This window comes from Hippocampus guttulatus, chromosome 13 (genome assembly GCF_054856545.1).
Source record: "Hippocampus guttulatus isolate MCC_2025c chromosome 13, RoL_Hgut_1.0, whole genome shotgun sequence".
NCBI lineage: Eukaryota > Metazoa > Chordata > Actinopteri > Syngnathiformes > Syngnathidae > Hippocampus > Hippocampus guttulatus.
In genome coordinates this window covers 13747129-13869024 of record NC_141273.1, presented here as the reverse complement: position 1 = coordinate 13869024, position 121896 = coordinate 13747129, and the positions used below count along the sequence as shown (strand labels likewise).

Here is a 121896-nt window from a genome sequence, read left to right as displayed (position 1 = left end):
CTGAAAATAAACAAGCCACCAAAGCAGACAGCCGCGGAGTGCTGAGTGCCACGTAGATTAATGAGGTGTGTCACACTGACCCTCTCTTCATCCCTCTGTTTGTCTGTGGGTGTATGGAGGGGAGTCCTGATGGGCTAACATGCTCAAGTAAACAAAAAGGCCGTGAAAAACACAGCAGGGAGACTGTCACTTTTGTTTGTCCGCATCAAACAGGAGGCAGGAGTGTTAGCCTGTTATGACTAAACCTTTCTCAAAAATAATAATAATGATAATAATACATTTTATTTTAGACACCGAAGGACACTTTACATTATGTATTTTTATAGATTATATATTTACCTTTTCTGTTTTTATTTGAAAAAAAAATTACTACAGTAAAATCTTGCATCACCAAAATAAAAAATAACATTCAAACTATGAAAATATTACACAATAAGTATGATTAAAATATTATGTATTTTATGCCAAACAAATAAATATCGCTCAAGTATTTTAATTAAAATAAATATTTTGGTTTTGTACCAAAAATCTCAATTCGAATTTCTTCTTCAAATAAAAATACATCTTACCATCAGCTAATATTTTCAGAAAATGAAAAGATTAATGAAGTCAAATATTTTGACTAAAATACAATTAATATTTTTAAACATGAAAAAAAAATCACTCAAAAAAAGCCTTCACATTGACTAATTTTAAAGAATATCAGTTTGTGCCATACTGGCACTTTGCCTTACAGACTAGTTTTTCGTGTCTTAATGCTTTGTCATTTTCACTTTAGCACAGTTGCTGTCTCATTTAAATGCAAAAAAGAACTGCTATGCAATGTGTAAGACGCCGCTAAGACAGTAGAGTCCATTATTTAGGTGGTCACATTGTAGTTAAATTAGCATCTCGCATAACCAGTCAGCAGGAAGGCAGACCGGGGGCTCCAGTGTATATCAGACATTGCATGATAATGGGTCTGCTTGCCCTGGAGGAGGTCGTTACCGCGGGGCAAAGCGGGACCGACAAGCGGCTGGCACCTGAGAACCAGACATCCAGGAGAGGGGGCGGGAAGGCGCAGACGTTTGCCCCACCGCGGCCACAGGCTGTCGGAATGGAAGGCTTCATCCATTACCTATGGGTAGAGGTAGATGGGGGGTCTTTGGGATGGGGTGGTAGTGCAATACACACATTACATCATGGAGAGTGCAGCAAAGGAGGGGTGAAAGGTGAAGGATTCAGGAGTAAATGAGTCATGACCAACACTAAAGGGCATGGACAAGGTTGCTTGAACACACACAAATCCACACACACACACGTGAAAATCCTCCAAACATTTCACTTGATTGTCAGAAATTTAGCAGCTAATCTGCCGAGATTTTACACACGATTCAGATGTGACATGCTCCTAATGATTGCCATAGTTGAAGATTCGTTGCTCTTTTATGAAAATAATTTGGGGCTTTTTTGTTGTAGTTTTTCTTTTCTTTTTTTTTAATCTAAGAGAAGACTGAGGGCAGTGAGAAAACGGGGCACTGCAGCAACATCATCGAGACGGCGAAGTGTAATACTGCTGTGTCCAAAGCTAAGCATGTTTGCATGTGTTTTTTATTGTTTTTGGGTCATTTGTCCAAATGTTATCCAAGAGGACACTAAGGGCATGAACCAAAGCAAAGTGGAGACTGTGGAGTATAATACTACATGCACAGTATCCAGAGCTAACTATTTTGGCATGAGTGGTGGGATTTTTTTCGACAAAATTTTATCCAAGAAGAGACTGAGGGCAGCAACAAAATGGGGAACTGCAACAAATTTGGAACTGTGGAGTATAACCCTGCTGTGCCAAGAGTTAAGAAGATTAACATGTGTGTGGAGACTGCGGCATGTAACAGCTCCTTGGTTGTAAGCTAGAACCAAACACACGCACACACACACAAACGCACACACGCACGCACACAAAATCACATTTGTAGTTGCACAAAGTCCCCCAGCATTTCACTTGATTGGTACAAATTTCCTAGCTAATCTGCCGAGATTTCCCACACGCCTTGAACATGACACGCCCCTAAAGCTTGCCAGAGTTGACGATTTAGTTGCTATTAATGAAAAAAAAAATTACAGACCTTTTTTGTTGGTGTTGTTTTTTTGGTAGACTGCCAACTACCGTTTGAAAATAATTTGCGAGTGGAATTTCAACGGGCTAAATTGCTTCCCCTTGGCTAACAATGCGGCAAAAGGAGGGTTAGCCATGTGTGCATGGTCAGCGTCGCACGGCGTAACCGTGAGTGACACATTTGGCCTTGAAAACGTGCTCAGCAACACAGCTTTTTACAGGAAACTGCAAAAGCCACACAACGCATTGAATGCATCACGCAGGCAAGACAGTGGAGGAACCAGGGTCTCCTGTGTTTACTTCGCAGGAAGTGAGTATAATAGTGCAGTGTTCAAAGCTAAGCAGGTTAGAATATGTGTTTTATATTTAGTCATTTCAAATTGAATCTGAGAAAAGGGCAGCATGAAAAACGGATGAAGAAAACGGTGCTGAGCCTGGCCCGCCTGCTGGAAGGCCAGCTGCCTCATCACGAGGTAAAAGTGTGTGCGCGTGTGTGTGTGCGTGTGTGTGTGTGTGTGTGTGTGTGTGTGTGTGTGTGTGTGTGTGTGTGTGTGTGTATATAAGGGCGGCTAGAAAACAGTGGGCTGTGGCAATGTGGAGACTGTGGAGTACTGCAGTCTCAGGAGCTGAGTGCTTTTAGCATGTCTAATATTTTTATAATTTTGATTCATTTTTCCGAGAGGAGATTAAGGGCAGTGAGGAAACACAGCTCTTCAGTAAAAAGTACACTGTGGACTATGAGACTGCAATATCCAGAGCTAAACATGTTAGCATGTGTGTTTATATATTTTGTCACTTTGACAGATGTTATCCAAGAGATGACCTGGGCCTAGTTCTACAATTGTTTATCCGAAAGGAGATTGAGGGCAGTGAGAAAATGTGGTACTGCAGTAAAGTGGAGACTGTGGACTCTAATACTGACACAACAAGACAAGCTAATGTCATCGCAGGTGTTTATTTTTGTCATTTCAAGCTGTGCCATTTCACTTCTAGGCTGACCAGGTACTCGTGGTCAAGGAGGTCAAGCTGCTTGGTCACTATATTGGTTCAACGTTTCGATTTTTTTTTTCTTGGGTCTTTTTTTTTTTTTTAACCTTTCCAAACACAATGAACAAAATGCTAGGATATATGTCGAGACGCTTGGTTGCATTTTCAACTGCTGTCTATTGGAGCGGAGACATCAAGCGCATTCCAAGAGTCCCAGGGCCCAATTAAGGGCAGATGAAGGGCAAGTTGTCTTTGTCCAAGAACAAAGGCAACAAGTGACAAGGGTGCTCTTTAAAGGCAGAACTCTATAAGGACAGCAGAGGAGGGGAAGAGAGGTGAGCAGCTGGTTATAAATATCTGTTGGCTCACTTACTGGAAGGAAAATGTGTGCTTTGTTGCTCATCCACTCATGCAGGTGCTTGCAAAACATGACTAACCACTAATGTTTTACAACAACGTCCATGTTTCTTAAGCAACCCAAAACCATTCCAATGTGGGAATGTGACGCTCATTTTGAACATCCGTGCAACAGTTTTTCGCATCCTGCAAATGTTGACTTTTCCCATAATTCCACATTTTCCACAGTGAAGAAAAATTCATAAAAAGGATTACTTTTCAAACCATTCAAACTCCAAAATGTTTAAACTCACAATTTGTCAACTGATTCAACACAAAATGTTATAACCCCCCCCCCCCCTCCACTCCCCCAAATCTACTTTGTCATAGATTTTTTTTTTCAGGAACATTACTGTTCCTATGTAAATGTGAAAAAGACTTAAATTTAAATGTAATTTAAATGACATTTTTGTTTTTTTTGGGGGGGGGTTGTCAGTCTGGAAGTAAAAAGTGAAAACCACCCCCCCCCCCAAAAAAATGAATATGGTTTTACAACAACATTCTTGTTTAAATTGAGACTAAAGATTTTTTGGGGGTATTTTGTTTACATGGCAGCATTTCTTGAGTAGGGAAATAGGACCTTTTTTCAAAACGAGCGTTACTGTGTCGTGACATTGCCATCTACTGGCCTGGCATTACATTACATCATTTTCAATCAAATTTTTAAAGTTCTGGGATTGTTTTACATTATTTTCTGATGTGGAACACACCTGATTTGTCATCATGATGTCATGTAGATGTCCCACGAGCTCCAGTGCTGTGGATCACTCAAAAAATAGCTTTTGAGAAACAGTTTTTTGCTTAACATGTAGGCCACGAATTTGATATCAAAACGGCCAATTTAGGGCGAGGTGACGCTTAAATCATGTGTAAGTGCTTGTCGTAAATGGGGCGCATCCCTTCATGAAATATGAACGAGCAACGGAGCTACAAGATACATGGAGCATATCAGTTATGGACACAACAGCCAGCAAATGAACACGACACACTGTTTACTCACCCTCTGCTCCTCCAAAGGTGACAATCCTCGGCTATGCAAAAAAAAAAAAAAGTCCTCTCACCAAAGACAAACCACACTCTGACATTCCCCCCTCTTCCCCAGAATTCAAAGTTCCACGTACATCACATAGTGAGAATTCTGAGAATCAAGTCAGAATTCTGATTTTAAAGTGATACCTGTCCTTTAAAATCAGAATTCTCTAATCAACTTTTTCCAGTGACATTTTCTGACATTAAAGTTAGAATTCTCAAATCAACTTTTTTTAAAAATTGAAATTAATGTAATTCTGACTTTAAAGTGAGAATTCTGAGAATAAAGTCATAATTTTGAGCTAAAAGTGAGAATCTTGCCAACCTTTTTTTTTTTCCTTCCCTGGCCCAAATCCTCTTCCGTCATGGAGGGGAGGGGACTTGTCTACACTTTAATTCCCACTCTCCAGTAAATTAGAACACAGCAGGGTAATGTCTGTTTATTCCAGCTGCCTGGGCCTCTTTCAAAGTATTCCACTCTGTCCACCAGCACCCTACACACATACACTAAACAGTATGTATTTGTTTTAAAAAAAAAGATACAAAGGTACCTTGGCTTGATTTGTTCTGTGACCACCCTCGTAACTTCACTTGTGTCTCGAATCAACTTTTTTCATTGAAATTAATGTAAATTACATGAATCCGTATTAGCCCCTCCCTCCAAAAAGTAACATGTTTTTTTAGAATATATCACTTCATCTTATCAATTGGTACTGGAAATAACAGTTATAGATTGATAGATTGTAAAGAATTAAACAGGTTTTGCAACATTTTTGCACCCCTCAGGTGGATGCACGGTACCACTGCGCTATAATTGACCCCACCCTTTCTTTGCATGCTTATCCTGAGAAGAGAAAAAAATTCAAAGCTGTATTTTTCAAAGAAAGTTATGATAAATTTGTCATATGAAAGTGAGGGTGAATTTCCAAAATACAACTTTATTCTTGGAATACTGCACATTTTATTCTGGAAAGGAAACATTTATTTTCTAATAAATGGGAATATAAAAAAATACACTTGTTCCCCAAAAAATGACTTAATTCCTGCAACAATACAGGTTTTGTTTGGGGTAACAATACTGTACAGTTTTTGTTTGGAAAACAACAACTACTACTTTCTTCATGTAGGGTTGTCATTTATTGTCTCTCTCTCTCTCTTTTTTTTTTACTTAAGTGTATAGTGTGCTAGTGTCTAGGTCCTGAACCCAAAACGGTTGAGAACTCTATCTATCTATCTATCTATCTATCTATCGGGAGCATCTTTACAAACGGTGTTTGTCGCTATCTAGCAAACGAGCGTGGTACTGCAGTTCTAAAACAGGGCTGGTCTTTCTCGCCATCTAATGGACAGAACACGATGTCGGACGTGCGCGCTCTGGCGTCAATGCGTCACAGCTGTCAAGCTGCGAACGCGCACCACTCACAATGGACTACAACGTCTCCGACTACTCCCTTTGAATTTAGCAGAAGAAACTCATCGAGGACGTTTCAAAAGTAACATGACCGCAAAGTGGTCGCCACATTGGATTAAAGCGCCCCGGGAAAACCGGTTTGCATAAAGGGTTTGAAGTGAGATATAGCCGTAGCTGTCACTAATAAGCTAGCCTCGGACTTCTACCGGCTTCGTTCGCCGCGACTAGCTCGTTAGCTACCTAGCTGGAGTGATGCTAAGTGACTCAGATAGTTATGAACAATTGTGTCATTGGGTCTTTAAAAGACAAACGATGTCCCCTGGAGGGAGGTACGGCGGCTAATAACAACAATAAAAAGTGGCACTCGGTAGTTAGTGATGGGTGCGAGTGCTGTCAAGACATGAGCCCCATGGACGAAGCCGGGATGTCGTCCGTTCAGCCCGATCTGGACGACCGGGACGGGCTCCGGCTCCTCGAGGATCTCGGTTGCCCGCCCGCCGCCTCACCCTACGTGGGCGACGTCAACGGCGAGGGCCCGCTGTTCGAAAGACGGAAGCGGTCGCGCTCCAACAGCTCCAGGCACCACTTCGGCGAAGTGGTGGCCGATCTGGGTCCCGAGGAGGTGCGCTGGTTCTACAAGGAGGACAAGAAGACGTGGAAGCCCTTCGTGGGACACGACTCGCTGAACATCGAGCTCATGTATCGGAAGTACAACGAGCTCAACCCCGGTGCGGCGAGCCTCCCGGTGGACTTTCAGGGAGCGAATGGAGAAATGTCAGTGGAAACCCGGACCATGGGCGTCCTCGGAGACCACGGGTCTTTGGACACATCCACACCGTCCTTGAGCACGGATGAGAGAGACCCCGACAGCATTGACGTCCATGTGGAGCCCGTCTGTGTCAGGGGGGGACTCTATGAAGTGGACGTCAGAGAGAGAGGATGCTACCCTGTTTACTGGAAGCGTAAGTATCCCTTTAACCTGGAATACCGTTATACAGACATTTTGGACTCTTTTACTGATTCTAGTTTACCTCACTGGATGTTCCTTATAAGGCAAGAAGTCTTCATTTGGAGAGTCGATACACTGATGAAGTAAAACACAAACACACAGCGTTATCTAATCTTGCCCGAACACCTGAACAAACAAGCCTGCACATAATTGTCACTGTTTGGATGTTTCTCTGTCTGCAGGTTGTCATGTTATGACTGTATACTCTCTCCTGTTTGTGGTTGCACATCCTTCTCATTCGTCAATTCCTGAAGGCAGATTCTGCTCGTTGAAATATTCTTTGAGCCACGTGTGTATTATTCTTATCATCCTTGCCATTAGTCACCGCAGCAGCAGACTGATTAATGTGGGCGACTAATCACAGCTGGCCCAACTCCATAAGCCAATGAGACTTGGCCCCACTGGATTTGTCTGTGTTAAATTACTATCAACCCTTTGCAGAAAAGTAGTGACGTAATCTATTTTCTCTCATAGTAGCTTGGCACAGTAGTTTATGCAACTGCAGCGAGTACCGGGTATTCACTTTTCTGAAGGGAAAATGTCTGAAGAACAAATAACTGCAAACAGTCGGAATGGAAGCCCAGCAGAGCATCACCAGAGATGAAATCCAGCCTCTTGGTGATGTCTACTCATTCCATGCGTGTTGTTTTCTTTCTTTTTTTTCGGCAGAGCAAGACCACATTCCGGTGCTGCGAGGCCAGTGGTTCATCGACGGCACATGGCTGCCCCTGGAGGAGGACGAGAGCGACCTTATTGAATGCGAGCACCTCAGCCACTTTCGCGGGCAGCAGGCACAGGACACCTTCGACGCCAGCGACATGGTCGTCAGGACCGTCGACGGTAAAGACGGTGAGCCATTACTGTACACATCATAGCTCGAGTACGATGGAACCTGTGTATTTTGTTGTCGCATCGTTCTTTAGCTTTTCTACGGCTACCTGTGATGGCAGAGAGAAACATTGCGACGTTGGTTCACTTTGTTTCAGGTGTCAGGCAGATGCAATTGTTGCTAGCATCATGGCTAATGACTGGCGTGAAAATAACACGACAAATTTACAAAGAACATAATTTATTGCCCATTACCCTCTGTTAGGTGTCTTCAAAGACATGTAGTCTGCGTTATGTCAAGCAGTGATTAACTTCTTTTTACACTCGTACGCCCATTACCCTCTGTTAGTTAGGTGTCTTCAAAGACATGTAGTCTGCGTTATGTCAAGCAGTGATTAACTTCTTTTTACACTCGTACAACAGTTTGTTGATGGTAACCATAGAACAGGAAATGGCAGCTTCTGCGAGATAGGAAAGGGTCTGGCTTTGATTTGCAGTATTAAGATGTTTGAACATCAATGCCCGAATCAAAATTAGTCCAACTCCATGAAGCAAAAAAAAAAAACAACAACAACAAAAAAAAACCACCAGCCCAAGAAAAAGCAAAACTCAACCCCGGTGAGCCCGTCACCTACTTATCAATTCCAAAATTTCAACAACAGCCATGTGACCCCATGATTAGCCTTTTGCCTCCATTTTGGGTATCTTCACAGCAAAATGGACTCCCCCCGGTAGCTAATTTCCTGTGTACCCAGCAAGTCTCTCGCGCTGTCTCCTTGTCAGGCCTTTTCACCTCGGCCGTGGGGAAAACCCCGCTGACGTTTACAAAAACAGCCGACGTTGCACCGGAATCCATGATTTCCTCACGTCTAATATTCAAAGCCTGCTGATTTGACTAACAAACACCGGGTTAGGCCTTTTAAAATGTCAAACCCGGATATCTCCTTTCACTTTAAAAAGACTAAAATGGCTGAATGGATTTCTTGAGCTTATGATGACAGTGCTGATTTATATATCTGTGCTCTTTTAGCATCCAGTACAGTGGTACCTTGCCCGAAGCATTTAAATCATTCCTTGACCATGCACGTGACTTGATCTGCTCGCGTATCACATGGATGTTCCCCATTGAAATTAATGTAAATGCCATGAATTTAAAAATTAAAATTTAAAAGTCATTATGTAAAGAAATTAAGGGTGCCTGCTCTCCAATTTCTCAATTTTTTTAATTTTTTTTTTCGCACAAGCGGGCGGCATATGTGACATTTTTTGGAACCTCAATTTTGGCCTCTCAACCACAAAACAAAAACTTGAACCTTCCTAAGGTGGGGCACTGTTTCGTCAAGGTAGCACTGTACAATAACCTAGCTGTTATGTTTTACTCTTAGGATATGGTGCTCATTTCAGCAAATGTCAAAAGTATTAACCTCAATTTCTACAATCACTACTCCCGGTCATCTCTGGCAAGTGTCAAGCAGCGATGCATATCAGACCCCCAAAGGCTTGATAGTCCGCAACAGTACGGAGGTGTTCTATCATGGCCCGAGCGGCAATCTGATCGCAACGCCACTCGACCGAGTTGTTCAACAGGACTGACCGGGGTAGGCGGTATCAATGGCCGTCACTCACTGTCTTTTGGTTGTTAGTCCTCTCCCACCTGCCCCCTTTCTACTTCCCCTTTCTGTTCAAATGGAGCAACTATCAGACGAGTGCTAGAACATGCCACAAACGCAAACGCTGCCAAGGTACTGTATTTTTTTTTTTAAAGGGAAAACCCCCCACTTTTTTTCCCCAGTCTCTTTACCCTAATCCACTGCCCTCTGTTTCTATCCTCTCGACGCCTGTAGAGCCCTGGTCTTTGTGGCACTAGACTCAGAATTTATTTTCAACCATCTGATATTTAGATCCATTGTAGCCGAAACTGAGACTAGTTGCTAGAACCTCCCCTTGTGTGCTGTGACCCCTGAGTTTGGCACTGCTGCTCTTTCTGTGGCTTTCCTAGCTTGATCGTGAATAAACCATGGTGATACTGGTCATCTCTGGTTTCTGCCCATCAGTGACACGATTACATGCAACATGACAGATAGAACAATATATGATTTTTAGGAAAACATATTTACATAGAAAATGACATGTACAAGAACACACAGAAACATAAAATCCAGTAGAACACACCCTTACACATTTTTCCATAGAACCCGCTTCCATCACACGAGCTTACTTGGAGCAGAACTTGTGGAACACACACTACTATCACGAGCTGCCCCTCAAAAAGTGATGAACAAAGCCCGTGGATGAAATGCAAAATACATGGGATGAACCGAACAGAGGAGCCATTGTAGACTTTAATTACAAATTCCTCAAATGTGTCGCTCAGCCTGTCGGTGGCGAACAGAAAGCCATTGTAGACTTTAATTACAAATTCCTCAAATGTGTCGCTCAGCCTGTCGGTGGCCTACTTCTGGAACGACTCACCCAAGGCAATGTCCATGTATGGGACTCCTTTTTTAAAATATTTTTTTATTTTTTTAGGTGACCAGTTACACTGTTCGTTCAGTACGGCGGCAACTTTCTGGGGAAGCTTCATGTAATTTCCATTCAGGGCTTATGATTTCCTTCTCTTTTCCGGCGATACGGGGCTGCATTCATCTCCCCTTAAGTCTTGTATCTCATATCACAAATGTGGAGGCTTCATGGAAAACCCCATTTTCTGTGTTTTCCATTATGAGTACAAGATTTAGCATGGAAAAAAAAAAGTTTGAGAAGTAATCCAAACTTGATCCTCGGTTTAAGAGTGGTGTTTTTTTTTTTTACATTGTTTTTGCATGGTTTCTTCTTTTACTGGTACTGTACCCACTTGACAATATACTGCCCCTTGCCAAGCTTAAGCATTTCACCGATGACATCACGTCATTGTGTGTTCTTCTGCTGTACCTTATGACAAAGCCTTCCTACTACGCGCCTCAGCTTCTACTCCACTGGTTTTATACAAGTGGTGCTCTCTGAATGTTGGGAACTGCTGCTTCCATGCCATTGTTGCATGGATGTAGTTGAAGTTCCCATCGCAGCCGTCACAATGGCCTTCTCTAAGACAGCAGCAAACAATTGTAATAGTGCACTTTGTTTGATCTGGATTGTGTCAAGTCAATATTACTCAACCAAATTGTAGATCATTATGCCCATCTTTTGAAACAAAATAGTTCCTAAACATCTGCAGTCGTCCTTTGTGTGAAATTGTGAAAGGACTACTGTGTTGCCGCCTGTTCTTAAGGCCTTCATTCCCCAAATTGTTTGAGTGCTGTCCAAGGGAACCACTGGACCGCCGCCAAAGTCTCCCATCAATCTCATCTTGATGGTCTCTCTGCTGCTGTTCAGATCATCCAAACGGCTTATCATACAGAGACAGTCGACCAGTTTTGTCTTTCCCTTTCATGTGGCTCTTACTTGCTCTTGTCCCCGCATTAAGAGCACATCAATACTAGAATAGATTTCTTGTCTCAGCAGGGCAGAAAAGCAAGAACTAACTGTCCTGCTCTCAATTTCCTTCCAAATGCAAATCAGTCCCGCAGACTGCATTTGACTAAATCTGTCAGCACAATCACAGCTCTTAGATTTGTCTCACCTCTTTTGTGTTCACCCGTGTGTTTATCGAATAAACCATGTCAATACCCTTCCTTACATGCCTTCACTCCTGTGCTCTCTCACTGATCGCTCAGCCACCCACAGCTTGAAGCTGAGTCGGACCCACGTGGACTGGCACAGCGTGGACGAGGTCTACCTCTACAGTGATGCCACCACATCTAAGATTGCTCGCACTGTGACACAAAAACTGGGCTTCTCCAAAGGTCTGTCAACCGGGGCTCAGCCGATAACGTTTCAATGGTTTGGTCAGGGCGGCGCAACGGCCATAGATGAACACACATCCGTTATGTGCCCCACGTAACCGCTAACTCATTGTTTATCATACCATCAGCAGTCAGGGTTTCTTGAAATCAAATGCATTTGATTTCAGGAAACCGTGACTGTGCATAGTGTAATAAACAATGACTTATCTGCCATGTTGATTGATATTGGCTGCAAGGATCAAATGTTTTTACGAATGTCAGATACTTTTAAAGTTTGCATTCAGATCAATTTAACTCATTCAGTACTGCACCAGCCAATTCTGGACCAAGTCTGAAAAGATGTTTAGAAACGTCTTTGGGAGAGTGAATGAGTTAAAGATCTTTCCAACTGGAATTCAGCCGACAGAAATTTCCACTGCCTCTTGTCACCTTGTTTAGAACACATGACTTGAGATCTAAATAAAGACTCTCCTGCTCCATCGTATGAACTGCTCACAAACAGCTGGTCCACAGTCACAACAGAACAATGTATTGTGTGAAACCGCACCCCTGCAACCTTACTGTGTTCTTTCTCAGCCTCCAGTAGCGGAACCCGGCTACACCGCGGTTACGTGGAGGAGGCCTCTCCAGAGGACAGACCCCCACAGACCACGCACATTGTCTTTGTGGTTCATGGGATCGGGCAGAAGATGGACCAGGGACGCATTATCAAAAACACGGGAATGTGAGTTTTTTCTTTGGATTTCTTTCACTTTTTTAATGACACAAAAATACCACATTTCTTCACATCAAACCCCAAAAGTAGGATTTCCATTCGGCTACTAATCATTCCAAATTTGTGATGCAAATTTCATTACAAATTGGGTGCATATTTGGTTTCTATTTTGATGCAAATTTGGTTCCAATCCGAACACAGATTCAGGTCCAATTTTTATCAAATTTGGACACGAGTTTGGCTCCCCAATGTAAAAATATAACATGTATTAACACATACAAATACATTATCAAGAAACACAACATGCATTCATCTATCACAAAAAAAAACATGAAACATGAGCCAGTGGCCCAATTAAAAAAAAAATGCCTGGGGGACAATTTTTGATCCACACCTAGAGAAAACAGTGCTCTAGCCAAACCAAGAAATGTGTCTTTGTGTCACAAGGATAGTCAGGCCATCGCTTAAGGCTTAGGCCGACTAAGCAGGTAAAGTAGACCAAGTTGAGCTGCCGAGCACCTTAAGCCTTACTCGCAGCTACATCGGGATTACGGTCTACAAACACCTTCCTCAGCAAAGAGGAAACGTCGACGTGGCACGTCAAACCACTTCATGTTCCTTTTTTCATACAGCCTAACCTCCAAAGTAAAACACACCCTTTTCTGTGACCCCCCCTACATCTCAACTGATGTTCTTTAGGTTGAGGGAAGGTGTGAGAAAGATGGAAGAGAAGCACTTTTCAGAGCACAATGATGAGCATGTGGAATTCCTTCCAGTGGAGTGGCGCTCCAAACTGGCCCTAGACGGAGGTTTGTCTTTTCATTGTGCACTTAGAAGGGTAATATTAAACTCGCAATATTCAGTAAATGATGACACCACCTTACTTATGCACCGTGGGGTGCATCTGCATAGATACAGTGGACTCCATTACACCAGACAAGTTGAGAGGCCTGAGAGACCTTCTCAACAGCAGTGCCATGGACATCATGTACTACAACAGTCCTCTTTACCGTGATGAGGTCAGTGAAAGTCACATAACTGCTTATTGAGCCCTTTCCAGACATTGTAACTCCTCCCACGTGGAAGGACTCAACCAATTAAGTTGTTGTTTCAAAGCAATCATGTCACAAGTGGGTGTGAGCAAGGTGGGTAAGCTGTTAAAAAAGGAGGTCAACGAAATAGACAAGACTATACTTCTTTTTTTTTTTGCGGGGGGGGGGGGTAACCATTCAGTCTTGTCAATCAAATTGTTTTATTATCCACCTGTTTTCCGATCCGCTTCATCGTCACAAGGGTTGCGGGGGGTGCTGCAGCTTATCCCAGCTGTATTCCGGCAGTCGGCGGGGGACACCCAGAACCGGTTGCTAGCCAACTGCAGGGCACACATAGACATACAACCATTCGCACTCACACTCACACCTCGGGACAATTTAGAGTGTTCCATTAACCTGTCATGCGTGTTTTTGGAATGTGTGAGGAAAGCTGAATACCCGGAGAAAACCCAGGCAGGCCCGGGGAGAATTGTTTTATTATATTGTATATAATTAAGTAGTTTATTCAGTGCCGTTTTTTATGCAAGGAAGGCAAGTGGCGAGGGTAGAAGCCAAATAAATGGCATGCATTAGAAATCCTCTCTCATGGCTAACTGCAGCCAGTCCCGTTGTTTATTCAGAGAAAGCACTGAGCAAGTGGGTGTGCGCGAGGCGGGCAAGCATTGAGATGAAAAGTCAGACGACTTGTTTGTTCCTTCCTATGCAGATCACGAAGGGACTGACACAGGAGCTGAACAGACTGTACAGCCTGTTTTGCTCGCGCAACCCCGACTTCGAGGAGAGTGGGGGCAAAGTTTCCATTGTGTCGCACTCGCTGGGCTGCGTCATCACGTACGACATCATGACGGGCTGGGACCCCGTCCGCTTCTGCCTTCAGGAACACCATGCCGTGGAGGAGGAGCTGCACAAGCACTGGACGTCGTACGAGGAGAGGCATCTCCTGGAGCAACTGCGCTACACCAGGAACAGGTCGGATTCCCCAATGGTTCAAATGCCATAGCAGGATTGACCAGGTAGCCCCGTGGGCCTCTTCTAGAAACGGCTCAATCCAATAACCTAATCGACCAATTAATTAAAAAACGAATCGAAAGGATAAAAACATTGTTTTGCTCCCTTTGTGCTCACAACAATAAAAATATTAATTACAGGCAGAATATTTGACAGTTTTACAATACAGAAATATTGTAAAATACTATTTGTAACGATCAAAAAAAATTCTAAATATCAGTGGAAAGTATAGAAATATTAGAAGACTTTCACAAATATTGCAATGATGACAAGAATTCTGAAATTCCAGAAAATGATACAGGATATTATGCCAAACATACCTCAAAAAAAATTGACAAAAATATTGCATGAGAAATGTACGAGTTTATTATTTTATATTAGCCACGAATAAACATTAATTATGGGGGTGGAAATTACGATTAAAAATATAAGACTATCATAAATATTTAAAAAATACCACATATTCATAACAAATACAAACATATTTACCAAAGTTGTATACTATAAATAAATATGAAAATATCAAAAGATATTAAAATATTTGTCACATATACGAGATGAAAATACAATGAAAGCTCAACAGTAATTCTCAATCTTGACCCTGTATTTTCTATGTTGTTAAGTTAAGTGTTTGCGCATTGGAGCTCACACCACCACCTGTCCGCTCCCTGTGATAACCGCCTCCATGTGGCTGCAAGTCAGTGTATCTTGTATCCGTGTACAGATTACGAGAGCTGGAGAATCAACTTTTAACACTGGAAGCCTCCAAACCGTCAACACCTCCTGCACTCAAATTTAAGGTCTGTACACGTCAACTGTGATGCAGAAAAAAAAATGGAAACTTTTGATTCAGTGACATCTCTTTTTCATAATAATAACAACATTAGGTGGAAAATTTTTTCTGCATGGGATCTCCTCTGGCGGTCTTCCTGGCATTAAGGGGTATTCGGCCTGGCACCAGTTGCCACCAGGACCACATCCTTCCGACATCCATCTGCAGCCGCCTCTTCAACGTTTTCCACCCGACGGACCCTGTGGTCAGTTGTCCCAAGTACTTGGAAATTAATGCCTCCGTCAAATAGGAAAAGAAAGAAAGAAACAAAAACCAAATCTGAAATCGGAGATGCAAAACAATTGGTATAAAACACTAAACTTTTAAAAAGTAAAAGAAAAATATTTAAAAAAATACACAAACTCGGTTCTAGAATTTCATGTGGTAGTGATTGAATCTGCTTTTTTTTTTTTTCAGGCCTACAGATTGGAGCCCCTCATCCTCAAACACTACAACAATGTTGCACCAGTGCAAATCCACTGGTAAGACTTAGGTGGCACTAATATATCATAAGTCCATGTCCGGCGAATATAAAAAGTCTACACACCTCTGTTGAAATATCAGGTTTTTGTGATATTAAAAAAAAAAGACACCAAAATAAATCATTTCAAAACATGTTTCCACCATCAACATGACCTTTTGCTGGGACAACTTAAATTCAAAAAATGAAAGCTTTTCGAACGGGGAAGGAAAAACTGAGATCATGTGGTTGCACAATCAAAAAAAAATCTGAACTTAATTTGGGGTTTAACGGTGGTTCTTTCAATGATGGCTGCTGTGTGGTGACTCCCATTTAACGTGAATGAATGTTAATTTTGAACATGGCCACATCCCCACTTACAGCAGGGTGTCAAAACTTGTGCAACCACATTATCTCAGTTGTTTTGCTTTTTTTGTAACGTCCCTTGTGGAAAAGATTACTTTTTTTTTTCAATTGATTTGTACTGGAACTCATATTGATGGTGGGAAATGTTTTGAAATTATTCGGTCCCAACAAAAACTTTGCCGGGATGTGTGTATACTGTTTATATATACACTATATATTTTTTTTTAAATCACAAATTCGATGAATCCTTTGCAGGTATAGTGCCACCAACCCGGCACCTTACGACGAGGTGCGGCCCACTTTCCTCAACTTGACTAAGGAGCCGACTTCCGACATGGAGAGCATCCCCAGTCCGAGCACTTCTCCCGTCCTCCAGCGGAGACATTACGGAGAGTCCATCACCAACTTAGGCAAGGCCAGCATCCTCGGTAAGACGCTCTCACACACTTATCATCCCCTGCAATCCTGGCATGTAAAGTACCAAGGCTGAGTTTTCCCACTTTCGCGCCTTTCCACTGTAGGAGCGGCGAGTATTGGGAAAGGCATCGGTGGCATCCTCTTCTCCCGCTTTTCGCGCTCCAACAGCCAACCCTCGGTCTCTGTGGGTCTGGAGGGTGGATCCAACCCAGAAGACGACGAGCAGCAGAAGCGCACTGAGAGCCAGTCGGCGTATGGCCTCTCAACCATGGCCCGGCCCACTTCGCCCCCTGCAGACGTGTCATGTGAGTCACCTCCCAGAAACCCCCACCCTTTCGCAATCACTGTACAAGTTTGCTCACAATGGCGGCATCTTGTGTGCATCATTTGTTATCTTCATTTTCCTTCGGCAATCGAAAATTTCAAAACAGAAAAATTACTTTTTTTTTTTAAATCAAGCACAAAAGAATGACTTTTTTTGTTTTGTTGTACACATCGTTTTTTAAAAAAATTGTCTTTTCATATTAAAAAAAATAAAATAAAACATCTGTTTTAGATCATTTAAAAGTATTCAAGTATTATGTAATATTAAGATAAACTAAAGAATTACTTGAATTCTAAAATGAATCGTGTGTGTTTGGTTATAATTCACTTTCATTCATTTTGTTGACAATAATATTGAATTAAATAAAAAATACATTAACAGTAATTAAACATTGTGTGTGTGTGTGTGTGTGTGTGTGTGTGTGTGTGTGTGTGTGTGTGTGTGTGTGTGTGTGTGTGTGTGTGTGTGTGTGTGTGTGTGTGTGTGTGTGTGTGTGTGTGTGTGTGTGTGTGTGTGTGTATATATACATACATACATACAAACATCAATTGGTATTATTGGCAACATGATGCAATAGTGCTGAGTACACCAGATAGATTCATGAATCGTCTGTATTTCAGTCATCTTCCAGTAGCTCACATATACAATACATAAAAAGACAATGCACCCACCTAAAAACAACAACAAAACTGAACCCAGTGTGTGTGTGTGTGTGTGTCGCCAGTGGAGCTGGAGCGCCGCATTGACTTTGAGCTGCGCGAGGGCCTGGTGGAAAGTCGTTACTGGTCAGCCGTCACGTCGCACACAGGCTACTGGTGCTCGCATGACATCGCCCTCTTCCTCCTCTCTTTCATATACCAGCAGAGGAAAACAACCTCCGATCCTGGAGGAGCCACCCCTGAACCTGACTGAACACCCCCCCCCCCCCCCCCCCGCTCCTAGCCTATTTTTGTTGCTGTCTTTTTTTAACGCACACTGATATTTTTCTTATGATCCAGTTCTGTGAACTACAATCAATAAACCGACTTAAGTACTTTCATTCCAGTACAGTGAAACCTCTAAAGTGGACCAAAACATTTTATTTCACCATAGAAAACCATGCACAATGCACCTTTATTACAGGGGGATACATACCAAACGCAGCTGCGATTGGTGAAAATGTGGGCTTTACAGAAGCCATTTAGAAAAAATAAATAAAAATAATGCCGCTCTCACACCCTGTAAACGCATTTAACTTATTAAACACACCTTTTAAAGTATTCCTTTGCACCTCACCTCACTTTCTCACTATCAAAAAATGGGAGACTGACATGTAAAATAACTTTTAGGAAATGAAATGAAGACTCCCTCCAACTAAGAGACTTGCCATACTGGTTTCATTTGAAGTTTACTGAAAAACTGACACGTACAGCAACGTTCTACAATTAAAGACCAAAATGTTCAACCGAACCATAAAGTTTAGTCTAATGAAAGCCTGCAATCTTAATGCTAACGTATAATGTGAAACGTCATAGATGGTCGAAGGGAAATTGTTTGGTCAATTGCGAATTGGGGCCATTTGCAATGTTTTGTTCGATTTTTACATTTCTCCCCTGGAAAATGCAACTAAGTAGAACTACAATCATGAAAACCTAATCACCTTTGAAAATAGCATATTCGTTATCTTTAGTGCTAATCCTACCATACTGGTATTTCCTGCCTCCTTTAGTAGATTCTTGATTAATTGGATTGCTGATACAAAAATGTGTCATCTATTTTATTTTATTTTTACTTGAGAAGCAAAACAAATTAAATTATAATCAGAATATGATCATCAATCTTTAATATAAATTTAACCATTCCCGATGTTATTTTTAATCATCACATTCATGAAACAGTCCACTTTAGAAGTTCCACTGTCAGCGCATTTTAGTGTAGTTCATCGGACCTGAAACAATAGCCAGTATGACCTCAGAACCACTGTAGCTAATTAGCATAGCTTCCGTAGTAAATACCGTAACAGTCAAAAGTTTGGATACACCTTCAAATTCAAATGGTCTCAAACGCTTTTAACTTGATATGATCTTAAAGCTGAGAAATTACCAAGATGTGCAAAAATGTTATCTGGGCAAAAAGGGCCTACTTTAAAGTATCTAAATCATAAAACATTCTGTTTTGATTCAAATTTTATTGTTTACCAAATAATTGCATTAATATTCCTTATGTCGTTCAGATTTTTTTTTTTTAATAATGAAAAACACTGATCAGGATTTTTTTTTTTTAATAATGAAAAAAACTGACTTTTAAGGGGGTGTTTTCAAACTTTTCACTGGTTCTGTACCGCATTGCCCTGTACAAGCTGGTCCGAAGCCTTGGTGACACAGCTGCCTGGTGGATTACATTGATTTGCCTTTTGAAACCAGCTAAACGTACCGTATGTTATATTTTAATAGGATGGAACATAACATTGGGGCATTGTGATTTATTTATTTTTAATCACCATTTGCAACTGTCGGTAATGGGTCATCAAGGGATGTTTGATCAAGATTTGACCATGTGGAGTTCTTAGAATTTCATGCTTTACGGGGAACCATCAAACCTAGCCAGCATTTACTGCCTACACACAATGACTAAACCCTTACAATTCAGCGTTACCCGGCTGTCACGTATACAAGGTTCAAATTTGGTTACTGTCAGAGTAAGAGACTTTTTTGTGGGTCTTCTCACGACAGACGTATCTGCAAATATTTCAATTTTGAAAATCTCTCACAAGGATCTGTTGTAAGACATCCCAAAGAGACTCTCAAATTATTCTCCAACAAATAATTAACCAAAAAACTGTTGTTTTGGGCCATTTAGGCGGTTCGACTACCATTTTACAAGTGAATGGGATATAAGCGACTTGTGAATCTCATCTGCGCATGTGTGAGAATCAAATGTTTAAAAAGAAAAATGGCTGCCAAACAAATGAGGGGTCATTGAAATTTTGTATGCTAGTTCAAAAGTGTATGGCTAACTGTACACCTAAAAGCCAGAACTGTTTGCACATTGTGTTCAATCTTGTTGTTCCATGTCAAATTGGCGATCGGTTCGCCGAGTGTTACGCTGCCTTCAGATCACTTCACTGGTGTTGGTTATCTGGCCAAAACAACACTTTTATTCAGGCTATTTATTAACTGTAGCCTACCAGCAGAGGGCAGTCAGTTTACAGAGTATCAAATGACAGACTATGCATGTTTAAAATAGAATAAAGGGAATGTCATCCCCCCAATTTTTCTTTTTTACAATATGTACTATGCGCCTCCACTAGTCTAAACACGACATTTTGATGAATACTGTGTTGTGGAATATGAGTTAAGCGGCAAAATTTTGCTTTTTTAAAAAACAATTTAGCCTTAGATCGGCGGTCAATTTGCCCTTTGGTGTCGACTGAAAATGACATCACAGTTGCTCAGGTGACGACCAGTCACGGCTCACCCGTTTTCTGAAACTGTGTGTTGAATACTCCTGAACATCTACCCTGTCACGAAGCAAAACTGACTTCAGTGGGTTGAATGTTTCACATCTCTGTCAAAGCATCGGTAAAAATCACCTTAAAATGGCTGCTTTGAGCCAAAACGGCAGACTTCTTGTGTCTTTACTGGCTTCTCGGGCCTTTTTTTTTTTTTTGTAAGTACTCATAACACAATTTCATACAAGTGAAACTGGCTTCGGGGACTGAATTTTCTCTCAAACGAGTCCATCTTAAAAGGACTGCATAAGCTATGTGCTGCTGCTTCGCAATCAAGGGCTGACACACGCACTATTGTTTATTAGCGTCATAGATCAATCACTTGTGTGTCCTGTTGACTGAAAGCCACGCTGCCTTCCTTGACGTTAAATTGAAGCACACCACTGGACTTTCACAACGATAGTATATTTTTTATTAATGAAGGCACGTAAAACGAAACAGTCCCTATTATGTTCATGATCAATCAATAGGTGTCATTAGATGGTCTGAAAAGCCGGGTGTGCATTAAGGTTGTAATTTATGACCCCTTCCTCCCTGCCCTGCTCTGTGCAATAACAACAACAAATGCCTGTGAATGGATCCTAACCTCCATCGAACACACTGTAACTATTTATTCCCTGTCATTAAAGGGCATTCCTTATTTTGGAAAACAACCATTAACCTCGTCTCATTTGGTCCTGTCAGTGATGTGGTATGCTTTGGATAATGGACTCCTAACATTCAAGTAAAAGCACCCACAGATTTAAGAACTACAGTTTATCCAGTAAGTTGCCAGGTTCATGCTACTCATTAGCTTACGCTACATTAGCATTATTTCGGTGAAATGAATGTCATCCTTTCTCTTTTCCTTCAGCCTTCCTTGCTTCTTTCCTTGCATAAGTCCTTCCATCCTTCCCTTCAATCTTCCATCATTGTTGTCCACCCTTCTTCCCTTCCATGCCTCCTTTGCTCATTTCATCTGTCCTTCCTATTTTCCTTCTGACCTTCCCGCTTTCCTCATACCACTCATCTTTCAAATCTTCCTTCAGCATCCCTTCATTTCGTTACTGTCCTTGTTTCCGTGACGCTCTCTTAATCCCCTTCCTTCCAACCTTCAATTTCTTTCTCTCTTCCACTCTCCCCTGCACTCTCTTTTCAATACCCTCCTTTACTTCCATCTTACCTCCCTTTACCAGTTCGAACGTTGTATTTTTCTGTTCTATTTTTCTTCGTGTCACACGCTTTGCAATAAAGTTCTTTTTCCTTTCCACACACACCCGTGTTGCAATGATGGCAAAGTGGCAAATTATGATCATGGCGGACGACCGGGAAATCGAATTTAGCTCCTGGCAAGATTTGTTTTGAAATAGTGCTAATTACACTTCACAGAGATGTAAAATTACAAAATGCTCGCCATTGTCTTTGAACGACTGCATGCTGATGTGTAGGAAGTCTTGATTTTTTTGGAAGGACAAAGGATGCGTTTGTTGGGCTACTGGGATGCATGAGATTCTTTCCGAGCCCAAATCGCTCTCGCGAACAACTAAGTGGTGTTCTGGACGGTCAATGGACCTCCTTGTGACTTTGAATACAGTCTGGGAAACATCTGCACCGGTCCGAAGAGAGCGCATAAAGCACGGAAACTCGCATGGGCCTGCTCTTCCGCGCCGGGCCAGGAGAGGCCGGTCAAGTATAGCTAACGCGGGGGAAACAATAGCTCCTATTGAGCCATCTGCTCACAGACTGCTTCCCCTGCTGTTTCCATTTATGGCCCCTCTGCTCACTCACATGGATTGTCGATGAACCAAAAACAGTTAACGCACGAGAAGTGGGACGATATCCATCCGCTTCTCAAACTTCACCCTCTCAAAGAATCCTTGTTTCCTTCCTTTTTTCAACTCGTTTCTATCATTTCTTTTTTTCCTTCCTTGCCTTTTCCCTTGCATGTGTCCTTATTTGTGTTCTTGCCCTCTATCCTGCCTTCAATTCCCCTTCAGTTCTTTCATTTCTTTGTCTTGCCTACCTTAAGCTTCCATCCTTCATCATTCCTTTTACTGTATTTCCATCCACCCGTCCTATCTTCTTCCCTCCCTTCTCTCCTTTATTCATACTTCCATCCTCCCTTCATAAATTTCCATTATTCCTTGCTTTCATCCATCCCTCTGGCCTATTTTCCTCGTTTCCTTTGCCCATTTTGCCTCCTTCACTCCTTAGTCCTTGTCATTTTCTGCCTTATATTGCTCTCCTTCCCATACTACCCTTTCTTTTCTTCTTCCTTCCAGCCTTCCTTTGTCTCTGCTTCTGCCCCATCCTTTCAATCCATCCTTCTTTCATATCAACCTATTCCCATCTTTCCTTTCTGACCATTCTTGTTTCTATCATTCCCCATCAATTTTTAAATTATTCCTATCTTTCATTTCCGCCCTTCTGGGCTTTCTCTTTTTCCATCCCCTTCTTTGACTTCCTCTCCTCTTCCTTCATGTGTACTTGACATTCTTCCTCCCATCCTTCGTCCTTGCATCCTATGTTCGAAATTGCTTCCGCCTCCATTTCTCTGTTCTTCCGTGTATTACATCCTTTTGTAAAACACCTTGATTCCCTATGTCCTTCTCTACCTTCGTCCCTCATTCCTCTTTCATATTTTGCTTCCTTCCCTCTAACTTTCTTTCAAACCATCCTTGATTTTCACCCTCGTTCCACTTTTCCTTCTTTCCTACATTCCTTCCTTCCTCTTGCATGTCAGCCAATTTAAAAAGTGCCTCCCTGCTTTCATACGGGAGCACGGTGGCACCGAGAGAGAGAGAGAGAGGAAGAGAGAGATTGGAGCAGTGACGTGATCCTTTGCTGAAAAGAGGAGGATTGAGAGGGGACGGCTGGACTCCATTAGGACCAAGTCTGCTGGAAAAGTGCTTGGGAATACTCCACTACTTCTTCTAGGGCGACTCGTCGGGATTTTTTTCCTCTCATTTTGGATCGTCTTTCCCCTCCCCAAAACTCATCCCGCATGTTATAAAGAAGGACAAAAAGCAGCTTTGTATCGTGTCGTCGAGCGTTTGAGTGTCTTTTTGTGAAGGTGAGTGTTGTATCCAGTTTACTTTCGGAGTTCGGGCGTACAATGCTGCTTTTTAAATCCTAGCCTTTAGCCGTTAGCATCTAACTTTGCGACGCGCTCATGTCAGCCATTTCGCTGCTGTTTTAAATACTTATTGTGCGTTTGAAGGGCAGTACGACGCTTACACAATGAAACATAGGCTACGTACGTGGACGTGTGTCGTGTACAGTGCGAGACCGTTACTTTCCAACAGGTGAATCACTTCCGCAGGTAACAAGCTCCTGGAAAGGGATCCGGGGTAACACCCGGGGACCCACCCACTCAACCCGGGAGAGACTCTCCTTTTTCGGCCACGTTTAGCCCGGCGTAGCCCCCCCATCCCCTCTCCTGGACTGGACCGGCTCGCTTTGAGAATTGACAGATGGGCTCATTTGCTTTTTTTTCACGAATCCACAACAGGGCGCGTCTAAAACCACCACAAGTTCGCAAATTCGTTTTAAAAAGCGATATTAATTCATTTTTGTTGCTGTTTATACTTTTTTCCGCTTGTTTTAATGTCGACCTAGCATGGAGGCAGTAGCATCGGCTCAATAAAACAAACATTAAGAGTGAAAATGTGCCCTCTCTGGCTAATTTCTATTTTAAATGTATACAAAACGTGTTTAGGTATCAAATTATATATATGTATGTTGATGTTCGTAAGTGGACTGATGCTAAATTGAGCAACATTTTACCATTTCAAATGCAAAGTATAATGGGTAAGGCCCATGTCACGTTTGACCCAAACAGTGCGTAAGGGTTGAAAGGATGCTATTGCATGGAGATGTTCATGTCATGTTTATTACTCTCATCTGTGTAGATTCTTAGTCATCCAGGTCATGCTAATCTACAAAACTTGAATTGATGCAGCTGCGCTACTCTTCACCATTAATCCAAATTTTTTTTCCGGTCAAATCTTAAGTCTCTTACTGTAGTTTGTGTGTTAATTTTTTTTGGAGGAACAAGAATGGCGCTGGACGGAATCCGGATGCCTGACGGCTGCTATGCCGATGGGACGTGGGAGCTGAAGATGCACGTGACCGACCTCCACCGGGACGTTTCGCTAAGGGTCACCGGCGAGATCCACATCGGCGGGGTCATGCTCAAGCTGGTGGAGAAACTAGGTGAGCCATGGCAATGCGTCATAAAAACGGTCAAGCGCAGTCTTGGAGTGTACATGTGCTACACCATTCAAACTGTTCATGTGACGTTCGCAAGCTGAGCCCTGATTGGCCTTGAGCTACTTTGACATCATTTTCAGTCGACAGCAAGTGGACGGATGGCCACCTCTTGAGATGGATTAAAAACTGGTTGATTTTGGTTCCACAAACGCAACAATAATCAGTATACCATGTTTAGACTAGTCTGAGCACATAGAACATATTAGTGTAAAGAAAATGTTTGACTGCAAGTCAAAGTGTTTAACAACTCTAATTGAAGCAGATAAAAAAGTCTTTCATATGAATTAATGGTTAATTTGCCTTTATTTTAGTCTAACATATAAGACCAGACATAAGATTTATGGATATCTCATATTATTGTAATACAAATTAATGTGTTTCTCGTATTTGTAAAAACTAAAATAAAAAATGAATGACTTATTAAGTCGCAATCCAATTTTTCAAAATCGTTCATCCCTGCCCACCTTCTTGCCCAACAGCAATAAATAACAAAGGCAAAGTCATAGGAAATAATCCACAAACATCAGTGGCTCAAGCAAGAAAGAACACAGTTGTGCAACAGTGGTACTCTGTTGCAGCTAGTTGAACAGCGCATTGTTTCACAAGGAACACAGAGAAAAGAGCTGTTTTTTAATGTCATGTTGTTATTTATTTATTTTTGCGGGGTAGGAGGGGCGTGACAGTGTATCATGTGTGGAAGACTGCCTGCCGGAATGCCCGACATTCCTGCAAGGCTGCACTAGGCTTTTATTCCCAGCCCACGCTCCCGCTTTTAGCTCTCCTGTCCTGGACCGCCTCATGATTTAGGCCTTTGTTCACTGTGCACGTCTTTAGCTGGTCGATGAAGTGTGTTGAGGTGGTTTGTTTTCCATTCATCATTTAACCTAAGATAACTTCCTTAGCATTCTAATCCCTGCTCAGACCGCTGATTTCTGTGGTTTGTGTTCCACAGTCTCCACTTTATTGGAGCACTCCCATTCCTTGTTGTGCTGAATCTTCTTTCGGGTAAAATGAGTTTGCTTATGGAGAGAAGTAAGGTGACCCTAGTTTGCTTTGTTTGCCACCATCATTGTTGGTGTAGTCTTATGCTCCGCAGTCTCCATTTCACTGCATAATTTTTTTTCACTGCCCACAGTCTCCTCTCAGATAAAGTTGGTCTCCTTATGTCAAGAAGTAAATACGGAAAACCTTTGTTCTTATCGGTTGTCGTGTTATGGTACACAGTCTCACTTCTCTGCAGCACCCCGTTTTCCCACTGCCCGCAATCTCCTCTCAGATAAAATGGGCAATACATTCTGAAATGCAATCTTGTCAAACTTTGTTCTGCTCTGTTGTTGTACTATTCGCCACAACCTCCATTTTGGTGAAATTTTCTCTTTTTGTCTATGCCCTTAATCTCCTTTTGCATAGAATTAGTGTCCTTATGGTGAGAACTAAATTCATCCTAACTGTGTTTTCCTCATTTTTGTTCTGGATTTCCACAGTCTCCACTTTGGTGCATCACTCTCTTTTCTCAGTGCCCATAATCTCCTCTTGGAGTCTCTTTATATTGAAGAGAAATACAGTTGACCCACTGTCTGCTCCATCGTTGTAGTTTTGTACCCCACAGTCACTCCTTTTACTCGGTACCCATAATCTCCTCTGGAATAAAAGTAGTGGAGAAGGCATACTTCGTTCATTGCGTATGTTCATTTTTAAACCAAATACGCCTGATGCTCAGTCCATGTTGTGAACATTCACATCCAAATGTCGTACATGTTCAGCACATCCACCCGGCAATGTGTTGACAAATGCAGCTGTCCTTATAAAATGCGTTTCTCGCCGGTAGCCGTGCACGTGTTAGCGCACGTGAGCACGCCCACGTGATTGGCCAGACGCTTGCTCGCCTACTCGCCTGCTTCAGTCAGTCAACTCTTCCTCTCCGGTCGTCCGGGGTGTACTATTGCAGGCTCAGATGGCCTTCGATAATGGATTAAATAGACAAATGCCAGAAAGGCACTCAACTATTGATCACAGCTGTACTTCCACCACCCCCCCACGGTAACCCTTATTTAAAGCCAGCCTCTCGTAATGCTTTCGCCCTTCTGTCAGTTCCCTTGTTTTCTGATAAAGTGCTGCCCGTGCCTATAAAAGACAACACAAATATTGCACAAACATTTGCGGGCGGGAGATTTTATAAAATTTCCTGGTGCTTTCACCAAACGACCAGGTTCATGTATCAATACCAGGGTTATTGGCTCCTATCGAGCGCATTTGGCTGGCAAAACAGTATTAACAGTATTGCAGCTGAGTGTAGGATCGGGTCGGGTGGGGGGTTGGCGGGCGAGAGGGGTGACGCACGAAGTAACAATGGGGCGGGGTCAGAGAGAGGGACCTCGTCAGCCACACTACTACTAGAATTCCATAAAAGTCTTGGATGCAGCAGGAAATGACTTCCAGGGTCTGGCATGCTGTTTCCTATGCCGCTGCCGTCACTGCTATATTCTCCACTCCCTCCCTCAAGAGAACCCCCCCGATCACTACTTTTTCCAACCCTGGTGATATAACATCTGGTATGGATGGACAAATAGTTGAAATCTTTGGACTAAGTATTTGGGACATTCTCACTGAAACTGAGACCCTTGCCCCAGGTGACCCTGTTCAGGATTTCAGATTCACCCATTCATACACGGAGCTTTTTGTGATCAAAGACGCTATTGTCACTGTTCAACAAAAGCATGAATCTTCAAATGTTGGGTTGTCATTTAAACCAAAACAGGTTTTGTAAGAATGTGCCTCCACATGTTCTCTCTTCTTTTTTTTTTTTTAATCTAAAACATATACATTTTTAGGGGCGAGAAGCAAAAAACGTATTTGCTTTTTCTTAACACCAAAAAGCATGCATCTCCACATTTTCAATGATTTAAAAAAAAAAATCCAAAACACAACTTTTTTTTTAAATTTAAAAAATGCACTTGAATATACTCGATATTTGTTGCAGTCCAACTCCAGATTTTATTTTAGGGGGAATCTAAAAAAAATGAAACCAAAATTTAGAGGTTACGTGTTTGTTGTTGTTGCGCCGTGATGGTGAAAAGAGAAAAAAAATGTTGTTTTGACTGATTACAACTATGTTAACGCTTATTTTTTATAAATGGGTAGAAGTTAGTGAGCGCCTTGACCAACCATGGCAATGATAAAAAAAAAAAGTAAAAACATAGAAAAATGAATCGTGCGTTAGAATCCATTCTGAGGTGATACCTAGGCTGCGTTCTGGCTGCTCAGCTGTTCCATAAATAAAAGTTGAGCAAACACAAAATCTTCTGTGACTGATCGTTTATGTAGTTTTTTTTCCCGTGCAGGGGGAGCCTTGAAAGTCAGCCGACCGTTCAACCACGGAGAACATTACTCGCACATCTTGGGTGCTTTTAAACATTTACATTAGTCATCAATCTTCTCATCTGTTTTTTTTTTCTTTCCCCCCCCCCCCCCCCCCCAACACAAATATGAAAAGAATTCCACGTGTGCTGCAAAGTGTCAGCCACCTAAAAACGGCAAGGGGCTCCGGAATCGCGTCCGGACTGCCCAAAAAGGCAACATCGCTAGCCAGGTTGAGTGCTTGTTTATTTTGCTCATCCACACATCTCTTAATCTTCTTGTGGACTCGCTCAGAAGGAGTCCACTTCTTCTAAATTTGGTGTCCTGCTCGGAACTTTGTCAATTTTTCATTTTGGCTTTCCAACAATTGGAGGGCAAGTTTTGTGAGGAAACAGATGTGATACACCACAGGATGTCAAACTTCCTCTGGGCTTTTATACGCACCTTATTTTCACCCTCTGCAGCTTGACCGATTCCCGCTCTTCTGTCACATTTCGCTTTTATTTTTAGGTTTTAACGCTAGTCCTTTAGCTTGGAACACGTCTTGGGAAAATATAACCTTGATCACTTGACTCAACCATGACATCATTCTCAAAGTGTAGAGTCACATCGTCGGTGCTAGCAAGGATCTGACTTTTATGAATTGCAAAGAAGCCCGGGGATCATCCTGCTCCCTAATCTCCCTGACAGGAAGTAGTTAGCCTAAATAGCGGTCCTGCCCAGGCCAGCGCTTTCCTGTCTCACTTGCAAGATGCTGCAGGGCAGTGATTGTGCCATTCTCTGCTCATATGCTGACTATGGACTTCCAGCATACAATAAATCGACCACATGTGCAGCAAAATATTGATAATGTGATGTATTTTATGGCATTCACTTGCAATACAATATCGTATTGGTGCTTTGACGAATTGAACCTGTTACCTGGCGTGATTGTCAGTGTTCACCGCAAAGCCAAACGACGAGTGATATTACGATGCATGTGCTATCGTGAGGTATGGTAGATGTTTTTGTCCCAATTTATCCGTTATCCCACAATCGCTGATAGCTACATCGATGGATGGTTTTCTTCCACTGTATCGTGTCTATCGTACAAATGACGTATCGTGATATTATTGCTATCGTTGGCAAAATGTCATCTGCTATATTGAGGGTTCAGTAGTTACATAAATATTGTGATGCTTCAAATCGATGGCAATGGCGTCATCTGCAAAATATTGTGGCATGACACCATTTTCATGAGCTACCTAAAAGAAATCGTCATGTCTTGTATAAGATTTTCCAATATGTAATGGTTATCGCATAATCGCAGTCGTCAATATTATTGGTATCGTTGCGTTTTGTGTAGTTACCTAAGGTAGATATCGTCATGTCTCGCACGTGATGGATATCGCACACTCGCTGTTTCTTGGTATTCGTGGTCTCATTGGACAAGTATTGCAACATCAACTTTTAGGTTTCCATGAGTTTGTGAGGGTTGAGTGATTTATGGACTACGTTCTTCTATTTATTGTGATAGTATTATCATTGGCAAAGTATCGTGAGATTGTATCATCTTGGATTCCAATGCTTTCTTTCCCTTCCCTTTTCCTTCAGTGGTTTATGCGACACAAGGCATCCAACCATCGTTTGAGGACATTTTAGAACCTCGGGTATTGTTGTCGCAACACCGCACACCTGAGTCTCAATGCAGTAAACCGATATGGCGCTTTTTGTTAAGGTTCTACTGTCATTGCACAATGAGGAGACAAACCGAAGGTCTTGTTTTTCCATCCCCAAGGCACCTTTTTTGACGACACTGATTTAATGTTGCTTACTTTTGCTGGGTGTACATTGTTTGATTTAAAACCTGAAATTATTTTTCTTTGGAGTGCCCATTTTCTCTACACTTCCAATAAATACAATCCAATGTGTTTTCGTTCTTTTATGAGATCTCACTGCCATCCTTAACTGTCATAGAGTAAAAACGAATAAGGAGGCCTGCTGTTAGAATGAAACGTAAAAACAAAGCGTGTCCATATTTTCATGGACCTAGGTCTGCAGTTTATCATATGATTTTAACGCCCTTGTCACTCTTCCTTGACACTCATGGTTATAAATAAGAAACAGGGCAAAATGCCCCGCTGTTGCTATCTTGTGGCGTAGTTTCTCCACGTCAAATTTTTGCTCTCAACACAAGTCAAAGAAATGACCAAGGCTTGAAACTCAAACAACTCATGTCGGGGCACTACACCTTCATAGCATCCATGCTTAGTTTAATGGTTCAGTCCAGGCGGGTCTGCAACTCATGGTCGTCCCCGGGGGCCCCATCATGCATATTGCATATCTTGCTCAATTTGTCTGAGTCCCCTCTTCGCTTTCTTGGTAATGTTATTATTCCTCAAGGTCCCTAAATGTATCAAGCTGCATCAGGGTGATGCAAAGCACGGGAGCGCACCTCTGTTTGGATGAAGACTCGAATGGACACAAACTACCTGTCTCTGAGGTTTACACTAATAGCCATCTGGGCTCTAATGCATCAACGCTAGCGTGGCTGTACTCGTGTACTTTTTGTCTTGCACTGCCAGCTTGCATTCTGCCTTCAGCTTCTAAAATGTTCCACGTACTGATAGAGCAGCTATTTTAAACAGCCAAAGTTAGTGTTCTCTAACTATTCTGTGTATGGTTACTTTCGACTGGATACCCTCCCTGAGCCTGGAACTGTTAGTGACAAGACAGTCAATATTAAACCGTCGTAATGTCCCCTGGCATCTTCTAGTTCACTCGTGACCTTCTGAGATCATTGATTTGAAGAGTACAAAGTACGTTCCTGTCAAAAGTTCACAAGCCTAATTGACTTTTTGACTAGATTTTATGCTGGCTAAAAAGCCTTGAATAGCTTTCGGCCGGTAAGGTTTGTGCTGCACGCTAGAATCTATTCTTGAGAAAATATAAACATGCTGCTCTTCCTCTTAAACTATTCAAAACCAACAATTGAATTCATTCAGTGTTGCGTTAATAATTGACAAACCTCGACACTGAATTTTGCATACGGCCACGACATTTCGGGAGAGTTTGTACAACAAATGTCAGGTTTTAAAGCTGACTTGACTTGACTATTGGAAGAAAACATCTATGAGACACGATATCGCTGTGATTCGATGCTCATGGTAAGAAATTTCATCTGTGCTGTATGTTACACATACAGTACATTTGACAATAAAGTTTATCCAATCCAATCCATGTTGGAAATCTTGAGCGACAGACTTGCAACCCGGATTTTTGCATAAAGTTGCCCTGAAATTTCTGGTCGTATCGCCAATTGTACGACTCAAGGAGCATCATATATTTTCGAGCTACCACTGTATCTGTGTGCATAGAACCATGCCAAGTTAGGTTGACACAAAGCACAGGAGCTGCCAGTCGCCGACAGCCGTGCACTTCAGTTGTGGATGAGTGCTTCCAAAAAAAAAAGAAAGTTTTCCCTCAGAATGAAAGAGGGAACACACAACCCAAAGCTCAACGGATGACATCACTGACAAGAAACGGACGAAAAGTTTGGCAGTGTGGAGTTATTTTGGTGTTGTAATGTTAGGCAGGAAAGGAAGAAGTAGCGTGCACTGCAAATTATGCCTTAGTGCACATTCACACAAAGACAGATGATGCCACCAAGCTTTTTTTTTTTTTTGTCGTCTCCACCTGAAGCAGTGGCCACCCGATAGAGTCCACAAAGGGCTTGTGCAACAGACCTTGAAGTTGGCTTTCTCCTGTGCCATGCCCTATGATGCAACACAGATATCAGAAATACAGTAGCCTACTGTATCGCAGAAGATACGCGACCAGTAAACACTGTAGAAAATAAGAGACTCAATTGTATGAAATATTGAACCCTCTTTCCGGCCTCCCTGGGCGGAATTTTGGAATTGGAAAACATTGTGACACAGTTGTTTAATGTTCCAATGCCACGTTCAACTTTTGACAGAAAAAAAATTGACATACCGGTACTTAACTCATTCACTCCCAATGACGTTTTTAAACGTCTTTTCAGACTTGGTCTAGAATTGGCTGGTACTGAATGAGTTAAGTAAAAAAACAAACAAAAAAAAAACTATCTTTAGAGTAACAGGGAACATTCAAGTTTGGAAAAAAAAAATATACAGTATATATATATAAAACACAAATATATTTTTTTTGTGATATTAGTCCACGTTTTAAAGTAGAACATTTAAAAATCCATGTATAAAATACATTCACATTTTTCTGGTATCCATATCAGATTAGTTGAATCTTTGCTGTAAAAATGACAAGTCAGGGGAACCAGTTTTGCCGCCCCCCCCCCCCCCCCCCCCGGGCTCGTGTTTTGTATCTCTTCAATCAGCCATGCTAATCTTGTGTTTGTGTTGTGAGGTGCAGATGTTGTCATCACCTGTCTGTCTTTTATCACAGCTTTTGCATTCATGTTGACGATCTGGCCTGATTGTGAAACGGAGGGCCATTTGCGTTCTGTTTTAAATGTTCACCAACGTTGCCTTTCCACCAACAAGAGGCTTGAATTCAGGCAAACAAAACCCGCAGATGACCCCCATGTTGTGTATGCAAACAAAGTTGTTGTCCAGCGGCGCCGCACTGGAGTCGCTATAAAAGCCGCAGGACGAACCTCGCCCTCTTCGTTGTGGTTTCATCATCTGAAAATGCTGAACTTTGCCATCGTGCCCCACCAGGCCCCTTCCCCCATAACCGGCACACCTTTGGAACAGCATCGCAGACGGTAAAAGATTACACTGTGCGTGTTTGTTTGTGCAAGGGTGCAAACACTGTGACTGGCAACATGTGTCAAACACTTATCTGTCAATGTCACGAGTCTTGTGTTTTGCATGCGGGCTCAGCTGATTGCCAGCTGCTGTTTCTTTATTTTCTGCTTCTCTGTTGAAACCACACTAGACATCTACTATCTCAAATATTTGCATTTTGCTGTTGCAAGACAGTTTAGATGGAAGAACTGAGCCCTTTGTTGTAATTTAAACAAAATACATTTGAACCAACCACCTCGGGTTGAAGAAATTAAATTTCTTCGCAATAGGAAATAATAAGAAGCCTGGCTTGTCATTTTTAAAAATTTACAGATTCACCACTTTGGCTAATTTGTAGAGCTGTCCCAATCCAATCGACATGATTGGAATTCGGGGTCGATCGTGCACTTTTCAGTTCATCGGCATTGGCTAAAAAAGATCAGATGCTTAACATTTTCATTTGCAAAGTCAAGAATACCATTTTAGGTTTTGCTTGATTATAATCACTGCTGTTTTACAGTCGTGTAAAAGGGTTTCATATGATCATAGATTTATTAAAAAAGGAAAAACAAAAATATAATTGAGATCATTTGTATGTGGTCTTTTTCTTCTTCATTGAATTCCATTGCATAGGTATTGGGACGGAACTGCGTATCGTCAGCTACTCAAAATCAAGTGGCTTGGACTCGGATGCAAAAAAAACAAACAAACAAAAAAAATCCCGACTAATTTGTTGACAAACACCACCAGAAGCTGTCACGGGACAAGTTGTTAAATTTGATAACCGATGAATTATTTGAAGGCTTACCACTGAAAAATGACTGCTTTCCTTTTGTCAGTTAACCCATTGGAGGTTTTTGATCATCTAATTACAATCCTGCCCCCCCAACCCCGAAGGAAAAAAAATAATGAAAATAGCTAGTTCGTGTTCTGGTCTGTCCTCTTATTGATCTGCTTCCATTTTTTTTTTCCATGTCCTTTTCATTTTCTCCTCCATCCATCTCTTCAGTATCCCCTCCCCCAAGGCCTCCATCAGCATCAATGCTTACTGAACATCAGTATAGCGACTGCCTAAAAGGAGCAACATTTCCCGCATTATCCTTCGGAACAATGTATTCCTCTACTGATCTGATATCCCTGAATCGGTGTTAAGCAGCGTTGCTGACTGCGGGAGCCAGAGAAGCGGTCCCGGTTGGAACGCGTCAAATAAAAACGAATCACTTTGTCATAATGAAAGGATTAATTTAGCTCGCGAAAGCGTGGCCACGTACAAACAAACGCACGTCTAATGCATTTAATGGACGCATAAGAACACGGCACACGCATTCAATCTTTGGCTCATCTTTCCCGTCCTGTTGAGGTCATAAAAAAACAGCGACTTTGCTTTTTGCTTCCCCTGCCCGTGTCTTTCAAGGCACAAACCCATCACTCCAACGAGGGGCTCGCCGGTCCACGTTTGGTGCACCCAATTACTTAGCCCCCTCAACCAGCCCCCTCCCGCTTCTCCTCCGGGCGCATTACGTCAGGTTTGGCAGGATGTATTTTTAACTTGGATGGGCCATTGGCGCTCCCTGTTCCCTTGCGTGGGGATTAAGTTACCGCCTTGTTGCAAAAAGAACGCATCCCGGAACCCCCACCATGCCTCGACAACGAGGTGCTTGTCCTGTTGGGGAATTGAACTGAAACCTCCTTAACACAAGTGTCTGCAAAGTGGTCGGAGCCAAGTGAAGCTTTCACTCCGACGCTGCATTGTGAATCGGTAGGAAAATCCTTGTCGACTAGAGTGAGCCGCAGTTTCCAACATTGCCACGTTGGAGCTGTAATAGTACAACCAAAATATTTACGGTCAACACCCATATCTTCGCCGTTCCGTATCCTCTAATTCTCAGTTGCTTTGTTTTAAAACCGATCCTCAGTTATTTGCTGAAAAACACACCTTATCGCTGTTCTTATGCTCAGGCTCTAACGGTTTTGCTTTGGCGCGATCTGTTGACATTTTTGTGCTGAAGTGAGTTGAGGATCTTCATTTCAGACAAAACTACACTTTTGCAGCCATAGTGTCGCATCTGAAGCCAATTAAAACTCATTCAGTACCACCCAATTCTAGACCCAGTCTGAAAAGACATTTAATAACGTCTTTGGGAGTGAATGAGTTAAAGTACGGAATAAGCTTATGAGAACGCGATAGCAGGGCTTGGTCTCCATTCCTTGCAAATAGCGGGGGATCACTCTCAGCGGGATATGAGCACAATTATTGCACAATCAGATAATCAGATGACGTCAGCATCGGCGCCTGGCGCTTTCAACATGACATGGGCAGAAGGCGACAATGTATCACATGAAATGTATGAAGACTAATGTGGAACGACAAGAATGTTGTGATTTTTCTCTGCCCTTTTCAGGGCTTCAGAGCAGCGGATGTCGCTCACATTTGTCAACTGCGGGTGTGTGAAGCCCTTTAGGACGCTTGTGATTAAGGGCTATAAAAATACACTTGAGGGTTACTGAACCATCTTTCACACAGAGACATCACGGAATTACCACAGCATAGTCCAGCGACGTGGTCTATGCCCGCAATGTTTGCGGTTTCATACCGCGAACATTACCGCATCCCGAAAATCAAATGATTGGATGTTGTCTGGCGGGTAGAAAATTGTTAAACGTTTGACAAAACGGGGCAGGAAAAGTGAGCCTCGCAGATGAGAAGGATTTGTCCCTTTGGGGTCCGGGTGGATGCTGGAACACGCAGGAGACAGTCTCCAGCCTCTGTTATGGCTCTGATGCAACCTCAGATGGTGAAAAATTCCTCGGTCGACTTCTTCTCCGTTCTCCTGTCTACAGACAGCGTGGAAGGGGCATAATGTGCATTCATGGCTCCCAACCATCAGCGCCGTGGTTTAGGTAGCCTGCATATATGAGGGCTTAGATTTCCGGATCTCTATAGAATTTGGTCTGCGGCGAAGAGTGAACGGATAAGTGCTAACGTTGCTGTCAGACACCAGAAATTATATGCTTGTTATAGAGAAAACTCTTTTGAAAATACATTGGACTATTTTCAGTTCCCAACCAACCCCCTGTCTTGTCTTTTTTTTTTTTTTTTTTTTTTTTTTTTGGCTAGCTGCTGAAGTATGGAGAAGCCTGTTGTGAAGCCATCAATTTTTCCACCTTTTATCCATGTGATTGCCGTTAATACAGAACCGCAACATAGAATTGTGGTACGAAGATGTCCCAGTGTGCTGGATTTTGTCTGAAATTTTATGTGGATCAATGCCGGATTTTCCACTGGGACGTTTTTACAAATCTGTGTGTCGGGAACAGGCTTCAGTTGCCTTCAATGTGTTCCTTCTTTGTCCCGAAAGTCCCAGCCCACCGGAGAAGCCCTCCCGTCTAACTAGAGCCACTGTTAGGACTTTAAAACAGCAATTGTGCAAGGTCTACGTGTGAAGTAGGCTTCAGTTTCCCTCTGTGCGTTCCTTCTGGCCTTCGACAGTCCGTGCCCACTCGACAAAAACTTCCTGTCTGCTATTACGGCTCTGACGCAGTAATTGGTCAGTGTCTCTGTGTAAAATATTAACTTAGCCTGAAACGGAAGAAAGCCTTTCAGTCTTCTGAGATCTTCTGTCACAATTTTACCGGTTCCATCCAGTCCCAACCCATCCTGAGAACCGGACCAAATCTTCCTGTCCTCTTCCTACTGTTAAAGTTCATATCCGACATCTTCGTAGATCTGTTGCGGCTTGGATACCCAAATTTTGCGGGAGATCTGTGAAAGCAGATTATGGTAGCAACAAAGCAATGGTGCACAGCTGAGGCATCAGGAAGCGGTGATGACACCCAGACCCCATGCCGCCAGTAATGCACACAATGTCCCCTCTCAAAGAAAGCTTTGGAATGTTTTCACTCCGCGACCAAGTGTTTGCAGCGTAAACAGTGTGGAAGCAACTGCTTCACAAACAATCGCCCCCTCGCATCACTCCCCCGGTTGGGCCCCAGCATCATGACAATCTGCATCGAGAGGCTTGTGGCCAGTCAGTCGCCTGTTGCATTTTCTTCGCCGTCCTAATCACCTTTGTAATCTCTTCCTTGACCCGGTTCGCTTCGCCTGGCATCACAGCGGTCTTGTTTCCTGATTCTAAACAGCCAATCTGTTGCTTTACCCCCCCCCCCCCAATCCATTTCATTCAGCCCTTTTTAGATGGCATCGGCAGGAGGGCGTCAACAGTTCATACGGACGCCCCTTTCAAGGGTTTAGGTTTCCATGGCATTCAGTCACTTTCACGATCAGCGTAATATTTTCCTTTTTCGAAGGGGACAGAAGCAATGAGTCAGTCATTGCTATTTATGGCGGAAAAAAAACAACAACACACACAGTCAATGAGAGCTTTCCATTTTGTCCTCATGCTGCAGTCATGCCGATGTGACATTCGGTGTCACATTTGGCTCATGTGTTGAACCTTGAATGGTATTCAGTTCTGTGGAGAGACTGTGATCGGACCAATTAAGTCATTTATTTGAGCGACTATGACATGCAAAACATTCACGATTGCAATCGTTAGGATTACATTTGACATCTGGTACCATTTCGTTGCCTTAAATGGTCTTTTTGCTTCACCCCGCCACCCCCCTTTCGGTTTGGTGCATTATTTTTTGCTTTAACGACACATCTCCGTTCAGAGCCTTAAAGACACATGCACTGTCTCAATATAGTATGTCAGCTAAACTGATAAAAGGATGATATAATAAACGGACGTCTGCATCCGAACGGTGACTCAGCGAGCAAAGGGAAAAAGCCGCGGGGAGACTGCGTATGGGCTGACAGTGTCTAAAGACTAGGCAATAAGGCACCACTTACTGAATGATGCTGAGGGAATCTGGAAATTATAATTATTAAGCTATCCTTTCAAGAATTTGTGTTTTTCAAGGAGTTCAATCAGTTCTCAATGCAATAGCGGAGAGTCGAGTTGATGTTGGAAACGGAACCTTGAGCAGCCAAAACAGCTGCTTTGAATTTCCTCCAAATCGCCAAAAGTCGTCACTCTCCACACATGGTACACAATGAAGAGCAGGGCAACCTTGTCATCACGTCGAGTGGCCGTCGGGCAGCAGCCTGAAAGCAACTCTGGCTTTTGGGTTGGTTGTCCCTGTTTTCCGGCGATCACAGCGTGACGTTGCAACATAGCGCAAGGTATGACGCTGATATCCCCTCCGGGCTACGCAAGCGCTAGCTTTCACACATTCGCCGGTCTCCTCCGTCACACTTTGACGGAACAAATAACTCTTTGGAAGACCCCCCCCCCCCCCCGCCCCACATATGATCTTCTACCCAGAAGGGACATTTGGTTGACACTTTGGACCAATGCCTGCAGTGTCATTGATGTATGCATTAAACCGCATGAAAGGAATGACATTGGAACCTCCAAAGTCTAACATACTCCATTGTGTGATGCCGGTCAATCCCAATTCTTTTGGGAATTAACAGAAATTAAAATGTCATTCTTCTCCCTGGTCAGCAGACGGTAGCCCCACTTCATAAAATTATAATTGTGTCATTCATTTGCTCATTGCGATGCATTTAGTGATTAAAGGGCTCTTCTGGAAACTTTGAAAACGACATCTTTGTTTTCTCGTGCAAAAATTGACAAATGATATAATTTGGTAGGAAAAAAAATTAAACTATAATTGTGAAACCTACTTTAGCCACATTGTAGCCAGAGGACTTGAATGGACTAAAAATGGCCACGATGGAGCCTAAAGGCACAAAATAAAAATGAAATTCTGCATACGTTGAAAGAGCTGAACTCGAACCATATAAAAATCAGGTTTCATTGCATTAGCATCCAGTAAAGCGTTTCAAAATAAAGAGGATGGTAAGTCGGCAGAGGTGACGAGCTTTCACGGCTCCTCCAGTGGTTTTGTACGTTTTCATGCTAACGTTGCATTCCCGCCAACAGACGTGAAGAAGGACTGGTCGGACCACGCGCTGTGGTGGGAGAAGAAGAAGACGTGGCTGTTGAAGACCCACTGGACGCTGGACAAGTACGGCATCCAGGCCGACGCCCGGCTGCTCTTCACACCGCAGCACAAGCTCCTGCGCCTACAGCTACCCAACATGAAGCACATGAAGGTCAAAGTCAACTTCTCCGACCGCGTCTTCAAAGCCGTCTCTGACATCTGCAAGACCTTCAGTAAGTGGATCAGTATCATTTATTTCCCCCGCCTCAATATTACGGAATCTCACGCGTTGTTCCCCCAATTCCTCCCCACTCATGTTTACCCAACATGCTCTGCCAACCGGTAGCGCACTGTTTTCTCTCGACTCATGTTCTTGGAAGCCGGGCTCCATTTTGTCTTGTCTTCTATTTGGTAAACAGACATTATCATTTTTGGCTTGGAACACAGCAAGTGGAAATCATGCAATATCAAACGCCCGCTCACTAGGATTATTCCCAAAGACAGGGGAGTTGAGAGGGCGGATGATGTCACGCGGTTGGATGTCTGGATAGGTTCTCGTGGACAAACATGCTGCTTTCGACACGGCAGGACAAGAGAAGTCAATTCAATGTCAGGTGTGACACTTCACACCCTTATCAGGGTACTACTGAAAACCTTTTAGGCCTATACACCCCCCCCCTCCCTCCCGGTAACAAGCGAGTGAATTTCTCCTTTACTTGTACTTTTCACACTTGTTTCTTCTTTTTGCATTGTAATAAAACACTTGCACTGTAAGATGATGCAACCGCGAGGACGGACGGATCAGGCCCATGTTGCCGCGGCGAAAAATGCAACCTGATGGAGATGCGGTCGGAGACGAGAGCCTTTGCTAAAATTAAGTTGTGACAGCGACACAGGACACCTGACGGTGTTCAAGGAGCTGAAATTCCTGATGAGTTCAGAGTTGATTTCTCTAGCCCTTCACGCACGACTTTGTACTTCACTATGATCGTCAATTTTACACAGGGCACACCTGTTGCGTCATTTTAAAGGATGGCATTCAGCAAGCTGGCAGGATCATGTGACGGTGTTCCTGTTTTTTACCGGCCCTGTCTGAAATTTTCAAGAATGAACTATTTTATTCACGAAATCAAAAAGCTCCTCGACGCTATGATAGCCGAAGAGCAAATGACACATTTTGATGGAGTGTAGCGACACAGAGACATTGTTTTTTGGAAGGCAACGAATGGTAGCGAAACAGGCTTGTAGCTAGCCCGGTGCGGAATGCGTTTGTAATATATCTATTATTGCAGCTCAAAAATTTGCACAACTTGTCTTTGGCAATCTTGGTGCATACCGAGGCGGTACTTGATAGTTTGGTTGAAAAACGCAGAGACGAATGTGCCCTTAGTCAGAGTGGATGTCAAAAATATTCAACATTCTGGCAGAAAGTCATGGTCTAGTCCTCATTTCTATTAACTTTTTATTAGAAGGAGCTTGTCAACTTGTTTTTGTTGAGATGAATCCTTGACGTGTTCTATTGACTTCAAAATTGGCACGAATCTCTTCCTATGATGCAAACAAACTGTAATTTCCCCTTCCAGCTACGTTATCACCACTCAAAACTCCTTTATACGTAGACTCCCATTCACAAGTAGTATCGGAAGTCCAAAGAACACTCCCATCGTAACAACTTCTCCCATGTTCCTGGGCAGTCCGACACGGATATCGGGCTTTGATGAGAATGTTGCGCTTTTAATACGTACTGTAAAAAATCGCACGGTTTCGCCCCCATCTTGACCTTTTTTCCATTCGGCACTTGGACGTCAAGTCATGAGGTGATAACGCACAGGGACTTTTGCAGCCTTTTTAAAACTCATTCAGTACCACCCAATTCTGGACCAAGTCTGAAAAGACGTTTAAAAACGCCTTTGGGAGTGAATGAGTTAAGGAATTGGCGATGACAATATGTGTGGCCGTTTCACTCCAAACTCTTGCAACTTTAATGTAACCGTGCCAGTTAAAACGCGTGGGCTGCAACCTTTTATGATGCAGTTCCACTACATTGTTTTGTTTTCCACCAAAACCACCCATCTGCCACTAATTAGAATCGCCTCCTCGCCCATTTGCGCAGTCAGACATGGGCTCATCTTGTCTAGACATCCCAGAGTTGACTTCAAGTCACCTTTTCCCGTGTTATAAACCCCGACACACAGCGCCATTGTTTACCTCCTCGTGTAAGTGACTAACGCATGACCGGAGCTGCAAGTCCAAAGGTGCAGCAAAAAAAAAATTCTATTACCCAGCTGAGTACCACCACTTAATGTAAACAAGTATCAGGTTGCTCCACTTTAGCGGCATATGAACGACTTTAGCTAGTATTTGCGCAAAGACGGGCACGCACTGTAGAAAATAGCAAAGCTCTTCAAGTGTGGAACCTCACAATCTGTGCCAGGACTTTTTTTTTTTTGAGTTGCACTGATTTCAAAACTAGGCGATTAATAAAGGTCGGTTCATAAAACAAACTCTTGGCTTACACTAGTGGCTGTAATGTCAGCAGTTGAATTGTGATATACGATTATGATCGCTACCGAGCGGAATCAAGAGTTTACCCCTCACAGACACCGACTGGAATTTCTCCATCCAGCAGTTTATTAGTCTCATCTTCATTGATTCCAGTGTTATTGATCCTCCGAGCCAGGAAGGTTCGTGAGTCACTCTCTTTGCATCGAAGGTGCGTGAGGGAAATATCAGCAGACACAATCGGCCCTCATTTTAGTCCATTTAGGGTCTTTTTGGGGGGTGGGGGGGGGGGCTGCGATTGCGTTTTTGCTCCGTAAATTTAGAATGTGATGGTGTCGCAATTGGCCGTAGTCAAGCAGTGAATCATGTGTTCCAGGGAGTGCACGTCTCCAGCACAGCTTTTTATGTTTGTTTTTTTTTTTTCATGACTGGAACTAAGTCAAGCCCTCAGCTCTGGCTGTAAGCCTGCTCACCGCCACAAGTCTGCAGGATGGAAGATTGACTCTTCTGGAGGTGTCAATTCCGCTAATGGATCCTTTTTTTGTGTGTGTGCGTGCGTGTGTAAGCGTCAACACTCTAGGCCGCAAGTATGTGGCATGTGTCGGTAACGTTTTTCCCGTCAGCTAGTAAAATATTATGAACCTATAATTCAACATACGCCGACTGGGTCCATCAGCAATAAATTAGAAAAAAATACTCGCGGGGAGCAGTGAGTCATGTGCGTCTCTATTGTTTCTCTGCCAGGTAAATTCTGCTTCTGCTTGTATTTTTTGTTTGTCTGAATATTCCCAGAAAGAAAAATCCTCAGGGCAGTCCCCCCCACCCCCTCACTAAAGTTAGTGAAGTTGCAGCAAATGGAGACTTTGTGTCAGATTTGCTTTTGAGAAAGAAACACAACAGCCATTCATAAAATGTTGAGAACGAGATTAGTTGTACGACTGAACGTCAAAGTTAATAACATCCACATTTTGAAGGTGTCATTTTAACCATCTAAACTGTATTGCAAGTGTAAAAATAAGTTGACTGCTGTTGATTTAAAAAAAAAACAACTGAAAATATCAAATAGAATGTTCTGTCCCACAAATTAAGCTTTTATTACTTTTTATTTTAAGCAAGTTGCACTCGTCAGTGGCATCACAAAAAAAGACAAAGAAAGACGTTTTAAAAGTCCACTCGGCTGAGGTCACGAGCAATAATATGGAAAAATCCAGGATTTTGTATGAATTTTGAGCTGTTATTTTTCCTTCCTGAAAATGTTTGTATTATGTACTATACTTGGTCTTCATTATTTGGTTTGTTGCAAATTCCAAAAAGGGTATTGCAATTACTTCACCCCCCATCATCTCTCAGTCGTAAGTTAAAATGCCACGTGTCTCTCAAAACACACACACACACACAGACTTGCTCAGTGGGTCTGATGCTCTGCAGCACGCCTGCACCTCACATGGCTGTATAAGGGCACAGGGATTGTGCTTGAACGCTACAGTGAAGCCAGAGGAGGAGAGAGAGTGAGCGAACTCCCATCTGGTAGTTTTTAATACTTTGGAATGCTTTTGCTTTAGTTACACAAAGCAAACAAGGAGCTTTCTTGCTACCATGTTCTCCCTCTGCTCACGCTTCCCTAAACAGACTCTTCAATCACACGCCGCCATCCGTCATCCCACTTCCACGAAACCAAGAGTGGAACCTCCAAAAGTTTCACTGAAAATGACACCTTTTGAAATGTGCATTTCAAACCATCGGGTGAAATTGACTGTTTGGTGGGAATGCCAAAAGCGCCATGGCGGATGGTTATCATGGTGGATTTGATCACAGAAGGACATTCATTGTCTGTTGGGCATCTTCAAAGGGGGAGCAGTTTATTGTCGAGTGGTAAACTTATTTTAATACTTGCATGACTTGACATCAGCTCTCTGGCCCTGCTGACACATTTAGAACCATCTTGCTGCCCCCCCCCCCCCCCCCCAAGCCTCTACCATCTTGTGACATGTCTGCCTATGCGGGCTGATGCTTCCGTGGCCTCCGAGAAACGAAGAAGGGGGTACAGAGTGGAAAGGAACTGCTCTGTTTTAGTCATTATATCAAATTGAGAGCTCTTTGAGCACACGTGCACACTTGAACTCACACACACACACAACAAGATGTGTTTAAAGTTCTACGGTTCGGCAGCAACCCAATAGCACTTTTGCGTGTGTGCATGAGTTTGAGAAATGGTTGTTGAAAGTGGGGGTGGGATGGTTGAGGTTGTCTGGCCTGTCTCACTTGGGGATTACACTCCAAGCAAAGATTTGTGGGGGCCTTGAGAAAAGGGATTTGCCATTTTTCCAGTCCTCATGTGCTGCAGCTGTCTCTGAATTTCTTACCTTCTCCCGTGTCCCTTTTGCTGTCTCTCTCCATAGTCGTTTTTCCACGCACATTTTTTTTAAAAAAATGTAATTCTTAAGGTTGGCTTTTTAAACCCTGACTTTTCCCTTTAGGTTCAAACAATGAACCGTCTGTTGATTGTTCATCCTGTATCTCCGCAGATATCCGTCACCCAGAGGAGTTATCTCTACTGCGCAAGCCGCGTGATCCCAAAAAGAAGAAGAAAAAGTTGGAGGAAGCTGAGGAGGATGATCTGGAGTTAGAGGGTCCGTTGTTAACCCCCGGATCAGGTCAGTCACTGCGGATATTTTATCATCAACTCAAACGTGGTTCCCACCGGGCCTCCATTTTGAGTTTTGGTCCGACAGCCACCAAAGGTGCGTCGATCCAAATATACGAGCCCTTGCGTGGCCTCTCCTGCCCTGGCTTCCTTGGCGGGGAGGATGACGGATGGTTGAGATTCCACACATAGTTGGTTACGCTGCCATTTTAACCCGCCGACTGTGCTGCACACCACCACCACCCCACTTTAGCCTAGCCAGTGCTGAGTTACGACCCAAGTGGGCGCCGGACAAGGGTCAACACCACTTTCACTGTTAAACCTAAGCACACAGAAAAAGATCGTGCAATTAACATGTCAAAAACACACTATTATTATTTTTGTTTGTTTTAATGGAGGGCAGCGGCAACCCCCTAAAACCCACATCATTACATTTCCTCCTGGGTGTCTTCCTTTCGATGGGCAGATATATGATTTCTGTTTGATGGTGCCAAGGGTTCACTTATCGACAAGAATGTGCACAATCTGTTCCGCCATCCCCCATCAGATCACATGCTATAGCTAGCCGAAATTGCTCTGCGTTATTCCGTCCCGTGTGTGAGGGCCTGGCCGAGTCTCCTGATTGAAATCACAATGAGGGAGGAAACGATGCAATCACTTCCAAAGCCGACGTGGTTACTTACTCTTGTTGCACACTTAATGTACTGAGCATAGTATTGCGCACAGCTGGGATGGACATTTTTCCTTCAATTCCTTCATCTGTCATTCATTAGGAGGAAGAAAAAGAACCCACGATTTCATTTTTGCATTCAGATGGTTTCCAACGGCAAACCATTTTGAACCTCTGTTTTCATGCCAGCGTCTTTTGAACAATGTCAGCACTGCCCCACGAGGAGTTATGCGTGAATATTGCTCAAATATAACTGGCTTGAAAGATCATTTCCACAAGAATCCTCTGAATTTTCAATGGAAATTTATGACCGTGCTCAGCATGCGCCACTGTTTATTTCTTTATTTATGTTAAGTCAGATTCTCGACGGCTCGGGAGAAATAGCAGAGTGTGGATGTAACTCGACTTCCCTTAGCTGACCTCTTGGCAGTGGCGGTTCTGGGGGGGGCGGCCAACGGGGGCCAGTGCCCCTGTAGCACTGATTCTGGCCCCCCCTGTGGCCCCCCCCTCCGAGCGCAAATTACGCAGTCGTGCCGAGTCGCCGACGCGAAAGGTGGAACCAAAGTGCGTGATTTAACATTCTAGTCGGACCCTTTAGTGCGCTGCGCCACTTAAAAATGAGCGGGAAAATGAGAAGCAGTCCGCAGAGAAGGAAATTACCACGACACGAGTGCCATTTGCGTGTGTGTGCGTGTGTGTGCGTGCGTGTTTGTGTGTGTATGTGTGTGTGAGTGTGCGTGTGTGTGTGTGTAACTTTTTTAGTCTCTTTTTATTTTTATTTAACAGGATCAATATATAAGACATTGCCTTTTTAAATTTGGATAATTATATGCATGTAAAACATCTAGCTTCAGTGTATTTGCAATTTTTGTCCCCGGCAGGCTGGTACCATATCATCCCCTGGTTTGAATATTCTCAACAGATGGACACGGCGTATTGTTACGCTTGCAGACATTTTAGCCCTCCTAATACTGTTTTTTTCTCATCACTGTAATGTTATGACTACAATTTCAAAGTCTGAAGAAATAAAAAGTCAAATAAGATTTCGAATCTGTCTTTTTAGCCCTGGGTTGAATGTGCCCCCCCATCAAAACCCCTGGCCCCAGCCCGGCCCCCTCAGTGAAATTAATCCAGAACCGCCCCTGCCTCTTGGGATGGCAAACGCATTTTTGAGTGAATCAACAGTGCCTCCGTTGGTCGCTGCGAAGCGGTGGTGCTCCATTTTGCTGAAAATAATCAGTCATGTCCAGAGGTTTGTTTTTCCCCACCTATTATTAACTTTATTTTAAAGAGAATTTTGGTTTCGTACCCGCATTTGAAAATGATGTTGAAACAAAAACTAAAGCGACCTGCACTGGATGGCAGGAGCCACAAATAACATCTGTGGATAGCCCTGAGGCTATTTGACCGATTATTTCCACTTGGAGACTGACGACTTCACCCTCTATCTTTGAAATTAGAAAATGTCTCGTGCCAGGAACTTTAAAGAACATAGAATGAGTCCATTTTAAAACTTGAGCGAGTGTCTCCCGGGCCAAGGCTGACATGCCAGTCCATTGTGTTGAACATGGGTCAGCATGTTGGGACACTTGGCACTGTCACAACAACGCCTCGCCTGTTTTGACACTTGAATGAGTGTCTCGGAATGGGCGGGCCTTCCATGCCTCAACCCAGAGGCTAACTTGCCATTATCGCTCTCCCCTCGGAAAATGACCATTATCTCCTCATACCTTTTTTTTTTTCTTTCGCTTCTGTTTCCTTCCCTCCTTAATATTCCCAGTGACATTTCCTCCGCTGTCCTCTCTTTTCCCTGCCTTTCTGTCCTCATTCTAGCCTCTGAGATAATACACATCGGACCTGTCAAAGGTAAGCTTTCCCCTCTGTCCTCTGCTGTTTCTGCAGCACTGCTTCCTCACCGACCCCTTCCTTCTCCTTCATCCCTTGCCCCTACCACGGCTGCCGTGTGGTGATCACATGACATCCATAACCTTTGCAGGGCTCGCAGTCGTCCTGGTAGTCTGACTTTTCTGAGCGAAAGTCAGCTGACCCAGAGGGTGACGTTATGGGAGCTTTGGCCTCCCTAAAACTGAGCATACGCGGTCGTTGAACAAAAGTCCTTTAAGTGTTGTTGGCACGCATTTCAATACATTGCCAACTATCCATTCAAATCAAGAAAAAGAAGACATTTTCACCGTCCGTCTTCGAAATGCTAATTGCATAAACAAGACTTGCAAAAGGTAAAATTTTTGGTTTGGCAGGAATGAGCCAAACTATCCATCAACTCAGATCTGCAATGACTAGTCAATGAATACTTGAGGTATGTATATGTTGACTCCTTATTGCTGCTTCACAAAAAAAAATACATAAAATTGAATCTCTGAAATTTTATATGTTTGAGAGAACATTTGAGAGATTAAATTTCATGGGAAAAAAAATTGTTCAGGTCATGTGATCCACAAGGCCAATTTCAAGGTCAAATTATTGGTCAATAGGTCAATTTACTAAAATATGCACCAATCTTTGAAACGATTTAAAATTCTGTGGCAATCGGAGCTCCCACTGCTCCGATTGCCCGAAAATTTCAGATTTTGTGTCGTGCCATCACTGTCGACAAGTACAGCAATCTAAATCTGCTGAATTCAAATAAATAATTTGGCATGGAAAGATGGAATAAATGCCACTCATGTGTCTTAGATTTGCCAAATTCTCAAAAGTCTGCCTGACCACTGACCAAATTCCTCCAGTTTTCCAAGACTCGGCAAACAAAATTCAGGCCAAATCGTACAGTTTATGCCTCGCTTTTATATATAGTAGCTTGCTTTGTGAGCTCTTCACTGTAAAATCCGTTTTTAGAGGAAATTCCACCATTTTAAGGAGTGAGAAAGTTTACATCTCAGTCTCAACAGCCTTTGGTGGTCTATCTACAAATCCCCTGTGTGGGAGTTTTCGGGAGTTGATGCATGTAAGCATTCGAAACGACTTTGACTCGCGTATCATCGAGTTTGTAAACAGGATGGAGGAGTTGTGTTTTTGAACCGGCTTTTCCCCCCTTGTACATTTTGGGATTTCTCTCGAGACGCTGATGGGAGCGACTGATAGCTCTCTTCCTGACCCGCTGAACTCGGGCATTAAAGAAAATCCACCAAGCAGTGCCTGAATAACACCCTTCTCTGCTGAGGATGTGCGCCCCCACACACCCCAACCTTGCACCATGTTCTCATGACCTCCGTTTCATACCCAAAGCAAGCCCACTTCCTGATTGCAGAAGGGATTCAGTACAGTGTTGTTTGTTGACGGGACAGAAGGGGGGGGGGGCAGCAAAGGAGGGGAAACAAAATTTGATGGCAACAACAGGATCCGATTCACATACTTAATTGTTCAATATTGCGGCACTTGGGCTCACATACACGGAAAGCTTTCCGCTTTCTCCCTGTGCCGAGTTGTGCGATGTCGTGCTCTGTGTGGAGTGCACTCCTGCCCTACTCTACTCACAAAGGGGGTCCACACATAAAGGTAATCTGGCAATTTTCCAGCATGATTTCCCTCTTACAGACGAAAGCCAGCAAATGCCTGAATCCGCCTTTCCAAAACGGACGTTATTTAAAATATATCCTCTGAGTCTTACCGAGAGAAGATGATTCAGTGCAATGGCGATACCAGATAAGCCAATAGTTGTCTTAGCTTATTTTTGCGCTGGTGTGTGCGTGTGTGTGTGTGTTGGGGGAGGTCTCAATCTTTTGTGTGCACCCCCTTAAATTGGGTAAACCCTGATCATCTCGTGCATCGTGTGCATGCTTATCCACTTCAATCCCACCAGGACACCATTGTTGAAGCCACTTTATGTGCAAAATGTGGAGCTGGTACATGGCTGGGCTGCTAATAAGTGTGAGACTGTTCACGTTCCGCATTTGTCAACGTGCACTTAACTGTGTCGTGGAGCACCTAAACATGTTTTGGGGCGCAATCATTCAGGCGATGATGCAAGCATGGAATTTGGTATGACTATTAATGACCATGATAATAATTTGCGAGGGGAAAGAAGTGCTTGTCATTAAAAACTTTCAAGGACCATCTTACTTTCAAAATGGCTACCAGTACACTGAAAACTGCCAGAAACTATATCAAAAAAACAAACAAACATTCAGGTAGGAGTGACTCCAACTATCCGGATAGTCCATGTATGTCACGGGATTTCAATGATATTGGATGAGCCATACAGTTACGTTAAACGATAACCATTCATGATGTGCGGTGGACTCTACATTCCAGAGTTTAACCACATTTAAACGTATGGATGCACACTGAAAGGCAATAAATAGTGTCATAAATCTAATTGTGTTGACAAATATGTAGTCATCTTGTGGAACATAGCATATACCTCAAAGGTGGTGAACATTTTGGCAAAGAAAGCCCAAAAATAATTTCATTCACTGCACTTTGCTTATTCATCAACCAATATGTTGACATTTCTTCATGGTAAATGTCATATGATGTCATAAGGAGAGTTTGTTGGCCAGCACTTTTTTCCCCCTGTCTATCCCACAGTGAGGTTATCTCATGTTTGAGTCACCAGTTGAACAATTTTATTGAGCTTTTGTGCTCCACTGTTAGTTGGTTTGTTTGGCCACGTTTCTAACGCGAGCCCCTGAACGGATGACTTTCAGGAAGCATCTACTCCAGCCCGGGCTTGTACAGCAAAACCATGACGCCCACCTATGACTCACGAGACGGCAGCCCGCTGTCCCCCACGTCAGCCTGGTTTGGCGACAGCCCCCTATCGGAGGGCAACCCCGGCATCCTCGCCGTCAGCCAACCCATCGCCTCCCCGGACATCCTAGTCAAGCTCTACAAGCCGCAGTCTCTACTGGACAAGGCCAAGATCAACCAGGGGTGAGGGAACCAACCTATTTGTTTGGTGCACGATATTTTGCTGTTTTTTTTTTTTCCGACAAATGCCACTCTGTATGTCCAGTTGGTTGGACTCGTCAAGGTCTCTGATGGAACAGGACGTCAAGGAGAACGAGGTGTTGCTACTCAGGTTTAAATACCACAGTTTCTTTGACCTCAACCCGAAGGTAATTATCCATAAAACACAGTCAGCACAGCTTGTTCGGAATATTGCGATCAGGTTGAACTGTGTTCAAGCATTTCCATGACAGTGGAAACTCTGAAGACAGCACAATCCGTTCCAGGATGTTTGTCAAACTCTGACTCGGTCACATTTAAAATAAATCAATCAAATTAATTCTCAATGTGAATACTGTAAATATTAACGTCCACTGTCAAAGTGTTTTCATGAAACAAACAATTGAATATGCAGTTTCACGTTCCAAAAATGTCATCAAAGTACAAAGAGTTCATCGGTGTATATTAAAACTCCATTTCAATCACCCTTTGAAAACCTCTAACGGACACGTAAATGGGGTGGAAAGAAACGGGATGCTAGCGATAAGCCACAACGCCGTTAACACGAGCAACTGTCGGGCATTTTGATATATTCAAATGATATTTACGTGATTTATCATATTGCCGAGGTCTGGAACTGTCATGCAAACGTCCATGTTAGGCTCTTGGGTTAGTGTCACCCTTTTTCTTCCTTCTATTTTTATTAGCATCTTCATGATAATTCTGTTTGTAATTTACCGTATACTGAAGGCTTTCCAATACTGTGGTAAGTTTTACGGAAAGTTCCATGGTGCTCTAGTGATATTTTATTTTAAACCAATCATAGATCAAAATAAGTTCAGCCCTGTTAATATTAAGATGTAAAAACAATAAACGCTGAACATGACTCATTAAGTTTGTCCTTGAATGCTTGTTAAAGTGACAGTCTTGTGTGACATAATCCTTGGTGGCAGTACATCTTTTGGAATCGATGCCGGTGAAGAAAAATACAATTTGAGTTGGAATACAAAGTGTGACATCAGGGGCGTTTGACTTCATTAAACAACTTTTGGGTCCCCAGTACGACGCCATAAGGGTGAACCAGCTCTACGAGCAGTCCAAGTGGGCCATCCTGCTGGAGGAAATCGAGTGCACGGAGGAGGAAATGATGATGTTTGCTGCGCTGCAGGTAAAGTTGACCTGACTTTTGATGCTTTGTCAGCAGCTGAAATGGGCACGATGACGATGGCACGACGTTCGGAGTGGCGGTAGACCTGAAGCTCGCTCATAAAGAAACAAGCAAGCGACATTTATGTTATAAATGGAAAAAAATAGAAATTGGGGCACTGGGAAGTAACGGTTTGATGACTGTAGTGAACAATATTTTTCTGGGGGGTGTAGGGGTGCCAGGATCTTTAGGACACCACCCTGTCTTCACCCTCGGGGTTAATTATAGAGCATCTTCAAGCCACAGGATGCCGCGTTTTGCCCCCCCCTTCGGACCAAGCAGTACCCGGCAGGCCAGTGTTGTCGCTCATGAGTTTCATCTGCGCGGTTATAATTAACTGGTTTCCCATTACTCCTCACTTGGGAGAGATGCTAATCCAACTTGGGTGTTTGGACGCTCCCCGCTGTTCGAGACTATTTTTCATCAAGGGTTGCATGAGCTCACGGAGTTGGCTGAGGTTTCACGAGCGGGGAAGGTGGATACTAGAGTCTAAATAAAGATCCCGCAATTCCCACATTCAGTATGTGGACGGCCACTGTTGGCGGCACATTCAGATGAGATAATCAGGTGTTAGAAAATAGACTCGGGCATCGTTTTGAACTTTGCAGCTAACAGGAAACAACCTCGCCAGGCCTTGCAAATGTTTAAAAGGCAGCCGCAGAGGAGTGATGAGTCACGTTTGCGCCCTTTGTCCCACATTGGCTAACCTGAACGATGAGAATGTGTCTGTGTTTGTTTCGCGGGTCGACAGCTGTTCCTTCAAATAACAGAAGAGGATCGGCATTAGAACTAGAAATTAGAAATTATATTCATTCATTCATTTTCCAAACCGCTTTTATCCTCACTTTATATATATAAAACATTTTCAGTCTTCAAAAAAGGCGTTTTCATGGCTTTTGGCACTCCAGTAGAGCAAATGAATGACAACATTTCGATTTTAAGTTGATTTCATGATACAAGTGATTTGTGTCGCGAGTGTGCCAACAGCGATGAACAAATTCAACTGATTTCCAGTCATGGAGTGCAAGGCGTTTTTACCGCCCTCCCTCTCGCCCGCCAGTACCACATCAACAAGCTGTCCATCATGTCGTCGGACAACCACATGAACAACAGCGAGAAGGAAGTGGACGAGGTGGACGCTGCCCTTTCCGATCTGGAGATCACGCTGGAGGGAGGCAAGACGTCCAACGCCCTGGTAGGGAAACGCGGCACTAAATGACAATCCCCCCGAAAAGTGCAATAGTTTGAAAGTCCACAAATATTTTCTGGGGAAAAGACATGCATCAAAAGTCAAATTAAACCGCTGACCTTAGAAGGGGATGACTGACGGCAAAGATAGTTATCATTACATTTTACCCGATCGAGTGAAGCTCGATTAGTCACCACCTCGAGGGATGGAGACTTGCTGCAAATCGCAAAAAAACTTATTGACCTCAACCATGTTTTTTAATATTTTTTTTATTTTTACTGTAATTGCTCATTGATACCGCAAGGAGGTGTCAAATGACTACTTTTGTCAAAATGAAGCTGCTCAACTCATTCAACAGTTCTTTGGCACCAAGATGCTACCCAATGGCGCCCCCAAAACCCATAAATAATTCAGTTAGGTTTAATGACGCCATTTTGAGCCTGCAACTGATTAATCGTCTTTTCCAATGGCAACACTTGTTTAACCAGTTGCACTCTATGTCAGCTGTTCCATCATGGACGTTGAAACCAAATGAAACCGCTTTATGCTCACTTGAGCTTCATCTTAATTGTTAGGATTTTCTCAGCTTCGGCTAACATTGATGTATGGATTTATCTTTTTTTTTCTTCTTCTTCTTCTTCTTCCCCCTTTTCCTCACAGGGTGACATCACATCTATTCCTGAGCTAGCAGACTACGTCAAAGTCTTCAAGTAAGTCCGCCGCCGGCTGATACCACAAGACGGCTTGCTCATTCAGAAAACACTATCAAGCGTGGGGGTCGGACGGCGTATTCATTCAAAAAGCAGGAAGCAGGAAATGGCCTTAAATAACTAGTCTGCGAACACGAAGGCCTGTTTCAGATCCACGTCGGGTTGTTTGCCAAAGGCCTTTTTGTTTAGCTTTGAAGTTCAAGAGTAAGCATCTTTGAAAGCATAATTACTCAGTCTTTTGGCTTTGTGCCTTTACTGACAGGCTGGTGTATCTTGAAATGCTCATAAAATGATTGGAGTTGATTAGAAAATGCATTTCCTCTTTGACGCTATTACATCTGACCTTGGCTTTCATTCCTCCTCTTTACTCGCTGCAATGATTCTCCAACTTACTACATCAACTGCTATGTACGATGTGCTTTCCAGACCCAAGAAGCTGACGCTGAAGGGCTACAAGCAGTACTGGTGCACATTCAAAGACATCACAATTTCCTGTTACAAGAGCAAAGAGGAGGCACACGGGATGCCCGCTCACCAGATGAACCTCAGAGGTGCTCATGCATGGGAAAAAAAACAAAAAACTAAATTGCCCTTTTCACGCGCGTGTGTGACTATATGTACTCCATCGACCATTCGAACACTGCGCTGTCGCTGTAGGGTGCGAGGTGACCCCAGATGTGAATATATCAGGTCAGAAATTCAACATCAAGCTGCTCATCCCCGTAGCCGACGGCATGAACGAGATCTGGCTGCGATGCGACACGGTGAGCCCGTCGTCGTCACCGTCTGAAATGATTTTTGAGCATTTGCATTTGGGTTCAATATTGCAATTGTGGTACTTCATTTGTAGGAGAAGCAGTATGCCCACTGGATGGCCGCCTGCCGCTTGGCATCCAAGGGAAAGACCATGGCGGACAGCTCCTACAACCTGGAGGTGCAGAACATCCTTTCCTTCCTCAAGATGCAGCACATGAACCCCGACCCGCAATTCATCGAGCCCATCACCACCGACATCAACCCCGAGTGCCTGGTGTCACCGCGCTACCTGAAGAAGTACAAGAACAAGCAGGTGAGTCGTCACCGTGTGTGAAGACGTCACTGTTGGACAGTACGTCGAGTGGAGACAGATAGCCGAAGAGAGATGACGTTTAAAAAAAATACCAAAAAAAACAAGCAGGAACGGTACATTGCCGTAACCAGTGAGTGTCGACAAGTAAGCAGCGTGCGCTCAGTGAGACACCAGACGGTTAGCGTTGTGGCTGTGTGAGTGTTTAGTGGGAGCTTGACTTGTTGATGACTCTGCTGGGGGAGTGGGTCGGGACAGAGTGGCGTCTGATGCTTCCCAGATGGGCGCCTCCTGGCATCGGCCTTGTCTTTCTCTGGAATGCTCTCCCCTCCTCTCCTACTGAGAAACCGATACGATGCTAGACCACCGCATGAGAAAGACTTAAGGGTCCCCCTTTTTTACGTTGCCGTCATTTGCCACGGTTCAGAAAAAGTACGGAGCTTATTTTGACAAAGGAAGACTAGAAAGTACACGTATTTATTTTCAAATGTCCAAATAAAAATTGCCAGAGAAATAAATACGCGAGTACAGATCCATGTAAAATCTCAATATTTTTACTTGGGTCTCATGTCACGTGTAAGCCATAATGAATTGTGGATTTGCATGTAAGCCTCAGCTGCTTGTGTGCACACTGGGAACAGCTGAGTACACGACTGCCATCAATGTGTTTGGAGTGGGATGACGTGGTCTCCACAGCCGAGGCACTCCATGTGGTTTGAGTAAAAGAAAGAAAAAAAAACATGGATGACAGTAAAGTCCCATGACTCACGTGATTCCCTTTTTAGCAAACAGCACAGCTAATACGGTTGTGGTCATCAAAGCACCTGGAAATGGGAGTCCTGTGAGCAAAAACTGCTTGCGAAAAGCAATGTCAGCTTTGATTCCCCCTCGCCTCCTAAAAGCCCCCCACCCCCACCCCGATTCCTCTTCAAAGAGGACTTCCTGTGAGCAGAAAGTCCCAGTGGATACGCACGCAAGAATTCCCCGTCCAAAGCGCACACATGTTCGGAGAAGAGCAAACAACACTACCATAACAATCAACTTCCTGGGTGTGTGTGGTTCGAAAAACAAATGGCTGGCAGACATTCTGTGTGATGATTATTCTACATTGCCCTCTTGTGGTTCTATAAGGATTTGCAGCATCAAAATGTGAAAAAATGATCCATTTGAGCAATTTTTGTGTGCTGTGGTCCATATAATTTTCCTGATTGGAATTAAGATTTATAATGCACTGTGAAAATGCTTATAGTATGATGCTAAATATTGATCAATATGAATGAAATAATAACAGAAATAATAGCAATTTAGCTTTGTCCAACATGGGGGTCGACATGCAAAATGTATGTTACATATGTCATAAATTAATCATCTTAAATCCACCAACTTTCTGTTTTGTACCAAATCTAATTTGGGGGGGAGTAAGGACAGTATGTGAGTGTCCTAAAAATTTCGTCAACAGCACATTTTAATCAGAAACGGTTTTACGTGTACTTAGGTATTTATTTTTTTATGCCTTTTTCAAAAATATCTCTACTTTTTTTCCCCCGTACATATATTTAAATTATTTTTTGTTGTTGTTCAGTTTGAGCTGTAAAACTGCAACCCAAAAAAATCATACAGAAGTTTATTTGCATCCAATTTTTCTTTCTTTTGTCAATTCTGTGCAATTATTGGAATTAATAACGAAAATGTAGAAATTGAAACAATTAAAGAAAGGGGAGTGTCTGAAATGTTTGAAGGAATGTATCCCCAACACGTTTTGATCATTCGTTCATTCATTTGGCCAAGATGTGAACAATTCCGCGATGACCGTAAATGTGGACGAAGCAGACCTCTCTCTAAATCGCCACAACTGTTCTTTTCTTTCCTACCCACATAACTTGACTTCCTGCTTCCAATCGGTTTGATTCTTTCTCCTCCGTTTCTCACCCCTTCTCTCCTCCTTCTCCAGCAAGGCTTAATCAGGGATTTGGTAAGTTCATCCCGAGTGTCCACTGGGTGCATGTTTTGAGAAACTGACCACTTGTAGCTAGTAGCCTCCTCTCATGTAACCACATCTTAGTGTCAAATAGCGGCGAGCGTGCCAGATGTAGCATCTAACCCGTTTAACACGCAACTCATCGCTGTGTTCAAGGACCACCGGACACATTTTTAATGCACGAGATCATCCGCCGCATTGATTAATTCCACACGCTGTTGTCGTCCGTCCACATCGATTGGGCTTTTATCCGACCGCTTAATGCCTGAGGGATGTAAAGCTCATCAGCATCTGGATCTCAGCTTTCCACTCCGGACCGGCTCCAAGTAGCCCGTTCTCATCCGTGCGCACAAAGGAGGCAGGAAGCGTCGTCTTCTCGATTTAAGCTCCAGCTAAAAAAAAATCGTATAACAAAACAAAGCACAGAAGACTCTTTCACACGGAGAACCTGCGAAAACCAGCCAAATCCGAACTGACATTTGTGCCTTTTACACGGAACTGGGTGAAAGCGGGATTTTAGTTGACAGACGGCGACACTTGCTTTCAACGCAACGGGGAGTGGAGGTAGTTTGGATGAAGAAATTTGTCCCGGCCTTAAACGCAGGGTTTGAGACCCTATCCCGGTTTATGACCATAACCCAGTCTTCAAACCATAACTCTAAATTGTAACCTAGGTTCGAAACCCTAACCCTGTCTTAAAACCCGAATCTGCACCCTAAACACTTTTTTGGGAAATCCTAATGTTGACATGGAATGACGCAAGAGTGACCTGGGAAGGTGGTGTCCAAACACGGTGTCGTCACGGGTGAACGGTTCATGCATGCAGTGTTGCACGGGTTGGATTTTCCTTCAGCAACTTTGCCCAGCCTGATTTCTCTCTGTGTGGATCTTGTCGATTAGTCATCAAACAAGTCAGGTGTTTACTGTGTGTGTGTGTGTGTGTGTGTGTGTGTGTGTGTGTGTGTGTGTGTGTGTGTGTGTGTTTCAGATCTCGGCCCGCATCCTCGAAGCCCACCAGAACGTGGCCCAAATGAGTCTAATCGAGGCCAAGATGCGTTTCATCCAGGCGTGGCAGTCGCTGCCCGAGTTTGGAATCACTCACTTCCTGGCCAAGTACGATTAGCCCAGACGAGACTTTTAGTGTCGTGAAAAAGTTTTTGCCCTCTTCTCAAATCCTTTTTTAAATTTATTTCTTTGCGTGGTCTACCCTAACTCAGATTTCAGATCAACTAACAAAAAGGCATAACCCAAGTAAAGAAAATGTGGTTTTTAAATTATTTTATTGTATTTATAAAACTTTTCAAAGCTTTCGTTTCCCAACTCAGTGACTTTGTTGGGTATCAATCACTCATTTCCTACTCCCGAATCATTACAAAGAATTGTATTATTTATTTTTAAAATACAGTGGTTAGGGAGGGTTTTGCTAACACACGGCTGCCGTCAGGTTCCAGGGCGGGAAGCGCGACGAACTGATCGGCATCACCTACAACCGTCTGATCCGCATGGATGCCGGCACCGGAGACGCCATCAAGACCTGGCGCTTTAGCAACATGAAGCAGTGGAATGTCAACTGGGAGATCAAGATGGTGAGGAGAAAAAAAAACGGCCCTCTAAGGGAACCTGTAACCAAAATCAAGCCCGTGACAAAAATGAGTTTGATACCTACAGGTTAGGGTTTCAACTAATGATTTGGAGCCAAAGTTGAATTGGTTCCGCTTTCAAGTTAGGTTTCAAAGGCTTCAACCCAGGATTTGTGTTTCAATCCCAGTGTTAATGTTTCAATTAGGGTTTTAAGCACAAATAAGGATTTCACTTTAGTCCTAGAAAGTCTGGTTTGTGGCAGGTGGTTGAATTTCACTGCAGTCTTGAAGTAAGGTTTCGCATTAGGGCTTCCAGGCCGGGTCGAGAGTCCAAGTTAGTGCTTCAAAATAGGGCTATGGGTGGAGTTTATCCCGGCTGTCTTTGGACAGTAGGCGGGGGCACACCCTGAACTGGTTGCCAGCAAATCACAGGGCTCAATATCATCTTGTAAAACAAAATGAGGGATGAAAAGAAAGGATTATGGTTTTAAAACCGAGTTACGGTGTCTAGACTGGCTGCTCAGTTGCATACACATTGATTTTCGACAGAGATGTTAACATAACTTGCATGTTGCCTCAATGTGACTTTGTGTCTGTCATCTTGTCCACATTCGTTTTGTTTTTTTGCGCCCCCTGCAGGTGACCGTCGAGTTTGCGGACGAGCCCAGCCTGTCATTCATCTGTGCTGAGGTGGACTGTAAGGTGGTCCATGAGTTCATTGGTGGTTACATCTTCCTGTCCACGCGGGCCAAGGACCAGAACGAGACCCTAGATGACGACATGTTCTACAAGCTGACCAGCGGGTGGGTCTGACCACGCGTCACGCCATCGGGGCCACCCGCTCGCTGGCGACTTCACGCTCCATGGACTATCACGCTCTTGGTTCCCACTAGTGAAGTACACAACATGCTAACTTGTTGAATTTGATGGCGCTAGTAGTGTGCGGTTTTGCAGTAATCGTCCCACTAAAGAGGACAAAGAGCGTACTAGTACATGGACCTTAGGATGGATATCAAATTAATACACAGTCTAATATTTATTCAATGTCCTTTATATCCAGATGTAGCGAGCCAGTTCAGCACACTTGTAGAATAACTGTGTCTTACTCGTAATATTTTTTTCCACCACTGTATGAAATTTCTGCACGCTACGAGTACAACTCTGGCATCCTAGTGGAACAAGTACTTCTTAGTAGTGAGGCAACAACCAGTGGGCACTTTGGTGCTATGAGTCGGATCCAGGAGGTTACAAGTGTGTGGCATAAGAAGTGTGATTATTTATTCTATTTCTTACCAGTGCGCTAAAGGGTCTCTGCAGTAATGTGTTGGACATCAAGGGCAGTCGACCGGCACGCAATGAGGGTGTACTAGTAGCATAACTACATGGTACTCATGAGACAAAGCTACTAGTCGACATTTTGGTGCTACTGGTACAGTCCAGGAGGTTACTAGTTTGACACAAGCCGTTATCAAAATCCTTCTCATATTAGTAGGACAACTACTTTTACTCGTCAAGCAAGGCTACAAGTTGGATTTTGGCGCTGCTAGCCAGGTTGAGGAAACTAGTTTGTGACACGTCTTTGAGCACATTAGCAAGAAAAATAAGTCTACTAGTAGAATAAGGACAGACTAGTTTAAAACTAGGACGGACTAGCAGTTCTAGTAGCACAAAGTAACCTAGTGCATCGTTTTGCCTCACTTTAGTAACACATAGTTGCTCTCCTAGTGCACAATAATGTAATACAGTCGTGGGAAAAAAACACTAGTTAGACACAGTCATTCTGCTAGAACTCTTTAGTCACTCCACTAGTGCACTGAATTGTCTAAAAAGGACAAAGAGCAAACTAGATTATGGACAATTTGGTGTACTAGTAGGATAGGGAGTAAATGCTCAAATGGCTTCCCCTAGCCTCTCCCCCGGGTCCTAAAACCCACCATTTTCTCTGTCAGCACTTGAACACCATCACATTGAATTTGGGCAATTGTTACTCTTAAAACAGCATGAAGCATTATGGCAGGGGGCTAGACCGCTTTTAATATCAAGCAAAATTATGAAATATTAATATCTGCTTTTTTTTTGTAATACAAACGCTCTCACACAACGGACGTTTAAGTGATCCTCAGATTACCTCTATGTGTCTCTCACGCCACAGTATTATTCCTCTTCTGATTATGAATTGTATGAGAACACACCAGCAAAGGCCCACAATCAATTATGCAAGCAAAATGAAGTATTATTTTTTGTTTTGTAACTAATGTAAAAACACAGCTTTTATAGAATTGTACAGTCTTTTTCTCTCTGCTCTGAGGGGTAAATATGTTTTGTGCGTGTGCGTGCGCGTGTGTGTGCGTGCGTGCGTGTTCTTAATTTGATGACTGTCATCACGTTAAGATGAAAATATCCTAAACTCACGGAAATACATATGTTCTTTTACTCAACACTACTTTTGCAGCTTTCTGTTGTCGTCCGAAAAGTCTTTAATGGAAAATGAAGGAGTTTGCTTCATATATATATTTTTGTTTGTTTTTTTGTTTGCCGTTCTCGTGTCAGGAGCGACAGTTGTTTGCTTTTTTTCTGACTGTAAAAAAAATGCATTTATTTTAAAAGAATAAAAGTAATTTTTATTTAACGCGTCACTTTTTGCAGAATTCTTTTGGTTAATTCATGATACTTAACACATTTCATGAATTTTCTTTAAAAAAATTGACTTGGCTTCTAAAAATTTGAATTGGAAAACCCCCTGAAATATATTCCAAAAACGAGAACGTTTAACCTAAAAATATTAAAATATTTCATGCAATAAATATTCATTTTTAAGGTTTTATTTTTAATAATGTTCTTATAAGATAAAATTTACTTTTTTTTGGACCAACTACTGGTACAACAGCAATTTCATCTTCATGTAACAATACTTTTCTTAGAAACAGTTTGCGTATTTCCTTTATGTAACTACCATTTTGGAACTTCAAAAAATATATATATATATATGCACACACCACGCTTGCAATAACCGTGCTTGTCCATCAGAGGGAAGTGCAGTGCCTTGTACAGTATTTGGTTTTCTTTATTTTCCTCGCTCACCAAATAGAACCCCCACCCCCTCCCTCCTGCGTGTCAACAACAATCAAACAGCACCCAGGGGAGTGATGATAGATTTGAAGATTGAAGAGTGGCTGCCTTGTCTTTCAATTTGCACGTTTCGATGAGCGGTCCCCTTTTCATCGTCATGGAGCAATGAGACAATGTCACACCTTTTTGGACGCCTGAGTGGATCGCACAAAGACGATGGAAAAAAGTCAAGTGGGGTGACTGCTTACACCAGCTGATGTCCACATGTGTGTTCAGTCATAATCGCTTTCTAGGAAAAAAATGGAAGTTTGTTTCAGCCAACGCAGGAAAAACAACGCACCACCCTGAGCATGAACACCAAATTCTATTACTTTATCTCCGTCGTCTCCCAGCCAGACCCTCGACATCATTTATCAAAGTCGGTGTAGCCACTTGAGAGCCACATCGACACTAAAGTTTCAAGTTTCCATGGAAAACGACTAAACACGACACCGGGCCAAGAAGCTAACGGCAAAAATCGTCAGTTGTGTGTCACAATGTTCTCATCTTGTGTCTTGTGGGATAACGATAAGTCTTTTCAACAATTTATCCAGCCTGATGTCATCCGTAAACACCATTAAAAATGGGAGTCTTTTGGACATAAATGACGATCAATGATGATAATGTTCCTTCTCGTCAATTCTTAAAATAATAATTTCCAAGAAATGACAAAAAGTCACATTGGGGGAAACGGCTGTTTCTTGTGATGTGCGTCTGAGGAGGTGTGTGGCTCGTGAGGCGCTGACAATAGTCAGATTTACACAACCGCTCATGTTGGCATTTAAGCGAGCGGATTTTCGTAAAACAAAGGGCAGAACAGACATCCGCTTCTTCTCAGCCCTCATTTTCAATCGTAAATTGTGGCATTACGAAGTCAAGGTACCACTGTATTTTCTCGGCGGCTCAGAAAGATCTCAGCAGAACACGATGTTATTGAACCGTTCTGGCGAGTTTACTTTCAGTAATGCAAAATTCCAATGCGGCGGCATATGAAAACCATTACGAGAGGCCGGCTCGGCACCTACACATGATGAATGGCTGATATCTGCTTTAAATCTCCGTTCAAGTGGCTGTCTCCACCATTCCAGAGCCACAGTTCATGCAATTTACCGTCAGGGGGAACGGAGCGTATGAGAATAGGATTAGTGTTTTTTCAGAAGAGCCTGAAACTGTCATATCGGTAATTGCGACAATCCGTTTTCAAATTAACTTGCCTTTTGAATGTTGTCCACACAATGACATTGTTATAAGTGGTACAGATGATGCAATTCGGCATGTTCCGATCAAGGTTATGTGCTGATCTCACCAATACCGAGCACCCATCGGTGAGATCAGTTGATATCAATTCCGATACGGATTAACTGCACATTTTTTTCAAATTTAGAGCTGCTCACTAATGATTTTTTGAATAATCTATCACTGTCAATTATTTAATTGATGAATCACATAAAATAAAATAAAACATTTTTTTCCAGATTTCCATGCATTAATTATACCTTCCTGTGTGCAATTATACAACAACAGGCTCTTATTTCAAATTGACAGTGCAGAAAAGGCACAGACCTACGGTACAGTATTATTGTTACTTTTATGCAATAAAAAGTTTGAGCAACATCGTGACAGGGACCTTCGCAACCTACAGACCCCCGTTTTAAATGTTATTAGTTCTTCGAGCGTATTAGGGAGTTCCATGTTTACCCTGCTCACCATGGGGACCCAGGCACCTCGCTCCCGCCTCGCCGATCCAGGCCGCACACAGCTCAGGCCCATCTCCATGTGACTGAGAGGATGTTTATGTATTCCAGGATTTAGGGAGGAGGAGGAGGGACGTGGGGGGCAGGGGGGGGTGGAGTCGGAGATGCAAGCCAAGTGAAATGGTGTGTCGGGTAGGTCTCCGATAGCAACCGTTTCACCCGCCTCCTTTGGGAGTGCTTTTCGTGACGGAACGCCACCTTATAGGGGAAGGAGAAGTGGGGCAATTAACCTCTTGACCTCTCTGGTTCTTTGATGGCTTCCTTCACACGAATCACTCGTGTTAGGTGGACAAACTTTGAGGTATTTTTTTTAAATCTGTTTGTTTTGGAAACACATGACAAAGTTTACTGGGAGATATTCCGTACATCTTGTCAGAGTATGGAAACGAAAATTTGTCATCTCCTCTAGGGGGCGCCTGAAAGCAAAGTAAGTTTGTGAGAACATGAATCAAATTCTCTGATCTTTTGGCAGTTTCTAAGATTGCTTAAACTAACCGTAAGCGCTTTTGCACTTGTTTCCTGCGCATCACTGTTCTTTTAATACGGACCTATTACAGTTGTGCCCGTAAGCTTATATCCACTTGGAGAATTTAAAAACGTGCGTGGTGTTGAATGAGATGCAGTTGAAAATTTGGGTGCACCTACTTTTTTCTGTCAGTGCACCAAAGAGAAAAAGTTGGGTGCACCAAGGCACCCTGTACAAATAGTAATAGTCTCGATACCACAAACGTGGCCCCTCGCCATGTTTGTGGTATACCCCACTAGGAAACAGTGACTCATAACTCTGAACAGGCTTACTCATGTCGGAGAGGTTTCACTTCTGCCTTTTCCACAGAGTTTCCACAACCGTCTTGTTGTTGTCCATCCCTACGGACCTCCCTCGCAACACACCCCCTTCTCGCCCCTCCCCAAATCTCTCATCCGCATTTACCGAGCATGTTGAAATCAAAGTGGATGGTCTCAAAGTAAGCATAAAAACCTCAGAGGCAAACATTTTTTTGTCCCCCCGGACTCCCCAAATGAACTGTTTCCACATGCTGCCGCAGATGGTGGAGCAGCTTGCTGTAGTCGTGTGTTCAAAGAGCCAGACAAACTGTAACTTGAGAGGCTTAAACAAGGAACATTCAGACTTGATTATTAGGGATTGCCAGCTGCCAAGTACACGATTTCTTTCATGCCGCATGATTGCTGAATAATTCGTACCATTTTGCTAACAGTGAGAGACAAACTCGGCGACTGTTCACAGTTGTAATGAACTCTGGTGGGATTTTTTTACATTTATTTTTTTGCTCAGTGCAGATTAACCCTGAAACCTGATAACATGGTAGAATGTCCACTGTAGTAACCAATGTCCCGGAACGGGTTGAGCGCAAATGCAATCATCTGAACCCCGGTGTCGTACCAAGACTTCTTCAAAAGGTGAACCAACCGGCAGCGCTCTGGTGGAAGTTTGAAATATCGATTCTCATTTTTTGTCTCCACGGCGAAAATGCCAGCATGTCTGGCATGCGTTTGTAACAAGACATCTGGGAGAAGAAGTTCGACATGTACATTTCACCGGTAAGAATACAATTTTATATTTTCTCTACTCATTGTTACTCAAATATGTGTTGCCACACGCCATTTTGACAGACTCATTTTTGGGTGGGAAATCTTGTCATGTCGCTATGTTACACATCGTTCCAAGCTATGAAGAGCAAAAATGTCTCCTGAGAATCCATTCACCATTATTGTACGTAATGTCTTCTTATTCGACTATGTGCTTGCTGTGACACTTTCAACCAAAGCAACACAAATACCAGTGGAGCCAATACAGATCCCAGTGGAACCCCTACAGTGTATTTTATGCTAAACTTTGAGGGGAAAAAAATGTCTTGTTCGTAACATGGACGTTCTTTGCTAGCTTCTTCACCAAGTTTTGTCATTATACTCTTCAACATTGCATGAACATTGAACTACCATGGGCAAGGTAGAGGTCTCCACAAAAAATGACCGGCGGCCAAAACAATCAGGAAAGGATTCCGTAACTGAGCACGGGATTGCCTCGGGTGACTCACAATTGGCCAAGCAAAGCACGAGACAGACACAAACATACAGTACACACACAGTTGTAGACGCTCTCACAGCTGCACAGCCTTCCCGTGTTAGCATAAGGTTGTGCTTGAATGGCTGCAGAAACAAAAGCAGCTGCCAGCTAAGGACCGTCATAAACACAGACACCTCCCTGGAACGTGTTCATGGAGCAGTCAGGAATTTGCCGAAGCCGAACGAAACCTTCTGTGGCGGACGGGCTGGTTACTGTTCACCGGACGATTGGGGAGGGCAAGGGCAAGCTACTGTGTCGGCGTTATTGGAGGTTTGAGCCAGCGAGTGGATAATTCAATCGTAAAATATTATGTTTGGCACTATTATAGGTCCGTCATGGCGGAACGGAATGGTTTTTATGGCCAATGAACATGGTCTCACAGCCCTGCGTCATGTGCAATTCATGCAATATGTGCAGCCAAACCCCATACAGATAAATAACACGCAAATACACCCTACTGCATCCTGTAGCAGGGACCACAAGGTAGCAGAAAGTGTACAACAAGGCATGCTGAGGTTATCCTTCTTAATGTAGCTAGCTCGGTGGCAGCTGAAACGATCCAACGGTCTCTACAAGGTGTGTCCAATTATTTTCTGGCCTGGTTTTATGAGCCTCCGGAGCACTGTCCATGCTCATAATTGCTACCGTGATGTTTTTGAGAAACCTTTTTCGGTAGGGTAGTGGTGGCAAAAGTACCCTCAGGCTTTCATTTTTTTAATGACAACCTTGAGGAGTGTTCTTTGTGCTTTACGCTTTTCGAAAGAGTTCCATTACTTTGCTATCAATCAGTGGGTGTTCATAGTGCTCTTTGAAACGGCATCTTTAAAGAAGTATTAAAAAAAAGGTCTAAAACGCATATTATTCTTGTTTCCGATTTGAAAACTGCATTCAATTACGTTGCAATGTCGATTTGAATTCGATTCATTGTTCAGCCCCACTACAAAATACTGATAACGGTTTCAAATGGAATGGATTAAGTCATCCCCAAAATAAATACACAAAGCCTTTGTACTTCGCTACTTTCCACCAATCATGAGCACAATAACTGCAACTCCCCCCAAAACATGGCTGCTTCCGTCTAATGACAGCCTATGTGAGTGTGCGCGCGCGCGTACGCGCGCGTGTGAACCTGCTGCTGCTGGCTCTTCATCCAAGCAGGCTGACGCTCACTCACTCAGTCGTAGTCAGGCCGACGACGGGACGACTTTTCGGTCGCGCTTCTCGGGGGTGGTGGTGGCGGAAAAAAAGTCGCCTTTCACTCATCCGACTGTGGAGGGTAGAAGACAAAAAGCGAGGACATGTCGGACACGACAAGTTAGCTTTTTGGGAGACGACAAGGACCGGATTTGCGGGGGGCAGCGCGTGAAACGTTTCAAAGCACACGAGCCGGTAAGTAAATAATGTCAATGGACGTAATCGTGATGGGTGTGTGAAATATAGACGGGAGAGGAGGGGGGGGGGGGGCGTTTTTACGAATGTTCGAAGTAGTTTCCATGGCTGAAGTAATTGTTTGTTTGTTTTTTCTTTTCACTATCGCAACACGTGTGTGTGCAGGTAGCCAATTAACCGCCGTTATTCTTCCCACGTAAACATACGAATCTTATTTTGTCAACACTTATCTTCTCGCCTGCTTAGTTTGGAAGTTCTCCGCTTCAATTGGAAATGTACATGATGTAAAGGTTCTGTGTGGGAGGTACACAAGTACACTACTCCTCACTTCATCATCATCTCGAGGGATACAAAGTGAAGTTGTGGCTTGGTGCCTCACTCACCTTTGAGCTCCCACGTTAAACTGGCATTGCTGCCAAATGTGGCTCCATTCCCGATTCAATTTATCTTGACATGATTCGAATGATTAATCACGGTTTGACGCAACACATTTTGATGCTGCGCCGACGGCGAATATTGATTTGACTGAAGTAAGCCGCACGATTTCAAAGGGAGTTTCTCATGTTGAATTGACATTTTTGCCAAATTCCACGTCACATTCATCTTATACAATGCAAATTTTATTCAAATCCAATAAGACTTTACAAAGATCTATGTGATTTTTATATCAATTTAAACTGATGCTAAATTGAGAGGGAATACTGATTCACGTTTGTTTGACACTGTCTTCGGTGCTTCCAAATTGCTTCATCGTTTCAAATTCTATGAGACACGACAATGATGTTTGTGACAGTTAACTTAGATTTTTACACGTTGACTTCAAATTGGGGCGGCATAATCGGCGACTGGCTGGCATGTCCGCCTCACAGTACAGAGGTGCAGGGTTCGATTCCGGCTCCGGCCTTCCTGTGTGCAGTTTGCATGCTCTCCCCGTGCATGCGTGGGTTTTCTCCGGGTACTCCGGTTTCCTCCCACATTCCAAAAACATGCATGGCAGGCTGATTGAACACTAAATTGTAGCTAGGTGTGATTGTGAGCACAAATGGTTGTTTGTCAATGTGTGCCCTGCAATTGGCTGGCGACCAGTTCAGGGTGTACCCCCGCCCACTGCCCAAAGTCAGCTGAGATAGGCTCCAGGACACCTATGACCCTCGTGAGGATAAAGCGGTTCAGATAATGATTGGATGAATCCACCCTACTGCATCCTGTAGCAGGGACCACAAGGTAGCAGAAAGAGTACAACGAGGCGGGCTGCGATTATCCTCTTGCGGTTTAATGTGAAAATAACACATGCAATGATAGAATGTGTTAATAATTTCTCACTTAAGTCGCTCCAGAGTATAAGTCGCACCCCCGACCAAACTATGAAAAAAAGAAACTGCAACGGCCAAATAGAATTACGTGGCGGGCCGGATCTGGCCCACGGGCCTTGCGTTTGACACCTGTGTTGTCTATGATCAAGAGAAAAAATGACCGAACCAATTCGATATTGAAACGCTTCAATATTTATGATCAGCACACAAAGCCAAGATGACTATTTCTTCCTTTTTGACATTGCATGACATAGCATTCCACCATGTAGCCGTAATTTCTCTCAAAAAATGTTTGAATGTTGACAAAATCGAAAGGACAGTGTACGGGTGTACAATTTGGTCTGTGCGAAAGGGTAAACCTGTTCGGCTTTTTTTTTTCTTCTTCTTTTGGCTCTTATTTGCCCGTAGGCTTCTTATCTGACCTGTGTTCCCAGCTGTGAGGCCCAACTAACCCACTTAGGAGAAATTATTGTCTCTTCCCTGGAAAGAGTTTCGGGGCAGGGCTTAATTTGCTCTGCTCCGCCATAAAAGATAAGCTTATATCTTGCTCTGTATTTCTTTGCCCAATTACTTCGAACATCACGTCTGCTGTTGGGTCGTGCGCTAAACGACCTCATTTTTTGCGGTTGACAATGTCGGATAAACCCGCGGTCACAAAGAACCATTTCTACCGGACTCTACCATTGTTCCAATGAATAAAAGACTTGTTGTTGTCGTCGTGAAATATCTCTCGGTCAGTGGTCACTCGGTACTTGCCGTATATATTGCCAAGAAAATATTTTTGGTGCCTGACAACGAGGTTTATTGATTCATGGTTAGCGATCGCCTTGCTGGTCGTGGTTGCTTTCATTTGTGGCACGTGTGAGATCCCGAATCTTTTTCAGTGTCCCCCGCGTATCTAAATTTGCACGTGAGAAGTTACAACAGAGATCCATTTGTTTGCATGACTGGACTGTTATTTTCAGAGTTGCCTGGGACGTCACGTGTACAGTCAACAGTGCGGTTCTGGCACAAGGTCGCGCATGAAAAGCCTCTTTATTCACTTTTCAGGAGCTCAAGATGCCCTGTAAAAACTAAGCTAACTCAACAAAAGAAGAGAGGAAGTCATTCGGTATGAAATCACCTTCATAAAAGTGATAAATCTTCTGTCTTTTTTTTTTTACTTTGTTTGGACAAAATCTAATATTTAAGATGGCTGGAAAACAAATTAAATGTTATTTTCCAGGAGATTGAATTCTTTCTGGCCTGGATACGCAATCCTACTTTTGCGCTTGTTTTTCACCCCCACTTTGAGGCAGTAAAATATAAATGTGTTGCTTTCGATGCCAGGAGGGGGGGGGGGGGAAGTTTTTTTTTTTTTTACGAGACCGCCTCAAAGCAAGAGAGATTTGTGCACGAGTCCCCAAGTGTAGCTTTGGAATGATGCATTGTAAGACTGCTCAAAAAAAAAGAAAAAGTATCGTCAGGCGTTCATACTGCCCCTTGAGTCAGAGAGAGAGAGAAAGTTGTTCCTCGGAATGACATGACTTAAGAAGGCAGTTACTGTATTTTCCTTGTGAAAACTAGACGTACTGGAGCTGTGAACCGTTAAGCATGTTGCAAAACAGAAAACTGTCTGGCCACCACAGAAACATAAATCTTCCCCCCGACATTATTGTCCCGCATATCCCCCAACGTGGCCACGCCGCATCTACAGCTGCTCAAAGCAGCGACACCCCCTCAAAGGATGCTTGGGCCTATAAAATCCAAGCCTGTGAGTCATTAGGAACGTCATCTTTTTACGAGTATAGCCTGAAAACAAATTTCCGTATCCACCATCGTCCGTTTGGAACGCGATTGCCGCGGGGCGCCCGACAGCACGACGGTCAAACGGGGGTGCCGTCGGCTGCTCTCTGCTGGCGTCTGGCCGGCGTTCCTTCGCTGCTGTCTTTGCTCAAAACCAGGACTAACTTCATCGCTGTCTTACCACATAAAGGAGCCGGTGGCATTTTTAATTTGATGTTTCAATCCACTGCGGTTGGAAACGATATTGGCATTTTAATTACTGGAAAAGATTCCATCCATCCATTTTCCGAACCGCTTGATCCTCACTAGGGTCGCGGGGGGTGCTGGAGCCTATCCCAGCTGTCTTCGGGCAGTAGGCGGGGGACACCCTGAACCGGTTGCCAGCCAATCGCAGGGCACACAAAGACAAACAACCATCCACACTCACATTCACAACTAGGGACAATTTTAGAGAGTTCAATCAGCCTGCCACGCATGTTTTTGGAATGTGGGAGGAAACCGGAGTACCCGGAGAAAACCCACGCAGGCCCGGGGAGAACATGCAAACTCCACACAGGGAGGCCGGAGCTGGAATCGAACCCGGTACCTCTGCACTGTGAAGTCGACGTGCTAACCACTGGACTACCGGGCTGCCCCTGGAAAAGATTGAGTGTCCTATATTTTAATTGTTAACTGTTATACAGTGGCACCTTGACGTTCGGCTAATTTATCTCGTAACTTCATTTTCCTCACTGAGATTGTATAACGCACTGTAGTATTCATGTGGGGGCGTGGCCTAGTAACAAACATTCCCTGGAATGTTGCATGCGACTGAGCATTCATACAAACTCCCCGAGCCTCGGACCACCTTCCTTGGTCCACGTTGAGCAAGATCGAAACATGCACAGGATGGCCAAACCAGTATCACACCTGTCCAAAAAGATCATAGCAAGTTACATCATGTATGTTACCATAAAAAACTCATTTCAAACCGGCTTTATATCAAAATAGAACACATTCTATGAGCAAGCTGTGGTAGGAACACACTTGACAAATATATCAAATCTATATTCCCCATTAAGATGAATTGAAATTCCATTAATCCGTTCCAACCCCCAAAAACCATCAGTTCTTTCGTAATGGATTAAAGAAAAATAGTCCCTGCATTGTATAAAATTAAAATACAATGCAGGGGAGAATATTAAAAAAAACACACACACAAATTTTATATATATTTTTTTAAGTGTCTTACGCAAATATGCAAACTGTCGTTGAATTGGCAGACTTTCTTTAAAACAGTAAATAGGGAATAAAGAAACATTGAACACATTAAATAGAGATTTGTGCCATGAATTAAAATCGCCGCTTTCTTGATTTTATTTTAGCACATAATTAAATGGCAGTGGGAATGGTGTGATGCTACCTCACCTCCACCAACTGCTTCTTTATTGCTTTCTTCCGGAAGCTAAAGATTGCGAAGCGGCAAGATGCATCCATGTCTTTTGGGGCCAGCTGTTGCTTTTTTTTTTTTTCCACCCGCGACAAAGAATGTCTACATTGTAACCAAGCCAAGAACCGAGTACGAGAAATGCCTTTTTGGCCCGGCTCCGTACACTAGGGAGTTAATGCCGCGCTTTTTCTTACTGGGTGATAATCGGCCGTGAAATTTATGTATGTCGTTTGGCCTCCACGGCGGCAACGAGGCCCCGCTCCGTCCGCTGAACATTACGTAAGACGGCTCCGAGTCAAGGCATACGCTTGGCATCATACTTGGTTTCATCTTACTGCCTGTAGGCTGCGATCTGTCTTCTTTTCTTTTTTTTTTTTTTGCTGTTCTTCATTTTCTAATGCTTCAATGGGCCACCTGAGGGGGGTGGGAGACGCTCGCCTTTGCCTGGTAACAGCTTGCGGGTAGACGCAGAGCAACCTTCCGGTTCAACTGGAGGATGGTGGATGAGAAGCAGGCTTTCCACTGAGAGCATCTTTCACGTTGGATTGCAATTTTTTTTGTTTTTTTTGGATCACATTTATTGAATAGGAGATTCTTTTTTTATTTGTTTGTTTGACAGTTAGCGCGATAAAACCAAAAACACTTTTCTGCAACACACTCTGGAGGAGTGAGGCACGAGCCACGGATGTTGCCTTCCCCGTGTGCACTTTGTTTGACTAAGAATCTATTTCGACTCCTCGACGATGCAGATGTATGTTTTGTTTTTTTTATTGTTTTTTACAAAAGAGGTCGGCTAGAGGAACGGAGACGCTTGTTCTCGTTCCATTTTGAGGCCGGACACGGACAGTTGTTGCTGTTAGATCCCTATCACTTAGCTTTGCGCGCTATGCTAAAAAGGCCCCCGTTATTGCTTTTGCATTATTCATTTCCAAGCCCGTGCAAAATGTTTCATTTTGAATTTTTCCTCCCAGAAATGCTTTTTAGTCCGGCGCCAGAGCTTTTTATGTTCCACTCTGTTCCCCGGAGGTTGACGTCATCCCGACACAACAATGACCTCCTGCCAACAATAGCGCCCTTCCAGCCCAGACGAGACTAGTTTGTTTGTGTATTATTTACCGCTCCGCTCCAGCCTGCTTCTTGCTTCTTTGCGCCGCTCGGCCCGCCACATTATTACTTTTTGAAAGCTTGCAGAGATGTAACAAAGCAACTTTGTAATTTCTGAGTCTGTTGTTTATTAGCCAACTAAAAAAACAATCTGGAGCTTTTTTGGGACCGGCTTGGACTCACCGCACAGTAGTTTATCCACTGGGCTACAAATGACAAATTGATTCCTCGTCTGTAAGAGCGGCTGGTGTGGTTTGGAGTTTTTGCGAGTGTCTCAAGTGTGTGGCCGATCACATCCACAGATGTCATGAAAGCATACGGATCTAATTAACCCACTTCTTTGCAGCGGCATGGACTTCAGGCTTGTGGAAGTTGAGGACTAGATAGACAATCGTCTGACGTGTTGCTTCCTGTTTGCAACAGACGATCCCCATTCAACACCAAACAAATGTCACTTGTCGATTTGGGTGTATTGATAAAGAGTTTTTCTTCCCCACGATGTCTGTTAGCCACGTACTGAGCTGCAATGTGTTTGTGTCTGGATTAGACATGTGGCTAGAGTATGAGGCAGTTTCGGGTCCTTAATAAATACGTTCCCTGCAGGAACGTGGCATGCCTCTCTACTGAACTGAACTGAACTGAACTGAACGTTCTGTGCCGAAAAGTGAACTGTGTTCCTTTATTCCCTATTTACTGTGTTAATAGTTGCATATTTTTTTAGTTGCAAGACACTTAAAAAACATATATATAAAATATATGTTTTTTTTTTTCAAATTCTCTCTTGTATTGTATCTTTAATTTTATACAATGCAGGGCTATTTTGCTTTATTGAAAATCCATTACGAAAGAACTGATGGTTTTTGGGTGGGCTGGAACGGATTAATGGAATTTCAATTCATCTTAATGGGGAATATAGATTTGATTATATGTGTCAAGTGAGTTCCTACCACCTTTTGGTCATAGAAAAAAATTATATATTGTAAGTAATTGAAAAGGAAATCTCTATTCAATGTCGAACCCATGTGGAAGTGAACCAAAATATTGCTCAGCGTGTTTGATGTGCTCTACAATTTCATGGCACAGCGGAAATATGGATCGATGTATCAATGTCGTATGGTGAGAGAGAACAGTACGATACATCGCAGTATCCTTTTTGTACTTAGAAATATGCATTGGATCGATCACACACCATTTAATTTAAGATTACCCGTCGAGACAATACTGCAAGTCATTTTGATAAGTTCAGGTCTCAATTTTCATCTTGCTGTCGCTCCCCTCCACCGACACAGCTTGAGAGCGCACCTTGCCGTCGCCCCCCCGCGGAAGCCCTTTGCCAGCCGACCCGCCGGCTTCCAAGATGAGTGCCAAAGCCACCATCAACAAGGAGGTCTTCGTACCCCACGACGAGAAGATGTTGGCAGCCGTGCAGGTGAAGCGAAAGACCAAAAAGAAGATTCCTTTCCTGGCGACTGGCGGTCAGGGAGACTACATGACCTTCATCTGCCTCTCAGGTCAGACCTTTTTAAATGTCTGCCTTAATTCCCTGGCCGATGTCCGCAATCATGAGCTTGTTTTCCTCTGCCGATGAAATGACACGCTAAATCAATTAAATGCTGAGCTGTAGGTCAATACAGATCCGATTAACGCTGAAATTGAATCATTGTTTCGTGACAAATTGGTTTAATTTTTGTTTCACTGCCTGTAAATTGAATCAGTCATGCATAGCATTCATCGTTTGAACAGCAAGGGCCTGGTAATTTGTTTTTCGCAGGATCATTGAACTTTGAAGTCTTGACAGCTGTGGTCGTGCTTGTGGGTTTGGTTATGTGAAGATGAACTCCGGAGCGACAGCTCTGCTAGTGCGATCCATTTGGTCCTGTGTAAAAATCAATACGTGAACCGTGGCGTGCCCCCAAAAAGCGGACCGAGGGATGGTTGAAATATTTTCATTTCGAATTACCTGGAAATCGATTGTGCACCAGGAAACAACCACCAGAAAGCAAAAGCAGCATTCACACTGGTTGTTCAAAGCATACTTCTGTTTTATATACAGTGGTACTTCTACTTACGAAATTAATTGCTTCTGGAAGAAATTTCTGAACTACAAAATTTTGTAAGTAGAGGCACGTTTTCCATGTAAATGCCCTAATTCGTTCCAAGCCCCGACAAAATTCAAACATAATTGTATCCTTTCTTATCTTGTAATTTCTTTTGTAACAGGAGGCAATATTTTCCTGTTGAGATGTTTCGTAACTTGAAAATTTCGTGTGAAGAGACGTTCGTAAGTAGAGGTACCACTGTATTTGTTTGTCGTGTTGTATGTATCTTCACTAAACTCAACTCTGCGGCAGCATTTTGGACCAACTGGAGATTCTAGAGGGAGAACTGTGGGTGACTCCAAAATAAAGTGCACAAACATAGACTAGGCTCTTCCTGACTACCATTGTATTCTCATATCCCAGGAAGACGGTCCCATCTGACTTCATCATTAGCAGATTTAATCAAACGGGAAGAAATCAAAAGCACACTCAATCAAGTCGTCTGTGAGTTTAAAGCAAGTCAGCCAGTGTGTGTTGGGAACCGCGCAGTCTTAGAGTATGACTGCTGCTTGGAAAAAAGACGTGAACCAGTCATGAGATGACAGATGTGTGATTTTCTTTGCTCGAGTGTAAACAACCGGGCTCCGTTCACACATTTCAATCTGTTTGGATTAACACCGTTGTGATTCCTCTTGGCCAAGTGTGAACACAAAATGGAGGGTTAATATCGGAAATATCCATTCAGTTTTATTATCCCAACCATGTTTGCATCATGTTCCTTCACTCTATGTAGCCTCGGCTACAACTCCTAGGTGCTCAAAGTGGCCCGGTGACATCGCCCATGAACATGTGTACGTGTGGCCGCCTACGTCGTGGCATTTGTTAAGGTCAACGTGTCCATTCGCTGTACGGCCACACAAAGAGTGATTATTCAGTCATAGTCATGGCCCCGTTGATGCTGAGTGAACACTCGGTCGATGCATGCCTTGTGCATTGCGCTGTACGTGCGAGTAGGAGGGGGCAGGGGACTCTGAGACTTCCACCTACTGTAAAATTGAGGCCCTCGGGTCAGACAGTGGCCGAGTTATATAACGTGTGCTATGTCACAGCTGAAGCAGAACCGCAAACTAAGTGAGGAGCCTGACTGTGGGGACTTCCTGGTTCCCGCTCTGCTTTTCCCACCGTCTCCGATCAGTTCCGATGATGATCACTTCGGGTCATTTCGGGTGAATTTGACAAACAGTACGTCAAATAAAGGGTTAGCGGATTGCCCCCTAAAAATAAAGATGTGCCCTTCCTTTGGCAGCAAATGATTTGAACACCAGCTCAGTGATATGCGGCGCTTTCTGTTCATTAAATCCACCTTGAATCCTTAAAAAAATGGCTGAATTAGCCCTCAAAAGTCCTTAAAAGGTCCATAAATAAAAAGCAAGCGGAAGAGTGGGAACCCTGTTATTGTTGTTTGCCCTCAAAGTGACCTTGTATTCCAGAGTCAGAACACCGCTATTGCTCTGCTCAGTTTCATTCAATCCATTTTTCTTTCTTTTAGCATCGTCTTTTCCAAATAAGGTGCACAAGCGAACCGAGAGCCTCGCGGGCCCGTGCAGCGGCGATAACGGCCAAGTCGGCTCGCACGGAATTGTTTGAACGCCCTAACATCATCATAGGAGTGTTTGCTGGAAACGAGCCAGCAGCTCAACATGCTCCAAGTCAGTTAGCGAGCATTGTCTTTGATCACGGGGCTCCATGCGGTGCCTGACGGCCGGACCTCTGGGCTGAAAGGCTGCGCCGCCCACAGAATGTTTGGCAAGAGATAGACGAGAGGCCCGTTGAAAAAAAGATAAGACACAGTAACCGTTTCACCGGCGTGGACCAGACGTTGATTCTCACAGCATCTCTCGCCACTTGACGGTTTTCAGAAGTGCTGCTATTGGATTCGCACCGTACGAGTTCATCGCCTACGACACAAAAATCAAAGCTAACGATCGAAGCGGTCACACTGAGATAAACGACTCGACGCCTTACGTTCGGGTCGTTGCTGTTTCATTTGAGGCCTGCGGGTGACACAGCTTCAAAACAGTTTCATGTTGCGTGATATTTTGTTTTTGGGCATAATTTACCGCTGGCGATTTTCAGTGCTTTTGTTTAGTTCATAAGTCAGATCAGTTCATTTGTTTTGTTTTGCACCATGATTTTTGGCGCATCGGTGTTTTCAGCTGAACCGATACTAAAAGTTGTGTTGCAACACGACTTGGACAGGCTTTGTGGGTGTAACCTCAAACGGTCTTTCTAGTCAGGTCCACAGCGGAACTGACAAAAATGGACATTCAGATGACTGAAACTTGAGGGGGAGCACGCTCTTATATTTGGAGACGTATTCATAGATTGTGGCTGAAGCTGTTTTAATTCCCCTTTTAAATCGGGTCAGGTTGTGAAGTCAGAACGGTCAAAACACCTCAAGTGAAATTGTTCGTGTACTTTACAGATGAACCGGAAAATGTCTCCGTTTCCATTCGTCTACGAAAGGAAGTCAGCGCTAACAATTAACTCATTCACTCCCAAAGACGTTTTTAAATGTCTTCTCAGACTTGGTCCAGAATTGGCTGGTACTGAATGAGTTAAATGACTCACAATATACAGACCGATCTTCAGGTTGTTCCTATTACAAATCCTCGACGTGTCTGTAGTGCACACTTCAATCATCTGATTAATCAGGGACTACCCCACACTCCTCATTCCCGCCCGCACGCATATCCTCATTCCTTTTTTTATTTTTTTAATCCAATTCCTTCTCTATCGATATCCTTGTTGATTTTCTTTTCGAGTGCCCATGTTGTCTTCTGAGCAAGGCTATCCGTAATCTGTTCCAACACAAGCCTGGTGCGTTTGTGCTTGTGTGAGAATTTCAATGTGGGCTGGATGTAGGCGTATTCTTGGGAGAGAGTATGCGGGCATATTGTGAAGGTCGTTTGTTTGCATGTGCAATTTTAAGTGTAGGCCGTCTCATTCGTGCCCCCGGGAACCTCTTCGTTTGGGAACACTCACCCGCACTTTGGTTGTCTATGTGATGTATTTTCATGAGCGCCATACCCCGCTATCAATTGACACAACCCGCGTTCCCATAACCCGCGTTGGGTAAACAAATCGAGGAGGCCCTCTGTTTATGATTGATTTCGGTGCAGGTGCCATACCAGCTGCTCCATAGACCTGCCCACCTTATTGCAGAAGTAAAACCTCTCCGCTCTCAACGATCTCCTTCAGGGAGTTAAGCTTGGTGCCAATGTTTTTGCTTCTGGCCACCTGGTAAATAAAATCTGCAGTGACTCCTCAGGCTTGTACGTTTCAACCCCTCCCTTTCCGTTTTCATCATCAGCTCGCTGCCCCCAAGCTATTGATTACCTCGTGAGATGGATGGGCTGAGAGACTTGTGTAACTCGCTGCTCAATGCAGCTCCATAGGCCACATAGATGTATTATATCATTGTTTGCTTCCAAAAAGAAAAATCCTTGGTCTGACTTTCTGTATTCTATGTATTAATTACGCACGCAGTTGTAGATGTGCTTGTCAAGGTTATTCCAACCTTCCAACTCTGGGAGAACAGGTCAATGCATATTTTTCAAGAATGAAGCCGTTTTTGATTTATTTGCGCTTGGAATAGGTCATCAAATTTCCACGGTTTGGATTTATATATATATATATATATAGAGATATAGAGAATATATGTATATTCTCTCCTGTGGACAAGTGATGTAGCCAAAGGTCTTGGGGAGTTTGGGCCACTGGTGTTTAATGAGGCTGCGCCAGAGGTGGGCGTGTGGGCGGCCTTACGTTCTGAAGAATGTTGCCTTCTGTAGGCCTTTTGCAGGGCCCCGTGTATCTCCGGCGATTGATACCAGCCTCCCAAGTATGCACAGATAAACAGCCCACTCACACTGGACTAATGGCACAATCTCCGTCCGTTCCACGCATGGACGTTTTGCGATCGCATACCTCAGTCTCTCCCCATCACGGTGCACTCGGCTCGTATTAATTAGCCTCTTGCTACAGTTCAGACACTTTCCAAAACATGGGCAAACTTCCCTCTTTCTTCCCCACCCATCGTGAACAAAACGCCTCCTCCTTTCTGTCCACCGTGCTCATATCTCAGCGGGTCTTTCGGGGCTTGGGAAAGGCCTTCTTGATTGAGTGACGAGAGCTCAAGTGGGGAGAGGAGGTAAGAGGAAAGATAACCTGAGGGAGGGCTGCAAAGAGTTAAGTGATGGATTTTAGACAACTGTGACAGATTAAAGATCAGGTGCAATGCAGGTAGACTGAAATATACGGGATCTATACAATATGTGCGTCGACGGTGGGTGGAAATGTTGCACCGCGTTTTTAAAATCTCGTCGTGAATATACAGTAGGTTTGCGCGTTTGCAATCCATCTGCACTTTGACAGCTCCGCGTTTCTGTTTTATACCAAAGTCGGCGCTATCCATATTAATCAGCCGCTCCCAAGTCGAACTTTGATTCACGGAGGACCGTGTCGCTTTCTCCATAATCCCACAATGCAACTCATCATTTAAAGTTTTTTTTTGTTTTTGTTTCCCTGCCACTTTTCTGTGTCAGCTGTAAGAATTAAGAACTTGGGTAGAAGAATCAGTTTTTCAACTGAATATCTTTGTATTAAGGGTGTGAAGCTGTAAATTGTTCAAAATAATTCATTTGAAATTCATTTGGCACAGGCGGCCCGGCCCGGTGGTCGAGCGGGTTAGTGCGTCGACCTCACAGTGCAGGGGTCGTGGGTTCGATTCCGGCTCTGGCCTTCCCCTGTGGAGTTTGCATGTTCTCCCTGTGCCTGTGTGGGTTTTCTCCGGGTACTCTGGTTTTTTCCCACATTCCAAAACATGCATGGCAGGTTTATGGAACACTCTAAATTGTCCCTAGGTGTTAGTGTGAGCTCGGATGGTTGTTCGTCGATGCGTGCCCAGCGATTGGCTGGCAACCGGTTCAGGGTGTCCCCCGCCTACTGCCCCAAGACGGCTGGGATAGGCTTCAGCACGCCCCGCGACCCTTGTGAGGATACGCGGATCGGAAAATGGATGGATAATTTGGCACTTGAGTGCTCAGAGTTTGGTGTCCATGGAACAAAACCATACCAACACGCAACAACCGAGTATTCCACGACATTCAATCATCTCCCGCGAACAAAGGGCTGAGTGAACTACCGATTCATGTATTCATAGCACACTGCGGGGAGGTCTGATTGAAAGCACATTTCCCTTTTGATTGGTTTTGTACAAATTCAGTTTTGGGTCCAGATGTCGCACTCCTGGACCATGTTGTCTGAGAACCACCCCTGAAGTGAAGTGAAGTTTGTTTTAACATAATAGGATAAACTTTATTGTTCAGTCGAGGGAAGGAATTTGGCTTTGTTCCCACCCAGGCGAATTAAAACGTCCACAGGGTTTCATGTCAGGCAAGCCGCAAAAATCTCACTCGGTTCGACTACTCCTCCTCCGAGTTGTGCTTCCACTGTGGACAGAGTCAGCGTCCGCTCCCAGCAGATGAACGCAAAAACAAACTTTTCACTCGGCACCACATCGATTACATTCTGATCGAAGGAGTGTTCAGCAGATGGTTTAATCCAAGAGACGGATAACCTCCCCAATAAAAGAAATTTGACTTTGTAGTGGACGTGCAAAAGAGCCTTCCCACCTGGTGCCGTCTCCAAGCTCATTGGGGGTCGGTTTTAACCACAGCACCAGGCGTGGTCTTCCCGTTCTCCGCGTTGACAGTGAACAGGTTGCATTTCTGGCCTCCTTGTCGGGGTGAACTCTTGAACCGACGTGTCGTGTGACGTGTTGATGGCACCCGGCGGCAGGAAACAGAGGAGGCAATTATTTGCGATGACCGCACCGCCACATGGTTTTGATCATGTGTACTTTGACCGTATTTGTTGGATCGGACCTGACAACCAAATTCCCCCCGTACCTGGAAAAAAGTAATCTTGGCCTTCGCAAGGCTTGCCCTCCAAATTCTTGCTCTCATCCGTACAGTTTGAGGAGAAGCAAAGAATCTCAGAAGAGAACGTGGATAATCAGTGAGGCCAAGAGATGGATCTTCAAAGCAAAAGGACAGGCATGATTCCACACAGAACTATGTCATAAAAATCTAGCTCTAGCTAGCTAGCTCGATTTTTCTATCTAGCTAGCTAGCCAGTGTTGTCTCGCACTTAACAGAGTAGCTCTAGCTAGCTAGCTAGAGGCACTTAACAGAGTAGCTCTAGCTAGCTAGCTAGAGGCCAGTGCGAGAAGCTAGCTAGCTAGAGGCCAGCGCGACACAACACTGGCTCAGTCCGAGACTATTTGTACTTTCGTGCAAAGCATAATGGGAAGAAAATATGAAGTAGAAGTGTAAGAAACACACTAAAATATAACCACTAATTGTAATTTAGTCAACTTTAACAGGTTGTAAGGCCTTTTGAGAGTGGCGAGTCCATGGTTGGTCAGAAGTAATGGCGGATCAGTTGAACAAAAGCAAATGGACCGTTATTAATGGCCTTGTGCCTCATCGCCTTCTCAGTTGCTCAAGTCCATTAATTCCTGTTGCTCAATTGTTTCTGGATGCACTTAACAGACTTTGGATTCTTTGCGAGGCCATTGCTGCCGTCCAAGTAGGATGTTTTTAAGCTGCTCCCCTTTCACAAGCTTTTTTTGCGTGTTAAAGAACGAAGGAAAAGAACATATCTGACTTGCCCGAAAATTCTTGCGGAGCTTAGGTCAATCCTCTTTTTTTTTTTGTAGAAGTGATTGCCCATTTGTTAGGCTTCAGGTTTTTGGCGAGCTCAAGACCGACTGTAATATTTTACACTTTAAGGATAATTGCGGTAGCAGTTTGAGGTATTGTGGCTCTGAATTTCAGACGGCAACGTTTTGACTTCAAATGTACTAACGTCAATCTTAAAATACTGTCAATATGAGGCTGGTGGAAAGTGAATGGAGTGATGAGCCCAACGAAATGCAAACATTCTGTTGACCTTGAAAAACATGAAACATTCCCATAAAAGTTCCCATTACAATGGAAAGCCAACAGTCTGCGGCTGCAGCCAAAAAGCCCCTTGATCATATTCCTTTTGAATAAAGCACATTAAGTTTATGGAAGGACATGACAGATATGACTTTGGCAGCATTCCCCATCGTGTTCATCTACAGGTGCAGCCCGTAAATCTGCTCCCTTCGACTCCCCGGATGCTTCTCTTTGTCATAAAATATTTATCTGACATATTAGAGCACAATACCTGCTCCGCCACTGGGACTGGGCCGAGGGCGCGGTGGGGAGGAATAGGAGTGGATAATATCACAGGAAGCAGACATCTCATGAGTCCTAACCTCTTAAAGTCCTTACTGGAGAGTACAATAATAGTCCATTGTGCTTCAAATGGAACAAACAAGATGAGCATTTTTTAAAAAATTCTTTAAAAGGACGATGGAATGACAAAAAACAAAACGAAACAAAAAACTCTGACTACCTGGCAGCAACCGACTGAGATGCCCTTTAATGGGCAAGTTCAGATAAGACATAATGTAATAAACAAAACAAAAACAAACAAACAAATATATATTAATGTGCATCTTTAATTCTCCCGAAAAGTTTAACGGGGGTTTCATCGAACAGCTTGCAGAACACTCTTGCAGGGCAGAATCACATGCACGTCGCATGCTTGCCGTACAAGCAGCATGATGCATTCCCAGAAACTTGCAAATGCACCATTGATTGTTTTTCTTCCATTATAAAGCTTTTATGATCATGACGAGCTAAAATCAAAGTCACTGTTTCGATTAATTGACCAACCCTATGAATGGCGCTTGAGAGTATTTGAATGGTGGGAAAATGTTTGTGCGCCTATTGTTGAGACCCGACGATGAGATGCAGAGCTTCTATAATGCAAACGGACAGCCTGAATCCACTGCACTTGAGTAATTGGACCCCGCGGGCCCACACGCATACATACGTACCCTCGCGCCTCATCACTCTTGCTTTGCATTTATCAGATAAAACCAGCCTGTTGTGAGATTAGCGTCAATGGGCTCTCTGGACTACGCTTGCCTTTCTTGGTCGGCGACAAATCGAGCAACAGCGGTTCAGGCAGAGGCCGATTCCCATCGGGTTATCGGAAATAGACATCGCCTTGGATAAGCAGGTCAGACTTGGGAGTGCTTTGCCCTCTGAGCAGGGGAAACGGCATCAGGCTAAAAAGTATATTGTCTCTTTCTGATACAAACCATGGACAGACCTGGCACACAAGGGCGTTAGAATACGTCCTGTAATTTTGACTTGACTACTGTGTTAGATAGAGTTGACACTGACATGTTCTGACCCGTTCCACTGTCGAAAAAGAACTTCACATAAACTTGCTGAAAGGGCACATTTACATTTTTTTTTCTTGTGCAATAAAAGAAAAAATGGGTTTCCAGTGACATTTTACAATGCCGACCACAAATCGCTGTGATACAGCTTTCCATCCATCATTTTTACATGTTCAGTATACTGTTCGTTTTATGTTTCAGCATATCTCTTGTCTCTTCCTGTCAAGGGCGGTTACCGACTTGTGTGCAAAGCTCTTGATGCATGAAAGCCTTTCATACGTTTTTATCCAAATTTTTACTTCATTTATCTAAAGTAAAGGCCGTCAGCGTTTGCCTTGTGAGTCCAAGTTAGCTGTTGAAAATTGTCATAAAAATACAGTGACAAGGTTATCGGCCACCGAAAGCACGCTCGATATATTCGACCTGAGCGCTTTATATCAACAATTCCTTGACGAAATTATGCCTGCGCAATCATTTTGATGAGCCATCGCTGATTGTTGCTTCTGATTATGTCTTTGCCAATACGTATTACAGTTGCATCATTTTACATTAATCAAAAGTGTGTAGGAGTGTGTTATTTATTTTTTTTATTATAAACAAAAAATGGATTTCTTCATCAAACATTGGCAAGCCTATTTGGGTTTCTTTGGTTTCATTATTATTATTATTTTTTAAACTCTGATCTGCTCTTTGTCCAATTATACCTGAACTGTTACCATCAGTTGGACAATGACACATTCACATCAACTTGTCTGTCGGTTCCCATCATACAAGCTCATTGATCGAAATCAGGAGCTCCTAAACAAAACCGAGCAATTAGGCCTTCTGTTTTGTTCCCACTGCTGCCTACGTCCTCGGACCGGACGGCTCAGGCATGTAGATGAATGACAGTGTTTGTAGAAGCAGAGCAAAGTGGCGGCTAATGGCCTCTTTGTTAACCTGGCTTGGCCTCAGCCGCATGATCGATTTGGTGTAGCTTATACACAGCAAAATTGGGGCCCATTAGCTGTTGAGCAATATGTTGATCTTATTATTATTATTTTTTTTTTAAATCCACATTTATTTATTTTTTGTCCGGTCTTGAAAGTCAGTTTGTGAGTCAGTGACAATCAGAAACTACCGTCATGATTTCATGAATGAAAACCAAAATGTATTTTTTTCATCTCCATTCTTCCCATGCTTTCATCCCAGCGTAGCATATTAAGCATGTGAGTGGCATGCATATTAATTGTGGTAATGAAGGTCATCCGGAAGAGCAGCTGGAGTCGTCCTCTTTGGAAAACACTGGCGGTGACTAAGTAGCCGCCTGCCGCGTTCCAAGCCGAAGCCGTCCAAAGCACCATATGCTCCCTCGCCATCACCCGACACCTTTTGCAATGTGTTGCCACAGCGAGTTTCAGCCAAAGCTTTTTTGGGGGAGGCGGGGGGTAAATATGTGCTATCGGACCCAAACTGACAAAACTCGTTAATTAAATTACCAAATGAATGTTGGCTACTTTTCAAAAGGGTGGGAAAAAAAAATCAAACAGATGTACGTATCGCGTCTGATCTAGTTCCCATGCTTTAGAGGCCACGTTTTAGTCTTTTCCACAACAGTTTTCCTTATTTAACATTGATCACGTCAGGTTCGTGGGAATGAACATGAAGACGGAGTTTTCCAGCCAAACAAACTATACACATGCAGCACAGTTCATCAGATGGTTCGGATTAATTTCAGGTAAAATATATTTTGTGCAGATGTGTTGGGGGGGGGGGGGGAGCAGCAGGGAACTTGGGAAATATGGTATTTATTTTTTACTAATCCGGAGTATTAGCAGTCACTCACAACAATGTGTGAAGTGACTGACAAATGATTTGATGGCATAAAGAAACATCGAGATAATAACTGAAACATGGCTAAACGATGATTTTACCCCCACAGAGCAGTCCATGCAGGTGGCTCATCCCCCCCCCCCCCCCCCCACAAAATTTAAAGTGTTCTGGAACATGTCTAATGTTGAGTTAGCACCAGTGGCTAATGAATCAAAAGAAGTTAGGATAATCACTGTACGAATTCAAAGAGTGAAAGCAGACCGGAAAAGTGCTCCCCCGGTGGGCATGTCACCCTTCCCTGTGCACATTCATCAAAACGGTGTCATTAGAGGGCACAAATTGCCTCCTCTGCCAAGATGGGTCTCACACACACACACATGCACACCGACACACGTTCACACACAAAGGAAGTTTCATTTGTTCGCCATGTTAGTGCTTTTTCCCCATCTGGTCTCTCCGTGCAGCAGGAAAGCAGCTGGGAGTTGTGCGAGTGATATTAATCTATGATATCATTCTTCCTTTGCAGGAAGAACAAGTTGGACACAAAAAAAAAAGAAAATGAGATAACCTCAATCATTACCTTCATCACACATCCCCGAGAGTACAAACAGAACAGGCCTGATTATCACCCCCCCCCCCCCCCCCCCCCTTGGCATAAATTACACAACATATCCAGCAAAACCTTTATCGAAGTTAGTATGTGTTCTGAGTTGGAGATTTGAGATAGACTTGGTTTTTTTGAACGGGGGTGGGGAGGGTGGCTCAGCCATACCCTTAGTGTGAAATACCAGAGCAGATCCCACCCGTCGTTTGACGCAGGAAGTCATCGCAACATGGCAGCGGTGGCTCAGCAGTGTGCTGTCCCCAGGCTGTTCAGTGACATCGCCTACTGAGGGTAGATAGATGCCATGGTGCCAGTCCACATCTTGTCGAACCTTTTTTAAAAAGTGTCAATTTCAAATCGTGGCTTTACAGCCAAAGATCCCACCCAACCGTTTGTCATGTCACCTATGAAACCGGGTTCGCTGGGGTACGCAATCTATACAGGGGTTGCTTGGTTCACGCAGGAGTTTGTTCCTCGTGTTGTGGTACAACCTGAACATGTACAAAAGTCGGAACTTGCCTTTGCTGAAGAGTTGCACGACTTTAGAGAGGTTGTGATGATTTTCGCAGCCAGAAAACTCAGGCGGATTGAGTTTGCACAATTTGTCCAAACGGAAATGTTTTTCTGGGTCCACTGCAAAATTCAAGGTTTTGGGAAATAATCATAGACAACCCCCCCACACCCCAACCCCCAGTCATATATCAAAGATATGCATTCAGAAATAGAAGACCATTCAATCAATAAAGGTGAGAGACATTCAGGCGCCCATGTTATTGTTAAAAACGTGATTGGTGACTAGTCAATGACACACCCTAAACATCGTGGAGTAAAGTAACGACTAGTTTATACAACCCGCCACTAACCTAACCGAATGTGGTAGTAAAACTTGAGTTTCATCTGGTGAACTATTTTCACCGTGCAATGGTATGACCAGTTGTCTTCATTATCATGAAATTTCCCATAAACACAAAGTAATAAATCTAAAATAATTCTTTTTCTTTTTTTGTGATTGGAACGGTGGCAAAAAATGGAAATGATTAGGGACATAAAAAATTGGACTTGTTTGTTAGTCGGTTAATGAACCATTTCCTGGTTTAACCAATACTTTCTGACAAAAATAGTTTCAAAAGAAGAAATCTGAGCAGCCTAATTGTAATTTGTTTTTAAACCCAATCATGGTCATCTCGATCTCAGCTCAGTCATGTCCCTTGATTAATCCGCATAGGGAAATAAACCTTTTGATTAAAAAAAAAAAAAGTGTAATCCTATAACTCCTCTCCCCTTTGGAGCACGTATAATGGTTCCATTATACACAAGGGCATGTTTTTATTAAATATCAACCTTGACGGAAGATTCTACCTGAAGAGTGGGCTTGTCAGTCGACAAGACTATTGATGAATGTTGTTTTCCAATTCAGTGATGTTGGCGCATCAATCACAGGCCTCAAAAAGTTCAGCGTCCAAAGCTTATTCACGCTGTTCTTTGAAATGTGATGAAAAACGAATGGTTGGGGATGCGCACGCTGTCAAAGAATGGATGATTTAAGATCAGTCAGCTGCTTTGCAGCTGTGCGCCATTAAAGATTAGCTTGCGTCAACATACAGTGCTTCCTCAGAGGTAAAATTTGTGTACTTTAGATTTTTTTCTTCCCCCTTTACTATCTGTCAAAAATCCAATGTTTGGTCATGCTTAGCGCTGTTGCGGGTATTTTCCAAACTTTCCTTATCTTTATTTATTTATTGTTTCTTTTCCATTCCAGTTCATTTGGTGGGGCTCAGCCAGGAGCCATTTATTGACTAGCTTTTCGTGAACAAACAAAACATTCACTTGCAGTTTTCTTGAGCCAGTTGTCAGCTTTGTGAAGATATTCGTTTTGGTTTAAATATGTGCTCTGTGCCTGAAGTCCTGCATTTGAGTCCATCTGTTTGTGATATTTGACAAGCATCAACACTGAGGGAAGAGGTAGACTGCCACATTAGCTTCCCATGATAGCTGCTGAGTGGCTAACTGCCAACTTTTTGGACAAAATGTTTTGGTTTTAATATTATGACACGTGTCCCGCAGTTGAATTCAGCTTGTCGTGCTGCTAGACAAGAAGGAACACCGAATACAGATATTGTATAGAATGCTACCGTAGCTTCTTGCTGGTTGGTTAGCGACTGAGTGAGAAGCTAGATACTGAGTGCCGAGCTCTTACTTTTTATGAACCGACTATGATTTGAATATTTTGTGTCTGGTGTTTTACATTTGAGTCTATCCGTTTGTGATTAATGACAAGGAGGAGCACCGAGCAAAGACGAAGACGTTGGCTTCCTGTGCTAGCGGCTAACTGGATACCTGTTGGCTGCCCGATGTTTTATGAACATTTTTTAAAAATGTATTTTAATATTCTGTTTGGTGTCAAACATTTGAGTGTAACTTTCGGTGGTGATTGACTAAAAGGAATGCTGACTCAAAATGCAGACTGCGACATTGGCTTTCTCCACTGGGCTCTGATGGCTAACTGCTCCCTGGCAAGCTGCCAACTTGCAAATCAACGAATTTGATTTGGGGCTCTTGTGGAGGCTCGCCCGTCTGTGTTTGAGTCCATCGGTTTGTGCCAAATGAAGGCGTAGAATCTTTCATTAGCGATTTGCGCTAGCTGCTGACTAGCAAGCTGCAGTAAGCTAGTCTTTTGTGGGGTCCAAAAGTTATTTTTCAAAACGCTGCTGTATTTCGATTGTGTGTTGTTGTTTTTTTGTCCTCAAGCATAATGCCATTCTTGGTTCTTTTTTGTAGAGCGGTTGTGCAATCCTGATTCGGGTATTAGCCACCGAGACAACCTCCACTAGACCTTGTCTAAGGAGAACAGCTGGGCAAAGGAAATGAGGTCTGGAGACAGGCCTGAAATGTAATGTTTTGATACATCACATGTTTTCACTTCCAAGGGGCTTAGAGGGAGCATTCCCATCACAGTGAGTTACAACTGAAATCCGTCACATAAAGTACTGCAATCATTTAATGTACGTTTTTGATGTAAATGATCTTTACCAAGCAACTTGTCTCATTTTTATATACATTCTCAAAACCAGTCACCATTAAAAAAAAATCTGCCTTGTTTTATGTCATCCATGTTTAAATATTTCTTTTGCTTCAAGGAATTCAGTTTAGATCATCCTGAAAGCATTAAGTGTCCAGGAATGTACTGTACCTTGTTTTGAAATATCCCTGTTTATTCCGTGTTTACTGTGCGATGACAACCGGACCGTTTATCATGACGTCTTCTTGCATGAAACACTCTCCAGAGTTTTGGCATGTAGTACTGTGCCAAATAGGCATATTTTCCAAATGAGGCAACTATGTCTGCTTGGTAAATGTCCTTGAATCAACAATGAATAAACGAACTACAGTATTTTTTTTCCGGAAGGCTCCTGTACTGTCACGGGTCAAATTGACTTTTTTTTCCCCCCTGGGGGTGATACATAGATCAAAATATGTGAAAGCGGTCAGAGCTCGACGTACACAGTCAAATATTCAATGGAACCTAAAACAAAAGATGACAATCCGTGCCGTTTTGTACAAACGAAATTGAGCTAAGGAATGCTGCTAGAGAAGCCCATTCATCTCATTACAAACATCACGGAGAGAAAGAATGCTTAAGTCAGAGTCCTGGTGTGATTAAACATTTGCCCGTATCCTAGAGCTTGATCTCCAGAGGAATGCATTGTGTATGCGGACTTGGCGCGGCCTGAATAGCAGCTTTATTAAGTGGCCCGAGGGGTGCAAGGTGATGGACAAACTTTTGGGGGCAATCATGTGCACGTATCTGACTTGCAAATGACTTGAATATAATGTTTCCAGGTGCAGGGATGCAACCTTGAACACAATGACTTTGGCATTGCGGATAACCTAATGGTGTCTTCTCATCTGCGTTAACTATTCTGCGACTCCTTCGACTCAACGTCCTGAATTTGGCTCATCATGCTGCTGCATTTGGGGTCGAATCTTTGGTTGTTTCTTTTCCTAAGAACACAAAAACAGCAAATAGGTGAGTTTTTTCAATAATTAGGAGGGTGGGCGGAGGGGGTCAAATAAGTAAATCGGTGAATTAACCAATAAAAACAAAGTAAATATGGTGAGGTTCTGTGGTTGGAATAGATTGTGTTAACGTTCGCAAACAGAACTCCGGAACAAATTAAGTTTGTCAAGCAAAGTTTGACGAAACATCATCACGCGGCACGAAAATAACTTTGGCTACCACCATACTTAGTGTTTTTATTTCTCACATTCGCCATGTCACATTTTGAGGCACCTGGGAACATTTTTAAATGTTAAAAGCGGCAAAGTTAATTTACCCTCGTCAACGTGGCGCAACCACACTTTTTCAGACAAGCGACTGAATACAGCAGCTTTGATGTTTATTAATGTGTCTCCACGGTCTATTTAGTCCCCCTCCCCCCATTCATCTCCTGAAGGGCTAATTGTTCACCGAGGTACACGCAGTACGATCGACCGCTTGCGTCTTGTCACTGCACGGGCACCATTCTGTCTGGAAGCAGACTTGGAACGCAGGAGTCGCAGTATTCAAATCTTGTGAAAGCTCTCAAGAGGCCTTTTGTTCGACGCCCTTGATGCTGGTCTCGCCACCGCTGACGACGAATCGGCTTGGCAGCCTCTCTGAAGAGCGGCCGCAGCAGAGTGGATGATGTTGACCTGTAAATTCTGAGACACTCAAATGACTCCTGCACCTTCTTTGCTTTATTTTCCATAACGCATGAACTCGGGCCAGCAATTTGTCACACGTTGGCGCTACCTCTGGCTAATGACCGAACAAGAACAATTTAAGGTAATGTTTCCCAAGTGCGCTGTACAAAAAGAAAACGCATTTGCTCGGCAAACCATCGACTTGATGTTGAAATTAGAGTCGTTAGCCCCTTTTACACAGCGATCACACAAAATTGCAGCCTTACAGAAGGCCATTTCCCATTGTGCGATGTACATGAAAGAAATAGCAGCCGTTGGCAGCTCCTGACCGGTTGCGTATTAAAATATCTTCGGGCTTGTCTGGCATAAAAAAAAAATAAAATCCAGTTGCCCTAACGGTAACCTCGCTCAACTAAAGCACTTTATGTGCACCAAGTGGTTAAATGTTGCACTAAAAATCATTATTTTGAACTGTTGTTTGTTCCAGTAGGCCCGGGTAGCTTTATTTGAGTGCTCTCTGTAGCTTGAGCACAAAGGATGAAAAGAAGCGCGATGGCTTTTTAGCCTATTTGGCAAAGGAAAGTATTAATGCGCCTTTCCGTTGTTCTGTCGGCCTTAACGGTGTCATTGTCGCGCATTTCGTCGTTCGCCATCTGTTTCCTGCGTCGGATCGTCTTTGCTTCACGAGCTGGGCTTTGTCCATTCCGATATGATAACACGCTCACGTGGCACCGCTTCCCTCGGTTTCCCCAACCCCAACACAAGTCTGATAATCTTTCCGCACTGGGAAGTTGAACGTTTGTCCTGAGTCGAATTTTTGCCTTTGGGCTGCGACAATCAAAGCCAAACACAACATGAAACTAATCCACCCGGTGGAAGTGGCTGCATGTCTTCATAAGCGCATGGGAAAGAAACCCCGGTATGGCCTTTCGCTGACAGCCAGCAAGCATGGGAACAATAGTGTTAACAAGGCTCTTAAGTCATTGTCACTCGATTTAGACTTTTTTTTTTGCTTTCAACAATGCAAGCTTCCCTTTTGAGGGAAGTGGGTCACTCTCCAATTTTAAATTGTGTCCGCATACAACCTGAGCTCAACCTCAACCAGGAAATCAATTTGTCACGAAGATGAAGAACATTTGTTGTCAGGCTTGAGCGTGTACCCTCCGCTGGTTGATTGATTGTTTCGGTCAAGTCGGCACTCGTAACTTTAAATCATTGTTTAATGTTGTAGACTTCGGGGACAAAAAGTGAAAGTCAACTGAATGTGAAACTAATTTGAGAGCCTCAAAGTTATCTGGCACTTTTTAAGACCTCGCTGCCAATGTGGGATTGTTCCGTGACCTTCAGACTGTCGTTTGCCAACAAAGTGTCAAGTATCGCGACGCTTCCTATTTAGCGGAATAAAACAAACAAGTGCAACAAGGCTGCCAGTGAATATGCAGCGACGAACATATTTTCGCTGTTGCATAACCGCGTTTCTAATCCTCGGGCCCTCTGTGTGTGTTTACAATACAAAGCTGGTGTCGGTGAATATGTAACTAGCCGTACTGAATGTTTCTTTTCGCATACTTGGAAAGTGTCAAAGTTGCGCTCAGATCCAGTATCTTAGGAAGATGTTTTTTGGGCCACGCTGAAAGTGAAATAAATACGATTGCAGGCATGGGCTGGGGGCGGGCGTGGCAGTGCGGGCGCTTCGCGATGTTGACACTGAACTGCGGCTCCCGTGGGAGATTGGCTGATTGAAAAGTTGATCTTGGGTCGAAAAAGGTTGGCGTAAGTCTGTGTTAATTATGATTAGCATGACTTATTGGGCCGGGGGTTCAATGTGTAACAGCATATTTAGGTAGCGGACATTCATTGTTTAGTCCTTTTGTTTTGGATGTAAGTTTTACAGCTACAGCCGGAGTAAGACTAAGAATGTTTTTGCCTCGCCCCTTGTTGAAATATTTGCGCAACTCGATCAGATACCCTTGAATGTAGATGAGAACATGTTTGAGTTCGTTTGCCTCCTACGTTGCAGCGACACTGTAAAACTGCCGTGCAACGACTACAGACACGATATTCATACTTTTTCCCGTAAGATGAATGTCATGTTTTCAAGGAGAGTGTTGTAATAATTCATGATTGATTCCATAATTGTTCGGAAAATACGATCAGACTTATTTTCCTTGTAGGCAACTAGCAATATTTGGACAGCTTTCGCATCATTTTTGATGAACTCTCATAAAACAATCTTTTTTGGGGCTACAGGAAGACGTGTTTCCCTGTTAGTTTCACATTTCCCGTTTATCAGGGAACACATTTATCAGTCAGCGCTTTGGCTTCTCTTCAATGTACACTACCACAGATGTAACAAATTATTCTGTTGTGAATTTGAGTAACTTGAATGTCATCAATCCACCGCTACGCCGTTCCATTGGATCCAGCTGTCATTCTTTTTTTTTTTTCGGGGCCCCTAGAAATTCTGTTTTTGCGATGACATCGTTCACCTCATCGATTTGGTCATGCTCGTGGCTTTCCGGCAGCCTTTGTTCCTTCCTGTGACCGCAGGCCAACACCTTGCGCATTAGCTGCAGCTGTCCAAATGGACACACAAAACATCCCCTCGCTCGCCGGGGAGCTCGCTCACTGAATATATCACCTGATGCAACAACGGGCCCTGCCTATATTTGTATAAATCATATCTAAAGAAACGGCCAGCAGAACCGGCGGGAACCCAACGAGAGTTGTAGAGGCCTTACGTGATGGAACGAAACATGACGTGACCCGGTGATAGTCGCGACTTTCGTAGAGCGGCGTTATGGCGCAACAGTGGAAGAAAGTGACCCGAACACTTTCTCTTATCCGAGGCGACACAATAGATCACGCCGGATGGCGGAAGCGGAGGTCTGCTCGCTGGGTTATAAAAGCAATAAAAGGAACAGGTCGGCTCCGAGAAGTACGCTATGAGCCCGGGTGATCCGTAAACAAACATGGACGTCCAGAGGAAGTCCACATAATCCTGTCAGATTGGGGCCAGTTGAGGGCAAGGAGTTGAATTGACAGAGAAACCAACACCAGTGCTTCTTCTTAGAGTACCTCTCTTACTTATTACATAGGAGAGTCTGAAATTTAGGTCCAGATTTTAGCAAGCATCACGGAAGTTGATGTTTGACTTGCTTTCGCGGGCCACATAAAATAATTTGGTGGGCCAGGTCTGGCCCCCGGGCCTTGAGGTTGACACCCGTGGTTTATATTGGCACTCCGGTGGTCCCCTGCACATTTACTTTCCCATATGTAATTTCAAAACTTTCATTTTTTTAAATTTTATTTATTTATTTTACAGTCACAAATAAGAAGCCAGCCCACGTCTCCATCACCAAAGTGAAACAGTTTCAAGGATCGTCCGCCTTTGTCAAGCGCTCCCAATGGACTATCGACCAACTACGGCAGGTCAACGGCATTGACTCCAACAAAGTAAGCCGCGTCAAATTCAAATTTCAGACGTTTGCGTTCTCCAACCGCCACAAATTCTCTCACCATTACTCCAACCAAAGGACTCCCCCGAGTTTGACCTGACGTTCGATAACGCCTTTGACCAGTGGGTCGCTGGTTCTGCGGGAGAGAAGTGCACCTTTGTCCAGATTCTTCACCACACCTGCCAACGCTACATCCCGATGCGGAAACCAGAGTTTGTCAACTGTCAGTCCAAACTGCTGGGAGGTGAGACCCTTGCGTGGGAGGGGGGAGTCTTGTTTTATGCAATTTTTTATTTTTTTTTGCGTGTGTTGTGCTGCCTGATGTGAATTACTAGGTCGGCGCCTGAAGTGGATAAAAATGCATGTGATTGTCTTAACAATCCAATGTTCATATTTTAGGGATGGGCATATGCTTAAAAATTCACAGATTTATTGATGGTTATGACATTTTGATGAATTATTCTTCGGAACTCAAATTTAAGGCAAAAAGCAGCTATTTGTTCAACTGTGGCCAACATCCACTTGGAATTCTGCTCAGTGCCTGCCGGGAAGAGCTAAAATCCACAGGCAATTGACACTCGCTCAAAAAGGTTTGCAATTTTCTATCGACGCTGCGAGATTGTGGCAAAGCACTTTTTTTCAGACAACATAACTTTTTTTTTTTAATCACGATTTTGAACATGTATATCAGTTACACATGTTTCAAATGTGTTAAACGGACAATTTAACCTTTAATAAGCTGTCCCTGAAAGGGTTAATAATGGAGCCTTTGCAAATGTTGACCTGCAAAAAATGTGCGGCTCCGCTGTAATCGGGTCGTGATAAAGGCAAAATGAAGTACTGTACTGTCCTTGGCTGCGATCACCAGAAGTGCTGCTGATTTTTGTTCTAAAAATGAACAAAATGGCATCTGCGACAGGAAGCTGAGCTCCAATCCCGCGCAAATTTATTATGACGCTCCTCTGGGGAAAATTATTTGGTTCAGTTGTTCAAAAGACCACATTGATATTTTCATAGTTTTTTTTTTAAGTCAATGCCCATCCCTAATTCTAATTGTGAATCATTGCAAAACATTAACAAACGAGCTGTAATAAACCCCTAGTCATTTCATTCCTTGTCAAAAAAAAAAAGAAAAAAATCCAGTTAATTTCCGATCCTCGAAATAACCTTTAATGTTCCATTCATCAATTCGTGTGTAGTTGCAGCACAGCAATCTGAAGCCCAACCAGCCAATTCTGTCATTTCCTGGCGGCGAGGATGTAAATGGTTTGCTCATAAAGCAAGCAGAAAAAGTAGCATCCTGCCCGGATGAATCCGATATTGATCTGTTTACCCTCAACTCTCATCTTTGAACACTGTTCCGCTTTTGTATTATTCATGGAGTCGTTAATCCAAACACATCTCGCCGGCCGGCCCCGCCACCCACACTCGGCCGGCCGGCCGGCTTGGCTCTCGCCTGACTTCCATCAACCGCAAGCACCTTGGCTCCGTTTGTGCAACCCCGCATAGAGACAAACATGCCGAGTCACTTAATCTTCTCTCCTTGGCAAGGGATAACGCTGCAGAGCGCAGTTGCTTGTTGTACGCTAGACTTTCTTTGTTGCCCGAAAGGACTACTCGTGAGTTTTCCCCCCCGAACAGTGATGCTGTAGCTTTGGTAAGTCTTGACTGCTAAAAGTGTCATTTCGGAGACTGTTGTCGACTGGTATGGATCGAAGAATTGAAGAAGCGCAAGTGGCTTTACTATTTTAAGTCACTGTTTCACTGGGGTGGAACCATCAATGCTAATTCAGTTGTTAGCTCGTTCTTTGGAATTAAAGTCTTACCTTTTGGCTTTCTTACATCCACAGATACAGTGGATATAAAAAAAAAAGCCCTGCAAATTATAGTACGACTGTTCTGAATCACATTTCCTGTCATTTCTGTGCTCAATACGTTTTCATCAGTTATCATTAAAACAAACAAACAAAAAAAAAACAGAGAGGCAGAATTGTTTTAAATTAGGCTGCGGTAGTTGTTCAAGTAAGAAAATGAGGGTTTGAATTTCCAATTCCAAATTCTTTTGTTGAAGTCAGCGGTCCCAACCCCAGCCGTACTGGTCCGTTGGTCATTTGGTACCGGGCCGCACAGAAAGAAGAAATAACTAACAAAACTTCAGTTTTATTTATTTCAGAATCTAAAAGATGTTTTATTTTGAAAAATTACCCAATTCTCTGTTACATCCGTCCGTCTATGTCACTCTTAACGCAGGTCAAGGTGCGCTTCTCGGTCACGTGATAGGTTACCGCAAAAATGAAACCCAGGCGCTCGCAAAATTGGTGGGGGGTGGAGATTCCCACGCACCAAGCCCACTTTGCATAATATGCAGCGATAGTGAGTCGTATTTTTCATGCACTTTGAATTTATGTGCTATATCTTATTTTGAAGGCACGTTTAAACGTTACCATAGCGACCAGAGGCTGTTGCGGCCAGATAGGACGTTCCTCGTGTTATGTTTCGAAAATACCGCAGTTTTCATGCAGGTCATCTCAACTCTGACTTGAAACCGGTCCGTGGGGCTGAAAAAGCTTGGGGACCGCCGGTTTAAGTGACCTTGAGCTTTGTTGACTAGTCACTGACTTTCTTGAGGTTAGTTCGCTCGGAGGGCGCGACAGAATTCTTTTGTTTCTTCTTGTGTGTAAATGAGACCCAAGTTGCCTCGTGGTTGCCAGGAGCCTCACGGGATGCCGCCATTGCTGTCCACTCCAGTTTAAGTCTCACACCAGTGCAAAACAAAAGTCATGACGCTGCTCAGGTGTGGGACCATAACTGTGGGAGACTCTTATCGGCCGAGACGTCTGTGATTGCCCCCTGCCCCGCCCTGAAAAGTTTGATAGAATTGATGGCGCAGGTTGTCATTGGAGTAGATCTGGGCATCCTTGATCTCGATGTGTCAGGGTTTTAAGGTTTCATAGAGGAGCATTGATGATGCAAGGTGCAAAAGGTGAGAAGGAGGGAACATTTTTTTATATGCTCGTGCTAGTCGTAGTCGCGATCTTTCCGGTCTTTTTTTAAGGTCCATTTTAGACTTTTCAACAAGTCCCTTAAAAACCGTCCTTTCATGACCATGCGCCTCCAGCTCCCAGCCTCGTCCATTTAATTAAATAACAGCATGTCATTCCTGAACGTTTATGGCCTTCGTACTAAACCGATCACGTAGTAACCCAAAACTCCTTTTTACTAATTTCAACCAAAATTGCAGTAAAATAAATAAATTAATAATTTCTGTCAATATTTTTTTTTCACTACAGAAGGCCAAGCGGTAGATTCGGTTGTAGTCCGCTGCAAAGTGTTAATGAAAAGAGTAAGGAAAGATCTGGTTGCTCACCATAGTCTGCTCCGACGACGAGGTAAGACATTTGGGCGTACGTATTTCCCGCATTACTGTCTCATAAAAGGTGTTGCGTGCCCAAATAGTCACCGAGATAAATAAACGCCTCCCTGTTCCTATCTGGAAAAGATAATCGACCTCGAATCATCTCCGTTTATAGATATATTGTCACTCACACGTTCATTCAAGAGTTAACAATTGAGACCATTTGACCCTGGTTGCTAACCAAAACAGCGAGCGGCTCCTATCAAAGCATGCACACCGTCTATGGGATGACTTGGTGGTTTGGTAACTTTTTGCATTTGGGTGCACAATTCAACAATTTTGATGATTAGAGTTTTCGCTGGACTCTGACCTGTGGTCGCTTCGCAATGTTGTGTGAATGATAAGGTTCCACTTCAAGCAAATACAACGTCTCTCCCATAGATGCCTTCTTGTTTCCATCACAGAAACTCAATCGGTAGTAACTGTAATTATCTCGGTTCATCACTGCTATCGTTCACGCAACCATTAAAGAGCTAACTGCCGGCCCAACGTGCTGCTGACCCAAAAAAAAAAGGACCATTGACCAAAGCCCTTAAACAGCATGGGAGGGAGTTCAATTCAAGTCGGAACGCTTTCTGCATATAAACGAGTCACAGATAAAGACAAATCGGGCAATTAGCGTTCCGATAGATTGCGGTCGGCCGCCGCGGTGTTCTTTGCTTTTATCGTCTGTGGAGCTACACCGCTATTTGTTTCATGTGGGGTAGCATATAAAAATCTATAAAAAAAAGTTGAGCGGTGAACTTCTGGTTCGCGTTAATTGTAAGATCGTTGTATTATTCTAACAAATGTTTTTTAGACAAGGCGCCGCCTCCTGGCGCAATGGAGGAAATGAACACGCTTTGACACTATTTGCGGGAATAGAGTAAACACAAATAAACCTTGCTGCAACGTCTCAGAGGAAAACTGTGAGTGACCTTGGCTGTCATTTTTTTTTTTTTACAATCTGGAAGGCATTTCCAGTTTACCCCTAAAGGTTATTTGTGAGTTATGTTCACTGTCTGGACCCCTCACTGTCAAGCCGGCGCGCCGCTGACAAATGCCGCAGAAGGAGAATTCCATTCCAAAGAGCAGCCCGAGATGGATCCTTCTTCGACAAATTCACTCGAGTCGGGACTGTAATGAGTGAAATTATTCTCAAAGCACATGCGTAGCTGACGATATGCTTGATGGAAGATGCGGCGCTTGGGAATGGAGGGAAAGGAGAGCGTGGGGAGGGAGAAGAGCGACCAAAGATTGTGTTCGCAGAATAAGAATTAAACGGAAAAATGAATCAACGTGCGGGGGGGGGCTTGCGCCATTTTGGGCAGAATCATTATCAGCCAAAGGCCAGGAGAGGACTCATCTAATACCAGGACAGTCCATTGAATTGTGTTGCTGGCAGATTGCAGAGAACGACAGAGTTCAGTTGCTGATATCACGAAAAGTAGCGATTTCGGAGATGCTCTGATTCCACTCGGCAGCCACGATATGTCGCTTGTCCTTGCTGAATATTTGCTATCTCCGAATGGTTTTATGAGTACATCAAGACGCAGAATGAGCCAAGACTGGCGACTGCACATTACATTCTCAAGAATTCGCACTCTCGTGAGAATGAAAAGATCTAAAAGTGATGGCAAAGGCAGATGCAATCTTTTAAATGTATTTTAATTTTTTTTTTTATAATGAATGCTTCGATTTTATTGAAGTAAACAGCTGCTGCTTGGTTTTAGTTCCCTTTGAAAAATTTCATTTACCATTGCAGTTTAAAGGTCAACAGAACGCTGCCTCTTCAATGAGCTGCGATAGGTTGACTGCTCACCCGCAACCTGAGGAATGAGCAGAAAATGGATGGATGCTTGTGCCTCAAGTCAAAAATCAATCGATCCATTTTTTTATTTTTTTGAAACCGATGAAAATCTTGTGAAGTGGCGAGCACACAGTTCATCTCTCTCACGATGCCGTCTGATGGGTTTTCTCTCTTCTCCCTCTCGTGAACACGAGTCGCCGAAGGTCCTCCGACAATGCGCCACTCGTTCAGGAGATTATTTCGACGGAACTCCGTCAAGTGCAGATAAGTGTTTGCTTGCCAATACTTCACAGCAGAGAATATATTATAAAAACCACCCACACACACATCAACGTCGTATCCCCCCAAGCGATATCCTTGCACAGCAGCGATAAGACGTGTACGCTACACTCTGGTGTACTCAGCCGTGTACACTCTTTAATTAACGGTGCTATATGGTCCTTCTTGAGCGTTAACGTGGCTGTTTGCAATCTGCCGAGTGTGTCTGATATTCTGATGTTCATGCACTGAAGATGTGCGCCTGCAATGTCAAATGACACTCAGATTTTACGATTGGACATCATGCAACTGCCGCGGTATTAACCCCCACCCATGCAAATTCTCCATTTAGTCAGCCTATGCCCTTGACTGGGTGACATTGATAATGTAGTGGTTCATGTTGACGACCTCCATGTAGCGGCCAAAATGACTTGTGGTATAAATCACTTGGCTCAGGGGTGTCCAACTCATTTTTGTCGCGGGTCACTAAAAGTCCCTCGGAGGGCCGTTAATGACTGCGAAACCGTATAAAGAAGTCAACGACTGTAAGGAGGGGTTTGGTCACAAGAAAATGCTTTCAATATCTCGCTTATTGAAAACATATGAGAAGTTGACATTTTTGGTACAGATTTTAGCAATCATCGTAGAAGTTGACATGTTTGATTTGCTTTCGTGGGCCACATAAAATGATGTGGCGGACCAGATCTGGCCCCCGGGCCTTGAGTTTGACACCAGTGATTTAGGTCTTCACTGAGTTAAACTCTCGCAAGACGTGCTGAGATATGTAGAAATCGACTGTTTGAGGCCATTTTCTTTTTCAGCATAATCCAGGCTCATGCCCTCCAATCAGCTCCTCCTTCACACAGCGCCCCCCCCCCCCCGCCAGTCTGTAATTGCTTTCCCCCCCATGGAGGGTGAGGGGTGGGGGGGGGGCGGCCCAGGCCGGTGATGACAGGGGCCTCAGGAGAAACAGAGGCAGAGTGAAGACAAACACGACGGAGATGTGCTCCCCGGCACACACTTCTGGAGGGGTCAGAAGGGTTGGGATGATTCCGATGACGGGAGTATTACTTCCTGGCCTCCCTTGAAGGGATTCTGAGGGATCTGTCTGAAGTGGACTCCAAGAGGAATTGTCTCCCCAAAGACAGGAAGTGGGCAAGAATGCCATACTTCCGCTTGATGAATCACCTCCTCTGAAGGAATACCAGCTGTGCTTTCTGTGCGCTCCCTGGCTGTCATGCAACGCGCAATATGTTGGATAATCGGGAATATTCTCCCAGACACGTCCTCGTCAAATGACAGATGACACCCCAGCCGGAACGCCGCAGCTGCAGACTTGCTGTTCCTCGTCTCACTGTTAGCATAGCGCGGTAGCATTGTTGACGTGTTGCAGATGGATTGCCTGTTAGGTCAAAACCTCCACTGGGGGCTTCCGTGGAACATCTGAAGATCCGTCCACTTTTAGGCGTGCAGTTCTGGAGGAGTCATCTACAACGCACCCATTTCTGGTTGGGCTATGTTTAAACCTGCACAGGTGCTTTAAAAAAAACATACTTTTCCGAACTCCAGGGTTAAAAAATCAGAATCCGCGCCTTGAAGAAACAGGGTAACAAAACCATTAATTTCACATGATGGTTTGACATTTCGGTCCAGATTTTAGCAAGGATCATGCAAGTTGACGTCCATGTTTTGATTTCGTGGGCCAAATAAAATGATGTCACGGGCCAGATTTGGCCCCCGGGGCCTTGACTTTGACACCTCTGTCTGAGAAAGTCAAGAAGATTGCACCAAAGTATGTAATGCTGAGTCGATGGTTAACACTTGAATGTGTGCTGCTTACTCAGTCAAACTTTATTAACAATTAAAAAAATTTTTTTTTTAACCTTTTTTACCTTTTCTCTTCTCCTCGGTGGACCACAGGCAACAGTATCCTTCACTCGGCCGCAGACAGCGTGACCAGCGCCGTGCAGAAGGCCAGCCAGGCTCTGAACGAGCGAGGCGAGCGACTGGGCCGGGCTGAGGAGAGGACCGCCGACATGATGAACAGCGCCGAACAGTTTGCCGTCACCGCACACAAGGTGGGGCCACACTCGTTTGATGTGAGGTAAAATGGGCAAAGTGGGGACCGACTCCTTCTGTGAATTGATGAATATCAGAGGGAGAGAACAGATTAAACGTTTGTTATTCCAGGCAATACATTTGATGTGCAAGGTTGTACTCTATATATATTTTTGTTACGGCATTAATGATGATGACTACCTCACTGCTTCCACATAATGTCTCCCGTTTCCCCTCATTTACACTTGGGATGCTCCCTCGCCTTCCGTTCATTCCGTATCTCTCATCCGAGTACGTCGCATGCTGTTCAGTTTAGCGATTAGCATGCTAGATGATGGAAAAACCCAATTTGCGGTGTGGCTGATTACGATGGTTGCACCGCAGTTGTCTGTCTAATAGCGCAATGCATCACACGCCACCCAGGCAGACCCCGTTTGCACTTTGGCAGGCTTCGTTGCTCACATTTGCATTAACCGCCGATGCTTGACTCTTGTTGAGTTGTACTGCAGAAGCCATCCAAATGAACTTTAGTTTGTGAAATGAACACAGTTTGTGTGACACAGTTTGTGTGTGTGTGTGTGTGTTTGGAACATCATTAGGGACGGGTGGTGGCCAGCTCAACGAGAAAAAATTAGGGCTGAGCAGTAAAATCTCAAGGTGTTTCTTGGGGTTGTCTCCAAAAATCTCATTTCAGATCCTCCATACTTATAGAGCGAGCAAATGACATCACATTATTCAAAACACGTTTTGCTCTTTGATTTATTTCCCATCTGGGATTTCCTTCATTTCTCCTGATGCAAAACAGGCTTTGAAACTTGCATCAACCTGCACAGCAATGTGGGGGAAAAAATGCAGTTTTTCATATATGTACCAGTCGGTATATGTTAAAATGTGTAAATACAAACACTGTCCCTTTATTAATTTAAAATGTTCAACAATTAACAGTGCCTCCGAACAGTCTTCACATTACTTTTAATCAATGAAAATTAAAACTAAGTAATCACTTGCATTGCAAATGTATTGCACGTGTCTTTAAAATTCTGAACCTGGATCTAAATTTATGAAAGAAAATCTTGGATGAGATGAGTGCACAGTGGCCACTCCTGGTCTTACATTGTCTCGTGTACGAGAGCTCGACATTTTCTCCCATTGCGACAAGACATCTGCGAGGAAGTCGTTTTCCTCCTCCATTTTGCCACTGTGCTTTTCCCACACTTGTGCACTTGGCTTGATGAGTCTTTTCCCCGCTTGCTCGTGGCAGTCTGGCTTCCCCGCTGCGCGTTGAACGGCGGCTGTCGCACAAATCTTCCAGCACGCCTCGTTTGCAGGTGTCCCCGATCTGCCTCCCGCCGGCACGAAGCACTTCACTCTCCGATATTTTAACTTTGTGTCTTCTACTTGCTTATATTCGGCCACGTAGCGTGAGACGTGTGCAGGCAAATTCTGGGGTGTCACAATTGACGCTTCTCTTTCTATAATTCCAATATCGAAGGAGAGTCATTAAGAATACTCATTCTTGTGTGATGCTTTACCGCCCCCATCTGGCAAAATTCGACATTGCATCCTGCGTTCATCCTGTTTGTGTATGAGTCAGAGGCGGGGCTAAGTGTCAAGTCCAAAATCACTGTGGCCAAAAATCAAGTTAAAGTAAGTCCCCCACAAAGAGGCACGTCGTTGTTTGAAGCAAGCAAGCCGTGCAGGCTCGCTCAGTCACAATATACAGTCTCGCACTGCGGCCACTTTGCAGTCAGTGGCCGTTTCATTCTTTACATTCAACTTAATTATGGGATTCCTCAGGGCAATATTATAGAGTGCTATTATATTGAAACAACAACAAAAAAAGAACTCAAAACAGCCTCCTCAGTGCCAGTCGCAAGCCTGAATCAAATGAGAAAAGGTTGTAGTTTGAATGGGCTTCCGTCCCATAAACACCCATAGCAAAAGTTGCACGGTGAACAAAAGTGAGGGAGACACGGCACTAGCCAATGTCCTTGACCGGTCTGGCTTAGCACAATAGCACTAAATCTATCACATAAACAGAGGGTAAAATTACTGTTGAATAAACTTTTTTAACATGCAGTACAATGCTTCACAAAAATAACGTGCTTCAAATCCTGGTGCGTCTTATACAGTATAGGGTTTTATTTGACTTTTTTCTAAATAGACTGATGTCTCATCATCGTGTCCAAACTCTTCCCTCACTGTGTTTTTCCCAACAGCTTGCCATGAAGCACAAGTGCTAAAACAACCACTGCCAAAACCAACTTGTCTTCGGGAGGGCACTGGAGGAGGTTCTCGCCGCTCGCCAAAACAGGACTGCGGATTTTTGTTGCGTCATATTTAAGTGTTGAAGAAGACGGAGAAGCGCTCAACGTGTTGACCTGAAAGCGAATGACCCACTTCTGTTCACAAGCTTCTTTCATTTGCTCACTCAGAAAAAATGACGACTGAAAGCCGAGGACCGTTTTCTATGGCGGTTTTACAGTATTTGTTATTTATGAGCGCTCTGGTGGGTGCTAGCCACACGCGCGCGTGCGCGCAGACGCAAACAGTTCCTTTTTAAAAGTTGATCCCGTCTCAACATTAATAATTCGACAACGCCCTGAGGGGGAAAGCCTAAATGAATAATCACCTCCATGGTGTAAACTGTAAAGGGATTTACATTTACATTGCATTTGCTCGCCCTAGATTTGCGATTGATAAATTAGCAAGTGTCCACCGGAGACCTCCTTAGGACTGTTTGGGATGCGGCACGCTTTTAAGTCGACTCTTGTTGTTCATTATTTCACATCATGCAAAAGGACAACAAAAAGAGTTGAACGTTTACAATTGTAGGGAACTGTTTTTCCCGAAAAATGCGGTTTAACGATGTCCAAAATTTCAAGTTTGACATTCCACTGTGGATCATTCACACATTTCACAAACTACAAGCCAGACTGAAAATATTTATTCCCGTTTGTATTTTTTTTACTGTGAGACCGTCCTGGCACTTGAAGAACAAGATATTCAGCTGTGTACTGGCAATGGCAATTTTTTATTTTATTTTACTTTTTGCGGGTAGCTCCATGCGTGGCTTGGCTCTGCTTCTCTTCTGCGTGATGCAAAGCCCATCGTGTCAATCTTCTCTGGTCCGTGTTGTACACATGGTGATGCCATTCAACGCTTTCTTTCTCACTTCAAAGTGCTCTGAGATGGCTGCTTCTTCTGTAACGGTGTTCACTCATCAAAACTTTCTTAAGGGAGGGAAAAAAAGCTATTTCACTGAATTCTGATGTATGTGATTTCAAATATGTTTTGTAATTGTCATTTTAACAGTCTTTCAGCAGAAATTGCTGGTGTGCTTTTTCGCTTCCTCCGTCTCACGCCGCTCTTTTGATGTTTGTTTTGATAATAAAAAGAACTATGTGTCTAATTCATTTCTGTGTCCCTTTTTTCCCCCCGAGAGTTACTGTTATTTCATTGTGCTGTTTATGGTCGTATTGATTTATATCTTGCACGCCATTTTTTGTTTATTTGGTTTAGGGTGGGGGTTTGTCTTGTGTGCTAGTTAAATGTCACTCATCCGTTATGGAGCTGTGCATGGTATGAAGACATGAACGTAATATTTTTCAAAATAGAAAACATTTCAGTGATACTTCTTTACGATGCAAGACTGCCCTCATGTGCTTGACTTGAAAACAATTTGTCAATGTACTGTGCTGTAAAATGCTTGCCAACACACTATGCAGTCGAAAAGCATGCGTCTCGTTATTTGTTGTTCATTTTGCATTTCACCTTTTCTTTAATTTTTTTAATATTGAAAAATGATTCTGATTTCAGTTAGCAAATTTGAATTTTGACAAAAAGATCATAACATTTATTGTTTCTGACAAAACATGGGGATTTCTATTTTGAACGTAATACGAGTAGTTTTTGTGTTCTACGTAAGAATAAAACATTTTCATTTTGACAAATTAATTTGGCAAAAAAGTGACACTTATTTTGACAAAAATAAGGATGCTTTTTAAAATATATATATTTTTTCCAATTCAAATTTGTTTTATATCAGCACTATCAATCGTGTGATTAATTTGTGCATCATTAAATTTAATTATTGTTTAGTCATTGTACATCTTGGTCCCCTCCGTGGTGAGCCGGCTATCAGTATGCAGGCGGCGCCTTTCGCTTGTGCCAAGCAGACTGTGAGAAGCATCTAAATTCTAAAATGATGAAGGGACATGCGGGCGGGGAGGCGGGGGTGCCCCCGCCCCCGACACGGACGATGTATTATGTCTCTTCCGGTTTGTCGGTGATCCATCAGTGTGGCCCCATTGATGTTCTCCATATTATTCCACTCGGTTGGGTCACGCCACAAGAGTTTTTGTGCCGTCCCAAACCGCAGTGTGACTTTGAAAATACATCGTCCTAACTAGGTGCCCCAAACTGGAATTTAAGGTGAAATAACAACATTTTTACCAGCCTGTTTGATTAGCTTAGCATTGTTAAATCAAATTATGTATGCCAGTTGGAACATTCTGACGTTGGGAATTATAGACAAAGTCACCTTGGACACATCCTGTCAGTAGAAGGATAAAGCGAGGATATGGTTTGTTTTAGTAAGCATTGAAAATACTTAAATCTTCTGTGGACTCTATATGAACTATTAGGTTGACTGAAAACGCAAGACCATAGCACGTATTAGTTAAAACATTTAAGATAATTTAGTCTTCAATTCAGCTAATATGAATGTTGTTGTAAGAAAGCCATTTATAGTCCTCTGTTACCCTCATGTGCATGTTTGGGCATAAAAACCATTTTAGTCTTTAAAGTGGTTCGCTAGTTGACCTAACAACCTACATTTCACTTTCCAAATTGTTTTAGTCTTCAATTGCCGGACAGATTTTCAGAAGCGTTAGCGTGACTGTTTCCTCTTGTTGCAGCCAGGCTCCAATCCTGCCCACGTGTTCCACTTCTCACCACTGGGTGACGCTGCTGCACCAGCCAGGCGCCTCCATTTTAACGAACCCGTCTGAACCTGCTCCCACCCGGTGGAGGACCAGTTGCAAAGCAGCCAGCAAAAGTTATCCGGTATGCCTAAATGTGCTGAGACGCAGAATTCTATTTTTTTCTTCTTTCGTTACGTTGCACTCTTGCCTTGCGCTCTCTTGTTCCCCCTCTCTGTTTCGATCGTCCTCTTTCTTTCTTTCTTTGAAACATAAAAGTCCAATCCAGCTGCAGTCAATCTAATCCCTCTAATTCGGTTAATCTAATTTTCTGGGTGAACACGCTGCGGATCTCTTCTTTCTGATGAATTTCTACGTGTGTGAATGTTGTCCTGAATACCCACACAGTGTGTCTCCAGTCTATCCTGACCTGATTGTGTTTGTATCGTATTCATGCCACGCATTTTTAGCCTGACTCTCCATGTCGCACAATATGAGGGGCTAAATCTGTTAAATGCCCTTCTTTTAACAACACTACCAACGGCAATGCTGAATTTGATCAGACGGTGGTCAGTTGTTGCAAGGCAGAATTCGTTTTTGCCCACTCACCCAATGAAACATTTAGATGCTGGCAACACCTGTTCGGTCATTCAAATGCCTGAAACATAGCACGTGTCCCTGTTGTAATTACGGACTGTTGTGTGTAGTCATAAATTCCCCCGGCCTTTCAAAATTAAACATTTTGCAATAAGGCTGTAACATAAAATGTGGAAATTGAAGCACTGGGACTTGCGGTGTCGTTTCGAGCGGCCTCATCAGTATTCAGCAGCAGCTTCCTGTGTATATGGTACATGCGTGTTTGAGGGATTAGCCTGCTCTATTAGCAGATAAGAGGGACTTTCTCGGTGGAAATGGCGGCAGATAGCCGATGTAGGTTAAATGACACTCGCTTGTTAATGACGTTGACGGATAAGCACCCTCGCCACTTGTTTTAAGCAGTCAGTGCCTTCTCTCTCACTGTTGGGGGTGGGGGGGGTCTTTCAACTTGTCATTTAAAAGTAAAGGGAAATCCAGTTGGCGAAAGCGGGAGGACTAGCGACAGGACGCAACCTCATGTTGCTTTCTGCTTGGGTTTCTTCTGCCTGGCAGCAAAGACAAAGCACACCATCATGTTCACCAAGTTCCCAAGTGACGTCTTTGAAGGACAAAGGGACACGGCCAAAAGAAAAAGTCTAAAATGGCTGCTTGAAATCAAAGCCGACAACTTTCTGTGTCTTTTTAGGCATTGACGTCTTGAGACTTGGGGTTCAGGTGCCGAATATTCAAAATCTCAAGGACACGTCTGTCTTTGAAGAACACCTGAAAATGAGTCTAAAACGATCGTTCCAAAGCAAAATGGCCATTTTCTTCCTGCGTCCTTTTAGGTGTGGCCTGTTGAGACTTTTATGATAGACATCCCAGACACATTTTAGGTTGCATCGTGAAACTGGCTTAATTTCCAAAATCCTCAGGACAGGTTTGCCTTTGGAGAAACCCTGGAAATGGCCAAAATGCAAATTGGCAGACGGCGCTTGTCATTTTATGTGTGGCTTCTTGAGACTTTTTTTTTTGTGGGACTACTCTTGATGGACATGCCTTTACACATATTGTCTATACAAGCTATGCTGTAGCAGAGTTTATTTCATGTAATTCTTTTGTCAAGTTAGACGTTATCACATCAGATCGTATCCAGCCTAAAATCCATGTTTTTAATAAAAGCACCGTGCGGAAAAATTGAGTATTGATTTATTGACGTGATCTGGAGGTTTGTCATCTAGTATGTACAAAAAAAATGCTCTCAAAATAAATCTGGACCTGGCAGGTTATTGAGAACCTAGCCAGCTCATCATCAAAATGCTCGAAGAGCTTCCTCCTAAGCAGCACTACAGAGAGCCCGCAGATGAAACAAAATGAAAAGACACCTAGTGGGGGGGAGAAAAAGAAATTGTGAAAAATAATCTGAAAAGTAAAAAGCTTTCAACGCTATTTTAAATTACAATTTGAGACCTATTTTGCCAATTCGACACACTAAGTGTAATTCGTAAGCTTTGTGATGAAGTGACAGCTCCGTGATTGAAAACCCTCACAGCCCGTGGTGAAAAAACAGACCTTTTGACTTCTATAGACGTCAATGGTAGTGAATGAGTTTAAGGCAACGAAAGCCGTACTCGACATTGGCCCGGCCGTAGACGAAGGTGAGCGAATGCCTCATTTGCATGAAGCATCATCCAACATCTTGAGTGTGCACTCGAAATGGAGGACAGACGAGTCTTTTAACTCATCCACTCTCAAAGACGTTTTTAAACGTCTTTTCAGACTTGGTCCAGAATTGGCTGGTACTGAATGAGTTAAGTGAACCTCCTCGTGTTGAACGCTGATCAGGAGATTGCGAGCCTTCTTGAGATTCCTGCATTTTGTTCCACCTTTGTTATGTCACGAGTGTGTTTCCATACTAATCGGCATTTTGAGTTGATTGGCGCTGGAGGCGATTCAATGCAGTTCAATGAGACTTTGGAATCCTCAGCGGGGCTGGAAGACGAGTTATGTACCAAAGAGGCTGAAATCGAACAACAGACGGAGGCCGCTCTGCAAGCAGGCAGGCATCAATGACTGACCTACATTGGTTTGTTTTGTTTTTGAGATGTTTGAGCGTGAACATTTTTATGTACCTGGCACCATTTTGACTGTTGCTCATACGAGCCGGTGAATGATAAATGTACACATTGGGTCACTGATTGAAATGTAATCAACTGAAGGCCTAATTGGGGGAAAATAGTGCTGGGATGGTAACTTTTGGGCCTAAAATTGACCGTCGCGGTCAATGGGCTTGTTATTAAATGAGCTTGACAGTCTTGCCTCTTGATTGACGCCGTAGTTTTTCCTTTTTGGCTTCAGATTTGTGCATAGTTATCATGTATCCAACCATTCTCTGTCCTAGTTGCACTCACGACGGCCGCGGGCGTGCTGGAGCCTAGCCTGGCTCTTTTTGGAGAAGCCGATTAAAAAAAAAAAGAAAAAAAACCAGCAGTATGTTCAATTTACATTTTATTTTAGTCAGTTTTAGATTAAACTTAAAACTTTAGCTACATTAAAAAAAAAAAACAGCTTGTAGCACCCCCCCCCCCCGAATCCCTGGAGTACCGTCGTACTGCTGATACATCATCACATCCCCGTAATTTGTTTAAATGACAGATTAGGCGCATGACTCCATTTGCGTACTCTATGTAGTGCCTGTTACCAATCCAATAAAGCTCCTCCAACTGCCTTTGCTGTTAAAAAGAAAACAAAGAAGAAAAAAAAACAGCCGCAGGGGTTGTAACACAATCTCAAAGCCTCCGCCCCATAATTGAACCGTGCAGGCTGGGGGAGGGGGGGGGCGGTGAGGTTTTGGGCATTGATCGGCGCTAAGGGGGCTTCGGAAATCTGCCTGGCGAGTCGCAGCCAAACAATCAAACAATTAAGCCGTCTCTCCAGAGCCGCCTGTTCTCCGTTTAAGTCTAACCTCCTCGCTCCCCGGTTCGCCGCACTCCAAATTAATTGCTTCTCACAGCACAGGCACACAAAATAAGGCCGGAAGCTTCCTCTCGGCTCCCTGTGGACATCCCCCAACCCCGCCACCTCATCCCCTCGATGGAATTGGGGGAGGTGGCTGTGACTTTGCATTGTTGCACGAATAATGTCTTGGCAAAAACATCCCTGCACAGTATGTCAATCTGGGAAAATGAACCAGACCGCAAAAAGCACACAGAGACACGGGACTCAAATGCAGAACACCAGTTCCAGTGTTCACACCAAGAAATGAGATTCCAATTAGACCTGCAGCGTTCACCACTTCAACATCAGCGCCCCGGCTCTATCGGACATTTTTAAAAGGCGTTGTCAAGCAGCAATTTTTTTTCCTCAAGAATATGTTCTATGCGTACTCATAGTTCGAAACCTTCAGATTCTCTGCAATAACAAGCCGAGTGACAATAAGGAGCTTGTGACAGTGACTCAGCACTCTTGCAATGATTGATGGTTGCATATGCGTGTGTGTGTGTGTGTGTGTGTGTGTGAGTGTGTGTACGTGCGTGCGCGTGCACACATGCGTGTATGCGCAGTGCAGCTTCAGCAGCCGGACAGCATCCCTGAGGGACGCCTCTGCAACGTTGAACGCTGTCAGCAGTCTCTGGATGGGACCGGCTTCTGCTCTGCTCTGCACGCACACACACACACACACACACACACACACACACACACACACACACACACTTTTGTACTGTAAGTGGTGGAGTTTTGCGGTTGCATTTTAAACAGACCAAAAGTGCCTGTTCAAATCAACTCCTGCTCAGGTCGAATTAGTCAAAAGTTATGGCAAACACAGCAACGAGACTGTTTTTCTGGGTTAATTTTTACCCGTGTCTGCTTCCTTTAGATTTACATGTCATTATTTCCTTTTCCTTTGAAATGAATTGAAATGCCACTCATCCATTATAGCCATGCACCAGTTAAGAACAACCTCAATTGTAGTGTGTCTGTTTGTCCATCCATCCATTTTCCGAACCGCTTGATCCTCACTAGGGTCGCGGGGGGTGCTGGAGCCTATCCCAGCCATCTCCGGGCAGTAGGCGGGGGACACCCTGAATCAGTTGCCAGCCAATCGCAGGGCACACAGAGACGAACAACCATCCACGCCCACACTCACACCTAGGGACAATTTAGAGCGTCCAATCAGCCTGACATGCATGCATGTTTTTGGAATGTGGGAGGAAACCGGAGCACCCGGAGAAAACCCACGCAGGCCCGGGGAGAACATGCAAACTCCACACAGGGAGGCCGGAGCTGGAATCGAACCCGGTACCTCTACACTGTGAAGCCGACGTGCTAACCACTGGACTACCGGGCCGCCCGTGTCTGTTTGTGATGACAAGATATGTTCTTTGAAATGTCTCAACTCCTCTCAGCTCATCAGTACAGCACTAATATCAGGCATTCTATGAAGACGATAAACAATATATGGTTGTTAGTACGATCATACTTTGTTGGTGTTCAATCTGTCGCTTAAAGCCCTGCGACATAGATGCTCTGCAGCATTAGCATTAAGCTAGTAGACTGAAAGGTGTAGACAATTATGAGGCTATTAATTAAATGTAATGTATATATAAATATTAAATGTACCTAGAACATACAGTACAATGTGTTCATCGAAAATGAGCAGTTTGTAAAACGGACAATGGCGATAGGTACAATTTAACACTAGAAGGACGCATTGATCCTGCTTGGAAGTGGTCAATAAAATGAGCCTCACGATAATCAAAGACAGATCAATACATGACCATGTTGGCCCAAAAGCACATTGATTGGCCATTCTCGTTTTTATGGGAATGAATGCTCCTTTTTATGTGTGCTGCGGTAGCACTGCAATTGCTCTATGAAACCGTATTGGCAAAACTGTAACTATTATGGATGGATGACTGATGTGGCATGCTTTGGATCATGAGCTTTCCTTTCCGTGGGTGGATGGATGATAAATAACTTGAAGCATCATGAGCTTTTCCTATGGATGAGTGATGCACAGATGGCATCATTAGTGTCCAATTAGATGCTGATGTGAGGCCACCCCACAATGGTATCAAAATTGTGCTTGAAGTCATTTGAACCAAAAAAAAGAAAAAAACGCACACACCAAAGCATTTAAATTGTTGCAAAGAATGCGCTTCAGTTCTGGGGAGACAGTGCATTTGACAATGACTACTGTTCTAGTAACCTGACGTGTGGTCACTCCACAAAGTTGTGTGCCTCCACGTTTATGTTAAGTTGACTTAAAGCAGGTCGCAAAGGATGTGTGTCATGACATTGCATGCACGTGATTCACAGGAACAAGGTCATGTCATGTGATTCAGGCTTATGATGTCATTAAACTCCTCGAGCTGACAGGGCGACAAGAAGATTGTGTTTGTGTGTGTGTGTGTGTGTGTGTGCGTGTGTGTGTGTGTGTGTGTGTGTGTGCGTGTGCCTCTTGGTGAATAATGTATCCGTGAGCCAAGAAGAAGAAGAAGAAGAGGAGGAGGATGGAAGAGGGGTCATGGCTGTCTAGACATTTGTGATAGAAGAAAAATGATGGCACAGACCCCCCCCCCCACCACCCACCCCACCCCCAACAAACATTTACTGTCACTTGGACGGAAAATGAAAAAGGATAGAAAGCAAACCACATGTACTATTTTGCGCCAATCCACTCATGGGGAGCAAAAATTGATGATCCAAAGCATACCACATCGTGTATCATCGACCCATCCATACATGGATCCGTCATGATCCATTTCCATTGGAAAGCTCAAAGTTCAGAGCATACGTCATCTATCGATCTATCTATCCACTCAGCTGAAAGAAAAGCAAAAGATCCAAAGCATACTGTCACGTTGAGCCCGAAGCGACAGAATAATCGCTTCGTGCACAACTACTAGGTAAGTGGATCCCCGAAATAGCAGACACAGAAAAAGAATTTTGTCATAAAAAATGAAATTTATTATAACACAAAATCCCCGTCTAAACGGACAACAGAAAACGCTGGTCAAAAGAGGACCAGGAAATAATAACGAAGCAACAGAAAACGCTGGTAAAAAAGAGGACCAGGAAAATAACAGAAAACGCTTGCGAAACAAAAACGGCAAGGAGAAAGTTCTTAAGTAAAATATTAATCAATCACGAGAGAAATATCAAGGCACGCAATATAGTCATGTAAGTTAGAGTTTTAAGCGAGAAGGAATAGACGATAGCAAATGGCACGGCGTGGAATACTCCGGCAGTGAGTTGACTGTCGGAGTGCCTAGATATAGCAGGTGCAATCGTCAACTAATGGGTGGCAGGTGTGCAGGCGGCAAGCAAGAACGCCTGCCCCCTGCTGTCAAATACGGAACGTGACACATACCACATCATGTGTTGTCTGTTTATAAATCCACGCAACCATGGAAACTAAACCGTCATGACCCAAAGCTGTTTTGGTGATCAAGTGGCTCAACTTTGTAAAGTTAAAAAAAAAAAAAAAAAAGGGAAGGAAGCAGTTTTCTTTTTCATGTTGCATACAAGGCAGCCCTTTATTTGCCTTCAGCTGCCCCGCGTCTGTGCAGTGGGTGGTGTCGTTTCAAGGGGCGTCCGTCAGTCTGTCTCGATTTTGACGACATGTCATTCATACCTCGTCTGTGGCTTCCGATTATCCTCCATTTGCTCTGATGACATTCTTACAATTGAAATATCGTCAAAAGAAAAAGACGCCGTCAGCACTCATACGCCTCTCACCTTCCTCATTGAGTTTACAACCTCTTGTAACAAACCGCTTTGTTCATCTTGGCACAACACCGACGTGTCCATGTGCTATTAGGCGCTATTGTTGCACCCCGCAACTTGTTCTGAAACTGCTTGTTGTGCGTTCAAGTAAAAAAGCTATCGATTCCCGCCGCCCACTACCCGGCTCGATCAATAGCTGTCCGGGACAATGCATGTGAATATGCAGCTGCAAACAGGCTACAAGGCCTTTTTTCATGTCTTTTTAATCGGATTTTGTAGCAAAAAACGGCATCGAATGCTGTCTCATATGAAATGTTTGCCTCCAGAGTGTTAGCATTTAGCTTGGGCACTAACTTGCATCCAGTGATGGGGAAGTAAAAAAAATAAAAAATTGCAAACACAAAAGTCTCATTACTTGGCACGACATAAAAAAGACAAAGTCAACAGTGATTGAGATATTGATTACTGTTTTTTTTGGTTTTTGTTTTTTCTGAACCACATAAACATGGCATGATTGTGAAGGAAGAACGGGACGGCCATAAAGAGAGATTAGAAAGTAAATGACAAAGTGTGGATATTTTGAGAGGGTCTAGAGATTGATAAATCACTCGTTCACTTTAAACACAGAACACGTTTTTGGTCAAATTTGACGCAAGGACCAAGCCACACAAAAAAATTGTGTTATTCAGTCTGACCCAAACTTTTGGGTTAAATGAGGACAAGAAATTGAGTCAAAATGCATTAAAAAAAAACTCAACTCAGATTTAATTAGCAAATTGAGCCACGTGGCAGTCAGTCCCAGTAATTATATTTTACATTTTTATATATATATATATATATATATATATATATATATATATATATATATATATATGTGTGTGTGTGTATTATAATTCCCCTAATTGTTTTGATTAAAATAAACCAACATTATGACTTTTTCATCTCTATTAAGCCCTGACAAATTAATTCATTAGATAGTCATTTTCAAATAAGCCAAAATCACCCTTTTTTTGTACTATTTTCGAATATATATGAAAATAACGGCCTATTTACTACTTTGTAAAAAAAAAAATCAATTATTCTGCTTTTAATTCATATCTTTACTTTTCAGTCTTTTTTACTTTCACATACTTAGAGGAGTCCAATCATGATGTCTTCTACCTGTAGATTTATTCTCAATTGTGCACTTTTGTGACGTCTGCTTGCTTCAAAATGAAACAGAATTTGCATTATTATTGACCCCACCCGCCATAATTTTAATTACTCTTTTCTCTCTCTACTCAGTTTCATGCGTTTTAATTACTTTTGGATTTGGTAGGTCGGTCCTGTTTTTTAATAACTGCAGCTTTTCTACCCGACTCCATTGCCAAGTGCAATTAAATATTCATTGTAAAGAAAAGCGGTTGTGAGGACAATTAGTTGCCTGTTAATGCACACGCTAACCCACCGTGTGGCTTTGAAGTGACGGACAGCTGTCACGGGCCACGTGGATCCTTCCACCGTGTGCATTTTAAGTCTTAGCTTACCTCCTAATTTACGTTGTGTTTACACTGCGGTGCGTGACGCTGAAGATTAGTTGGGTTTAGTATGCATTTATTTATTTATTTTGGTATGTTCATTTATCTGATGATATTATAACATGCGGCGGCGCGGCTGCTGTTCCATCTGCTTGGGCCCTTATGGGATGAAATACCAGGACCTGATTGGAAGTCATGAGGCCATCTTTCCAACTTCCTGATGCTGATATCGTAAAGAAAATTTCAGCAATAGGGACTGGAACGTATCTAGCTTGAACCCCCTAGGTACACTCAGTGAATCCAGATCTCGGGCTTGAAATTAGAACCTATACACCGTATTTTCCACACTATGAGGCGCACGTTCAATGAATGGCCTCTTTTAAAACTGGTTTCATGTTTAGGGTGCAGCAAATTATAAGGCGCATAGGATAGAAGCTACAATAATGACTGGGCGTTGCATTATGCATCCACTAGATCAGGGGTGGGCAAACTTTTCGGCTCGGGGGCCGCATTGACTTTTAAAATTTGACAGAAGGGCCAGGTCAGCACGAGCTATGGTACATTAAAAAAAAAACTGCATTTGTTGACAGTCCATATCAAACATCAATAGAACAAAAGCATGAAAGTACTGTATTAATATACTTTTTTAAAATGACGACAGTGTTGTTGATGACCTATTTTAGCCTGTGCATTTCTGCAGATGGGTTGTGATCAGACCAGTAGAAGTAGAGCGATACAGAGGTCCTAGGTGGTCGAAAAGATCCCGCCCCCCCTCCCTGTGTTCTGCAACTTCAAGTCAATGCGCCACCTGGCGGTGAAATGCCTGTCATTGCAAGTCCAATTGAAATGAATGCAATCATTCACATCGAACCTTAATTGTGGACCGACCTTCGGCGGGCCGGATTAAAAAGACCAACGGGCCGGATTCGGCCCGCGGGCCGTAGTTTGCCCACCTCACTAGATGGAGCTACACTAAATGGAATACAATACAATGGAGCTTTATTGATACAGCGCTTTCACAACCGCTGCAGCTGTAACCAATAATTCACAATTTAAATCCATGTATAAGGCAAATCGGATTATAAGGCGGACGGTCGGCTTTTGAGAAAATTGAATGCTTTTAGGTGCCCCTTCTCATGCGGAAAATATGTGTGTGTGTGTGTGTATATATATATATATATATATATATATATATATATATATATAAAATATACTGTATATATACACACATGTGTATGTGACACCCAAATGTGAAATTTCAGTCAGTCCAACTTTTCCTGAGCTCAGTATTCCTGGAACACCTCAACAGCCACTTGCATGTGACTTAAGGAGGCCTATTGTAATTATAAATGTATAGATATAACCTCAACCTAAATCATATACGTATGTTGGGTTAAATGATGAGTCTTCAACTGCGGTGTTTGTGAATGAAAAAGACACGAAAACAGGACAGCGTAGTAGCCAAACCAAGAAATAGCTGAGGAGCCGAGGATGTGCTTTGCCCTGAGCGTCATCCCGCTTGCAGCATTTTAAAAGAAGCCAAAAGGTCAAGGACGACATCTCCGCAGTCGCTACTCTGAGGAATGATGTCACGTAATGGCGCCATTAATAGACTGTTGTACGTGGAAAAGATTAGACGCGGCCAACACATTAAGAATATCTGAACGCAGGCTGGACGGAAATATACGGGCGCACGTTCTCAAGGACGTGGTAGATGCGTAAATAGGAGACGTCATAAGACAAAGGAGACTTCGCTTCCTTCTGTCTCGACTTTCATCTTTTGCCATTTTTTTCCCTTAACATTCTCGACTCATCATCATATTGTTTCATGTGTGACGGCCTCAACTTTCATGCCCAGATCTGCGGGCCGCCGATGCTAATCCTAAGCGACGCAAACACAAAGAGATGTTCACGGATGAGACAATTCAATCTTGTCGGACGGAGCAGAGGATGCTTTTTGTTTTATTTATTTTTATTTCAGGCTCCAAATCATTGCCGCGTGTAAATATGTCAAGGAAATCGCTTCAAATTTTGAAACACACGCCTGTAAAAGACAGTACAATTGTATTCGGGTCATGCACACACCTAAAAACAAAAAAACACCCGCACAATAATTCCAACCCAAAACAAAGAGAAATTGCATGCACACACACACACACACACACACACACACACACACACACACAATCCGACACACAAATGGCATACACTAAAATACAAAAGCAAACACACACGTTAAAAAATGCACACACCCTTTAGCCCACACGCAACAAAGCGGAAGCACAAAAAACACGGCAACACAAATCTGGCCAGATCAGCTTGCTCTTCATCACTTATTCACCAACGCAGCACACCGCGACCAGGCGCATCCTTTCGCCAGAACGTTTCTCCTCAGCATTCTTCAATTTCCCCCTTCGAAGCTCTTTTCATTCGCGATGCAACGCAGCATTCGTGTTCGAAGATAATAGCCACTGTTAGCCTGTTGTTACGGTGTCAAATAGTGCTGAGGGGAGTCGACGTAGGCGGAACTCGATACGTGCGTCGACACGGAGTTGCGTTTCATACCGTGAAGGGCGAATTCCAGTGGATTTGTTATGCGCGCCTTGGTCACCAGAGGGAAGTGTCATATATAGAGAGGGTTTTTTTTTTCCAACTCTAAAAATGTTTTTTAGCACCTTTTTTTTCTGGCAACGTATGAATTAAGCCTGTCTCACGATTGGAAATCCATATCAGAGCAGCCTGGAGCCCGATACGCAACTTATCTAATTGCCTCAACTTTCTGGCATGGCAGCGGCTCAACCCACACGGTGACAAACAAACTGCCTGGTGCAACGAAAACAAATCAACCAAATAACAAACAAACAACAACAAAAAAGGAAGCTCCTTTCATACATTTCCAAGGAGCGTCTCAACGGGGGATGTCTGTGATGAGGTCATGGTGTCCCTGCTTGTATCCGGCCGGGGAGATGACAGCTGATGGATTTACCTCCCTCAGGCTGGGTGAGTGGCATCGGCCCCCGTAAAACGCCTTCACTTCCTCCTTCGTCACGTGGCTGCAGATCGCGGCTGTCCACGTGCGAGTCCAAATGGTGTCCGGCAATCGTTGCTTTGACTTTGATGGATGAATTTTCTCATGAGGCCTTCGTAGGATAAATCCCAGCAGCCATAGAATGAATGTGAATAAGCTCCTCACTCAAATAAAACCCATTTCGAGGAAAAAAAAAATAGCAGGTAATAGCTGTAATCAGTTCAGTTCATAGGCGCAAATGTTCAACAGTATTAATTTCTCGAATTTGTGAAAAGCAGCGGCTCCTATCGGGGAGTCGATCTGCGTTTTGTAAATCGGAGATTAGCGTTCCAGTATGCGCTACTTGTCCTTTGAACTCTCTTGCTGACTAAAACAGCAGCACCTACCAAAGCATAAACCATATTCAAAAGTATCACTTCTTCCATGGGGATGGCTTTTCTAACAGTGATTTACATTCCTGGAGATTCACGTGTGGTCATCCCACAATGTTGTGTGTTGTGTCCACGGTGATCCTTAGAACTGTGAACACTCCCGCGTCTGCGGTCGATTAGAAAACTGCCCACTGTTTGTGAAACTGTATTATGAGCTGACATTGTTGTTCCGCATGCTTTCTTCACTCCGTGCGCAGTTTAATATTTCCATTTTTTCCGCAAGGTGTTATTTTTGATATATGGCCCGCTCAAGCAGTATTGACGCCTGAATAAAAACGTGGATGTTTGCTCATTACTCACCGAGCTGTTCTATGCGAGACAGGTTCATAACACATGATGTATCGTGTTGGGAGGCGAATAAAGTGCACACTTTGGTATTTTTTTATTTTTTATTTTTTGCCGTGCTACTGCTAGCATGTTTCCAAGTTCCATGTAGGACATTATAAAATGAACTGCTGGGCCCATTTGAACTCTGTTGCTCACCAAAACAGCAGCACCTACTGACACAGATAGCTGGTATGAAAGTTGAATTTGCAATGGGTGCACTCCGCATATTTAATGATGATTTCATGATCCAGGAGACCTCAAGTAGTCGCTCCACAATATTGTGGAGACTTTTAGTCAATCTATTCTATTTGTTTTTGAAACAAAGTATGCATTACAGCTACAGGATTGAGCAAGGTGTGCTGGGTGATGGGTGATGCCCCCTCCCCCCCCGAACCCAAACTTAGCCTAGCTTTAGCGCTTGCCGCTTGACCTTGAGGGATCGATGGCGAGGCGCTCCCTCCGAGCCGGGGCTCATAAATAACAATGAAGGATGCGGTGGCAAACGGCGTGGGGGGGGGGGGGGTCGTCACACGACACCCACGCAGGCAGCCCAAGCTCACACAAGTGAAGATTAAAAACCGAGCCGTTTCCACCCCCCACCTCCTCCTTTCAACCTGCAACTCCGTCTGCACGCTGCTGTCACGAATGCATCGCTCCCATCTCATTTTTGTCAATTTGGGATAAGCGGTTCAGATAATGGATGGCTGGATCGTTCATTTTTATAAAACCACTTTATTTTTATTTTATTTTTTATTTTTTATTTTTTGGGATGTGCTGTAGGGCTGAACAGTTAGAAATTGCAATGTGGTGGTTTGCGAAAATATAGTCAATTGATAAAAACAGGAGTCATTCTACCTCCTATTGGCTGCCAACCTGAAGAAATCGATAACGATCCAAACGCAATCACTTCTAATCTAGTCCGTATGACAGGGCGCTATTTGCAGTTAAGCAAACCACTTAATTGCTAAACGCATTTTATCTTGCACGCGCCTCTTTGTGGTGCATTATTTACCGCCCTTCGCCTGAGGAGCTCAAACAATGCCCCAAAAACCCCCCAAAAAACCCAACAGTGTCAGTCAGGCAGTGAAATGTGGTGAAAAGCGAGAGAAAAGCGATAACAAGAAGAAAACGGCAACATCAGCTTGGATGTTTGATAAGGATTCCATCTGATCCATTACACGAGACCCTTGGAAAATCAGGAGCGATCATTTTCCAGAAAGCGTTAAGAGCGTGCGCATTAATTGGAAAAATGTCAACTTTCTGCTGATGTTCGAACATTTGCGGACTTTATCTCTTGACTCCAAACTTTTTTCCTCAGCTTTGAAAAGATCCCCCAAACCCTCCTCCTCCTCCTGGCGTTTCCTCCACGCTCCTCATGCTGCGAGAATGCCTCAATTACTTGCGTCACGCTTCAATAGCACCTTTAATCCCGGTACATCGAAATGTAATCATCCTCCAATATGATTTGCATTGTCTGTTGCTAACCAAAACAGCAGCGCTTGACTGAAGCATGGAAGCATTACTATCATATGTTTTGACCCCACAATATTTTTTCTGCATTATCCATGACAGTTCTTCGCGCGAACCAAAATAGCAGCACCTATTGACACGTGCAAACATTGATTGAAAATGATCCTACGTGTGTCCCGACCATTAGCGCTCCAGTCGACTCTGCCATGTTGTGTTGATCCATTTTTCTTGCTGTGCTTTATTTCCCGGTTAAAAGCCTTTTTTTAAAAAAATTCAGTTTCATACTGCATTTTCCCTCGCTCAAGTCATCTCATCGACTGTCTTGTCTCCTGCTATCTTTTCACATTGAGGGAATGCCACATGTGCCAGTGACTTGGAGTGATGCTGCGATGCTAATGATTTTCCCGGGGTAGCTTTTTGTTGGCGCACCCTTCAGTCAATGTCTCGGGCTCTCGGTATGAGCTGCTACTCTTCTTCTTGTGCGTACTAGAGAGAAGCTCGCTAGCGGCGGGAAAGCCCGAGATGGAGAGTCTCACTGAAAAGTTGAGTTAAAAAAAAAAAAGTCAGAAACTTTCACCGCTCTCTCCCTGCTAATCTTTGCTGCGGCATTGATCTTTACGAATAAAATTGGAATGCAGCAAGTACAACTTGTTTAAATGTATGCAGTGTATATATATTACTAAAGCCTCCGCCGCCCTTTTTTTTCCGTCGAAATCCTCTTTACGAAGAGGATGGAACATTTTTGAACAGCATGTCCCGGAACGCTGCAGTGTCACGCATTTTTATTTTTTTTACTGCAGTGCAGTAAGAGGGTTATATTGATCTATGTGGAGGCTCGCTTCTCCCGAAATAGCCGCCGTCAGAGTCGTTGAAGGAGAGGAAGCAGGCGGGGTGTTGTTTCAGGTCTCCTGATCCGATTCCTGGAGAAATACCTTGACCCCCTCCCGCCTCCCCTCCTCCCCCAAGTGCACACTGGGGGATTGTGCCGTGTGTGTGTGTGGGGGGGGGTCATAAATCACACTTTTGCAGTTGCCAAACGTGTGTGGAGGCTGTAGCCTGCTGATGATGACGTTTGGTGTCGCAGGGTAAGGCGGTCAAACAGGACCGTCATTTGGATGCAGACTTTTGCAGAAAATGTGCAAATAGTCAATGATCTGCAGAGGCAGCACCTTCATGATAGGCACCAATGTTTTACTTACAGGCGACACGGTGGTCGACTGGTTGGCACGTCGGCCTCACAGTGCAGTGGTGCAGGGTTTGATTTTGGCTCCGGCCTTCCTGTGTGGAGTTTGCATGTTCCCCCCCGTGCCTGCGTGGGTTTTCTCGGGGGGTGCTCTGGTTTCCTTCCACATTCCAAAAACATGCATGGCAGGCTGTTTGAACTCTCTAAATTGTCCCTAGGTGTGAGTGTGATCTCGGATGGTTGTTCATCAATGTGCGCCCAGCGATTGGCTGGCAACCGGTTCAGGGTGTCCCTCGCCGACTGACTGAAGACAGCTGGGATAGGCTCCAGCGCGCCCGCGACCCTCGTGGAGGATAAGCGGATTAGAAAATGGATGGATGAATGTTTTACTTTTTTGCGAAAACATCTCATGTGACATTTTCAAATCCAAATCATCCCCCCCCCACCCCCATTTTCATTCCTTGCCAATTTTGATTGTCACAAGTATGGATTAAAGAACCTCAGATGAGGCAAACACACCTTATCTTCTTTTTCTTCCACCCACGCCTTTGGGTTTCAATCCAGAAAAATAGATTATGGGCACTGAGAATATAGAAAAGGGAAGGAAAATGTTCCATGAGAGGATTCACAGTTGAGATGAAAGATTTCGTACGCCTGCACATCTTTGTGCCTTGTTATTTCTGCTGTGTGGACGCACAAAACATTTTCCAGCCAATATGCTTGTCATCAAAATTTGCCCGTGTGCGCATGCAATTACAAAAAAATAATATGCCTCTCAGTTTGTCGTTGTCCATCTAGTATGTAGGTTTCAGATTTGGAAGTTATAAAAAAAAAATCCTTTGGAGTAATCCACCTATTGAAGGACTGAAATGACTGTAAAATGGCTGTTTCAAACCAAAATGGGAAACTACCTGCGTTAGTTCCGTTTTTTTATTGAAGTGAAACTGGCTTGAGAGTCTTCAAAATGTTCTTCAGGGGCTGAATTTTCAACGGATGACAATCGACTTTACAAGTTGAAGGCTGTTCGCAGGGGCTTCGTTCAGTCCTTATTAATCCCAAATAAAGAACTTGGCAGAGGCAGCTAGTCGCGCCATTAAAATGACTTTCTTCACTTTAACCTTAAATGTCTTTAATAACTCATCCTGACATCACCCTCTAATGAGAACATCTGCTCTGTACTCATTGGTTTGTACAATTTGACAAGAAGGAGCACTGAGTGAAGAGAAACTAGTCTGGTGCGTTATTTTATCATGATAGCTGCTGACTGGCTCGCTGCCATACGCTTGTCACTTGTGACCAGAAGGTAGAATGTGACGTGTTTTATGTTTCAAATGAAATTGTCTCTTTTTAACTTTTCTCGAGCCAGCCATATGCGCCGCTGATCAAAGGTTACTTTGTGTTTTATGTTTTAACTCATACATTAGCATCTCACGCTAAAGTTACTTTGTGTTTTATGTTTTAACTCTTACATTAGCATCTCACACTAGCAGGTAACTAGTTAGCCACCAAATGTCTAGCTACCATGTCAGAAAGTAGTGTTAAATATGTGCCTCGGGATATATGCTCTTAGCTTTTCAAGCTAGCCCCGTAGATAGCAACTGACAGGTTTGCTGCCATATAAGAACTTGTGAGCAAAAGGTAGCACATTATACGCTTTCCACCTTTATATTCTTTTAACTGCTGTCTTAGTTTCTTCCATTATCCACGAGCTAACTTAGCTATTCTATATTGTCACTTGTGGTCAAACGTTTGAGTGCTCTGTTAGCTTCACGCTCGCCACAGCTTCTGGCTAGGTGCCATATGCTTGTCATAGTTTATGCATGTTTGAAAAGATAACACGCCATTTTGTGGCCAGCTGGAAAATGTTATTCTTTGTGTGTGATGTCTTAATTGCTCCGTTATCTACTTGGGCTAGATGCTAATCTGCCACATTACGTGTTATATTTTACCTGCTAGGTTAGCATCTGAACCCAGTTTGAGCATGCTACTTCCTGGTTCACAGAATTGACTGTCAGACCACTGGACCGTACCATTTTTCATTTTGGAGAAGGGGGGGTTTCCAAAGGGGTTTTCCTCCTCTCTGTGTTGTCTCTTCTCTTTTTGTTCCTCTGCCCATTTTCCTTTTTTCACCTCCATTCTCTCTCCTTTTCACTTCTCTTCTTCCATTGTAGTCTTCCTCTCCAATTCCTCTTGACATTTCCTTCTTTCCCTCCTCTTTCTCCTTCACCTTTCAATTCCCCTTT

At 43.5% G+C, this 121896-nt stretch overlaps 3 protein-coding genes across 12 annotated transcripts; all 3 read left to right on the top strand.

Annotated features, from left to right (window-relative positions):
- Window positions 1-6192: 6192 nt before the first annotated feature.
- ddhd1a (DDHD domain containing 1a) lies at window positions 6193-20918 on the top strand. Of its 4 annotated transcripts, none has more exons than XM_086127506.1 (14): window positions 6193-6880; window positions 7597-7776; window positions 9399-9497; window positions 11469-11597; window positions 12174-12321; window positions 13012-13121; window positions 13231-13331; window positions 14071-14333; window positions 15097-15172; window positions 15260-15409; window positions 15622-15686; window positions 16286-16458; window positions 16552-16752; window positions 17497-20918. In XM_086127506.1, the coding sequence occupies exons 1-14, from the start codon at window positions 6193-6195 to the stop codon at window positions 17682-17684; spliced, it is 2571 nt and encodes an 856-aa protein (XP_085983632.1). In that variant the 3' UTR covers window positions 17685-20918. The 4 variants fall into 4 exon arrangements, with proteins under 4 accessions (XP_085983632.1, XP_085983631.1, XP_085983634.1 ...); XM_086127505.1 differs by having other exon boundaries at window positions 13225-13331; XM_086127508.1 differs by lacking the exon at window positions 17497-20918 and adding an exon at window positions 17350-17488 and having other exon boundaries at window positions 13225-13331.
- A 2150-nt stretch (window positions 20919-23068) lies between these two features.
- fermt2 (FERM domain containing kindlin 2) lies at window positions 23069-59675 on the top strand. Of its 4 annotated transcripts, XM_086127274.1 has the most exons (17): window positions 23069-23314; window positions 24292-24456; window positions 38588-38821; window positions 43616-43744; window positions 46238-46270; window positions 49069-49294; window positions 49377-49479; window positions 50370-50477; window positions 51577-51711; window positions 52366-52415; window positions 52842-52966; window positions 53073-53179; window positions 53266-53484; window positions 55433-55453; window positions 56448-56572; window positions 56904-57045; window positions 57679-59675. In XM_086127274.1, exons 2-17 carry the CDS (start codon window positions 24300-24302, stop codon window positions 57850-57852), a joined length of 2088 nt encoding a protein of 695 aa, XP_085983400.1. In that variant the 5' UTR covers window positions 23069-23314; window positions 24292-24299; the 3' UTR covers window positions 57853-59675. The 4 variants fall into 4 exon arrangements, with proteins under 4 accessions (XP_085983400.1, XP_085983401.1, XP_085983402.1 ...); XM_086127275.1 differs by lacking the exon at window positions 55433-55453; XM_086127276.1 differs by lacking the exon at window positions 46238-46270 and having other exon boundaries at window positions 23070-23314.
- Window positions 59676-65116: 5441 nt separating this feature from the next.
- stxbp6 (syntaxin binding protein 6 (amisyn)) lies at window positions 65117-102882 on the top strand. 4 transcript variants are annotated; one of them, XM_086127383.1, is made up of 8 exons: window positions 72428-72518; window positions 86588-86678; window positions 87490-87575; window positions 87650-87836; window positions 91818-91948; window positions 92029-92194; window positions 99333-99490; window positions 101690-102882. In XM_086127383.1, the coding sequence occupies exons 4-8, from the start codon at window positions 87770-87772 to the stop codon at window positions 101711-101713; spliced, it is 546 nt and encodes a 181-aa protein (XP_085983509.1). In that variant the 5' UTR covers window positions 72428-72518; window positions 86588-86678; window positions 87490-87575; window positions 87650-87769; the 3' UTR covers window positions 101714-102882. The 4 variants fall into 4 exon arrangements, with proteins under 4 accessions (XP_085983510.1, XP_085983507.1, XP_085983509.1 ...); XM_086127384.1 differs by lacking the exons at window positions 86588-86678; window positions 87490-87575; window positions 87650-87836 and adding exons at window positions 65117-65376; window positions 95241-95339 and having other exon boundaries at window positions 72297-72518; XM_086127382.1 differs by having other exon boundaries at window positions 86588-87575.
- The last annotated feature ends 19014 nt before the right edge of the window (window positions 102883-121896 follow it).

Bases quoted from the DNA above. Each gene is read 5' to 3' on its own strand.
- ddhd1a (XM_086127505.1), top strand. From the start codon at position 6,193: ATGAACAATTGTGTCATTGGGTCTTTAAAAGACAAACGATGTCCCCTG. The intron at 7,777-9,398 runs GTGAGCCATTAC...TTTGGTTGTTAG, and splicing joins GACCGTCGACGGTAAAGACG to TCCTCTCCCACCTGCCCCCT. The intron at 13,332-14,070 runs GTCAGTGAAAGT...CTTCCTATGCAG, and splicing joins GTCCTCTTTACCGTGATGAG to ATCACGAAGGGACTGACACA.
- fermt2 (XM_086127274.1), top strand. From the start codon at position 24,300: ATGGCGCTGGACGGAATCCGGATGCCTGACGGCTGCTATGCCGATGGG. The intron at 38,822-43,615 runs GTAAGTGGATCA...GTATCTCCGCAG, and splicing joins TGACATCTGCAAGACCTTCA to ATATCCGTCACCCAGAGGAG. The intron at 49,295-49,376 runs GTGAGGGAACCA...CTGTATGTCCAG, and splicing joins AAGGCCAAGATCAACCAGGG to TTGGTTGGACTCGTCAAGGT.
- stxbp6 (XM_086127384.1), top strand. From the start codon at position 72,365: ATGAGTGCCAAAGCCACCATCAACAAGGAGGTCTTCGTACCCCACGAC. The intron at 91,949-92,028 runs GTAAGCCGCGTC...CTCCAACCAAAG, and splicing joins ACGGCATTGACTCCAACAAA to GACTCCCCCGAGTTTGACCT. The intron at 99,491-101,689 runs GTGGGGCCACAC...TTTTCCCAACAG, and splicing joins TTGCCGTCACCGCACACAAG to CTTGCCATGAAGCACAAGTG.